The following is a 144,179-nucleotide window of genomic DNA, read 5'->3' on the forward strand; positions in this document are numbered from 1 at the left end:
TCCTCGCTGCCTGACCCATCCTGATGCCCTACTTCTGGTTGGAGTTCTCATCGGTTGAGTTCGCTCGCTGCTGCTGGGGGCGGCCCCATATGGACGCTCTGAAGAACCATTTGGTTTGCTGGGGATACTCCCACCTGGGGGCTGTGGAGATGGCTTGGGAATCACATATTGGGAGCTGTACTGTAATGGCCTGGGACTGCAATTGCTGTAGTGGCTTTGGGGCCGTGGTTGCCACGAACACCTTCGTACTCAGGACTCCATCAGTGGACAGTGGATAGATTTTAACCAACCAGACTTCTTCCAAAAACTGTGATGAATTTATTGGTTGCACAATTGCACTATTTGTCCATATAGTACACAATAATAGAAGGGATTTATTTATAATTGCACTATCCGTTGCGCCCAGATGAAAATGGGTTCCCTTTTGAGCCTGGTTCCTCTCAAGGTTTTTTCCTCATATCATCTCAGGGAGTTTTTCCTTGCCACCGTTGCCTCTGGCTTGCTCATTAGGGATAAATTCACATATTTACAATATATTTTTTTTGTGAATCCATTTATTTCTGTAAAGCTGCTTTGTGGCAATGTCCATTGTTAAAAGCGCTATACAAATAAAATTTAATTGAATCTTCATTCTGCAACAAGCTCAACCCAATAGTTTTTCAGACAAGTTGAGTGATGCTATTTCATCGAACAGTTAGATTCTGACTCTTGCTCCATAGTATGAGCCTTTGGTCAGGCTTATCCGAGCCTTAAAGAAGATACTGTACATCCCATTGTGTTAGACCCAAAGCACCGCATCACTAAGCTAATCATTCATCAATACAACCAAAACCTATGTCATCCAGGTGCAGAAGGAGTCTTTGCAGAACTGCACCAAAAGTTTTGGATACTCAGATGTTCAGCAATACATCACCATCAAAGAACTTGAGTGCTAAAAGTGGAGAACAAAGCCAAGTATTACAGAAATGGCTGATCTTCCCCCTTATTATCTTTGCCAAATGAAGGCCCATTCTATTCTTACCTTTTTAAGAGAGGTAGAGGTACAGAGAAGAGTGGTGTACTATGTTCAAATGTTTGACCACTCTGTGCATCCATTTAGATATCCTGCACAATCTAGATTCAGACTCTTTCTTCATGGCACTTTGGAGATTTTTTAGCCATGGAACCCCCATTGATCAGGGGACTAATTTTAAAAAAAGCTGAATCTGAACTCCATGCAAGCTTCCAAGCCATGAGTGATGAGCGCATATGGCCAAATAGCAGATTCATTTCCAGTATAACCTACCCAGCACACCTCAATTGAATGGGATTTCTCACATACTTCTGTTGTATGTATGGGGTCTGTGTGTTTTATATTCCCATCTGACATTTAAAAAAATACAGAAAAGAAACAAACATTACACACTTCATATGTATTTATTTTCATTTTTGTTGCATTGTCTACAGAAATGTATTTTTTTTACAGATTTTTATTGCTTATATTTTGCCAATAAATGATTTTAAATATATATACCACTCCTTCTACGCTGGTTTAAACATGGAGATTTTGTATAACATACAGGGCCTCTCTTAGCAGAGAATTACATTTATGGCATTTGGCAGACAGCCTAATCCACAGTGACTTACATTTATTTCATTTTTTTATACAACTGAGCAGTTGAGGGTTAAGGGCCTTGCTCAAGGGCCCAGCAGTGACAGTGCTGGGATTTGAACTCAAAAGCTTCTGATCAGTACTCTGAAGTCTTAACCACTGAGCAACCACTGAATTAGTACAAATGTTGTACACATCTTTTCTGATCCAAATATATAAAAACTACCAAAAGCTCCATCATTTATCCTAGGCAATCTAGTATTAAGGGAAAATGAAAGAAAAAGCAAACACTATCACTTAATACTGATAGCATGCATATGGCTCAAATAATAATATAATAATTATTATAATTATACAAGCATTCATACTAGGCGTCCTTTTCTCAATGCAACAAATTCTTTTCAAAATTCAAGTTTTAACTAACTTAGTAAAAGTTAAATGTTATGGAAAAATACATTAAATATTATTTAAGTATTTATAATACATGTATGTAAAGTAAGTATTGACATTCAAAATTATATTATACAAAATTTTATTCTGCTTTAATTAGGGTAGAGGAATTGTAATGGATCTAGTAGTACCAAGATCATAAAAAGTTAGTTATGAGAAAAGATGAGTTAATACATTCATGAAAATTAGATTCACTTTCCATAGATTCATGCATGTCCTTCACAACTCCATATTTTGCAGTAATATACATAAATTGATATGAATACTATCAATAAAAAGAATATAGATTTTTAAGTATTCTGCTTTAGCGAACAAATGACAACCAAAATAAATAAATGCTTGTAAACGGTCACATTTTCCACTGGATTTAGGATTTTAAGTAGGGAAGCATATAATTCTGTGCACACAAATAAATATATTTTAAGTATTTTAAATTAGTTTCATATATTGCAGCAATTACCCAATATGGGAAACCTTACAAAAGTCTTATATCTCTCATTAATAGAGATTTATAAGCAAACACTGATTCTCAGAACTGCAGGAGAACATTGACCTTCTTAGACCTTTGATAAAGGGCTATTATACAACACACAAGTATACAACACAGAGAATGGCCTGCTCCTAATCTGTACTTCTATGAATGATTGTTAGTTACATTTAAAGTTTACATTTATCACTGAAGCATGGTCAGAAGAGGACATATTTATTAAGATGAATGGCAATTAGCCAAAACAATTAAAATCAGAAAAGAAAAACATTTTCCACAAAATATTTGAACAAACACAGCTATGTTGTCCAAAAGCAGGTATTCAGCAGGACAAAATTCGAGTAAAACTGATATTTTAGTAGTCTCTTTTAGTAGTCTCTGGAATGAAAGGAGTTTTTGCTCATAGCAATAGGAAATTTGTCACTTCATGTCAATGACCCCATGTTGCATTTCTGTCTTGTTGAAGAGCTGAGAAGGTTGGACTGAATACGCTTAGTGTCTAATCCATTCTTTCTAGTTAATTTTGTTACTGTTAATTCTAAACTATCAAAGGAGTGTGCACTGATGCACACCTTGCATGACAGTAATTCTAGTGTTACTTATTACTATTCTCAGTACAGTTGACTGTGTTCGTAGAACAGACACATGACCTACTGTATATTTTGTGTTGGTGCGTAGTAGTGTGGGTACTAGCTAATTAAATAATTTTGTGAATTCAAAAATTCATAAAATTTTTTAATTTGATTAACTTTCACTACCTTTTTATGTCATATCAGCATATCAAGCTACGTGTTCTACCAGGCTTGAGTTGGATTATGGACAAGATTGATGCCCAAATTGTTTCGAACAAGAGCATCTTCAAGAGCCTTGCCCTAACTGCAGCATAATGCAGCAGCAAACGCATCATTATTGTGTCTAAATGTCATTTTTGGCATTGTTCATCAGGGACTGTCTGATGGTTTACCACTGAGAGTTAATCAAGGATGCAGAATGTCTTGAATATCCACATGAAATAATGGTCCAGTAGTGAAGTGAAGTGAAGTGACATGTGGCCAAGTATGGTGACCCATACTAGGAATTTGTGCTCTGCATTTAACCCATCCAAGTGCACACACAGTAGTGAACACACACACAACGCGAACACACACCCGGAGCAGTGGGTAGCCTTTTTTGCTGCAGCGCCCGGGGAGCAGTTTGGGGGTTCGGTGCCTTGCTCAAGGGTCTCACCTCAGTCATGGTATTGAGGGTGGAAGAGAGCGCTGGTCATTCACTCCCCCCACCTACAATCCCTGCCAGACCTGAGACTTGAACCCACGACCTTCAGGTTCACCTTTGGGTTGCAAGTCCGACTCTCCATCCATTAGGCCACGACTGCCCCCAGTGGAACTTGGACTTGGTCCAAGCTAACTGAACCAAAAGAAGATGCTAATATAATGTCGTCATCTCTTAAGGCAGTAGTTTTCTGTCCATCATTACAGCCAGATGAGTGAATTGTGTGCGTTAACGGTTATCATGCACTGTCTGTGTTCAGTAGCAGAGTACTCTTGCAGATGACAATCTACCCAGGCCAGTCCAGTGAGTGCACTCAAACATTACGACATAGAGCTCACCATCTACATTCATCAGACTTCACAGACTGAATGTTGCTTTATCACAACCCATTAACATGAAAAAATAAGTACATACCATGTGCTAAACCTATTCCTCAATAAAAAACCAGGAAAAATAGGATCAGCACTTGAGTGATTCTTATCCTCAATAACAAGCAGTATCACCGCTTGATTCTCATTCTCAAGAGGGAGCAATATCGACAATTTGAGTGATTGTACTTCTCAGTAAATTATGGTATTTCCACTATTTATGAGTTCTGTCTGTTATTGTCTGGCAAATTGCAGGACACGTTTCAAACCCTTAGAACAACTTTGACATATGGCTTCCACTAGTTCCAAAGGAAACAGCCTAGGCGGTCCTACACTCAGTCAGAGAATCAAGGTTACATATGAAAACTTCCAAATTCTGTGTAGCCTCCCTGCAAAAATTACATCTTAGCAAATAAAAAGATCTTTAATATAGTCAAATTTATCTAGAAATCTATCTATCTAGAAATTTGACTAATTGTAAGCATTTACTTATGGAGGAATAAGAACATTTAAAGCTTGACATTAGTAAAAATGTCTAGACATAGGTTTAAAACATTTTTTGCAGTGCTAGGATTTTTTTGCACTATTCAGCAAAGTACACATTGACGTAAACATATAGAACAACCACTGCAAATTAAAAAATGAAATCCTTCCATAAAAATTTCCACCCTCAATATGCATTAGTTAGCTGATCAAGACAGTATCAGTTTAAACATTGTACTTTAAAACAGAAAACTAATTCGAATGAGTGTTGTCTATTAGATCTAGCTCACTTTAATAAACTACTATTAATAAAACATTTTGTTTTATTGATTAAAAATAGTTATCTGAGCTTGTTAAACAAGCATTTTAGTATGCAGCTATGGCAATTAGTAATTACAGTAAAAAATGTAATAAGGAATGTGTTTGTAACACATCATAGATCCATTAATATTAAGCGTCATCCTTCCAATCCGTTATAATGTAAATATACCGCAGATGATATATATATGATGTATATAATGTAGATTAGGTTTTGAGCATTACTTTTCTGCTTCATCACGTAGGCATCTGTCTGCTTCTTATGGTTCTGTCAGTCGTCTTGGTTTATTCTTCATTTCAGTCTTCTAAGGCAAGCCCACTGCTTCAAATGTTTTTGTCGTTTGTCGTTTTATGGTAGCAGTTTCTATGAATCCACTCCCAGGACTTTCTTCATGTGCTCATAGACCACATAGGAGATACTAACAGCAGGAATGACTTTCAGGAAGTTGGGGGCAATGCCACGGTACAGACCTGGGACACCCTCTTGGGTCACTATGTGCTTGAACTGGCCCACCATGGATAGCTTTGGAGCACCCTCTGTGGAAGCTGCAGAGACAAAAATGCAGGATACCATTAGGGAAAAGTAAAGAATCCACAAAATAGACATAAACAATCATCAATGATATGTGTTTATACTATCCAATTCCTGTCAGGGTTATCCTTACATACACTTAAACCCATGGGAGAACAAAATAATGATGTTGTGTAAGTGTTGTTCACAATAAAAATAAAATAATGATTTGTTCATGAATATCACACGATCCAGGACCTCACTCACCCTGGGCCTGCATGCGAGTACGGATAAGGGCCAATGGGTAACTGGCTAGCTGGCCACAGGTGCTTGACACAGTGCCACAGCCAAGCAACACCAAAACACCAGGATCAGCTGAGCCCATACAATACCGCTGTAGCCAGGCATTTTTCAGAGTCTGTGGAGAGAGAGAGAGAGAGAGAGAATTGGAGCAGACCATGAAATATTGTGGGAAGACTTATCCCCCTGATAGAAGACAGAATGAGTTAGGGTTTTCATGTACCGTATCAGTGATATGTGGCATGCACTTACATGCACATACCTCATAAACAGCCAGATCAATGCCAGCATAAGGAATGATGCCAAGTGTGTTAGGTACGTAGCCCCTATAGAAGGCTCGCACTCCTTCCTTTTGCAGAATCTGCTTGGCACAGTCTACCATCCCAGAGTATTGCCCTGTCTTCCGTAGAGCAAGACGCGTCTTCAACACCTAGGAGAGGATTGTAGAAACAGTGTGTATGGAAAAAAGCTAGAAGGAAGAGAATGTGTATTAATACTGATGCTGAGTAAATGAAAGAAACTGGATGATAATTATCCAGCAGAGGAACCTCCTGCTGCAACTCATTTTGATTCTAGACAAATGGTGCAGCAGAAGAAAATCTTCATTTATTAGTCATTCCAATTTTCCCAATTTAATGGAAAAAATGCCACACTTTATGATATTGGTCTCCACTTCCATGTCCAATTTGATTACACAGCTGCCATGCAGATGCTTAATGGACATGCAGAGAAGCTTCCTGTCCACAGATACAATATGTCACAAGTACTGCTTATGAGTTTTAAAGCTCTAAATGTTTTAGCACCAGCATATGAGCAATCTTCTAATCTCCTAAAGATGTTTAGCCTGTTCTATGCACTTTGCTCAGCTGAAACAGGCCTAATGTTAATTCCAAAGATCACTCACAGCTCAGTTGTTGGAAGATGTTTTTCTTATATTGGTCCTAGTGTTCCAGAAAAAAAAGGAATGCAAGCTCTATAAAGAACACGTTTCCAGATTAATCCAGATTAATAGCATTCTGTTTAATTTTTTTTTTGCCCTTTTATGCTGTTAAATATACTTAACATGATTTGTACTAATATGTGTGTGTACTAATGGTACCCTGCAATGGACTGGCATCCTATCCGGAGTGAATTCACCCGCCTTTCAACCAGTGTTGCCGCGATAGGCTCCACATCCGTTATAAATTTCGTAGATTTATAGTTAATTAACTGATGATTGTAGAATCACCAGAATGGGTTAATTAATGTGTCTTTACTATAAATACTTAAATAATAAATAATGTTTTGACTATCTAATCTTTTAGGTGTAAAGCACTTTGAAACTCAAAAAGTGCAATATAAATAAAGATTATAATGATGAAGATTATATCCACTTATTCCAAGTATATCCAAGTTCTATAGCACAGCAGTGATTTGGAAACTGCAGAAATCACAAATAAAAATTATATTAACCCATAGCAGCTTTTAAGATCCCCCTCTCTCTCCTTCTCCCTCAGTCTCACTTTCTTACCTCCATGGGGTAGATGATAGTTTGAGCAGTGGCTCCAGCCAACGAGCCAGCAACAAACCTCTCCTGAACCCTCAGTGTGCCCCCTTCCTTGGTGCCTCGAATTAGCCACTTTATCTACAGATACGATAGGATTTGACATGACATATAAGCGGATGTTTACAAATTTATAATTTTTTAAATGTGTAAATTTATAAGACTGCAGGAGATCAATGAACACTACTTTTGCAGTGCAGGTCTTGTAAGTAATGACATGAAGAAGGAGCTGAAGGAGATAAATGAAGTTGGAAAGGATCACAAATTAAATTGAACTTGAAACTGTGACATCAATGAACCAATTTGAATTGGTTTCATTACCCCTCTGGAGTGACACCAAATGGTCACTGTAATACCTACAATACCACTGACCATTTCCCAAAATTGTGGTTATATGTTGACCTGTTTCAGTCATGTGTTTTTCTTGTGGCCATCATATAATTTTTTTTTAAAACTGAGAATCAATACCTACAAAAACATTGGTTTTGATCCATACTAAGTCCCAGGAAAAATATATACAGATCTGAAGTCAGCACAGATATTGCCAAATCTAACCTGTGCAGACATTTACATATATTTAAACAACAATCCATCTCCATACACTGGTGAGTGTGTGAGGGCTTTTGAAAGTACATAACTTTATGCACTTCAAAAAAATGACTAGCAAGTGAAAATATCTTGAATGTAGTCCAATCTATCTAATACTTTCTATTACAAGATTACAAAAAAAAAACAAATATGAGATTGGTACCTGGTAATTTTGGTACAGAGTTACCAGCATAGGCTCAAAATGCCAAACATGATGTTGTTATATAGGTTACACAATAACTATAAATCATGTAGCACTAACAGAAAAAAAAAGTACATCAGTATTTACATTTTTTTCTGAACCTAAACATACTGTACATGCTTTAAAAAGATTCTTGGCACAGCAAATTACTTATAAGATTTTATTCCATATCATGCAAATGCAAATGGTCCTCTCTGAGCTTTTGAAAGAAACATAAGTCAGATGTTGGTCTGGACATTGCAGAATGAAAATGAATTCTTTCATGCAAGTTTTCCCCTGCTCCAGAATTAGGTTTACTAAATTAAAACAAAGCCTTTCACATTTAAATTGCAAGAAAAAAAAAAAACACTCAACAGAGGGTGCGCACAGGACCATAGAGGCAGGTTGTGGCTAGTTAGATGCTGTACCACAAAGAATTATACAACCATGGAAACCTATGACAAATAGACACACCACATCTATCAATTAATTGGATGCTTACAACAAACTCCAATGGGGGTTTCACTTGTTTTGTTAGACATAAATGAGGCCAAGCAAGATGAAAGGCAAGAATGAACATTAGTGTGGTTTTTCAGCCCTGGAGAGAGTTGAGAGATTTAAATTGGCTTGAAAATAACACAACTTGATTTGTTTCCAATTAACAGACAATAATTTGCTTGTTACGTACTAGTATCTTTAGTTATCATCTGAAAAAGAAACATATTACTAAATTAAGGTTACCTACACAAATCAGCCATAACATTACAACCACCTGCCTAATATTGTGTAGGTCCCCCTTGTACCACCAGAATGGCTCTGACCCATCGAGGCAAGACCTCTGAAGGTGTGCTGTGGTATCTGGCACCAAGACGTTAGTAGCAGATCCTTTAAGTCCTGTAAGTCACGAGGTGGGGCCTCCATGGATCAGACTTTTTTGTCCAGCACATCCCACAGATGCTCAATTGGATTGAGATCTGGGGGATTTGGAGGCCAAGTCAACACCTTGAACTCTTTGTCATGGCCCCCATTCATTCCTGAACAATTTTTGGAGTGTGACAGGGCGCATTATCCTGCTGATAGAGGCCACTGCCATTAGGAAATACCGTTGCAAGGGGTGTACTTGGTCTGCAACAATGTTCAGGTAGGTGGTACGTATCCGAGTAACATCCACATGAAAGCCAGGACCCAAAGTTTCCCAGCAGAACATTGCCCAGAACATCAAACTGCCTCCGCCAGCTTGCCTTCTTCCCATAGTGCATCCTGGTGCCATCTCTTCCCCAGGTAAGTGACACACAGGCACCTAGCCATCCACATGATGTAAAAGATTCATCAGACCAGGCCACCTTCTATTATTGCTCCATGGTCCAGTTCTGATGCTCATTGTAGGTGCATTCTGGTGCCCATTTTAAGTGCTTTGGGCAGTGGACAGGGGTCAGCATGGGTACTCTGACTGGTCTGCTGCTATGCAGCCCCATTCACAGCAAGCTGCGATGCACTGTGTGTTCTGACACCTTTCTATCATAGCCAACATTAACTTTTCAGCAATTTGTGCTCCAGTAGCTCTTCTGTGGGATCGGATCAGACGGGCTAGCTTTCGCTGCCCACGTGCATTTTGTTATGTACTAACCACTGCATAATGAGAACACCACACAAGACCTGCCATTTTGGAGATGCTCTGACCCAGTCGTACAGCTGTCAAAATTTGGCCCTTGTCAAAGTCGCACAGTTACTTACGCTTACCCGTTTTTCCTGCTTCCAACACATCAACTTCGAGAACTGACTGTTCACTTGCTGCCTAATATATCCCACCCATTTGACAGATACCAGCATAATGAGATAATCAATATTCACTTCACCTGTCAGTGGTTTTAATGTTATGGCTGATTGGTGTATGTAACAGTCATTCTATGACTGAGTGGAAGACCACCAGGGTGGTTTCCTTCTAAACTAGTGAAGTTTGCCTGTTTGCTCGTTTCCTAATAGCAAAGTCCTCACCTCACATGTGCAGCCTTTAAAACCTGCCTGCTGTTTCATGCTTGTCCATTCTCGTCAACCTGAGAGACCCAGGTGGCCCTGGTGATTTTCCATTCATTTGTAGAACTATGGATACATACAGTGGGTTCAGAAAGTATTCTGACCTCTTCACTTTTTGCACATTTTTTTGTACCTACAGATTCAACTTAAAATGGAAGTTTACTTTTTTGGCCATTAATCTGCACACAATAATCCATAATCACAAAGTGAAAAAAAAAGTTATTTAAAAATTTCATGCAAATTCACTAGAAATCAAAAACTGAAATATCTTATTTAGCTAAGTATTCAGACCCTTGGCTAAGGCACTCCAAATTGAGCTTAGGCGCATCCTGATTGATATGATTTTCCTGAGATATCTCTAGAACATAACTGGAGCCAACTTGTGGCAAATTTATTTAATTGGAATTGAGTTACCTGAGCGAACTTTTGGTCTTTTATGATCCGCCACGCCTACTTAGATCAAAAGGTGCAGGCTATTTGTTGGTACCTCGAATAGTGCGGGCTATAGCTTGGGGTAGAGTTATGGAACAGCCTTCCATTTAGTGTTCGGGGCTCAGACACAGTCTCAGTGTTTAAGTCTATACTGAAAACATATTTGTTTAGTCAAGCCTTTTGTGAATAGTTTTTTTCTTAGGTAAAGGAGCAGGTCTGGAGGGTTCACAGCCATAGAGTGTTGTGGTGAACTGGGATGTTTGGTGTGAACTCATGAGTTCACTCAGGTTTGTCGACGGTGGAGTGGCTGGCTTATGTCCCAGTGGGCCCTCAGGTCTGTGTTAGCTTCTGGCTCTCCCTTTTGGTTATGCTGTCATAGCTAGTCTTGCCGGAGTCCCTGCTTGCACTCTGCACTCTGAATTGCTCATTAGGGATAAATTCACATATTTACAATATATTTTTTGTGAATCCATTTATTTCTGTAAAGCTGCTTTGTGACAATGTCCATTGTTAAAAGCGCTATACAAATAAAATTGAATTGAATTGAAGAAAACAAAAACAGATATTGCTGATGGAGGACAGGTAATTGAGCAGACAAGTGTCACTCATTCAGAAGATGAGAATCCTGCCCCAATGCCAAAGGTTAGCCAAGCCTCTACAGACAACCTGCCACCTGGGCGAGATCCAGTTCACAGAGCAAAAACATGTGCAAACTTTAGTGAGATTGGTCCATATCAGCCAGTAATTTCATTTACAGTAATGGACAGTAGAAAGTTCAGGAAAGAATGGTATACACTTTGCAACTGGCTTGAATATAGTCCCACCATTGATCAGGCTTTTTGTTTCACCTGTTGCACATTTGGTGGCAACGAGTCCAAGACAGACACATTTCAAGTGATTGGATTTGGCAACTGGAAAAAAGCCACTATTCAAAAAGAAAGAGAGAGGTCACTTCATTATGTTTATAGCAAGCACCAGCCAGTCAAGTTAAAAGTGACATCATACAGAGAGTGCATGAAGCCGGGATTTTTGTCGTTATTGAAACGCAAGACATAAGTAGGCATGAGCAAGTTGCAATGGATTTAAGATACGTCGACAGAGACCTCGTTGTGCATGAATCATTCATTGGAATCATTCAAAACAGATGGTGAATCTTTGGCCCATCTTTTAAAGAACGTACTGACGAGCCTTAATCTTGATATCTGCAACATGAGAGTACAATGTTATGATGGTGCAGCGAGTATGCAGGGAACCTTCGATGGTGTAGCTACATGCATTTTAAGTGAAAATCCACTGGCGATGTATGTCCATTGTCACTCGTTGTGGATGTCTGTTGCATCACTACAGCTGTGAGACACAATGTTCAATCACTCTATAACTTTATCAAGGAGTCAGCAAAGCAGCATGCTGTTTGAGTCTTTGTGAGAACAGAGCAGTGACTTTTCAGGTAAATCTACCTCATTGAAATCTCTTAGCGATGCAAGATGGAGCTGCTGCGCAGAGGCTCTCAGGGTCATAGTTGATAACTTTGAGACTATTGTTGACACTCTAAATGAAATTTTGGAAATTGATGTGTGGGTCGGGGGGACAGGCAAGTAGCCTGCTGTCACTGATTTTCACTTTTTAACTTTCTTGCATTTTGATGTGGCGAGTTCTCCTACAGTGCAATGTATTGTCCAAAGGACTAAAGACATCCACTTTATACTATGCTACTGTGAAAAGCCTAGCATCTAGCGCAGTCTCTGCTCTCTTAACAATGAGAACTGATCACCACTTTAAGCAGCTTTGAAAGTTCGCAGTCAAGTTGTGCGATAAGAACAACTACCACTATTAATGAGATCTGTGAGCAGTTTCAGGAAAATTACATTGACACTTTGATTACACTTAACAACATTCTCAGCTCTTGTACGCACACCAAACAGTACCTGACATTTATTTGTCATCGCTATGGATTTCCACAAAGCTAGGCCACAATCTAGTAAACATTGGCAACCTATTTAAGTTATTCTTGACTGTACATTGTGTGAAAGAAATTTTTCTTGCATGCGCCAATTGAAAACTTACATGAGAAACACCAAGAGCCAGGAGAGCCTCTCGGACATTGCAGTACTGAACACTGAACGGGCCACTCAAGTAGATTCGGATAAAACGGTTAATTGCTTTGATTTGGCCCTGCACTAAGGTAGGACATTGTTTTGATACTTATATTCATTTGGGTTCAAACATCAGCGAATAATTTGCTGATGCAGGTACAAAAAAGAGTCTTGATTTTTGTGCAGACCCCCGCACCACCACCACCACCTTGTTGTCAAAGGTGCTTGAATAAAGGGTATATTAAAACTTATCTAAAGTATTCAGATGTGAGTGTTTGCAAAAAAATGTATAAAAAAAGGTTTCGCTTTGTCATTGTGTATTATTACTTGCAGATTAAGGGCCGAAAAGTCAATTTAATTCCTTTTAAATTCGCTCTATAATACAATAAATTGTACAAAAAGTGAAGGGTTCTGAATACTCTCTGAACTCACTGTAGGTAACCTTCCATTTTACTTCTTTCCATTCTAAACTCGTGGGGTCCATATATCAAAGTCATCATGAGGGTTCAAATACCATACTTCAGACATTTTGAGACTGAGAATCACTTGATACTGTTAATGCTGCTTCTTAGTGAGGAAGAGAATCACTTGTTACTGTTCTTTAAGCTATTGAGAGTGAAAATCACTCGTGCTGGTGCTGTTCTTTATTGAGGATAAGAATCACTCAACATTCTGCTACTACACTCTCTTGAGAGTGATACTAATAAAACTGATACTGTATATCCTCTTTTAAGGATAACAATTGCCCATTGTCTTACTGCTGTATTTTCTTGGGTGTAGTTGATGAACTCCATGTTGCCACTTCACAAATGTCCACAAAAGACACTTCTCCTACTGGACTTGGTGCTTGTCAAATGGCATTTAATGAAAGAAGGCACGTCTTGACCTGCCTTCATGTATGTCTACACAAACATTTTATAGTGATTACCAAAGCACATAAACAGTTGGTCATAAACCGCTGGCAGTCCCTTTACTTGAGATCCTTCACTAGACCCAGGGCTGATCTGGGCACATTCTTTCCTAGAAGCACAGATATGTTGTTAGGTTTTTGTTTTTTTTGATATACTGCAGCATCAACATCTTTTGTGTGAAAGCTATGTTTGACCGCAATGTGATGTTTTTGTAAGTTGGATATGCTGATACTGTGCGACAACCAATAACACAATCACCTACTACTGACTGTAGTGACAACCAATTTAAAAAAAGCTGACATCTTCCACTTGTTCATATGGCATAAGCTTCGTATTACCAATTCAGGATCCTACTGTGGGCTCACTGTTTCACATGTGGGTTGGAGACATTCTGCATATTCAGAAACATTTAAAAAAAAGTTTGGACTAGTTTTTGTGCTCCTCTCAATCTATACCCTGTCCATAGCCAATGCTGCCATATACACTTTTAGTCAGCTCAAAACATTGTGATAAGGGGCTGTCGCCTACAAAACCAGCATACAGAGCATGCACACAAACAAGAGTGTGTCTGACCCCTTGCAAATATCAGTATGCTGGGGTCACTCCCAGAGGCCATACACAAAATTTCATGGTCTGCTGTGCTACAATGAAATGCTTATCTGGGACAGTATGCTTTCTTGTGCATCTGGGTATAAGCTTGTGGATCCGGGTATAGGCTTGCAGCAAGACAGCACATCTGCTCTCTGATTATTTCAGCCTGGTACATATGCTGCTTTCTGAGACAGGAGCATCCACTCATTTCCGGAGCTTGCTCACCCACCTGAACTTCACTTGTGATTTTGTGCCCCCCAGTGGTTGATGTAAAATACCACTGTGGTGTTGTCAGTCTGCATTAGTACCTTAGACCCTTTTAGGGGTTCCTGTTGAAGTGCTAGCCAAAGATGTTTATATGCTGATATTGAGTCTCATTTTCATGTGTTCCTTACATTTTCAGGTTTTTCCATTCCATCCTTCCTGGGAGGCATCTGTTGTTACTGTTTTCACCTTAAAGGCATGCCACAAAGGAGAAAACCTGTCCTAGTCATAAGCCAATTGTGTTTTTTCATAAATATACATATGGCATGCATAGCATATGGAACAGCGGTAATCAATTCTCTTAGACATAATGTGGGGCAGATAGCACCTCCTTTTTTTGGAATCAGTAAATATATTGAAAAAAAATTGTTAGGCTTTCTGGTCTGTGTACAATTTCCATTGCCTGTTTGTCTAGTAGCAACTGCGTTTTCACAGTCAGTATAGTCAATTGGCTTTGGCACCTCTGTGGGACAGACCCATGTTTGGTGATTGTTGATGATGAAACTGTAAATAACAGTTGAACACACTGTGGACTATGTGCTCAGCAGCAACTGGTCTGTTATCAAGCCCCAGTGCTCTAGTTGCAGAGAGAATAACCATCACACCATTGGCTAAAACTGTAGTTTAGAGGCTTGATCATCCCCGATAGTTGTTCTAATGTAGCTAATGTAGCTAAGAAGGGAAAATTCTAACACACTTTTGTCTCAGAGGCAAAAGAGCAAGAGGCAAAGTTGTATATGCACACTTAAAATAAAAAAAACACATATTGACTGTGATGTGTCCTACTTGTTCATATGCCATAAACTTGATTGCAGACTCAGGAGCAATTTTGACAACATTTATGCCATTGCCCCTCCATAAGGACATGATACCCCCCTCCTGCACCATTCGTTGCAGTCCACACCACAAGCCAACACCTGCTGACCCATGAACCTGCAGCAACAAGCAAACATAATTAACAGAAAACCTTCACAAAACAGAAGTAGAATTTGACAAAATAATCTTTACTTTGTGTCTGTGTAATGGAGCAGTTCTTGTTCATTGTCTGATCAATTACTATTATTGACAAACTATCCAAACCAAAAGGAGTGATCTTAATTCATTTGAACACAATTAGTCAAAAGATTAGAGTCTGTATAGTGGGGCTTTGCATGTTCCCTCATCACATTTTACTACTGGTAAATTCACCAAATCAATAGGAAGAAAGAACTTTGACCAAATTATCTGTCTTTACCTGTAGGAAAACTTTAAGTCTGTCTAGCGGAGCAGTTCCAGTTCTGGATACAGCTCCTGCAATCGCGCCTGCAACTAGTTGCCTCCAGACCAATCCTGCCCTCCGCTCCCTTTCAGAAAATTCATCTGGCACTGTCAGGTGTTCTCCAATATCAAGCATCTACAGCAACATGAATCAAAGTATTTTTTTCTTTGCCAAAGGGGTTAAAACAATAAATGATCTTGTGCTTTTGAGAAACTAACCAAAGAGTGCTTCCAAAAGTGGGCAATTTCCTCCATGTTGTGGAATGGATTGAACAGGAAATGATCTCGCCATTCGTTCCAGTTGATGGTCATTGTGCCATCTCTGTCCATACTGAAAATCAAGCAAACAAAAGAGAGAAAACAAATTTGCCAGTGATCATGCAAACTAATCACTAAGACTTAGAGCTGTGATGAGAGATAATTAATTACCAAAAAGATAGGATTTATGGGTCATTCCCTAATCACAAACCTTTGCAGTATCCTGGAGGCCTGCTCAATCGACACTTTAACGCCCAGACTTTTTAAAGACTGCTGGATTTCCCCTACATCTATACGACCTAAATAATGGCAAAGCACATTGGTACACATCAAATAGTGTATAAAAAATAACACAATGATTAAACTGTGCCTGCTTGCACATTAACAAAAATATACAAGGTTTACTCATTTGTTGATCATATAATACTTTCCTCTGGGAACATCCAGTCTACTTCTGGAAACTAGTCTCTTCTAATTCTTTATCAGATCATTTGAAATGGTCAAATAAAGTATCAGTATCAGAATACTGCACAACATACCATTTGATTTCTGTGCCACTTTAACATTACGCTTCATTATTCAGGGAAACTACACACAGACAGTAGATAAGATTAGTGGCTTAAGTGTTTTTGTTTTCCTTTGTGTGGACAGCATACAAACCATCATTGTTGTTGTCCAGACTGTGGAACATGAGTCTGAGCTCTTTCTCGTGGGTGCGCAAATACTGGGTGAATTCCTCAAAGTCCAGCTGTCCATCATGATTGGTATCACTCACACGCACTATCTGCAAGAATGAGTGAGAAGCAAGGGTGAGGCAGGACAAAGAAGCTGGAGTGAAGGAGGAAGAAGCAGGATGGTGTTTTGTAAAGAACAAAGGGCTAGGCAAGTCATATTGAAATAGTTTGACATCAGTTGTTTGAAAATATTTCAGCATATTTATATTTCAAAGTTAATTAAGATTAAACTTGAATTTTTAAATTGGCTTTTAAAGCTCCTTTAATTTGTACATTTTAATATATATCAGGGATTTAATTTAAAATGCTGTATTTGCACATCAACAGAAATTCATCAATAGAAATTTACCAGGAACCAGACTGAATAGTATCAAAATCAAAATACATTTAATTTCAACAGCTGTCATAACATTTAGTTTAAGGCTGTTTCATAATTTTATGTATGAAAGAGGAAAAGTGTATAAAAATGGCACACTATGAGCAGTGATAAGCAGCTTCTCTTTGAATGTACTGAGGCCTGGCAGCAGTAACCCAATCACATTGTGGACTAGTGTTAATCTCACCTCTTGCATTATAGCACATGACTAACACAGTCACAACCTAACAGCAAGGCCACAATGTTGGCACACACTACCCATTTCCATCAGAGACAAATTGTCAATGAACTGGCATCATATCTGGGGTGAACTCTCTGTGTGTTTACGGTAACATTGTATTCATCACATTGAGCAGAGGACTGGCACTGTGGTTTCCTTAAAAACAACTGAAGTATTCTTGTTTGCTTGTTTCTTTGTGGAGTACAAATAGCTAAGTCATACTACATGACCTTCACGTCAAGTGGATAGCCTATAAAAGGTCATCACACTTGTACTCTAGTCATTCCCATCAACCCTAGTGACCCAGGTCGTTTGGCAGTCCTCCACTCAGTTGTACAACCACAGTTACATATGTAACCTACCATTCTACTTCCTTCTGGAATACCACCCCCAGGGTGGTTTCCTTTGGAACTAGTGAAGGCCAAATATCCCAGTCATCTCAAGGGTTTGTAACATGTCCAGATGGAAGCACCTCATCAGACAATTATGGACAGCATTCATAAATAATTTAGATACCATAATGTGGCAGGGTGTGGTTTAGCAGGAGTCTGCAACAGTAGTGTGGGCGAGTGAGCAAATTAACATAGCACACTGTCTCTCATTTATAAATGCTTATTTAACATGCTGTTTTTCTTTCTCTATCAGTGAGCGGGGCTGACGTGTGTGTGTGTGAGAGAGAGCGAGAGAGAGAGAGAGAGTGAGATAGAGAGAGAATAACTGCGGAGCTGAACTGAACTGAACCGAACCGAGCCACTGGAAAGCAGCCAATTTTCTGTGGGTGACAGCGCTGCTGAACTGAACAACTGAACTGAACCAAGCCACTGAAAAGCTGCTGATTTTTTGTTTACTGGGGCTTCAGGGAACCAGGGCAGAGTCAGGCAGAGTGTCTGACGATGTGAGTCAGGTGCTCTGGAACTCTGTGGCCCCACGGCCCTCCCCAAATCTGGAGATGACTTACAGAGTGCCAGTTAGTACTCAAAGGGGTATACATCAGGCCTTAGTGGATTCGGGGAGTGTTCAGACCTTGATCGACCAAAGCCTGATTCAGGACGAGACTTTGGAAAGGTGCTGGGAGGTGAAGGTGGGTTGTATTCACAGGGATGTGCACACTTATCTGATGGTACCTCTCACAATTATGTAAAAGGGACAAAAACTTAGAATAAAGATGGCATTTATTCCCAGTAATCTTGGGAACAGATTGGCCTAGGTTTCAGGAGCTCAACTGGGTGGGTCTCGGCAATCAGCGTGGTGTGAGGTCTTTGCCACCTTGGCGGCTGATGCACCTCCGGGTACATCACAACCATGACCACGCGTGGGCAAGTGTGAGAGAGCGGGGCCTTCACCCCACCCCCTTGCCTTGAGCCCCTAGCAGATTTCTTACTGGAACAGTTGCACAACGATACTTTAAAGAATGCATTCGATCAGATGGCAGTGATTGACAGGGAGAAAGTCCAAGCTGTAATGGTGCTAACCCATTTTTCTATTATCCAAGACCAGTTATACCGAGTGATCCGGGACACTCAAACCATGACCCAGTTGTTGGTACCAAAAAAGCCACAGCAACTGCTCTTACATGTGGCTCATTATAATCTCAAGGCAGGGCACCTTGTGGTAGAGAAAACACTAGCCCAATGGTGGTGTGGGAATGTCAGCTGGTGAATCTGCTGGCCATCCCAAATGCACCGATGTGCCATGCCTCTGAGAAGGATCTCTGTGAAGATCCTGACTGACCAAAAAACATTTATGTCATGTACACTACAGAAACTATATGAATTATTGGGGAATAAAGTAATCCGCACCAGTGTTTATCATCTGCAAATGGACAGGTTAGTGGAGTACTTTACCAAATGCTTAAGAACATGATTCTTAAGTTCGCGCATGAAGATAGCCAAAATTGGGACATATGGTTGGAAGCCCTGTTAATTGCAGTCCGGGAGGTTCCCCAGGCCTCCACAGGGTTTTCCCTTTTTTAGTTATAATATGGGCAGAAGACCTGCAGAGTATTGGACATGATTAAAGAAAACAGGGATTAAAGTCCAACACCTAGTAAAAATGGGATTCAATATATCTTGGACCTGCAAGCCAAACTCCACACCTTATTGTGCGTCATCTATCATGGGAAAATTTGCTCCAGGGCCAGGAGAGGCTCTATAATAGGGATTCCCAACTGAGACAATTTGCACCAGGAGATAAAGTCCTGCGTCATGGGAAAGTGCATCCCAAAATTAATAAGACTGTTGTGATTGCTGCCTGCCCAAGATGCAAGACCAAAAAAGAAGGTTCCAGAGGTTCCTGGGGCTGGCAGGATATTATCACAGGTTTGCACCTAATTATTCAGACCTCACCAGTCTGCTGATTGATCTCACTAAATAGGGGGCACCAGTGGTCAGAGCAGTGCCAGCAGGCCATTGTGAGGCTTAAAGTGGCTCACTGTGGGGGCCCTTTGTTTCACTCCCCTAACTTTTCTCTCCCTTTTGTGTTGCAGACCAACGTGTCGGACAGAGGGCTGGGGGCCATTCTGTCCCAGATGGTGGAGGGGGAGGATCACCCAACGCTGTATGTCAGCAGGATACTTTCAGTGCAAAAAATACAGCAAGGTGCAGAAGGTGTGTTTAGCCATCAAATGGGTGGTCTTCACACTTCGATACTACTTACTGCAATAAAAGAAGTAAAAGAAGTCATCGATAACCTGGACATTGAACTGTTTATTGCCAGATTGCTTCCATTTTATTTGCCGAGGGAGTTCTCCCATGCCATTGTGTGCATTGTTTATGTTCCACCTTCTGCCATTGCAGACATGGCATGTGACATCATCCACATGTCCATTGTGAGACTACAGACCCATCACCCCAGCGCATTTATAGCTATATCTGGAGATTTCAACCATGCTTTTCTCTCTTCACATCTAGCACCCTTCAGACAGTTTGGGGGATGTAAAAAGAGAGAGAACAGAACACTGGATCTGCTGTAGTCCCCACTCACAGTCTTTCCTCTTCAGCACTACCCTTGCATCCCTCAGTGCCTCTCATCACTGGACAACAGCAGCTCATTCAATCATTTCCCTCCCCCCACTCCTACAAACCCACACCTCTACTTACCACCTGCCATTACCTTCACACACCTTGAAAGAAGACCCACACACCCCCTCCCCCTCTCCCCCCAAACCCACACTCACCATATAGCATTCACTGCCGAAAAGGTAAAGAAGGAGCTGGGGAAACTCAGACTGAGCAAAGCTCTGCCAGATAGCATTGAAACTAAGGTACTGAGGCTGTGTGCTGAGCAACTGAGTGGAATTCTACAGCACATTTTCAATCTGAGCTGCAGTCTGGAAAAGGTTCCTGTCAAATGGAAAACTTCATGTGTGGTCCCAGTGCCCAAGAAGGGGAAACCAAAAGTCCTAAATGACTTTCGACCAATGGCCTTAACGTAACACATAATGAAGATCCTGGAAAAACTGATATTAGCTCAACTTCAACCACTGGCTAGAACTGCACAAGACAAGACAGTTTGCCTACCAGGATGGCATTGGTGTGGATAATTCTCTTTTTTTGGTGTGGATCATATCGATTATATGTGGATGAAGTTTAGGGCATACTCCTACCTGGACACATGAGGCAGCACTGTGAGGATAATGTTCTTTGATTTCTCCACTGCTTTCAACACCATACAGTCTGAACTGTTGCAGAAGAAACTCTAGTTGATGCAGGTGGATAAATCGATCATCTCATGGACAATGGACTACCTAACTGGCAGTTTGTACGACTCCATGGCTGTGTCTCAGATATGGCTATGTGCAGCACTGGGGCCCCTCAAGGGACTGTACTGGCTCCCTTCCTGTTCAATCTATGCACCTCAGATTTCAGGTACAACACAGACTTATGTCATGTACAGAAATTCTCTGATGACACTGCTATAGTGGGGTGAGTATAGGGCTTTGGTGGAGAAATTTGCTGAGTGGTAGAAACTTAACCAACTGCAGCTGATCAGTAAGACAAAAGAGATGGTGGTGGACTTCAGGAGGTCCAGGCCCCACCTATCACCTGTCACCATTGACTGAGAGGATGTGGACGTCGTGAGCACATATAAGACCCAGTGTGTGCATTATGATGACAGACTGGATTGGACTATCAATACAGATGCTGTGTACAAGAAGGGCCAAAGACACCTCTACTTTCTGAGGAGGCTGCGATCCTTCAACGTGTGCACATCACTCCTGTGGGTGTTCTACCAGTCATTTGTAGCCAGTACACTATTCTTTGCTCTTGTGTGCTGGGGAAATTTATTTGTTTATCAGAAATCTGCAGCAGGAGTGTGTGGGAGTGAGCAAATTAACATGGTACACCTGTCTCTCATTTTTAAATGCTTATTTATTCTTTCTCTCTCAAGGAGTGGGGCTGATATGCGTGTACTGAACTGAACCAAACTGAGCAGCCGGAAAGCAGCTGACTTTCTGTTTGTGTGACAGCAGCGCTAACTGAACTTAACTGAGCCACTGGAAAGCAGACAAAAAATTTTTTTGGGTTGACTGTGTCCTTGAGCTGCATAGTGTCACACATACATTTATTGAAAATTAAAATCACTCAAAGTGTTCACACTGATCCTTGGAATGATCAGTGGATATGGAATGAGTATCATTCACAATTCTGACACAGTTTGCATAAATATTGCTCAAAATTCTGATATTGTTCGCCACTAAGAATAAGAATCACTCCAGGTCCTGATATTGTACTCTACTGAGTATGAAAATCACTCAAGGTTCTGATACTGAGAAAAATGTGCAGGTGTAAAAGGATAATGTCTAAATGTAATCTTTTGCTCACATATTTAGTTTGTGTCTCAGACAGAATGAGACAATCACTGAGCATGAATGGCCTGTCCAGGTACCAGAAGCAGATGGTGCAAAGTGTTTTCTCCAATGCCATTTGAACCACTCAACCTTAGCTTCTCATCTGTGTTTAGCAACCTGAGTGATTTGCAGTACCCTGTTTTTAGGACTCGCATAGCCTGAAGTGCTGTCTCTATGATAAGTGTGCCCATTGCATCTCTCAGTGTGAGCCTTATGTCCTTAAGGGCTAGGAACAAATGTACCTCTCTATTAGTCTTACACTCGATAGTGTAGCAAATGTTTTGCAAACCAGTATGTCAGCTCATTACTTTCAGGCTGTATATAGCATGGATTTATGCATAAGGCCTCATCAGCCTGTACCACTGGTCTCTCTAAAAAGGTATTAATCTCAAGCCTAATGCATCTGCATCTGCCAGTGCAGCCATTATGCCTGTTCTTTTTATCAGTTCACAATTCCATTGCACTCTTAAATGTTGATAAGAGAATTATTATTGACAAATCATCCCAGAATGGCACACTGTTCTATTAATGCATTTTTTACTTTAAAAGGAGAAAGCATCTACCCACTGTATATATCAGATAATTCTGGAAATGTTATTATTTAAATATAATTTTTGTAACAGACGTTCTTAAGATAGTGTAACAAATATTATACTTTTGCAAGCCAATGTGTCAGCTCTCTTATGTTCGGGCTGCACACATAGCACGTAGCATGGATTTACATACATCACTAATGAGTCAGCTAGTCTCTCTAACATAGACACAAATCCCAAGTCTAGGGCTTTTCCGTGTGCCATTGCAGCCAGTGTGCGTGTTCTTTTATCAGGTCGCAGCTACAATGCGCTCTTAAACATACATAAGTGTATGCGAGGCAGCTGTACTAAGCTCCCCTGAGCTCTGCTCTTCATTGCACTGTTGCATTTCGGCTCTTGCATTTGGCCCATACTCTCTGCCAGCTTCTCTAATCTGTGTTCCAATGCATGAAGTCACTGGCTCTTCCTTTACCACTGATGAAGCGAGTCTTCTGTCGATTTCTGTTCCTGCCACTGCAGTATTGCGAAGGAGCTTACCTTTTTCTGCCTAATGGGATCTGCAGCCTTTTCTGCTGCTCTTTTGCTCTGCATCATCAGAGGAATGTAATGAATAGCCAGCAGTATTTCTGCTGCCTGCAAAGAGTACTTTGCATGTTGTTATTAAAATTGTGCTGTAGTTAGGGAAATGCTCATTAAGTGCTTGTCAAATATGCTCTGGTCCCAAACAATTTGGGCATGAATCATGTCCATCATCCAATTCCATTTTGGCTGGGGAGAACAAACAGCTTGCCATCTGCCCTGAAATACAGGAGGTTGGAAAAGTTGATGAAGTTTAACAATTCATGATAAATTATGGACTTAATTTAAGTTTATAGAGCCCACACTTCTACAAGCCAACTCAAACAATAGGCCATGTGTATTCTAATGACACAGTCACCTGTGGCAAAATAAAATAAAATACTTATCATCACCCAAGGTACATCAACACACTCTCAGCTGATGGTGCAGATTTAACAATAACAGGATTAGACTTATTAGCAAGAAACAGGATTAAAGCGCTATACTCAGCATCTTTAAATCCACTCCTTCACCTCCTCGACAAAACTAGCATGGGAAAGCAGACGAGTGTGACGTAGTGGGGACCTTTTATAGGATATTCACATGGGGTCATGGTCATGAAGTGACAACTTTTCTATTGGTACTCGACAAACAAATGAACAAACTAGGAAACTGAAAGAAAGTACAGCCAAGCACGTTAAATAAAAGGACTCGAGTGACTCAGATAAGGAAAACTGCCTTGTGTGCACAGACCTTTTCTCCAAATTAGTACCAGTAGAGCTATGGCATAGCACATTATCCACGACATATGCCAACTGTGATTCTAATTTGATTCTAATGATAAGAGACAAATCAGTCACACACAGTTACTGTTTAAAATGTTTAATTGAAAATTACTCTTAAATTGGATTTCAGATTGGAAAAAAAACAGTGTGTGAAATACATATTAAGGCTATTGTTGATTAAAACGAAACAGAAATGAGGAATTGCAAATGTGAGCATAAACTTATGCAGTGCTGCATCAGATACTGTTAATTAGCTAACACATCAATGTTTTTGTTTGGAGAAATGTTACTTAGGGTTCTAAACTGTATGCATGTTTAACCTACACGTTTCCTCATTTAAAACAAGTTTGAAATGTTGTGTTATAGGTCACTTATATTCTTCCCCATAAATTACTTTGTGGTGAAATACATTCCTTATGTTTGATGATTTTTTTTACACCTAATTAGCTAACTGTAAAATTAGATAAATTGCATCAGTTGATAGCTTTCAGACGGAAGATTTTTACATCAGATTGTGGTTGGTCTGTTTGTTGGGAAACTAAACACAAAGTAAAAACTTTTACAATAATCCCTGTTCTCAACAATGATGTATATGAGGTTGGTATAATGTGAGAAAATAAAAGGATACAGAGAAACTCTTGTTCATCTTAAATTGAAGTTGGCAGCGTGGCAGTGAAACTGCAAAGCAGGATATAACCTGAAACCTCAACAGTTCCACATCACTAAAACATTAGACAGTAGATCTCTGAATTATTCAGAAATCTGCCCTGGTGTTTGGGTTGCAGCTTTAGAAGTTCCATGCGCTGTCATCTTTCTGTTATTATGCAAAATACCTTCAGGCTTCGGTCTAGACTACAACCACACCACTGCCTTGAACAGATTACCTGTGGGACCACCCCTCGACCCAGTTTTTAAATGACGAAGGCAACTATTTTAGTGGGTTAATTAATTTATATAAACAGAACTAGACGTCGCTGCAACCCCCAGCGCATTTTTTGCCGAGCCATTCGAGTCAGTGATATAGCTCAATTCTGCAATGCCAAGAAACTAGTAGCAAATGTGACACTAAAAGGTTAATCGCTAGCTTGAATTCTCAGCCAGTTCTGTGGTAAAGTGTGAGCAGGGCTCACCTCGTCCACGTCACTGCGGACGACCCCCCACGCCGCGAGTCCGCTGCGAAGTTCATTAATGTCGATCCTCCCGTCTTTATTCACATCGAGCTGCTGGAACAGTTCAGCCCACCGTTTCTCCCTCTCAGCTTCTGAAGCGCCGTCATCCTGACAGCGAGCCCGGGTCCAACCAAAAGGCAGCCGAACCCTCGCTTCTCCCATGTGAAACACTGAGTTTTCCCAAGTAACAGGTTTGATTATGAACCAGGGGAAATTTAGATTACACTAATCCCAGCTGGCGCGCTCTGTTTAACTGCGAGGGTCGCCGTTGTCCCACCCCTACTCAATGATGATAAAATGACTTCACCAACACTCGCCTGATACACATGTATTCCTTGGAAGTGCGATAACTCAGCTCCACAGAAAACGACTGATCAAATGCGCAGCACAGCTCCCTTAACTCTGCTCCGATTACAAGCGCTTTAATCCCGTGGCCAGTCCAGTGTGCGCAACATTCCCCTCTGTAATATTAATCCCAGTATCAATTGCACTGATTCTATGCGGCGATGCGTAATTCCATAAATTCTCCTATAGGATATTCTCCTACAGACGCTGCTCGTGAGTTGCACTGCATCGTGAAAGCCACTCACAGTTTACCGCATAGCCTACATGATGATGTGCGATTGCCGCATCATTTTCAGCCCGGTCTGAAGAGCAGATCCCTGTTACTACTCTGCCACTCTACTTTATCGCTGACTGATAAACTGTTAAAGATTTTTGTTCAGCTGAGACCATTAAGCGAAACCGACGTTGCTGATTCTGTTTAATCTCATGGTATCTCATATCCATCCGATCTGCATCTTCTGTCTTGCGCAGTAGGCTCTACACTAGCTCGGAGTCATGGCTAAGAGTCGGGATAAAATGAATTACAGATGAGATTTCCTTATTTCCAAAAGTGAGATTGTATTACTTTAATCACGGATCTGGCTAAAAACCTAATGGCAAACTTAGGCCAAGAAGGTGGTGGTCACAGTGTCTGTATGTCCAAGAACATAAAGGATACCAATATGAAGTACCCTATAGAGAATTCTTGAAATGAGAAATGATACACATTTGAATGTTATTTTAAGTTGTGTCTCCTAATAAATACAGGACTTTGTGCTTGTGGTTAAACTTGGTTTTAAGTGAGGTAGTAACTCAGCCCATTCAGTGTTTCAGCTGATGATGATTCAATGCCATTGTGATTTCAGATCCCAAAAAGTCACCATTTGGCACTTTATCCAAGCTCCAAAACTCACAGGAAAAACTACTGTACCTTTTTTTGTCGCTAAGGTGGTACCCTGAAGGATACATCCTTTGTATTTTTAATGTTTATCTTTTTCCTAGACTGCGGATTGTAACACGGGACTCCTTTTGGTTTCAGTGAAATTGTACAGTACTCGCTGATGATATCAGTAAACTGGCACATGATACAAGAAGCAAACAAATGCATAATATTATGTGGGAAGTATGAAGTCTGTAATTTAAATAATCTTTGAGTAATTTAACTCAAATCAAAAAGTGTTACAGTTGTACTTGTTGTACTCAGGTGTAAGCTGTTAAGGTGTATAAAAAAATGAAAAAGTAGAATAGTCCAGTGCACTGGTTGTTATTATTATGGTTGTTATTATTAGACTGCACATGGATTAGCAGATGTGACATAAACACTACTGTGTAGTGATGAAGTACAACTGATTGGAAACCGAATGAATCAGCGCTTGTGGTATTGGACAAGATGAAGAGGAAGCCATGAGAAGGAGTATATGACACTGCACTCAACTAGGAGAATTAATAGAGTGCCTGAACAAATTCTTCTGTGTTATTTCAAATTAACGTTTTGACTCAGTATGTTACAGTATGTTATAACACAACCACAGTGCAGGGCATGGCAGATAGATCACACTTTTACTGTAAGAGTTTATATCCTGTTAAGCATGTAACTGTATTATACACACAACAGTGGGTGGATTAACAGCAATTAACATCCTCCCCTTATTATTAAAAAAAGTGTAATTCAGAGACTGTAGTTTGGAAGCAATCTGCAAAGACATTGCATGCAGTCCATATACCACCAGACTCAACTCCACAGAACTGACATAACATATTCCAGTCAGTTTAGTGGAGAAAGAAATATGATTAAACCGCAGATATAGTTATGAAATACACAAGGGTAGATGTCGGTATTTTCCACTATTTTAGGTAGTACATAAACAATAACAATAATGTATATGTAAGCTCCTGTGGTAAATTATATGGATGTGACTCTACTCCCAGTTGCAAATAGAAAACACTTTTTCTGCTACTGAAAATATCATGAACAGTTTGCTGGATGTAGGCAGATACATCAAAGACAACCATAAATAGAAGAATATATCAGCATATCTCAGAGGGTTCACCATAAAATGCAAATCACTTGTAAGCTGAAATAACAAAAAGGATAGGTTACATTTTGAAGAAAGTTAGTTTTGAATCCAAATGATAATGTCTACAATCATCAGGAAACAGGAAACAGGAAACGACCTTTGTGGAATTAACCTTCCATCATAAGAGTCCAGTAAATTATTTTATTTGAATCACTTGTGAATAACATGTGTTTGGTAAGTTATACTCTTGGAAACAACATAAAGCAGCCACAGTATGGTCCATGCCAGATAAATGGTTGTAAAGCAGTGAGGGCCTCTGCAACCAGTGAAATGCCACATGTGCTTGTGAAACTCAGGTCATATGATATCAACAGTTTAAAGGACCTCAGACATGCTTCTAAGTAACAATGGGCCTCATTTATCAATCTTTTAGTAAAGTTGCGTGTAAATGTTTGCATAAGTGAAACCAAACAAAAAAAAATCCACCAGATTTACAAGTTGTTTTTTTTTTTTTACAAAAAAGTTAGAAACCCTGATTTTTTTTTCATAGTCACATACATATGTTGATAAATGACAATCACTCGTAAATTACCAGGTGCGTGCAAGTACAATTGATTTGCATTTGGTGATTCCCAAAAAACTCCATAAAAGGTAAAGCTCACAGAGCAGTACGTTAAAAATGACTACTAAGCTGCTAAAAAAAATTATCAGAGGCAGAAGTGGGAGTATATTTGGCTCAATGTCTATAAGAATAAATAAATATTACTTAGCAACATAACCAGCATCACAGCACCTGAAAAGGCTCTGATATGCAGTAACGACGTCAGGTTAGGGCTGTAGGATGGATGCCCTCTGATGTATTCAGCAAACACTGGATCATGGCACACAGCACACTAGGGAGTATAAGGCTCAGTGTAAGTTGAGACACACCGGATTGGTCACTTATCTCTCTTTGTAATGTGCCAGTAGCAGGAAATCCAAGCATGGACAAAACTTGGACATGGACATCAATGGCACAGGATCTTTCTGTTGGCCGAATTAGTGCTGTGTCTAGGTACCTAATATGCTACCTAATAATCTGTGTTTCTCTCTCTCTCTCTCTCTGTCTGTCTCTCTCTCTCTCTCTCTCTCTCTCTCTCTCGTTTTCTGTCTCTGTCGAGCTACACATACTACTCGTGAGATACCAGTGATTCTGACCCCTTCTGCTCTTCGGACCTGCGTGTTCCATCCTGATGCCCTACTTCTGCTTGAAGTTCTTATCACCTGAAAACCACTCGCTGCTGCAGAGAATGGCGCCACATGGATAGCTTAAAGATCAATGAGATTACTTTGGATGGTACCACTTAAAAAACCATAAAGATGGCTTAGGACTGCAATTACTATGAGCAGTTTTGCTACGATAGCTTAGGACTGCAACTGCTACAATAGCCTTAGGACTGCAATTGCTACAAACAGTTTTGCACTCAAGTCTCCATCATTGAACAGTTGATTACTTCAACAAAATAGACTTCATGTTAAAACTATAATGAATTAAGAAATAACTCTAATGCTCATATTCATAAATCACCCAGATGAGGATGGGTTCCCTTTTGAGTCTGCTTCCTCTCAAGGTTTCATCCTTATGTAGTCTCAGGGAGTTTTTCCTTGCCACCTTCGCCTCTGGCTTGTTCATTAGGGATAAATTTATTAATTTAAAATTTATATCCAGAATTTATAGATTTCTGAAAAGTTGCTTTGTGACAGTGTCCATTGTTAAAAAAGTGCTAAAAACAACAAACAAATAAAATTGAACTGAACTGAACTGAATTGTCTTTAATGTCTTGCACAGCACTTAAAAGAAGATGCTGTGGCTAATGGAACCGGCTTATAAGCCAGATTCCATCCTCTGATAAAAAAAATCATTCCCTTCTTTTAATTTCCATTGTCTCAAGCACAGCATGTGCTACCTTTTTCAGGAATACCTCGGCTTACAGCCACCATATGCACAGACCAGCCCGCCCTTGGAGCTGCGTAGCTGCAGACCGGTCAGCACACCCATGCTGATCCCTGTCCACTGCCGAAAGCGCCTACAACGGGCACGTGAGTATCAAAACTGGGCCATGGAGCAATGGAAGAAGGTAGTCTGACGAAAGACATTTTCTTTTACATCATATGGACAGCCGGGTGTGTGCGTAGTCTTGACTGGTTATTTATAGTCTTATAGTCTTGAATGGTCATTTCCATTGAGTACGCATATGATGTTTTGAAGACAAGACAAGGCTCAAGCAGCAGTGATGTTTTAAAGGTCTTGGGTTATGTACATAACCCTGATTTTTTTTTCATCCAACCCTTGACATTAGATAGAAACAGTTATACTGTCTCAATGTTTGTTCAAAACTTATTTATTTATTTAGTAGTTCTACATACGTTTTCTTAATTTCCTCCCTTCTGTAATTAAGCTCCATGTTTGCCTGGCTTGCTAGCACGAGTCTTGATATGCCTATGTTGATTAGGCTGAGCCTTCTTTGTTCCTTGTGTACTTGTGACCCCATGATTTTGCCCTTGATTTTGCCCTTGACTCCTCAAAATCACAAATTTAGGAGGCAAAATGGTGAAACATTCAGATATCTAGACAGGAGCAGATGAACAGATGTTTCATCGTCTCTTGGATTTGAGATTTGGGATATTCTGCTGACCCTACTACTGACCTTAACTACATTGATTATGCAACGAATCTTAAAACAGCTCATTTGGAAGCTGACATGGTGTCTGAAATGGCTATAGAACAAAGTGAATGGCAGTGAATAAATAGCACTGCTGTTACTGCAGCTCTGTTGATTTATCACTCAGGCAACTCACAGCAGTACACCACTCTAAAATATAGCCCTTCCATCCCAATATCCAATGGGTCATAGAATTTTACTCTATGGTCTTGGCTAAGTGCAGTTGCAAGCACTCACATGTCTGTTAAAAGCTCAAAAGAATAGGTGCTTGAAAGGGTGCCATGTATGTACAAACAGTTGTACTGAGTTTTTGGCTTGCAAAAGACTGTGCACAGATTATGTTAGTGTTACATTCATTGTTGTATGATTGATTGTACTACCTGCAGCTGACAACAGAAAGAAAACCAAAGCTTAAGAAGCCTTTCAAGAGCTATTACAGTTATGTAGTGGATTTTATCTGTGGTTGGAAAACATCCACGCTAATGATATAATCCTTTGGAATTTTCTAACATTTCAGTTTTTGAAGTCTGAGAGTATTTTTGGTTTTCACAGACCTAGCATTTAGCAAATGCCTTAAAAACGAGTAAAACACAAGTAATTTGAAAAAAAAAACCACAAATATGAATTTGTTTGCGTTATATATATATATATATATACACCGATCAGCCATAACATTATGTCCACTGACAGGTGAAGTGAATAATATTGATTATCTCGTTACAATAGCACCTGTCAAGGGTTGAGATATATTAGGCAGCAAGTGACCAGTCAGTTCTCGAAGTTGATGTGTTGGAAACAGGGAAAATGGGCAAGCGTAAGGATTAGAGAGACTTTGACAATGGCTAGATTGTGATGCTAGATGACTGGGTCAGAGCTTCTTTAAAACGGCAGGCCTTGTGGGGTGTTCCTGGTATGCAGTGGTTAGTACCTACCAAAAGTGGTGTAAGGAAGGATAACCCGTGAACTAGCGACAGGGTCATGGGCACCCAAGGCTCACTGATGCACATGGGGAGTGAAGGCTAGTCCGCCTGGTCTGATCCCACAGAAGAGCTATTGTAGCACAAATTGCTGAAAAGTTAAAGCTGACTATGATAGAAAGGTGTCAGAACACACAGTGCATGGCAGCTTGCTGCGTATGGGGCTGTGTAGCCACAGACCTGTCAGAGTGCCCATGCTGACCTCTGTCCACTGCCAAAAGTAATAACAATGGACATGTGAGCATCAGAACTGGACCACGGAACAATGGAAGAAGGTGGCCTGGTCCGATAAATCACATTTTCTTTTACATCAAGTGGAAGGCCGGGTGAATGTGCATCATTTATCTGGGGAAGAGATAGCACCAGCATGCACAAATGGGAAGAACGCAAGCTGGCAGAGGCAGTGTGATGCTCTGGGCAATGTTCTGCTGCGAAACTTTGGGTCCTGGCATTCATGTGGATGCTATTTTGACACATACCACCTACCTAAACATTGTTGCAGACCAGGTACACCCCTTCATGGCAATGGTATTCCTTAATGGAAGTGGTCTCTTTCGGCGGAATAATGCGCCATGCCACACTGTAAAAATTGTTCAGGAATGGTTCGAGGAACCATGACAAAGAGTTCAAGGTGTTGACTTGGCCTCCAAATTCCCCAGATCTCAATCCAATCGAACATCTGTGGGGTGTGCTGGCCATCAGGTCCGATCAATGGAGGCCCCACCTCGCAACTTACAGGACTTAAAGGATCTGCTGTTAACGTCTTTGTGCCAGATACCACAGCACACCTTCAGGGATCTAGTAGAGTAATATATATATAATATATATACTTTTCTTAAAGAAACATAAGGCAATTACCAATAATATTTCAGATGTTATCTCCATTTTTCAACTATTTGTGTTGTCACGGTTACACCACCAGTGCATGTTGGAAGATACTTTATGGCTTAGAAAGGAAGCAGTCCACAGCCAGCATTAATATGCTGATATACACAAGTCACAATGACATCCCACAGTGCTTTGCAGAGGTGGCCAACTGGCACACATGTCTTGTCTTTGACTTTGCTCTATCCAGAGGCAGCACCTGCTGGCATTTGCTAGGAACCACATGTAAGCAGAGAAATCTAGTTATTTATGTAAATGTAACTGCCATGGTGACAGTGAGAATGTCCTTGACACCTTCTTGTGCACTTATGAATGCATGCCAAGACCTTGTGATGATGATGAAGACCTTGGAGGTTTTAACCTTATGACCTTTTTATTTATTAATCTTATTAACCTTTTATCCCAGGTAGCAGCAGTACAGACTTCCTGCAATGGCTATAAGTAATGCCCATGAGCATGAGACACTCCTTGTAGAGTAGCATGTTATTGTGGGGTGTACAGGTGATGACATCTACCACCCAGTGGGCCAGTGTCCAGGAAAAACAGAAAGAAAAACATGGCCAGGAACAGCAGGGAATGTTCTGTAGGTTCACTTTCATGTGATGCTGCAAGGTCAATCGACTCATTTACAAAAATAGGTGATTAACCTATACGAAAACCCAGGTTCAGCCACCAGAGTCATCTGGCAAGGTGAGCTTAATACCAGAACATGCAGCCCTCCCACTCTTTTTTGCTGAAATTATCTCTAGCAAAAAAAAAAAAATTCAGTGTCTTGCAAAGACAGGCCTTAAGTGACTCAAGCAAGGGGGAGATCCCACACTGGGCTCTTGGGGGTGCTTTGCCCCTTTCAGAAATGCCGTAATGTGCCTTAAAGACAGATGCCATTCATGATTTTGTGGTGCTCTGCAATGGTCACCACATTCACCTTTAAGGTAGATAGGTACTTGCTACTGTCTAGTGTCACTGAGGAAAAGTTAGTATTTTGGGAATCAGGAAGTACACTGGAATCAATCAATGAGGTGCACACCATTTGTGGAACAGCTTCTACCTAAGGGCATATGAGGCCAATGTACTAGGGGCTCTTGCATTCAGGAGTGTTTCCTGGATTGCTAGGTCACAGTCTTCAGTTTGCACTTCATTATGAGGGACCACACCAACAGGAATAGGTGACATGTTTAGGGGGGTACCAAAACTCTCCATCTATTTGGGGTGACAGATCTGCTTGGGGATAAAGCCACCAGGATATTCCTACCGCTAGCAAAAGTAGCTGTGAAAAACAGGGCTTTGCCAGGCAATTCAGGGCACACAAGAAGGACTTGTTGGTCTAGTTGCTGAATTCTGTGGAACCTGGATCAAGTTAGTGGTAGAGAAGGAAAGAGGTACAGTAAATGGATGAGGACAATTACTGGTATGTGCATCTGTGGTAGGAAGAACCATAATCAACAACCTGATTGTGAACTTTATGCCTTCAGTAATTTAGAATCTGCACCCCTGTTGCTGAGGCAAGGACACATCTCTGTGGCATTTGGGATCCAGCTATAAACTGATAACTAGGGCTGAGCAGTAATGGAATACAAGTAATGGCGTTATTCAGAATATAAAACTGAAGTATCCGTATTCAGTCTTTGATACATTTTAAAAATGGAGTATACAGAATACTTTTAAACTTTTTAAGAGAATACTTTTAGAATCTTTCTCCGCTAATCAAACCAGCTCCCGAGTGACCCAATAGAAATGCATTCACTCTGTCATCAGGGGCTCGCAAATTTGAATACTGATGGTGCCATCTGAATAGCCAAGAGCCAAGAGAACATAATTGGCTGTGTTCTCTGGGTGGAAGGGAAGGCAAATTCATCTAAATTTGTTAGGGTGACTCAGAGTGCCTGAGGTCCAAGAAGATAAGGTCCCATGGTAGAACTGATGCTTGTAACTCTGTGACATTGTCAACAGATGACAGGCCCAAAGAGCAGCCCTGGCACACAGAGCCAATTTCACAGCCTTTGGAGTATTCAGACTTCTTGGAGAAGGTGGAACAGAGCTTGAGGGATTACTTCCGACTAATTTCATAATGGTACTGTGGGAATTCATTATTCATGGGAATGATTGAAATACTTGAATGGGCATGACTGGAAGGAACAGCCTTCCAGATCTAAACCTGAGCAGTGAAAATTGTTTGCTTATAACTGAACTGTACCAGAGCACCTTGGACCAAATATCAATGATTGATTTTGTGATTGTATCATCATACATGAAACCATTTGTTTTGGATACAGGTGAAAGACAAGGGCAGAACAATGTAATCATGTGCCTCAACATTTTTTGTGGGAGGTTCTGCAGGAGGGTCACTCTGGGTTGCTACCTGCAATCCAGTCTCTGTATGAGCACAGTGAGAGTTTTACCCACATTTTTTGTGTTGGATTGAATTCTTTGATGTGGGTGTTGGACTCAGTTGTGTCTTGTCTCCACTCCTGTTTGTGGTTTTCATGGATAAGATATCAAGACACTGCCAGGGTTGGAGAGGATTCCATTATGAGAGCTAGAGGTAACATCCCAGTTATTTGCAAATGATGTTCTTTTATTCTTGATACACACTTGAATGTTTTGCTGATGAGCGTGAAGTGGCTAGGATGAAAATCAGCACCTCCAACTTGAGAGGAGCCAGTTGAGGTGTTTCTGTACCAGGATGCCCTGGTCAGCTCCCGCTCAAGCTGTATCAGGCACGTACCACTGGACGGAGACCCTGGGCAGACCTTGGATCCACTGAAGAAATTATATCTCACAGTTAGCTTGAGAATCTCTGGGGATCTCCCAAGGGGAGCTGGAATCTATAGCCAGGAATAATGTAGTCTTACATTATTTTGTCAAGCTAACAAACTTTTTGAGTGTAGAGTCATAAAGCGTGTTCATAATCTGAAAACACTCAGTTTACACAATATATCTTTTCACACATAATGAGAAAGCATTGAAATAAGCCTCCACCATCAATGAATGAATGAATGACACCACAGCCAGTGGGAACTGAATCAAGGGAAGTGTGAAATCAAAGCTTGGACTGCAAATTAAAGATCGCCTTTGTAGTTTATGTGTAAGATAAACCAGCACAAATTGAATTTTGTGAGCCAGGATTAGACATCTCATAGAGGTTTCTCCTTTACAGCATCAGGAGGATCCAACCATTTCTATCCACAGAGGCCACTCAGGTGCTTGTTCAATCTGTTGTCATCTCAAGACTGGACTATTGCAAGTCGATGCTGGTAGGACTGCCTCTGTGTGCCATGTGACCTTTGAATCTGATCCAGAATGTATCTATTTTCAATCTCGTTCTCCCACTTCACCCCACTGCTGTGTTTCCTCCACTGTTCCCTCCTGTAGCTGCCCACTTCAGATTTAAAACACTGACGCTCACCTACAAAGCCAAAAAAATACCAGCACCTACCTATATTAAGGCACTTATCACACTCCACTCTGCACCACATTCCCTTCGAGCCTCTAGCACAGCTTGACTTCATTCACCATCCCTCAAGATAAAAGGAAGACAAACATCAAGACTCCTCTCTCTACTGGCATCTAGGTGGTAGAATGAACTTCCTTTGGATATCCAAACAGCTGAGTCACTGGCTGTCTTCAAACAAAAACTAAAGTCCTACCTCTCCACCAAACACTTCGATTAGCACTTATCTCAAGTCAAGTCACATGGCTTTATTGTCATTTCAACCGTGTACAGCTAGTTAGTACACAGTGAAACGAAACAATGTTCCTCCAGGACCATGGTGCTACATCAAACAACACAGAACTACAAGAGTCTACACAGTTCTACATAAAGTGCACGTACAAATGTGTGCAAATAGCACAAGGCAGTACAATAACTACTAAAACAGGCCAATAGGCACAGTAAGAGACAGTGCAGCGCTGACCAGTACACAGTTCTAGTATGAAAATGAAAAATACAATAAATACCAATAAAGAAAATTCTCTAATAGGACTGTTTTGTTTTTTCAGCCTAATGATGACCTCTATCACTTGCATCGACACCTCTTTGGACAGCATAGTGAGAGTTCCCATGAACAGCTCCCACATGCAATTTCGACAATTGGAATCAACTCTAGACCTTTTATCTCTTTAATTTGTCATGAAATAAGGAGGAAACAGGCCACTTCTTGCCATTAAATTGTTTAAAAGTCAATTCTCCAGTTACTTTTGAGCCTGTGAAAATGGAGAGACAAAATGACTGTAATTCCTAAACGGTTAATATTTTTGTTAAACCATGCTTCAGGCTTTTGAGAGAGAGAGAGAGAGAGAGAGAGAGAGGGAGAGATTAAGGGGTAGAGAAAAATAAGATACTAGTATATGTTATATCCAGTTGCCCAAGTTGTTTGTTAATATAATCTGTTAAGAAGGAGACTTGATCTGAGTTTATCTTGGTCCTCAGTGGTGATCTCAAAATGCTTTAAAAGCATATTCACAAGCCCAGGACAATCCTACAAGCCTCCAGTGTTTTGGCCCAAATTTTTAAACACACCCTCTATGTAGAATGAGATTCCATAGCCTGTAGATAAAATGGACAACATGGCACTACTGTTTCCCATTGTGTGCTTTTATGCCAAAAATGGGTGGTTGGCATCTTGCTCAGAATAGTGTACACAGGGGAAAAAAAGTCCAGTTAGACACAAATGAACTCTGAAAGACTTAAATCCACATTCTGGGTGTTAATTCATTTGCTGTGTAGCAGATAAAAATTAGATCTAGAGTCTGTGCAGTAGGGAGGCAGTATGTGCTTCCTTATGTCCACAGATCTTTTTATGGCCATGTTCATCTTGGACTTTCTCCATACCAACATCTAGGACTTTTCACACAGCAGATGACAAATTGTTCTCTGCTCTGCCTGTCTCTCTCCACTGTCTTTTATGAAAGGGCATAATTTATGACCACTTGACATAGCTTTTCATACAGAGGATGAAAAACATCTCTCCAAAGGTAACCATATTGTCAGCAAAGCTAAGCACTAGCTTAGCTTCCAACATGGATTGCAGACTTGACCATAAATAAATAAGTTAAATTCATAGCACACTGCAAGTGCCACAACAGAAAAGTGTTTGCCCTATTGGCTGTCCATTTTGGGTGGGAGGGATGGCATGCTCTCTCTCCCCTATCAATCACAGTGACAGTAGACAATTATGGGTTTCTTTGAGCTCAAGCATGCAAAAGGGGGTGGATAGTGCTTTCCTCCGAGTGTGTTACACAGCCCCGTGATGCAGAATGAGCAGCAGTTCAAAAAGATGCAGCTGGCTTTACATGTCTCAGGGAAGCACATGATAGCCTTCACCCTCCCCAAATGGTAGCTGACATATGATAGGGTAGAGGTGACTCTGGGTTGGGAATTAACCAAAACTAAAATTAGGGACAAAAGCGGGGGAAGAAAATTCATGACTACATTTGTTTGTTTGTTTGTTTGTTTGTTCTCTGTGGTTTGCCTGACAGAAAGTGGACAATGCAAGATCAACTCCATTCGTATCTGTCGATGGCATCAACCACACCCTGATAAATATAATCCAGTAAAATGCATTTATCATAAAGGAGAACATCAGGAGGAATATGAAGGGAAATCTTAGGATGACTAGAATATATATTATTATATATATTATATACACTTATACTTTGCTGATAGTTTATTTACTAATATGGCCACTAGAGGGTGTCAACTTTAAACTGCTCTATGATTATCCATCTCATATGCAATCTGTGCGTGCTACAATTGTCAAGGGCCCATCTAATCCTGCAGTGCTCCACACTGTGCCTAATCATCAAAATTACCTTTGATATGTTTCATGTGTTTAATAGTTATGCCATTATGGCATAGTTTGGCAACTTTTTAAGGTTTTGTAATGGCATAAATATTCTACACAAATATCTGGTAACAGTTTTAAGCTAAACCTTGATGGTCATACTATGTGATTTGGGCCTAATGCACTTTGGTGTATAGAAGAAAGGACCTCTTGTTATTGGTGAAGAAGCTGGGTCAGCTGGGTCTACTGATGTATGGGGTATGTCAGAGAAAAGAGAAAAGCTTTGTAGGGGGAAGGGTGAAAATACATCATCTGCATCCAAATCGATAGACCTCTGAGAATAAGACAGGGGCATAGAGAGACATGGACAATGGTAGCTTTACTGCATGTGTAATATATTCACTAGACATTTATGATATCCTAGTTTCAACTTGGAGACAAATTATTTTTAAAATTTCCTGTCGTATTTTAATCTAGCAAATAATATAAAATAAATGACCTTATATTATTTAAATAATCATGGCATTTGGAATAACTTTACATGGTACAGGTCAGATTATTCATTCTATGCGTGTTCTCCCTGTGTCTGCATGGGTTTGCTCCCAGTTCTCTGCTTCAATTCAGTTCAATTTTTATTTACACTTTTAACAATGGACAGTGTAACAAAGCAGCTGTACAGAAATCTCTGGTTAATTTTCAACATGCAAAAATATGCTGGTAGGTGAATTGGCTACTCTAAGTTGCCCCTAGTTGTGAATGAGGTATGAATGGGTGAATGTGTACGTGCATGGGCACTGCGATGGACTGTCGTCCCATCCAGGGTGTGTTCCTGCCTCACACCCATTTTTTCCCAGATCCACCACAACCCTGACCAGGATAAATCAGTTACTGAAAATGAATGAATTAAATTAATTAATTAATAAAAAATTAATTTAAAAATAATTAATGAATTAATGAATTAATAATATGTTAGAGAAATATTCTTGTCCTTTTTAAAACCCAATTCAGCTATTCATTCAGCATGCTTGGAAAAATTGTGGAAAAATTTTTAAAAGCCTAAAGGAGATAGCTAGGCATGACTATTCGGGTGCATCTGGGAGGAAATTAGGGGTTGTTGATTACCAGGCTTTTTCATCATTTGATCACTTGATGGATGTGTCAGCACTCCAGTGCACTTCTAAACACACCACCAAGACCCAGTTCTTCAAATTATTTCTACGTACATGTAATTATTAAATCTTTCCAGGAGATGGCAGAAATGAACTGACATACAGACATTATCTGGGAAAGAGACCAAGACCAGACAAACCATTAACTTGACTTATGACCTTCATTATTAACTTTAATATTTTGCATGCTGCTATAGTAATTTATCAAGCAGGACTTGTCACCTGGCTTTGTCTTGTCTGACAAAATTACAATGGTTGCTTGGCCTGATAGACGACACAGGATTTACGGCTCTGACCCAGATCCATGTCCCACTGCCCTAGGCAAGCACAAATGCACCAAGATGCCCATCCTGTTCTCACGCTAAGGGGTTGGGAGTTTGTATATGTTTGTGTGTGGATGTGGGAAAGAGAATGGGGCATAGATAAAGTGTGTGATTGTGTGCGTGATTGTGTGCGTGGGTGTGTGTGTGTGGGTGTGTTTGTGTGTGTGCGTGTGTGTGTGTGTGTGTGTATGTGTGTGTGTGTGTGTGTGTGAGAGAGAGAGAGAGAGAGAGAGAGAGAGAGAATTAGAGAAAAGATGTGATGACAGTGACACACAGGTGGTTCCTTGCCTGTCAGGTAGTAATGCTTGACCTGCTTTGTGTCTCCAGTCTGTTTGCCTTGAACATCAGCCAATTTATGTTCCTTCTGTCTGCTCAGCAGCACTGTGGTTTCTGGATAAGGCAGTACACCCACCCACCCACCCACACAAACATGCATATTGCACACAAACATACAAGGGGAGTATAAAAAATATTGTGTAGTGTATATGTATTTCATATAGTGTATGTACTTTATAAAATACACTACAATTATGCAGTCAGCCAATCATATGGCAGCAGAACAACCGTATGCAGATATAAGTCAAGAGCTTCAGTTAAAGTCACATCAGACATCAGAATGTTGGGAAAATGTGATGGCAGTGACTTTGATTGTGGCATGGTTGTTGGTGCCAGACGGGCTAGTTTACACAGAATGATGAGAAAAACAAAAAACATCCAGTGAGTGGCAGTTCTGCAGGTATAAATGGCTTGTTAATGAGAGAGGTCATAGGAAAATTGTTTTCCTAGAAAAAGACTGCTTTGAACTGACAGGAAGGCTATTGTAACACAAATGCCACTCTTTATAAATGTAGGTAGCAGAAAAGCATCCCATAACATACAACATTCTGTGACATTCTTTCAGGTTTGAACTGAAATGAGGAGATGAGAGGCAGACTTGGGACGACTCAAGAGGGGTTCTTCATTTTTCTTTTTTATTTTCCTTCGCTTTTCGGTGATTTTATATCTATGAATACACACACACATACACACACATGGCTCTGTGCTGCTCAGCTTTCTCTTGTGGCTCATGTGTCTCCCATTTTTGCCCTTGCCGCCACTCACTGAAACACAGAACACTCGTTAGCAAAATCCCCCACAGGTGTAGGTCCTTACCACTCACTCCCCCGGCTCCACCTCCATTCACAAACTGGTGCTTGACCAAGCCCCTGTCTCCACATACCCCCACCTCCTGACTGCACCCCTGGACTGTGGACCACCTCGAACTTAAATGGCTGAAATGCCAGATACCAACAAGTTATCCACGCATTAGCATCCTTCATGTGGTGGTGCCACTGGAGTGGGTTGTAGTGCAAACAGTGGGTGAAGGTCTGTCCCAACAGATAGTATCGGAGGGTGAGGACCACGGACTTCATGACCAAACACCCTTTCTCGATCATGCTGTACTTGTTCTCTTGCACTGAGAGTTGCAAATGATGTACAGCATGCGGCCCTCTTTCCCCTCCACCACCTGGGACAACATGGCTCCCAGCCCCCTGTCCAACACTTCAGTCTGCGAGGGAAGAGAGACGTCAGTAGAATGTAAAAGTGGTCCGCCACAGAGTGCAGCTTTTACCTGAATAAAAGCCTGTTGGCACAGCTCCAGCCACTGGAATGGATCTGGCACTCCCTTTTTAGTGAGATCAGGCAGTGGACTGGTGACATCCAAATAATTAGGCACAAACCTACAATAATAGCCAGCCAGCCCCAGAAACTGTCTCCCCTCCTTTTTGGTCTTGGGTCTCATGTGACTGCCCATGGCCCGAGTGGAGGCCCAGGTACCATACTTCCACCTGTCCAATAGGACACTTCTTTGGGTTTGCTGTGAGTCCTGCCCCTCTCATGGATCTCAGGAGAGCCCTCAAATGCTGAATGTGTCACTGCCAGTCATTACTATAAATAATAACGTTGTCACAAATTGCTGAAGGGTCATGAATAGGCTGAAAACATTTGTTTAGTCAAGCTTTTTGTTAATACCGTAGTTTTTTCTTAGGTAAAGGAGCAGATCTGGAGGGCTCACAGGCATAGAGTATTTTGGTAAACTGGGATGTTTGGATCCTTTGCATTCAAGTCTCCATCACCGAACAGCTGATAACATCAACAAAATAGACTACAAGTTAAAACTATAATGAATTCAGAAATGACTCTGATGATCATATTCATAAGGTTCCTGGTTACACAAGTGCAATTTCTGGACAGTGACACAATATTCATAATTTTGCTTCTGTACACCACCACAATGGATTTGAAATTAAGCAATCAGGAGACTTTCAGCTTTCATTCAAGGGGTTTAAAAAAATATTGCATTAACCATTTAGGGATTACAGCCATTTTTACAGGCTCAAAAATAATTGGACAAACTAACATAATCATAAATGTTAGGATTATTTTTAATGCTTGGATGAAAATCTTTTGCAATAACTGCCTGAAGTCTGGAACCCATGGATATCAACAAATGCTGAGTTTTCTCCCTTGAGATGCTTTGCCAGGCCTTTACTGCAGCCACCTTCAGTTGCTGCTTTTTTGTGGGTCTTTCTGTCTTCAGTTTTGTCTTCAGTAAGTGAAAAGCATGCTCAATTGGGTTGAGGTCAGGTGACTGACTCAGCCATTTAAGAACATTCCATTTCCAAGCTTTTGGGTTGCTTTTGCAGTATATTTTGGGTCATTATCCAGCCAATAATCCCTCCCCAGCCAATGCACGTCCCACACCATGCTACACTGCAGGCCAATTTGTTGCCAAAATTAGTGGATGGGTGAGGCGAGGAATAACCGCTGGCCATATTTTATGGTTTTGTCGGCGAAATTAAATAATGATGGCCACTAGTGGATATTTGTGCACATTCCCATGTTGAGCAGCTGGCTGGCTGTTGCAGTCACAACAACCTGGAGCTGAACACGCTCAAAACTGTGGAGATGATAGTGGATTTCAGGAGAAACCCCCCTGCTCTCCCCCTTCTCACCATCATGGACAGCACTGTGGCTGCAGTGGAGTCATTCAAGTTCCTGGGCACCAACATCTCTCAGGACCTGAAGTAGGACATTCACATTGACACAATGATTCACATTAACAGTGGTTGTTCTTCCTTCGTCAACTGAAAAAGTTCAACCTGCCACAGGCGCAGATGACACAGTTTTACTCAGCTGTTATTCAGTCGGTTCTGTACTCTTCTATAACTGTCTGGTTTGGGTCAGCCAGCAAATCAGATATAAGAAGACTGCAATGGACTGTTAGGACAGCAGAAAGGATCATTGGTGTGCACCTGCCCAACCTTCCGGACTTGTACAACTCCAGAGTGAAGAAACGGGCAGGTAACATCATCACAGACCCCTCTCACCCCAGCCACAACCTGTTTGCACTTCTCCCTTCAAGCAGACGTTACAGATCTCTGTGCACTAGAACATTTAGGCATAAAAACATTTTTTCCCCCATGCCATCTCCAGCTTAAACAGCTAACACAGGAATCATTACCTGTGTTCTGTAATTCATTCCTGTAATTCATCCTCCATCTCTAATTGCTGCCTCTTTCTCAAGTATTATGTTAATACATATGCATATCTCTTTATTTATACAGCTGTATATAGAGTAAATAATGCACAAATCTGTACATAAATCTTCTGTTCCGGATTCATACACATTATTATTATTATTATTATTTTTATTGTTAAGTCTTACTATTTAAATGTTTTCTGTTCTCATGTGAGATATGTATGTATGTATGTATGTATGTTTGCATGTATGTACCAAGGAGCACCTTAAAAAACCACAACAAATTCCTTGTTCTGATTCTGATTCTGACACACCTCACCTTCACCTGGTTTGTTGTACCCAGTGCCTCACCTTTAACCAGATATTGGTGAATTGAAGTTTGGTTACAGTCTGAATCCACCAATGAGTGGTATGTACCCCCTTGAATACTCAGGGGTATGCGGTACATCCCAGCTCAATGGGGGAGGTTTGTGGCACATCGGGGACAAGCCTGGAAATACCTGGGTTCCCCACAACACCAGACCAGGCCTTATTCCCACACCTGTGGCCCCAGAGTCACGGAACTGAGGGGGGGGGGAAGAAAAAGAAACAGGAGGAGAGTAGAGAAAATCCGGGTTTGTAGGACTAGTTTCAGGGGAAATGGGTCCCGTTTCCATGGTGCAGGAACGGGGGGATGGCAGGGAGAAAAAAGGGGAAAAGAGAGAGATAGAGAGAGGAAGAAGGGGGGCTCACCTGCCCCCAGATATGCCACCAAATGGTCCACAGCCAGTTGGACCGCCTCTTCTAGCAACACTGGATGGTGGCTCTGGACCCATTCTGCCATCCCCTCTGGTAGCTGGGCAATGAACTGCTCCAGCACCACTAGGTTGACTGTGTCTTCGGCTGCTGAATGTTTAGTATTGTGGAACATCTGTAACATGAGTTACTTCCTGTTATTCATGTTATAATAACAATACACAGTCCTTCCCTCACCAACCTCTCTTTTTCCCTCTTTCTTGAAGTTAATAAGGCAAAAAAATGCAGATTGTCATGTTACAGAGAAACCGCAAAACCCTCTATCTTGAAGTCTTTCCCATGGCAAAAAAAAAAAACTACCGCTTTACCTCTGTTAGAAAGTGCTGACACTGGAGACTCCTTCCAAAAATGCTAAGTAAACATTTTCTCACAGAAAGATTCACCAGATCAACAGTTACTCAGGTTTTTAAAATATGTCTATGTGGAGTGTCTGCCACACAAGTATTTGTGTATTATGTTACTGTAGACATGATAATGTATTAGAACGAACACATTAATGTAAATATTGCAGCAAGAACTACTGTCCAAACAGTGCTGTTATAGAGAATTAATCCGTAGCTTCTGACCAATCGGAATTGCACTTTCAACAGCACTGTGGTGTAAAAAATATACAGTGCCTCCAGAAAGTATTCACCCCCCAATGATTATTTCTCTTTTTGGTGTATTGCAACATCAAATTTAAGCATACCAGAATGTTTTTTTTTCTGCTCCTTTTGAAGAGACAGTAATAAAATTAAATAAAGTACTCAGATGTCCTCAAAATTATTTGAAAATAAAAAAAATCTAAAAACTGCTTAACTAATAAATATTAACCCTCTCAGTGTGAACTGTCCTTTTGCAGCAAATTTAAGTCATCTTGCATGTGTCTACATGAGCTTTGCACATTTTGATTTTAGCATTTTCTTCCATTCCTCAATGCAAATTTCTCCAACTCTGTCAAATTAGGTGGAGAATGTTGATGGACAGCAATTTCCATTTCATACTACAGATTTTCAGTTGGATTTAAGTCTGGGTTTTGACTCAGCCATTCCAAAACACAAACCTTCTTCCTCTTCTTTTCCCCAAGGTAGATTTTGCCCTGTGCTTTGGCTCATTGTCCTGTTGGAACACATATTATCACCCTAAATGCATATGTCTGGCTTACTGTAACAGGTTCTCCCCAACGATGTTCTTATATTTGGTTCAATCCAAGTTTTCTAGTTTCTCCTGCAGCAAACCAAGAGCATAATACTACCACCAGTTGCTTGATCATAGGAATAGTGTTGCTTGGGTGTTGGGCTGTATTTGGTTTGCACCAAACATTGTGAAGAACTGATGATATTGTTGATAGCTGCACAGGTTCTCCTATTTTAGCTAGTGGACTCTTGGGCACTTCTCAAACAATTACCTTTCTTGCCCGAGCACGGAGTTTGGCCTGATCCTGATAGTGTCTGGGTTGTGCCATATTTTATCTGCTTTGTTATAACAGAAGATTCAAAGCTTTGCTGTTGTTTTAATAACATCCTCCATCTTTTTTTTCCTCCTAACAACTTCATCTTGAAGCTTCACGGGCAATTAGTTTATTTCTGTAGCGAGGTATTTCAAAATAAAAAGAAAAAAATCCCATTTCATGTATATATAAAGAGAGAATAATATGATTGATCTATTAACACTAATAAGACGCTGTAACTCAATTACTTATCCAAAACTGACTTCCCATTGTCAAGCTCTAGTCTATGTGAGTGTGTAGCTGTATCCTTGTAGACTGTGTAGACCCCAGTCGCAGAATCAATTGCTAATTCACTTCTAGTCCTTAGAAATGTGTAATCTATTAATCAAAATTGACCAGCAACGTTTACATATTTATATAATATAATTCATTATATTCATTATCGATGTGAATGGTCATTCCCAAATTGCTAATCACAATTGTTACATACAGCTTTACAATATCTCTGGATTTCTGACTAGAATTTTCCTTACATGAATAAGAAGAATGTTACAGACACAACTTTTTTTTTATTTAAGTAAAAATAACTACAGAGACTAAACAAAACAATCTGTCAAGCTTTTCTTGATGTTGATGTTAATGGTGACCTCCAATGCACAGATTAAAGCAGTTTTCTTTCATAAATTCATTCCTACATGAACTTCCAGAAAGTTTTAGTAAAGTGGCTTGTCTGTTGTAGTTTTCATTATCAAATGAATGAATTTCTGTAGCTGTTCATTGATATTTCCAGGATTAGATATTCTCATTACTGATCAATAATAGATTACAATTTATTTCTTATAGAAAGAAATATCTTCGGTCATGGCACCACACCCTAACCTTTTATGCATTTACAAAATACTGTAACTTCTATCAAGAACTCAGATAGTGGGTAGTCAAGAAAGGTGAGGAGTCGTGAAAGAAATGGTTACAGATGGAATAACTCACTTTTAGTACTCGTAAATATAGCCAACAGGAGAGCTAAAAATGAAGAACAAAGTGCGAGGGTGGAACAAACACTGTTGATCAGAGATTGGTCATTGGGAACTATGGTGATCAGAGATTAGTCACTGGGAACATGTTGATCTGAGATCGGTCATTGGAAACATTGGCTTGCACAAGCACAACTTAGTCTGGTTTTACACACTGGTGGCAAATCGAGCAAACCTCTCTCAACTCGTATAAGCTGTATCAAGTGCAGCACAGTTGCTAATGTCTGCTCAAAAAGTCACTAGATTTGTTGCTAGGCTCTTTTTTTTAAATAAAATCACTGAAAGGGTCTGAAAGTGACCAAATCAAGTCTCTAAGTTGGCAGCACTCCTAATTACTACATGATTTCATTACTGAACTTATTTACAGCTTATTTATGTTTAATATTTTAATACAGTTTGAGTAAATATGTGTTTGCTTAAAGCACTAGATGCTGTTTTTCTTATTGTGATTTACAGCAGTTATACAGTGGACTGTTACCCAATAATATACATGTGTGTGTAAGTAAGTAAGATGATTTAGTATTTCTGATACTAATTTGCATGAATCTCCACCATTAAAGACTATAAACTCATAATAACAAATAGATCCTTACTACAAACAGGCCTACAGTGGACTGTATTCTGGACACTATTTGCCCTACAGAAGATCTATGGACATTATGTGTATGGAGATTTAAATTTTCTCCTCGTGTCCATGTGAGTTTCTTCTGAGTTTGCTGCTTTCCTCCAACCTTCCAAAAACCTCCTGAAAACTTGATCGGCTACTCTAAATTGCCTCAAGGTGTTTGAATGTGTGTGTAGAGAGCCTCTCTTTCAGGGTGTATTTCTCCCTCATAAAGTTTCCGGATGCATGCAGCCCTGACCAGGATAAAGTCGATAATGTGGCTACTGAAGATGGATGAATGGAATAATAAATAAATGAATGAAAATCAATGGATCATATCACCTTATGTGAACTGTGTGTTTCATGATTTAGCATAACTGATTCATTTATTCAAATGTTTAATGAAAATTCTGCATAAATTTTGATTGATCTTACCTAATTATTTGTTTTATATTTATTCCAGGGGTTTTATAATGTCTAATTAGTAAAAACACACCATATGAGGTACATAGACTTTACCCTGAAAATGTGTTTATGATGTTGGAATTTAAGGTGTTATGGTATTTAAATCATTGTCAAGAATTTCAGCATCTCTTACTCACTCACTTTCAGTAACCATTTTATCCTGGTCAGAGTTGGATCCGGGAAGATCTCAGGAACACTGGGTATGAGGTGGTAATACACCCTTAATGGCATGCCAGTCCATCACAGAGCACCATGCATACACACACACACATTATCACCTAGGGGAAGCCAGTCCACTGACTGGCATGTTTTTGTGAGGTGGGAAACCAGAGATGCTGGAAGAAAAATTGCACAGACATGGGGAGAACATGCATAGAAACTCCAGTAACCAAAGCTCAGGATCAACCCAGGGACCCTGGAGCTGTGAGACAGCAATGCTACCCACTGCACCACAAATGCAGCCCAGTTCAGCACCTGTCTCCCCAATCTTTATTACTGCAGTCAAACAATACCTTCATAGAACACCTATAAAAAAAATAGTCTTGGCAGGCTTTATGCACTGTTTTCAATAATCCCTGACTGAGCTGTAACTAATCAGAATAAACAAAAGCTTTGCAGTGCCAATAGCTAACTGAATATAACCTAAAATAGACACAGAGAGTGAAGACATCTAGCATGTAACAATGAAACATTCCTGAAAATGGAACAAAACCTTCACACTTAACACTTACATCCAGGATGGGTTTTTTTAATCAGCAGGAGAACTACACACCATATAATTTTCTCTTGGGGATATACAGTGGATATAAAAAGTCTACACACTGCTGTTAAAATTGCAGGTTTTTATGAAGCCAGATCGTTTTTCCACCTTTAATGCAACCAACAAAATTCAAGTGAAAAACAAAAAAGAAAAACTTTAAAGAATTTTTTTAATTCGGGTAACTGTCTACCAACTAGCACATCTTGATTCGGCAGATGTATGGCACTCGTTCTTTTAATAATGCAGCAGTCAGATGAAACCAAGAAGATTTTGTATTTTTTTAATCAGAACCACTTCAGTGATGACAGGTGTATGTGTATTACTATTGAACATGAGTTTGAATGTGATTGGTTAATTCTGAGCACAGTCACATGCCCCATTATAATAAGGTGTGCCCACTTATGCATCCAGGTTATTGTAAGTTTTTTTTTTCTCTAATACCTTTCTATTTGTTTTTCATTTGAATATTGTTGGTTGCTCTATCACATTAAAAGTGGAAAATGATCTGACATAATTTATATGATTTACATCACAAAAACCTGCAATTTTTTACAGGGGTGTTTAGACTTTTTACGTCCCCTGTAAATGTTTTTCTTCTATATGTTATGTCTCTCTTTCCTTCTGTGAAAGACATGGAAGGTTTAATTTCCGTGATAATGATAGGGGAAGGTGACGCAGACAGCAGGACTTATGACAGAGAGGCTTTATGGTAACAGTAATATTCTGTACGAGATAGCCGCAGGTAAACACCTGCACTGTTTATGACAGTGTTTAATCTTGCCAGGGACTACGACACTTCAAAGAAGGAAGGGCAAGATTAGAACAAGAAGATATTTATGTATAGAAAACCAGTAACTTGAGATAGGCTTTATCTTGATAAACATCGTACTGCCGGCATGGAAACCATAAAAGCAGTATACTTCAAACGATGAAAGAAATAAATGAAAAAGAACCACTAGTAAACCATGCAATCATGATTATACTCAAAAAGAGCCAACCTGATGTTATCACCTCAAAAAAAAGTGCTGATGCAAGCAACCATGTGATATTTGGACCAATCACAGACAAAAGAGGAGGTTTCAAACCACTAACAGTATTGCTTGCTGCTTTGCGTTTTTTAACAACAGCTAGCTTCTTTTCTGCTTCTTCTGCCTAGTTACTAATACAACACTAAATGGTCTGTGAAAATTCTGTTTTATGCCACAGCACTGTTGTATTCTCAAATCTAACTGGTCAGAACGTGTTGATTAATTTTCTAGAACAGCAGCACTTAATGTTCTGGCTGTAATTCAAATGATAGATTTATAATGATGTGCTCAGTCTAATACATTATTGTTTCCATAACTCATTCACAGGGATTTGTATGGCAGATTATATATAACTTAAGGCTAATAAAAAAATTAATAAAATCTTGTTATTTAACAAAGAAAAACATAATTGTAGTTATGGTGATGTTTTCTGTAAGGAGACATTTATTTTTCCATTTATGGAAGGTGTCTCAAATATCAGTGTGATGTAAAAAATCAATAAGTTTTCTGCACCAGAAAGTGTTCAGGAAAGAGAACAGTAATATGACGCCCTGCTTTTTTTTGAAAAAAATTAAAAAAGAGAGGTTGGTGAGGGAACAACTATTTATTTGCTAAAATAAAAATACTACTGATACGGTAAAAAAGGGAAAAAAATTTAGTATGCGTTGTTATAGGAAAGTATCATACCACCACGTTGTGGATTATTTTCATACAAATGCATGCCCTGTTGTGTTTTATTCCTTACTTAACAAACATTAATCAGAATTTTCTTCAAACATTTTAAAAAATATGTTGTGAACTTGCAAGTGCTGAAACTTCCTGAATGCCTTTCTCTTCTCCTGAGGTACTGGTCATATTGATTATTCAAGTCCCTGGAACTATACTTCTATGATTTTGAGATTAAACTATAAAGTTTTGAGCCTCAGTAAGATCAGTGGAGACAGCACATAGAGTAAAAGCAGTCTACTTTATTTTTTATTAACTTTTTATTACATATGCATTTACAGTACTTATGATACTTTATTTCAACTGATACACCATTTCACTTAATTCATTACATTTTAACCATCATAACCACAGCCCACAAAACATGTGTAAGAAACTATCCATTTACTGTTTGCATTACACAAAACTCCAGTTTACATATTTACTACTGATATAATTGTTCTGATGTACGTAAACCTCCCAAATTCATACAATTATTCACTCATGGGACAAAAAAATCCTCAGCTGTGTGACAAAGTAGCCCAAAACAAGAGACTCAGTAATGTTGCATCACAGCCCAAGTAAAACTAGGCAAGGTTTGTTATTCATTAAGAGTATTTCCAAGTATTATAATTCCTAGGGCACTATATCTCTTGTAGTTTACCTTTTAGTATTGTATATAGTCCTGTAACTGACTAATGACTGGCTGATAGGTTGGGCTTATCAGAAAAAAATTGTAGCATGCTACGTTAAAAATGTAAATCTTTTTGCATGTGGAGAAAAGGGTACGCTAAATATCTTTCATCTCTGCTTTGAGGTATGTTGCACTTGAGTGTAATGTTGAGTGTTATAGTGATAGTAAAATGACTAGACTCTGATGATCTCTTTCTACATTGTTCTTCTTAGATGTAAGAACTAAAGGTTTTATATACAGTTCAGCTAATTGGCTTTATAACGTATTGACATTTACTGAAAATCATTAGGGGTGGCACAATGCCACACTGGGTACTTTTTCAGCTCCTGACAGTTCCAGGGTCCTGAGTTCAATCCTGAGCTTCGGTTACAGTCTGTGTGGAGTTTTGCATGTTCTCCTTGTGTTCCGATGGATTTCCTCCAGGTTCTCCAGTTTTCTCCCGCTTTCCGAAAACACAGATGGTGTTGTTGGATTGGATACACTAAACTGACCATAAGTGTAAATGTGTGTGTGTGTTCATGGTGCCTTGTGATGGATTGGCATCCCATCCAGGGTGAGTTCTCCTGCCTTGTGCCTGATGTTCTCAGGGTGGGATCTGGATCTGTCATGACCCTGAACAGGAATGGGGCGGTTGCTGAAGATGAATGAATAAGTTAATGAGTAGAATTAGCACTGAAATGTAGAGATGATCTAATCATATTAAAACAAACAAAAAAATGTATGTATAGTTAGCTGGTTTTCCCTATTTAGAATACATTTTTTTCTTTTTTTGTTTGTATTTCTGGATTTCCAAGTAGGTTACACTAGCGTTGCAGTTGGATATGAACATGAAGCATAATAATGATATTGTATTCCAACTAAATTATGGTATTTATTTACTTAGATTATTGTAAGTAAATGGATAAATAAATATAGGTTTATATGCTACTCTGAGTTGACTTCATTCAGTATACAGTTTTATACTGAGCTTTCCTGTTTTGGTTACAGTAATGTTTGTTCTGTTAATGTACACTGTTCTGAACTTAAGTTGTTTGAGTAACAAGGTTTTCCCTTGTTGTTCCTTTTGCAATTAAATCATGTCTTTCTTTCCTATTCAGTCTTGTTTTTTGTGTAAACCCTGTTGATGTACCACTCACAATATGGCTCTGATTTTACATTTACATCATTTGGCAGATGCCCTTATCCAGAGCGACTTACACGTATCTCATTTACACAACTGAGCAGTTGAGGGTTAAGGGCCTTGCTCAAGGGCCCAGCAGTAGCAGCTTGGCAGTGCTGGGATTTGAACTCATGACCTTCCAATCAGTAGTCTAACATCTTAACCACTACCCACTGCCCTACGCTGTATAGATTTTATCATGCTTGCTGTATATGGGTGGTTATGTCAATGGAATATGGCATTAAATACATGTCTGATTGAACAAATACCTCTACCTATGTTATTTGCAAGTATTATAAAAAAAAATCAAGCTCAGTTTTTCACACCATAAAAGTTACATCATATGTATTCTTTTGTAAATGTTAAGATCCTTAGATCCTCTGCCAGTAACCTAAGTGAGGTCCTTGTTTGACCTGTGATAATATACTTTTGTTTGTCTATAATGGAATATGCATCAGATTTTTGATAGAAACAAATGCAGATTGTTGTTGCTGATGTGTGTTTTCCAGCCACCATGTGGTTTTCCACGTTGTGAGCTATCAGTCAGCATTGTTTTATGTTCTTTTGACCCATAGCAGACTGGCTGCGGGCAGAGTAAAGCTACACTAGTGTATTGTGTGGAGTCTCCTTGTGTGTGTGTGTGTGTGTGTGTGTGTGTGTGTGGGTGTGCACGCAAATTCCTCTTCCCACAACCATCTCAATGGTCGTCACAAACTGCCAATCATTCACTGCACTATAACACTGCTATCCATTTCAGTATTTTGGCATGTATCAAAATATTTTTTGATATATTGAGACATGTTTTTCTGGCATTTCAAAAGTTTTTGTATATTGTTTGCATTGGAAGCAGATGATTTATTGTTAAAATTTCGTAACGAGTCTTTTAAATTAAATGAATCTGTAAATTGTTAAAATTATTTTTTTTCCCTCATTTTTATGTGTCAAATAATTATGTTCTGTATACATCAAATAAAAGTGTGTTAGTGAACCTACGTATATATTGTGATAAATATTGTGCATTGTAAAAATATTTTCCAGTATCCCACCACTACTTGTAAAAGCAGAGTAGCCCAGAGCCTTTAAAAAATCTCCAAATCTAATAAAATTCTCTATTTTATTAATAAAAAAGAGAAATGCTTCACCTGTGATCTCTCTACACAAGTCTTGCAGCTCATGTGTCACACTGTAAACTCTGTCACTCTGAAACTATTCATCTTTGCTTATTTTGTGGAGCATTTGTAGGAGTTTTAGGAATGGTTCTAATTTTGGTTAGTCACTGACGTATGTAACTATATGGGGTGGCAGAGATGATTAGTGGTTAGATTTGCAGGAGGTGATTCCAAGGGTGCGGTCTTGTTGCTTACTTTGGATGCTGGTTCACCAAACCCAGCATGTACTTTTTGTGAAACCTCTTCTTGTTGTAGAAATGATTATCTGTGTATTTTGAAAAGATCATTCTACTCTAATCATTGGGTTAGGCTAGATATGGGGTTGGAGCAAAGAGAAAGAGAAAAAACAGACAGCGGTTGTTTACTTAGTCTTTGAATTCAGAATCATCAGGTGGGGTCTTGCGCTTTTAACCTTTATTATAGCTGCATTTAGTGATAGTCTAAAGAGGCTTCTAGGATTGGAGTTCTAAATATATCTATAGACTTCCCACAAAGAAAGTGTTTGGAAACCAGTGAGAGAAAGAGATTGATTGATTGATGTGATGCAACTAAAATGCAGTGGAATATTAATTCAGTAATTCATTTATCTTCATTAACTGCTTTTATCTTGGTCTGGGTTGCGGTGGATCTAGAGTCTATCCCAGGAAACCTGGGTGCAAGGCGGGAATACTAATATATTTTTGGGTGGCCAGATGTGTAGATGAGGCTGTATCTCCAGCTATAACAGCTATAACAGCTAGTACATACAGTCTGTGTGTCTACCATTATAGCAATATAAGTATCAAGTCAGTATAGCAAATTTTACTGTCAGACTGTAGTAATGAAAATACAGGTGCTGTGAATAATCTCTGTCTCTGTTTCTTCCTAATAATTACAGGTGATGATATCCTCCCCAAAATCGGAATACCCTCTGGCTTAGCTCGAGTCAGATCGGTCCTTTCCCTGAAATCCCCCTGTAATTGTGTAATAAGCCTTGCACATTCTGCCATGCCCAGTGGAGTATAATTGATTGTGTCAAATACTGGAATGTCTTACATCATTCAAATCTGGACAGACAGTAAGTTTGTCTTGCAATACCTTAATGTGCACTATGTGAATGTGATTATTGTTTTACCATTCCCATTGTGTCAGTAATTGGCTAAGGACCTTGTTTTCCCCCTTTGTTTCTGCATTTCTGTCTTGCTTCTACTCTCACATTCAAAGACAGTGTGAGTGGCTTTGACAAAGCCTGGAGTTGTAGGGCTTCATTCATTAAAACCCTGCACTTCATGTCCTCCATGTCTGTAGGCCTGCTTGCAGCTCATCCTCTCAACACTGAGGGTTCCTTAAGCACTATTTTAATTAGTCGCATTTATCACTGCTGTATTACTTAGAGTGTCCCATGTTGAGCAGTGGTACTAAATACATCTTATTTTTTATTTAAGTTGTATGAAACACTTGCCTGACTTTGTTTACCAATGTCACTTAGCGTAGAACCTACAGTCTCAGAACTGAAGGTAATAGTAAAGGTTTAATTAGCTTATAGAGTAAAAGCTGGTCCTTAAGGTCCAACTATGTACCTTAAATTATTTTTCAAGGTACATACTAAAGTTTCCCTTAATGGTTAATCACTACAGCAATAAGGAAAGCTACAGTGTGGTTCCTTTTCTTCTGACAGTGTAGATCTGAGTATCTGTGTCATAATGGTACCCCTGAATGTAGGAGTTCTCTGGAGGTTGTGGAATAGTCACGTCATTTGCACACAGTAGACAATGTTAATCTAACAACAGCAGTGACAATAGAGGAGGTCTTTGGTCTGATGTACCTTTTATTCAGCTTGATATATAAGAAAAATAAAGACATTTATTCAGCTTGTTATATAAGAAAAATAAAGCAGCCAACCAAACAGAACTTTCCGGGTTTTCAGTCACGTCCTGTAACATACTATTTTGTCAGTGATGTTAACACTCTTACTTTGGGCATCATGGTTCAGGCAGATCAGAGTGACCGAGTGTTATATTTTGTCACCTCTAAAGTCAAACAGACTTGTGGAACTGATGGATCAAGCAGAGAAATACTGTACCAAAGCATTGCATTATGGGCATACTAGCCTTATTTTCAAATTTTCCAACTCACAACAAAAAAGACAAGGAATTCAAACGTAGTTTAGATTTCCTAACGACTTTATTATTTATTGTTGTCCTACCATATACAGTGGAACAAAATATGAACAAATATAGATCAGTTGTACTTCTCATAAGCATTAAATCATTAAAAAGTGTGATGAGCTGGAACACAAGACCACAGTTCTCATTCATTGTCCGGCGAGTCATCCTGAAAAAAAAACCCACCGACAGCAATGAATGTGAATCGGGACCATAAGCAAAGAGCAAGGATAGAGTGTCTTTCAGTTCATCTGTGATGCTGTCAGGGATGCTCGGGCAGCATAGAGCCTCTTGCACATCTAATGCGTGAGGCACATAAGGCCTGCGTGGTAGGTGTGAGCTCGAGAAGCAGGGTACACTCAACACTCGATGGTTTCTCTCATTTGAAAACTCACCGACAGCGTTGAATGTTCACCATGACTCGCCTAACTTTGACTTTCCCCTAAGAAATGTACACTCATGCAAAATTACACATGGATTACACAACAGCCTCAATTATATTATTTAAAGCATGCCACCAGGATGCACCTATTATTATTATTATTATTATTATTATTATTATTATTATTATTATTACAACATTATCACAAAAAGTCAGGCCCACTAGCAAGGTTCAAAGCATGATGCTAAACATTCAGTGCTATCTTGTGCAGCGTGGTCATATGTAGAGTGACCAAGTGCAGCAAGAAACGGAACATAAGCACTCTGGCATCTATTATCTGATCATGGGGGAAGGGAGCAGAGCAGGGGCCAGGGGTTGAGCGGGAAAACGGGAAGGGGGCACTCAGTTAGCTAGAGAGGACAAAAATGGAAAGGGGGTGGAGGGAAGGAATGGGGAGCTGAAGGAGCAGAGGTGGAGAGTGCATGTCTGTCTGGGCGAGGAAGGGGGGCATTGATCGATTCCAGGCTTTGCATTTCCAGACACAATGATTGGCAAAGGTCAAAGGGTCTCATTTCCTATGAAAGAGGGTCTGTCTGGTAGTGACCATCCGTTTTTCTTTCCGCAGGTTCAGCGTGGTCAGAATGCACACACACACACACACACACACACACACACACACACACACACACACACACGGGTTAAAAGAAATGTACACATCACATTTGTAAAATCTTGTATCATTATGTCCAGGATAAACTTTCTGCATGAGAAAGCTAGTTGGTTCACTAACTAGCTAGTTGTGAAGTAAGTAGCATGAGCAGCTACATGATGGTGTTTGTTCAGCCGTTGCAGTGGCTGAGCATACAAGGTGCAGCTATACAGGGGGGTGGGTGGGGGGGGGTCTCAGAGGAAGAATAAGGCTACCGAGACAGACCAAACCCCCAGCCCCCCTCCACCTGGGACTTGAACTCATGACCCTGTGGTGAATAAGTTCAAGGGAGGCATAGCCATTTTTGAGGATGGCTGCACTCAGAGAGTGAATTTGTATATGTATCCCAAAAGGAATATCTAGAAATTGCACACATGAGATACATTCATGTAATATTAATTAACTGCTTAGTCCTATTCTAGATACGATGAAAACGCTTGAAGAAAAGAAAAAGTTGCATGTAGTGTAAATGTCAGACCAGACCATGGAGAGTAGTTTCATTCTGGATGAACAACAGTTATTGACAAAGATGTCTGTGCTTATGTGATCAGTGACCGGTGATGCCCCCCCCCCCCAAAAACCCTCCCTCCCCACCCGCCCTCATCGTCTGGGTTAGGTCTACCTGCCCCAGACGAGATCAATACTTTAATCCAATTGCTGTTCACTTACACAGGGGCTGATGCCACCTCCTCAGCCTGGCATGTGTACATGCATATACACACACAAAATAGTGCCTAAGCCATAAGGAGTGAGTCTCTGATGTTTATAATCCACTGAAAAATGTGAAAAGTGTACTGAACATTGTAAGTCATGGAGAATGTTGTTGAGTACAGATGAGTCCCAGATATGTCCACAAGCTGCTAAGTAGCATAGGAACACATGCAGATACAAGGCTCATGCATGCCTTTGCGGATAACATCAAATTAGCCTCTGTTCGCAGTATTGTCTGAACACATAAGCAACACTTGTCATCAACGTCACATCAAATTTGTGTCCGGTTTGGAAAAGGCGCCTCTGGGCATGACAATGCATCCCTACGTAAAATCTGTTGGAGCTCCCAGCACAGGTTTTTATATTCTTAATAAATGACAAGAGTTTCAATTCTATACAAGGAGCAGTGATATGCAAGGAACAAAAAAGCACAAGAAGAAAATGTATGAGGTAAAATGTACTTACCCCAGCCCCTGTGTGAGAGCTCAGATGTATACACCCAGTCTGACTCCTGCTCTCTTTTTTCTCTCTCTGTATGTCGAGTTCTGTCGTTCCAACCCTGCATTCCTCCATCTCAGCATATCCCTCCCTTTTCCCCCTCTCTCGCTGGGTCCCTCTTCTACTATTTTAAAACTCTGCCCCCTCTCCGCTTCCCTTCCCACTTTTAAACGTCACCATATTTTTCCTGATCCCACATCTCTTACTCTTCTTTCCACTCGTATCCTTGCTTTTGACCTATGTGGTCTTGTCCTTCCCGTAGCAAACTTAACTGTAAGACTGTCTGGTGTTTCTATGCATGTGTGTGTAAGAGCGAGAGAGAGAGAGAGAGAGAGAGAGAGAGAGAGAGAGAGGGAGAGAGAGGAAGGCAGAGAAAGAAGGGGGGAGGGAGGGAAGTGCAAACCAGGACACGCAGGCTGTGTCAGTTTGAATGAAAATTGTGAAAGCTCTGCTTCTCCCCCCTCTCTCCTTCCCCTCTCCCTCTCCCTCCCTCTCCCTCTCTCTCTCTCTCTCTCTCTCTCTCTCTCTCTCTCTGGTTCCTTCCCTCCCCCTTCTCTGACACCCTCTTCCCCACCCTACTCGTTCTCTCTGTCTGTATGCATGCTCAGTCTGCCTTCTCTTCCATCGTCAAAAATTTTCACACACCACACAGACATTTATATTTATACCTCCCTGTTTCACACTAACTATCCTCTGTGCTCTCAATTACACACACACACACACTCTCTCTCTCATTTTCCTCCCACTGTGCAGCAGACATTTAACCCTTACATTTCTGAGCCAAAACCCAAACTATTTTAAGCAGCCTAGTGTAACACCTCCTAGCCAAAAAAGAAAATGGTGAATGCACATTGGTTTGCTTCTCCTATGTCAAAAAAAAAAAAAAAAAAAAATCAAATCTTTTTTTTTTCTTGGCCTTTTTCATATTACAGATAATTCACCTGAAGTTATGCAAAGCATTTCGAATGTCTTCACAGTAACAATGCTGGACTTAAGACCTGCTTTTCTACACATATTTAAATAAACTGTGTTTTCTTTTCATCTCATTTTTCACTGTGTATGGTGTGGTAGAAGGTAGAGAATCAATGAGGTCAAACCCATGGCCAGACCTCCCCCTCCCCAATCCCAACATTATCCCCAGTGACCTCTGACCCACCTTCTCCTGCAGCGTCTGGGCCATACTGACCACTCATTAGCCTCTACCTCTGCTGCAGTCGAACACCACATCCATCTAGCACTGGCTACTGAGACATATTTGACAAAGTAGCGGTCAATAGTCAATAGGGCAAAGGCAGCATGAGGTGGGGGAGAGAAGCTTAGTGCAGGATGAAAGAAAGCATGGAGGAACATTGTTGAAACAGAAATGTGGGGTAAGCCTTAGAATAAAGAAAGCAGCATTTATTTCTAATGACGTACTGGCAATGTGACAAATTATTATTGGAAGCCTGAATAATTACTGCTGAACAGTTTTAACAGATTAAAAAAAGGTGCATCAAACTCGTGCAACGAGTGGAGAGTTTATCAGTGCATCCCCTCTTTCTGTTTTGGTCCCAGTGCTTTTTGCTGCAGCGTTATCTCAGATCAGTCAGACTGAAGGAAATGAAGCAAGTTAGGGACAGCATTTAAAAGGGCTGTGATTGAGCTGTGTGTTTTACAGAGTGATGGGTGCTGCGGAGAGGCCTTGTCCATTGTCCATTTCCACATTATGAGATAAGAAGCACCGGAGGTCTGCAACTTCCTTTGACCAGCAAAAAAAAAAAAAAAACATCTTTAGTTGTTGAATAATAGTATTATTATCAAGATGAATAGTAGGGTGCTTTAATTATTGCTAAAAACAGGACTAATTGGGAAGGGTGTAATAATTATTGAAGGAACAGCTCAGCTGGCTCGTTCACTGAGCGACAGATGATACTTCACAAAGACACTTTGTAAATGTACATTAATGACATCACTGGACACATTATAGTGAGTTTTTTGCCATCCCTGAGTGGGATAAGGTTACAAGGAGTTAGGGAAACCCTTAGGCTTGTGCTATAACCAGACAGTGTGTATTCCACTGGGGAAAAAAAAAAAACACACACACAAGGCAATATGCTCCAGCAAGCCTGAGAAACATGTTTGTGGATCAAGCATAGGGGGAAAATCAGTATTTGAAATGAATAGCTACCAGGAAATGCTAATAATGACTGATACTATGTGAACAGAAACATAAAATATTAGCTCTTAATGTTTATTTTCCTCAACTGAGATGTGAAGGATTAGGCCTGTTTATACTCATGCACCCTGATAAAATAGTGCACATCACACCCTTTGCACAGTCTCACATCTCGCATTCTTCACGGCAGGATCAGGATGTACAATCCTTTCCGGGAGATCGGATAGTGATCAGAAATAAGAGCCAACACAGCACGAGGGGCCACAGGATCAATACCCACCATTTGAAACACTGTGGGTGTGTGAGTGAGCAGAAATGATGGAAGCTGCACAAAGGCTAATTTACAGCCAGCAGGTTTCTCCTGGAATTCTAAGAGAATGTCGATCAAAAGGAATCTGATTAAAAGCATAATTAACCTGTGAGTTTTTTGTGATAGGAATAAAGAAAATGTACCTGCTTCTGTGGAAAGGAAACAGCTTTTCCCTTCGAGGATAGGAGCACGCCTATGTCTGCTTTACTGCAGAACTGCTGTTGATTTTCTGTTTAGAGCAACACACACTGACCATTTTATCATGTAAACCTACCATATAGGTAGAGTTGGGGTTTAAATACACCTAGGCTAAAGACATTTACAACTCAATTTGTCCACAAACCCATACATTTCATGTTGCCATACATTTCCTGTGTTACGTCAATTAGGGTATCTACTTTATTTCCATTAGAGGTAATTTCAAAATAATAGCTTTTATTTACTATATCAGATTTCCAGTGGGTCAAAAGTTAACATACACTTTGTTAGTATTTGGTGGCGTTACCTTTTAATTGCTTGAACTTGAATCAAATGCTTAGGGTAGCCTTCCAGAAGCTTCTCACAACTTCTCACAACTTTTGCTCATTCCTCCTGAGAGAACTGGTGTAACTCAGGCAGGTTTGAGGGCCTGCTTGCTCAAACAGGCTTTTTCATTTCAGTCCACAAAGTTTTCTATGGGATTCAGGTCAGGGCTTTGTGAAGACCACTCCAACACTTTCAGTTTGTTGTCTTTAAGTCATTTTGTTATAACTTTAGAGGTATGCTTAGGATCATTGTCCTGCTGGAAGTGATGCCGCCACTCCTGTGTTTCACAGTTGAGATTGTGTTCTTCAGATTAAAAGCCTCATTCTTTTTCCTCCATATATAGCACTGATCATTAAGCCGAAATAGTTAAATCTGTGTTTCATCTGACAAGAGAGTACACCTCCAAAAGGCTGGTGATCACCTGAGAACTTCAGTCTGGCTTTTTTATGCTGGTGTCAGAGTAGGGGATTCTAACTTGCACAACAGCCTTTCAGACCATGGCAATGAAGTACTCTTTTAATGGTGGATGTACATACTTTGGTACCTGATGTCTCCAACTTCAACAGTTCCTTTGTTGTTGTTTTGGGATTCAATTGAATCTTTTGTAACAAAGTTAATTCATCCCTGAGAGTTAATTTGTGCTTTGTTGCTGAATGATGGAGTGTCCGTGTGGGCCCAAGAATTTATATATTTGTATACAATTGTTTGTACAGATGCTTGTGGTGCCTTAAGTTGTTTAGAAATTGCTCCTATGGAGGAACCAGAGTTGAGGGGATCCTGAGGTCTTCTGAGGTCTTGGGTGAGTTGCTTGAATTTTCCCACTGTATCAAAGGAAAGAAGGCACTGGCTCTAAAGGTAGGCCTTTTTACAGCCACAGGTACACTCTCAATCAACTGCTTCTTATTACAATTGGTCAATCAGAAGCTTTTAAAGGTTATTACATCAAATTCTGGAATATTCCAGACTGTTCAAAGAGAGTCAACTTGGTGTATGTAAACATCTGACCCACTGGAATTTTGATATGGTGAATTAAAACTGAAATAAATCTGTCCCTAATCTATTGTTTTAACAGCCTCTGATGTGAACAAAGTAGATAATTGACTTGCTGAACAAAGTGTATGGTAACATGAAATAAGTGGAGTTGTGAAAACCTGAGATGCAGCAACAAAAATGAAACCTAGGTGTATGTAAATTTTTGGCCTGAACAGTACACCATTATCCTGTCCAGTAATAAAACTGCAGTGACAGTGGCATGGAAGTGGCTTGTCAGTGTGTGTGGCACAGTGTGTGTTGTGGTTTTTAAACAAACATTTACACTTACTAGTCATTTTATTAGACACACCTACTTTGTTGCTCCATCTCGTTTGTGTAATGGCAGTGACAGTGGCATGGAAGTGGCTTGTCAGTGTGTGTGGCACAGTTGTTGTGGTTTTTAAACAAACATTTACACTTACTGGTCATTTTATTAGACACACCTATTTTGTTGCTCCATCTTTATCCATCATTATAAGTTTCTGTTCACAATTTGCGTTAATCTTCCGCTAGGCTTTTCTTAGCTGTATAAAAATCCGAGCAACACCACTGTGTATGATGTACTTGTACCAACACACACACACACACACACACAGACACAGACACACCTACACACAAAATCAACTGGCAGATCCCAGTCCAGATGAGGATTTGGCAAACTATCTCAGCAAATTGAGCTGAGTATGTGAAATAAAATCTATACTCATTTGAATACCCCTTCACTATAATGTCAGTGCTGAGAATAGGCCACCAGCCAAATCATTCCTGCTCAGTGGTGGTACTTTGATGAATGGGGTAGAGGGAGGGCTGTCAAACTGAGCACAGCAATAGACTTACCACAGTCAGTCAGTGTATTCCTAAAAAAATGTATTCAATGAGTGAAGATACAAGGTAGGTGTATCTAATAAACTGAATTTAGTTACTCATCATTTTGCCACTTAAAACAAGCAGAGCAGAAAGCAATTATCAATGATTTATAAGTTTCATGTTCTCAGAAGACACTGTGGTAATATGTGATAGGAAGTTTTATGTGTTGCTCCAGCGCCACAATAAATAGAAGAGCTCAGAAATGTCCTTCCAGGCTGATACACACAAATTCATTTGCTCATACATGACATGTCCACAAGTCTAAATCAGCAATTGTTCTTTATCACAACACATACACCATATTAAATGTTCTGTTTTGCACTTCTCTCTTTTCCTTCCCCTGTTACCTCCCCAGCTTCCTGCATACTGTCCATCTCTTCTTCTCCCTCCATCACCAGTGCCTTCCAGGACTCCTGGTGCAGTCTCTCATTTCTCTCTGTCTGCTGTGCTGTAGGGGGTGCTGTGGCCAGCAGGGCAGGTGGGAGATGCTTGAACTCCTCCTCATTTATATCATAGCTCTCCATCTTATTTTCCAAAATCCACCAGCGCCCAGCAAACCCTATGTCCAGCACACGTTCAGGCAACTGTGCCCAGGGCACGGAAAGCGCAGAGCACCGTGCCTCATACAGGCTGGACTCAGGGTCGTAGTCTGCCACGTAGGCCAACGAGACAATGCCCAGGCTGACGTATCGCAAACGGCCCTCGTTGCGCAGCCTGGCCAAGCTCTGCACATGCCCATCCGATGTGCCGCTACGAATCCACGGAGAGAGGAGGGCAAGCTGGTTGGAAGTCTCTAGTATTCTAGACTGGAAGGACGTGTCGTCTGGATTGGTGTAGTAACAGGCGTATGTACCTCCAAGCAAAGCCACATAAAGACTGGCTTTGAAAGGGCGCTCATATGCTCCAACAAATATTTCACGGCATGCTTCTTTATAGTCACTCAGAAGACTGCGGCACCACATACCTGCCAAACAAATTTAGTCAGATTTAACAGATTTTAATTGACACAAGATCATTTATGCACTTTGTAATTGACTAGCTTATAGCCCCCAAGGAAAGCCTTGAGAGGCATGATTTGATTCCATACATGGACATACTTCCTTTTGAAACAGGGAGTCAGTGCGATGGCGTGTTGAAGTGCTTGACTGATTTACACAATAGCCAGTAGTGTTCGAGATGTCACACCCCCACCATCACTGAACAGCCCCAAGTTAGTAAAACAGCCCTCCTGTTCTATAACCTATATTTATTGCTGTAAAGCTGCTTTGTGACAATTTCAAATTCAAAAGCGCTGTACAAATAAAATTTTATTAAACTGAATAACCACCAACTTGCACAAATTTCACATTTCTTCCAAATGAATAAAGTCCAACCAACAGTTCTCAACCAAGAGATAGCTGGAAAACAGTGTTCAGGAAGACGCACAGCTATAAACACACTGATGAGCCATGTTTACTGCTACAGAGCTGCTACTGTAGAGCAAGACCTGCCCCTGGGGGCGGGACATTTACTTGCTAGAGAGCATTTAATTGGATGAAAACAAGATAAGTACAGAATGAATTGTCAAAAACTAATACACTATCAAATTAAGACAATTTTTTATTATTATTTTTTTTTAATATAGTATCGTATTGTTGTCCAAAACAATATGAGACAGGTATTTAAAAAAAAAAAAAAAAAAAAAAAAAAAAAAAAAAAATTTAAAACACCAATTTTGATTTAAGGGGCACTGTTTTGGAAATACTAAAAGATGAGCTGTTATAGCAGGTAAGTGCCACTTTTGATCATACTGAAATATTGTAAGATTCATATTTAGTTACCTCAGAATTAATTTCATAGTTAATTTCATAGTGTTAAGCAACATTTAAAATGAGGATAAAGGAGCTACTTTACTTGTGCATGACAGTGACACACACAGTGACACACAGGCAGGGAGACAGGAGAAAAACAGATACACCACTGTGGATATGGTTAAAATAAAAATATTACACTAAAACTCGTTATACCGCTAGTTAATAAACTCACCTGCACGACTGTTCAGCAGTCTCTCCCATCTTGTACCCTTGCTGGTAGCAGCAGCTGCAGTGGAGCACCATCTCCTCAAGGCAGCCATGTTAGCGTCTCAACCACAGCGCGCGTGCGGGATAAGAGCCAAATTGCCATCTGGTGAACAGGCAGGGCGCTACGTAGGGTACAAGTGCCATTTATTTCAGAGGACACATAGTGCACTTACAAAGGGAGTACGGAAGCGTTTGAGATTCAACCATTATTAGGGTCATGGGTTACATTGAACCGGAAGAACTGCTACATGTTTCCTGTTGGTAAAACAGACTAAGGTGCTCTTTGGCACAGTGAAATGTAATTGTTTTAACAAAAAAAAAAATTTTTAATCTAAATTGCTATTTTTTAGGTTGTTTTGTCAATAAGCGGATAATATTCCGTTAAATTAACGTAATTTATTTCCTAAAAATCAACACTTAAATTGGATATCATTTTGGATGTGTTTAGATAATTTTCTTTTTTTTTTAAAGTGTATAATACATTATTACAGACATTAATTATGTTCTGTTGTCCTGTGTATAATAAGTGCGCCCTGTGGGTAGCCCACGAGCTTAGCTCAGTCACGTGACCATGTTGTGCTTCCCAGGAACTGTATCAGCGAGTAGATGACGTGGAAGACGCGCAAGATCATTTTTTTAAACCCCACGTTATTTGAATATGGTCTTCTTTACTCGTTAGGTTAGTTGTGTTCAGTTTCTGAAGTTATGACTGCTTAGCTATAACTGTCATATTTCCTGTTGTGAACGAGCTGCTGTTATTAAAGGTCGGCTGAGAGGCTGAGAGGACTGACTGCTCCGCTTGTCAGGTTGGTGGCTGTTTATGCCAATGGGGAATCAGTTTTTAGGTCAGTTTGCACTGATGAATCAGAGCTATCCTGTGGGGGAAACAGGATTTAATTTGGTGTAGCAGATAACAGCTGAGCTAAAATTGTGAAGTGCCAGTTGAGGGTGGTTTAGTCTACAGTCTGTTGAATGATCACTGCACTGACTATAACGTTTTCTTCACAGTCACTGCTTAACCCTGATCTGCCCTGATCTCACACCATGGCTGATGAACTGAAGTTTCAAGGTGGGTGGTGGATTAGAGCCAGGGCTGAGGCATGCTTTTAGTATAGCAAGCTACACTATATGGCCAAAAGCTTTGTGGATACCTGACCATCACACCCATATGTGATCCTTCCCTAAATTGTTGCCACAATGCTGCAAGCACACAATTGTATAGAATGTTTTTGTATGCTGTAGCATTACAATTTCCCTTCACTGGAACTAACAGGCTCAAACCTGTTCCAGCATGACAATGTCCCTGTGCACAAAGCGAGCTCCATGAAGACATGGTTTGCCAAGGTTGGTGTGGAAGAACTCGAGTGTTCTGCACAGAGCCCTGACCTCAACCTCACTGAACACCTTTGGGTTGAATTGGAAAGCTGACTGCACCCCAGACCTCCTCACTTAACATCAATGCTTGACCTCACTAATGCTCTTGTGGCTGAATGAACACAAATCCCCACAACTATGCTCCAAAATCTAGTGGAAAGCCTTCCCAGAAGATTGGAGGATATTATAAGAGCAAAGACATGGGGACTAATTCTGGAGTGGGCTGTTCAACAAGCACATATGAGAGATATGGTCAGGTGTCCACAAACCTTTGGCCATATAGTGTACAGTCTGGTTCTCACACTTTGTGTTTTGCATGTTGCTGGATTTGCTAACAGCTTTACACCAAAAAAAGAAGTAGTGAGAAGTGCCTGTCAGTGATCTATCTATCTATCTATCTATCTATCTATCTATCTACCTATCTATCGTAACTGCTTTATCCTGGTCACAGTGGATCCTATCCTGGGAACACTGGGCACAAGGCAGGAGAATTCACCCTGAATAGGACTCCAGTTCATTGTATGGCATCATGCACTTACAGAAGGGTCCAAAAGTCTGAGACCACATTGAAAATCTGTGATTTCCCCCACCCGCCCCCATTTAAAATTGGAAATAAACAGAAGGTTTTAGTACTTTGAAATATTTAAAACAAAGAAAATAAATGTTCAATATCTTGAATATTTAATATTCATGATTCTTCACTATTGCACTATACTATTTCCCTATTTAAATATCAAATTTGTGATACTGACCATGTTAACTGCTTTGTACAATGTCAGATTTTCCTCATGCCTAATCTCTTCTCTTGAAGCATGTGTTCAGACAACACACTGATGGATTTGATCTAAAATGGATCATAAATTTTTGCATAAACCTGTGGAGTCCATGCCAGCTTCAGTGCACACTGTCAGAGGAAAAAGGGGACGTTCCAAATACTAAGAAACTCTGAAATTCATGTAAATATTTTCACTCAAGCTGTTGTCAATAATGTAGTGTATAATGAAAATTGTTGTATTAAATTAGAAAAGAATGCAAAATAGAAGCATTTTCACTAGTGCTCTCAGAATTTTGGATCCCACTGTACATTCACAAACTCATTCACACCTAGAGGCAATTTTAATGTAGCCAATCCACTTACCTGCATGTTTGGACAGTGGGAGGAAACCCGAGAACCTGGAAGAAACCCCTCACAAACACCAGGAGAACATAAGAAACTCCACACTGACAATAATCCAAATTCAGGATCAAACCAGGTACCCAGGAGTTGTGAGGCAACAGTGCTACCCACTGCGCCACCATGCTGCCCCTGCTTTAAATAGATACACCGATGAGCCAAAACATTATCACCACCTGCCTAATATGCCATTGGTCCTCTGCATGCTGCCAGACAGCCCTGATCTGCCATGGCACAGATTCCACAAGACCTCTGAAGGTGTGCTGTGGTATCTGGCACCAAGACATTACAGAACTTAAAGGATCTGCTGCTAAGTTGCGAGGTGGAGCCACCACAAATCGGATTTGTTTGTCCAGCACATCCCACAGATGCTCGATCAGATTGAGAGCTTGGAAATTTGGAGGCCAGGGCAACATACTGAACTCTTCGTCATGTTCCTCAAACCATCCCTGAACAGTGTGTGCACTGTTATCGGGGAATACCATTGCCATGGGGGGGTGTACCTGGTCAACCAGGTACCTGGTACCAGGTGGCACTTGTCAAATTGAATGTCAACTTGAATGCCTGGATCCACGGTTTCCCAGCAGAAAACCAGGAGCACTCGACAAACCTTGCTGTTTCAGAGACGTTCCAACCCACTCGTCTGGCCATAGTGATTTGGTCGTTGTCAAATTCGCTCAGGTCTTCATGCCTGCCCATTTCTCCCGCAGCCAACACATCAACTATGAGAACCGACTGTTTGCTTATCGTCTAATATATCCCAGACCTTGACATGCACCATTGTTATTAGATAATCAATGTTATTTGCTTCATCTATGAGTGAACATTTTGGCTCATACACACCGTATTAAATAAAAGAGATTTGTGAAGAGGGTTGTGCTTAGCAGTCAGTACGTTATCAGAACAATGCAATAAAATACCATTTTCATTCCTGTCGACTATTCTGATTTAAAAAATCTTGTGCACACTGCACCTACAGAGAATGTTTTGGTGATACCATTTATCTGTAATGGTATAGTATAATGTCAATAGTATAATGTCAATAGTATGAGTATTATGTACAGATCTTACTTTGTAGTTTTTTTGGACCAGTATTTGATATTAAAATCAGTAAAGGATCAGTGCGGGTGCCAACTCTCGGCATGCTTCTGATAGCTAAATTATATGAGGCCATTGTGCTTTAAGACAAGTTGTATTCCCTGTTTATGTGCAAGGGCTGTGTTGTGTTAGTCAACATAACTTATTTATGGCATAAATAACATCAGTGGATTGAATTAGAAAATGTCAATATGTCAAATCCGATCAGATACCGATCCTCCAGCCCTGATGGTGATACTCAGTATTGGATTGGTACAGCCCTAATAAATGTCAGTTTTCATCTCATCACTGTATAACTCTAATACTGGTATACATTACCAGTCAAACATTTGGATATGCTAGATATATTCAATACAGTTTTATTTGTATAGCACTTTTAACAATGGTCACAAAGAATATAGATATAGATATACATGTTTATATAGATACTGTATATGTGTTTTATTGTCTTTAGGCATTTCTTGAAAGGGTTATAAATGAAATTTGTAAGACAAATATAAATAGTACATCAATTGTAAATCAAAACTTTTTTAAAATGGGTTTTTACTTAGTAAAATTGTAGTAAATTGTTCACCAAACAACTTAAGACAAGCAGTGAGAAGCTCAGCCTGTTTGGGAAGTTCAAGAAAAATCTCCTGGGTGAAGCTACCTCGTGAAGCTTGTTGAGAAGATGCCAGCTCAAAGCTTCATCAGGAATACTGTCAAGAATTTAAAATGCAAAAAAAAAAAACAACACATTTATAACAGTTTTCTTGGTCACTGCATAATTCCATATGTGTCATTTCACAGACTCGATGTCTTCATTATTATTCTACAAGATTGGAAAATTAGTAAAAATGAAGAAAACCCATGTATGAGCAATTATGACTGGTAGTGTAGCTATAAACCTGCTTTCCTGTATGTTTTCTACCTGTGCAGAGTTCGACGAGGCTACAGATCTCCTGTTTGCTGACCCGGGCGCCTCCACAATCAGCATCTCCACTGCTGGCACTGCTGGTGCAGCTGCCTCTTCCTCAGATATCAGACTGAACCTGTCAGATGATGAGGAGAACCAGCAGGAGAGCTCTGGGGTGCGTTTACCAGCCCAATTCATACATTAAACCATTAAAGTGCTGGATCGTGATTGCTTATTGTATTGTTTTAATTGCAGTTACTCGGAGGTGAGAAGCAAACCAGTGGCTTCTGGACATTTGAATACTATCAGTCTTTTTTCAACGTGGATACCGTGCAGGTATGGAACATCGGGGCACTCGAATCTATTTGCGATTCTAATTTATGAATTAATCAATCAGTTTTTTTCCTTATTTGCATTAGGTGTTGGACAGGATCAAAGGATCACTTATACCTTTACCAGGACGAAATTTCGTCAAACATCACATTCGCAGTAACCCAGATTTATATGGTAAGGAACCATTATTGTTTTCTACTGTTACTTTTTCAACCATTTCTAATCAGATAGTCATGAAATATTAATTGCACATGTAATGCTTTCTCTACAGGGCCATTTTGGATATGTGTGTCTCTGGTCTTTTCTGTGGCCATTAGTGGGAACCTCTCTACCTTTCTGAGTCAGATGGGTGACCCTCACTATCACTATAGACCACAGTTCCACAGAGGTAAGACAGCACTCAGATGGAAAAATAATCTCATACATGTAAAATAACTTAACGAATGAGGAGTGAAACACTTTGGGATGTGCTGTTATTTAAAAATAATCGATTCTGGGGTGGTAACAGTAACCTAGGCTGTATCACACCACACCATCATTGATCATTTTCCTATAACAGCATGACCTGTTATGTTTTATTTTCATTTATATCCTAGCAATTTGCCAACAGTTAGCATTCACCAGCCTCTTTTTCTCTCTCTCTCATAGTTACTAAGGCAAAAACTTATTGTTTGTTACAAATTACAACAACTCCTTACAGAAAACTTAATCAACAATTCTGTTTTTCTTTGTTAAATAGCAACATTTCAAATCTGTTTATTATGAGCCTTGGACTATGTGGAGCATCCACCATACAGGTCCATAAACAATATTAGAATGTGCGCATTAATATAAAACTGTGATTTGCCAGAATTACTGTCAGCGCTACTTTCACACAAGATTAAACAGCTCCTTCGGACCCACTCGAGATTGCATTGGATTCAATAAATTCAATTTGTGAATTCAATGGTGCTGTGGTATAATTAATGTTAACATTCACTTCTTCATAATGAAGATGGATCTGTGGAGGTCCAGACTGCAGCCCAGCACTAAATTCTAAAGCAAGAGGTGTTTCACAAATAAAATTGAAGTTGGCCACTATTAAGAAAGTTAAATGTGGTGTTTCTGACTCTCCCACTCATTTCTCTCTTCAAAACAATAAGATTTATACTAGATTTCAGACAGAGTGCCTAAATTAAAATTCCAGAGGAGTGTGTGTTTAATTAGCTGATAATCAGTGGCTATAGTAAAGGTATACTCTGTATCTAGTGGGGAAAATCTATAAAATAATAATTTACATAGCAGAAAAGTGCTTAAAGCTCTCCTATTAACCTTCAATTTAAAGCCAGGGACAATCAAACAGACTACTGCATATAGCCTGTGGCCTCTGTATTTTTTATTGTTTTTCTCCATCTGGCTGACATTAAGAACAGATTGAAAATAAGACCCTGTTACCTTGTAGGGTACTGAATCCGCCCTTTTTATTTATCATAGTGACGATTGCAGCACTTGCTGTGTTCCTGTATGCATGGCTCGTACCGCTGGGTGTGTGGGGCTTCATGACTTGGCGACAGAGCGCTGCACGACAGATGAGTGCTTACTCTTTTCTGGAGACAGTGTGTGTCTATGGCTACTCTCTCTTCATTTATATTCCTACTTCGGTAAGTTTGACCATTGCCAATCCCATTAGAGCCTCTACAACACCACTTGGAAACTTTGAGCGTATTGTGTGGTAGCCTGGGAAAACCCTGCACATGGACAAATTTTGAAATTGTCAAACATATAGATCTCAAACTGCAGGCTTTCCTGAACTGAAATGTGTTTCCCTTCCCATTCCAATTCCACTGAAAGACACCCAATCTACTTATGAAAAAAAAACTTGAAAGAATTATATGCTGTAAGGGAAATGAGTTATTAATTGTCAGCATTATCCACGTCAGTCTGTCATGAGGTAAAAATCACTCATGGCATTTAAACATCATCGTGTCTTCACTACACTGATGTCTGCTCATCGTCTGATATCTGATCACAAACTGAATTGATTAAGCTTATGTCCATTTTTCCATGGCCATAGCTACCCAAAAATCTGGTCAGGAAAGCACACTTAATTAGCAAGGTTTTAGACATCTTCAGGCAGACTCACTGCATTTCCTGTTGCCTTAGTTAAACTGTGATCTTTACAGACTGAAAACCAAGGCAAGGTGAGAAATTAACCTGAACAAAATCATTTCCACATCATTTTAATAAAAATAAATTTGTGTATTTATAAAGCAGTGATGTCAAAGTATACTATCAGTAGAAAAACCTTATTAGTTTTTACCATTTTTGGCTGTTTTCTTGAATTCAGCCACAGTGACATATCCAATGGGTTTTCCCAGACCCTCACACATGTATTTGTTTGTTTTTTTGTTTTTTTTTAATAAATTGTACAGTGGAGCTCATTTCTTTGTGAACATGACAAAATGACTTGCTATGGATCCTGTACCTCACACATTTCCCCACCTCTTTTAAGATATTATGGATCATTCCATTCGGATGGCTGCAGTGGCTCTTGATTCTGATTGCCATGTCAGTCTCTGGCGCTGTGTTGGTCATCACCTTTTGGCCAGCGGTTCGTGACGACACCAAAACGACAGCTTTCTCCATTATGACGGCCATTGTGCTGCTCCATGCACTGCTGGCCATCGGCTGCAAGGTGATTTACTCATATATATGAAACTACTCATATAACCTACAGGAATACTTGCCTTGTTTCCAGGTTATGAATTGGAACAATTCCCTGTGGAACTTAGTGATGAATATTAGACTGGAGAGTGACCAAAGTGAAGTGCTGGGTCTTACACACTGTCTGTGCCCAGTAGTATGTTTCTCTTTAAAGCTGAATGGTGTAGGGTGTTAATGCAAAACCCAGCCTGGTCATATTCTGGTGTTCAGGATTATAAATTACAAGTCAGTCTGGAAGTCATTTTAGACACAAACTTAGGAGTCAGACTTCATTTCACTTAACTTGCATTCTGGCTCGAGTCTCAAGTTTCAGCCTATGAGATCTGTTTTGACCATGTTTAATGCACCTATCTTCATTGTAACGTATTTGACCTCTTTGTTTCAGTTGTACTTCTTCCAAACAGCAGTGCAACCATCATCACCCATGTCTCCACCGACTCCCTCTGGCTCAAATCACACAGCACTGACCAATCTGAGCAAACCAAACTAACTCACCAAAAGAGCTCGGGTTAGGGAAAAAAAAAAAAAAAAAGTGTTGCTATAAACTCCCCCTTTTTGTTATTGCACTACGGATTTAACAGCTAATAAGCAATATGGAGATGGATAGAACTTCAGCTGCCATGGACTTTAATTTGTCTTTGGGTAACTGGAAGGTAAATCTTTACTCAGATTATAATGTATTATGCATATAGAGGTGGGAGATTTGTACATCTCTATACTTGGGTCATGAAGTTGGGATACTGATGCTCATCACGATATGCCCTGTTACTATAAATACAGTATGAATTCATGTTGTGAATTTGCTGTTCTTTGTGAAGTGTATGGAAATTGTTTGTTCCATCAGCCTCACTTTGTTAGGACAAAAAAAATCTAGGTTTGTGTTAAAAACAAAAATGTAATTTTGGGTGAAGGCTCAAATATCAATGAACTGTAAGTGAAATGTATTACATCTTGATAACTCCTGAGCTAAACACTCCTTCAACCCAACCAGGATACAGTCTCTGACATCTATAATGCGTTGAAATCAAAAATGTGATGCAAAGTAATTAACTACACTTGGGTAGCTGTGATTACACTGGTGTGTGGGTCAGTCTTTTTTCCAATTAGAAAACATTGCAAGGAGAAAAAAAAAAAGAAAAAAAAAAAAGATCTTTTTTGGGGCTGTTTGCAAATGTTCTGCTCAGGTTCCTTGCTAATTTTTAAGGCTCATTAACCTTATCATTACAAGGTAATCAATGACATGAAAAGCATCAGGGAGGCTGCATTAGTGCAGAAAATAAGGGAATCTGAAGGACAGATTTGGAACCCTAGTATTTTTGGGGGTTACTTTTTTTTTCTAAACAATTTCACACTTGTCCAGATCTAGGAACAAGTGCCTTTAAAGTTCATACTGTTTTTTTTTTTGTTTTGTTTTTTTATTTTAAGAACTGCTTTGGCACAAATAAAGTCTCTACCACCTGATTCCTTGTGGCGTGTCAGGGCTGCACAAAAGAAAGGCCAAATTATTCAATTAAATCTATCCAAATGTCTTCCATTTCCTGTGGGGGGTGAGAACAATTGAAACTGGACAGTGTAGCTACACTTCAATCTGTGTGAAACTGCTCTCTGGTTACACAAATGTAAATAACCAACTATACAGTGTTTGGCCTCTTTTACACAAGAAGCCAGACTTTATAGGGAAGTCTCCACCAACATTTAATTTGCATGTTTTTTTTTCTTGTTTTTGTTTTTTTTGTGTCTTTTTCTTGTGAAATGAAAAAAAAAAGCAAAAAGGGGTTAATTCTACAAACTAACAGGACTTCTCTTCAATGAAAGTTTCTAAATCAAATCAATGGCTGAACAGAAAGGAAAAAAATATATAAATGGGTGACCGGAAGCAATGCATACCTTCTCAAAAGTCTTTCTCTAGGCAATGCCCAGCATGGGGAGGTAGGAGATGTGGGGACAGGAAAAAGGGGAAGGGTCAGGGGTCAGAGAGGTTTGACAGGTGAACTTTGCTTACATTTTCGAAGAAAAAAAAAAACAAACAAACAAAAAAAAACAATATCATGACACACACAGGTCAAACAGAAGGGTTTGGGGGATGTAAACTAGGATCCTGCCGATCCAAACAATTGTCCTGCTGCAGTGGTCGATGGGTGTATGCAGAGCCTGACGTCCGGTTCATCAGTCCCCCTTCCTTAACTAATGCCTTGTGGAATCCGTTCCAGAATTCCAGCATTGTGTCTGGAAGGCTGGAGAGTGTGTGGATGCAGACCTCTGGAACAGAAGAGTCCTCAAACGCTCATTAGCTCAATACATGGTTAGTTTCTGCTAACCTTGCTGTGCAGATCTCAAGGGGAAACAGCTAGCTGTGCACATCTGGGGTTGCACTATGTTTAAAAAAAAAAAAAAAAAAAGTGAAAAAAATAAAGAAAAAATGTTGCTCCGGAATGGAAAGAGCTACAAGAATGTATCTAACTACTCTATCTATAGGCAATAATAGTTCCTGAATGTTCCTGGAAGCCAGAGAGGAAATCCAGCTGCATTGCAAATGTTTAGAAAGGTCAAGGTGAGACTATATTTATGCCAATAGTTGATACTGTTGGGCAGCTTGACATGATACAGAGAAAGCGAACAAAATAGAAAAAAAGACGACCCAGGAACAGCAAGACAGCCCTGCCATAAATCTCAGGTTCATTACAAACGGTCCATCACTGACATTTCATTGAGTGTCTCTTGTATGAATGTACATCTGATAAGTATTTACTTTTTTTTTTTCTAAAAACTGTTCTGCAAAGAACATTCCGTCAAATCCCAAAGCTCAAGACAGTCCACTGCCTCCTTGTGGCTAATCCTGGAACTGCACTAGTGTGAAGGAGGAGAGTGATGGCATCACACCCCCGAACTGTCCAAGACAGAGCGAAGGCTGGCATTGTACGATGGGGGGGTGGGGGTGCGTGGGTGGGACGGAAAGAGACAGAGAAAGAGGTTTTATATATAATTATATACGAATATACATCAAGACGAGAGGGAGGGAAAAGGTGACAGTCAGATGCTGCAGCACTGGATTTGGTAATCTGGTTTAGGCTGTGGTCAGTTTGGGAGGCTGGACATGCAAAGGGGAGGGGAAGCAGGCAGGAGCCTTAGCTCCCATAATGCATCGTGTTGCTGGGGATGGCCATAGGTGAGGCCATTGAGATGGCAGGACCGCCCATGGTGAACTGGTTAGTGACGGGATAGTGGGTGCTGGTGCTGGTCGGACCCTGCTGGGTTGTAGCTCCTGGACAAAAAAAAAAAAAAAAAAAGGAGAGAATACAACAACAATCTCACTATCACCATAGCAATTAGCCATGTGCAACTGCAGAAATTTTATAGTCAATGGAAACGGTAACAGCTGGCACCCTTAAAATAGAACAGGTGCCCTGTGGAAGAATACTGAATGCAGCAGATCTGACCAGAGAGTTCAGAAAAAAAGAACAAACATACCCTGGACAATTCCTGTGCTCATGATCGAGCCCATTCTGGAGTGAGTGTGGTTCACAATCCCCGTGTTCACTGTGAAAAGAGACAAACACTTAAGGCCTCCCTTAACCTTCTGAAAATGGTTTTTAAAATAGTGCATGGAGAGTGATCTAGGCCCTTTTTCCATATATCTGTAAATAATAACAGCATAAATAACAGAAATAAGGATAAATGCATCATAAATCACTACGCGTCATAAAACCACAAGCGAATTTAGAATTGTTTTGTTGTCCCAGAACGGCCAACAAGAAAATCCTACCAGGTAGAAAGAAAAAAACAAATTTTACCAGAAATACAATAGCGTATGTCGTTGTATGATACTTTAAAACTTGTTTTCTTTTTTTTTTTTTGGCAAGGCAAAAAATTGGCATGACTGCTACTTTAATTAGCATTTTGTCCATTTTTTTCTATGAACCAAAGAGACCAGTCCTGCCCACTTGGTTTCTGTTGGCTTACAAGAGGCTTGCAAATTCACGAATCACTGCATCTTTCCCCGTCAGTTAACTTTTCTGCCAGATGAATTTGCTGTGTGTTTGGTCTGACTACTGCTTTTTTCTTAAAAAAATCGGGGTGGTTTTCATGTGGCTGCTGTACCCCATAGCAAGACTTAAGACATAGATGTTGGCATCTATGCAGGCCATAATGGATGTCCTACTGCCCATCTGTGGGATTTTATGGTGTGTATGTGTGTGTGTGTGTGGTGTCCGTGCATATCCGTACGTGCATGCGTGTCTGTACCAAGGGGGATGAGGTTGTTGTGGGAAACTGTAGAGCCACTGCCACCGATGACAGTGCTGAGGTCATAAGCTGCTGGCATTCCTGAGAAAAAGACAGAGACAGAACAACAGGGAAAAAGAGAAATGGATAAAAGACCAAATAAAGAAAGAAACAGTTTGCAAAGTCATGATCTGGGATATAAACATCAGCTACATAAACAAACAGTTTTTAAATTCAGTTTGTTTCTGAAAAACTTCACACAGATCAGTATTCACTGGTAAACGTACATGTGTGTGTGTGTGGGTGTGTGTGTGTGTGTGGGGGGGTGTGTGTGTGTGTGTGTGTGTGGGGGGGTGTGTGTATTACCTGACACAGCCATGCCTTGGCTCATGCTATAGGCCCCCCCAGTGTTCCACATGTTCTCAGAGGGGGAGGTGTAGTGTGAGCCGGGAGGAGGGTTAGGGGTGGTGCCTGTGTATCTGTACAAACACACAGAACACACAAAAATGAAACGGTGTTTCCTGCTTCAAGAGGTCTGTTTAAACCGGCTTATAAACAAACGTGAGTTATGAATATACCTCGATCAGTAATAAACATCCAGTTAAAATACACTAACTCACCTGAAAAAGGGGTTCTTCAGATCCAGGAGGTTGCTGGACTTGGAGCCAGTCTGATCAACTTGAGCAACAATACTGATGTCATAGCTTTGCCTAGACCAAGGAAACGTTGTTAATTAAACTCTAAAATAAAACTACTTCCTGGAAAATGGGGAACTAGGAATAAACGTTAATAAAGTGTTGCAACCTCTTGTTGGCGATGAGCAGGGCCGTGCCCGACATGGTGTCTCCCGCTTTGGCGAAGAGTGGCGACTGCAGGAGACAGCGCACCTGATACCAATGAGTCAGGGGCTCAGTGGGTGCCGTGGAGAGCCACACTGTCATCCTGAGTGGGCAAAGAACATAAAATGGCTTTTTTTTTTTCCCAGCCTCACTCAAAATTTAAAAATCGCAGTTATTCCTGCACTCGGTTTGCTCAAATAAGCCTCAGAGAAATATGATGGCACACAAAACTTACACAGATCCCATAAATGCAACATCAAACCAGAAAGCCAGGCCATGCACCAACCCTGAGTGCATCATGTGGAACTTAAAGGGGATCTCTATCCTGGATGGGGAAGAACAAAATATATCATTTATGAACCTGTTTATTCATTGAGCTTATGAAAATAAATGATATTATTGAATGACAAACCAGTACAAATCAGCATTATAAACATCATACTTATAAAGGTCCTCCTCTTTAGCTTCTAAAAAGTTAACTGTGTATTTCACAGATTTGGCCATCAAGATTCGGATGTCAAACGTGTCCTGAAAAGAAGACACAAGAAATCAAAGCATTAAGCATTCTGCTAGAATATATGGACCAATGAGAAATAAGTGCAAGTGCTGCTAAAAATCCATCATCATAAAATGTAGATTCTTTCTCTAACAAGATAAACTGTTGCTCCTAGTGAATTCAATTCAATTTTATTTATATAGCGCTTTTAAACAAAGAACACTGTCACAAAGCAGCTTTGCAGAAGTCTGGATATAGATTTAGGTCCCTACTGAGCACACCAGAGGCGACAGTGGTGAGAAACAACTCTGAGATGACATGAGGAAGAAACAGACGCAAAAGGGAACCTACCCTCTTCTGGGATAGTGAGCTCACGAGTCATTACACTTCCACAACAATGCGCTAAAGAGTCCAACAGCACTGAGTGTGTTCAAAGGATCTTCAGTAAATGTGACCCATAAACCCATACAAAAAAGCTAAACATTCAGCATATTAAACTAATTCAGTAAAAATTCAATTTAGCTGTCTTACCATCTGAAACTGAATTCTATTCATTTTATTCCTAGTTTGTGACCTAGCGAGCCAGTATCAGAGTGTATTCTGATAGACTTCAAAGCACTTTTGTAAGTCGCTCTGGATAAGGGCGTCTGCCAAATGACATAAATGTAAATGTCTTGACTTAAATTGTGACTATTCTTCCCCAACAGTGATCCAGCAGAGCAGTACACATTTCTCTCACCACAGACATGATAGTATTAAACGTGCATTAGGTAAGATTAGTCCATTTTTTTTTTTTCAAGGTTTCTATGATGATTAAGGAGGTGGTTTAGATATGATTTTTGAATGATTTTTTTTTTTTTAAACTCTGTAAGCCTATCCAAAGGGAGACCCATCCAAATATAAACAAGCATTTTTACAGAAGCCTAAATTCCACATTGTAATTGAATAAATTGATTATTGCCTGCTTTGCAGCAAGTCTAATTAGGCTCATCGCACGGGAAGTGCGGTATTTGCTATCAAATGTGCTTTTTGGAATTTGTAATATTACATTTTATTTATTTATTGGTTAAACTGATTGATCTTAAGAATTACAGGCTCAATTTTATATAAGAGTCAAAATATCAGCCTCCCAAATACACCGTTCCATCACCCAGCTCTGGTTGCTGTGAAAATGCAGCAGCCGCTCCTACAGCAACACTGCTGAGAACGAGCATATGCCCGCACAAGCACACACCCACACACACACTCCCTGTTCCAACTCTGTCTCCACCTACTATGCCTACATCTAACTTGTATAATGTACATGCACACCCAGTCTCCACAGTTTACTATATTCTGTTTACCACAATCGGCTGTCTGAAGTACTCGTCTACAGCAGCTCCCCTCAGTGCAGACAGATCCACCCCATGGAAAGATGGCTGGTACCTTAAAAACACACAAAACACACGAGATGAAATTTAAGGATTTGAAAATTTTATCCATTAATGAATCCTGACCTCTTGGGCCACAATCATCCACTGTTTTTGCTGCATTTTCCTGCCCAGAGCACGTCATGCCCTTTCTCTTGTCTTTATTCTGGTGCCTCGTTGATCCTGATGCTGTGTGCACTGTTTTGTATATTTATTGCCCTGTGCTGCACTTGTCAACCTTCTTCGTATGTTTGCATATTGCTTGTACTGTGCAAATTTGCACTTTATGCAGCCGTATATTCAGAGGCTTGTTAAAGTCTATGAGTACATTCACATACACAAAAGTAATCTACTGCACGCACACACACACACAAAAAAAATACAATTATTAACATGCACAATATATAATGTCCTGACTCGAGGTCACTGGCTGCTTCAAGTGTGCTAATTGCACATATTAATAAAGTCCTTCCAGCTTGCTCAGAGAGAAGGTTTTTGAAGAAATAGATTTTTTTTTGCACATGCATAGATGTAGAAAAACAAAGGATTATCAGATAAGTGGTGTATGTGCAGCTGATTACTGGGCTAAAAAATAGCGTATTTCTGGAAAGAAATACGAACATGCACATTTCGTATTTCCAGAAAGAAATATGTATGTGTCTATCGTATTTCTGGAAAGCAGCGTAGTCTGATTTAGGATTCTTTATTATGCAGTTTACCATTTGTACAATCTATTAACTGCCAAAAGCAGATGATTTAAAGTGTGCTTTCACACCTATTAGTCCATAACCCAAATTTCTTTTAATTTGCTATTAATATATAAACTTGCTTATAAAGCAACAGAACATATGGCATTTCTGCAGCACTACAGCTCTGACATTTGGCTGTTTGTGCCTCACAGCTACAAAAAAATATGACCTGCAAACCATAACCTTCAAAACATGTTTGGTTCACGTCCTGCAGTTGAGTCAATTCAGAGTCAAATCAGTTTCTCTTAGAACAGGACTGACACTACCTCACTCAGATGCTATTAGACTCGCTGTTTTGTTCTGCATCTGAAAGTAATGACTGTATTCTCGCTTGCTTTAATAAAGCAAGGAGGAAAACGCACCAGGGTTCAATTGAAATGGACAAATTTTCAGGAAAGCACCGAGTGACGTCAAGCACTTATCACCTGACCAATCAGTGGTAGCTCAGGCAGCAAGAAAAAAGAACCATAATGGAGAGCACAGTGCCAGTGTAAACATCAGACTTGTTAATGCGTGCACATATACAGCAGTATTGCATGACAAATTAGAGATTTCAGTGTTGCAATGTAACTAGTCATAACAACTTATTAGCCATAACAGCTAATGTTGGGACATTCACTGGTATCTGAGCTAAGTGCAGCTGTTTGCAGTATTGTAAAATGTCCTTCTCTTAATTTCTGCCTCCACAGTTAATGCAAGTACTCTCTTTAGGATATGTCTTAGGATAAATGTTGAGAAATCACACTCTGTGCTGTATCATGATTCAGGTTTATGTACACAGTTTGATGAGAAACTATTGGTTCCCACTAAAGATGCTCACCAGAAGTTGGCTTTGGTGAACTGCTCCATGTAGAGCTGCTCGTCTGTGAAAGGAGCGAGGTGGACATCGCCAATGGTGGGGAACATTTTACCTAAAAAAAACAAAAAAAAAACAAAGCAAAAACAAGGTCAGCGATTTACAGGAAACAACGCAACACCCTGAGCCTGAAAACACACACTCTCACTACTAACCATTTGGTTTGAGGAATTTCTTGGCATGCAAGTAGCTCTCCAGCATCCTCTCATTAAACAGCATATAGCCCATGGGTTCGGAGATGATGATGTCCACCTGCTCAGGTAGGGTGACCTCCTCTACCTTTCCTGGGATTACTACCACACGCTCCGTCAACCTGTTACTGTTCACCAAAACCTACACAGTATACACAAACGAACATGTCCAAACATCCATTTGAATGCCTGCATGAAGATACCGAGTTACTGTGTTTAAATGACATATAGACTGAACAGAGAAGTGTGTACGGAGTTGCACCTCTGCGTGCTGAGCCATGGTGCTGGCCTCCACAGCATACACTTTACGCGCACCAGCCTGAGCTGCAAAAAACGACAGGATCCCTGAGCCACATCCCACGTCCAACACCACCTACAGACAGAGGATCAGAGGGGGAAAAAAAACAGAAGGGTAAAATGGCTGCATCCAAACCACAAGATTAATCCAGTATTAATCTTTAATTCTTCCTGCAGTAATAAGTAGGGATTTCGGAACACTAGGTCTTTTGTGAACACACTACAGAGAACGTCATGTTCAAAACCGAAAAATGGCATTTTAAATAGAACAAAGGCCGTAAGTCTACTGCAATTTTTCAGCATGGACAGCAGTTTAGCAGCAATGCACAACCAATTTATTACAGCGATAGAGATTTACAGGTGAGGCATCAGAGTAAATCAAGATTACACAAGACATCATCCATGAAAGAAAAAAGTCAATGTGGCCACCACACCTCATCAACAAACTAATAATTAGTGTCAGTGCTGCACAGCAAGAAAAACAAGATGTGCATTTCCACAAAGAAATAATCTCAAACCTCAATTTCAACTCAAAGAAAGAAAGACGTTATATGTACACACTACAAAATCACAAGAAATAAACATTATTATTATATGAATAATCTACAAAATAAGGTTTGAACAGTGTCTATATATTAAGTAGTTCAAGCGAACCTAATACTAGTAAAGTGTTATGATTAGGCTGTGATTAGTCCGCTCATCGTGTGAAAAACAAAAAACATTGAGAGTGACATTTCTGTGGTTGGAAAAGCCTGGTTGATAAGAAAGGTCAGAGTAAAATGCTCAGATTTGTTCAAGCTGCCAGGAAGGAGCTTACTAACTCATATAATCACTCTTCACAACTGTGGTGAGCAGAAAAGCATTTCAGCATGCTACAACAGTACAAGACCACATTGGGGGGTGCTGACAGGAGTGGAACCTGACATGGTCTTCTGCTTGTAGCCCATCCACCTCAAGGTTCGATGCGTTGTACGTTCCGAGACGTTTTTCTGCTCACCACGGTTGTAAAGAGGGATTATTCGAGTTGCTATAGACTTCCTGTCCCATAGACCCTCCTCTCACAGGATGTTTTTTGTTTTTCCTCACCATTCTGTGTAAACTCTAGAGACTGTTGTGTGTGAAAATCCCAGGACATCAACAATTTCTGAAACACTCAAACCAGCCCATCTTTCACCAACAACCTTGCCACAGTTAAAGAGATCACATATTTTCTTCATTCTGATATTTGATGTGAACATTACCTGACGCTCTTGACCTGTATCTGCGTGATTTTTTGCACTGCGCTGCTGTCTCATGATTGGCAGATTAGATAACTGTATGAATGTGCAGGTGTACAGGGGCTCCTAATAAGGTGGATGGTGAGCGTACATACGTGTATATCAGGAATAACCCAGTGCAAACTGTGAAAAATACCTTGTCCTTGAAGTCGGTATGGTTCTGGAGAATGGCCCGTTGATAAGTTCCAGTTCTAACATAGTCCTGCATCATGTTCTGCTGCTGAGAAAGATAGCCATAGAACTGAAGGACAACAGAAAATGGAGAAAAGGGAATTTTAGTACATCTTTAAATACTGACCCACACAGTCACAACAGCACATGTAAAACATCATCCTTCTACGTGAACCATAAAGGTGAGGCTTGACAAATAAAAATGTAGAAAAACACTGAACCACATAGAGTCAGGCCCAGAATTATTGGTAAAAACCGGTTTAAAAAAACAAAAACAAAGTTTAGAAAAGAAAGGTCATGAAAAAAGGACTTTGTGGGTAATTATCTTAATGTCACACTAGAATCTTTAACTGAATATATATATATTTTTTACCACACTCCGTGTGTCACAAGTATTGCCCCCTAGAAGTTTTAATGAACAAAATGTAACAAAGCCATGTTCCAATACATACACACATTTATATATATATTTTATTCTCCTGAGAATCTTTGTTAGAATATGCATTATGGACTCCATAACGTATCAGGAGCAAATCTGTGTGCTTCTGCCAAAGCTACAATTGGGTTGAATCTTGAAGCAGGACAGTGATCCAAAACATACAACCAAATGCACAGAAGAATCAAGCTTTTCACATGACCATCCCATCCTCTAACCTAAACCTCACTGAAAAGCCACAGGGCGAGCTGAAGAGGAGAATCCACAACAGAGAACTCAAGACCCTGGAGGATGTGGAGTGAGTCTTTATTGAGAACTGATCTCAGATTCCATGCTCTCTTCAAGCATTATATATAGAGAAACTTCAGAGATGTTGTTTTGGCAAAAGGAGACTGCACAAAGTACTAAATGGAAGGGTCCCATCCTTATCAAGGGTGCCAGTGATTCTGGAGCTTACTATAATGCACATGATCACACACACAAACCCGCAGTCACCAGGTGTGAACTGACCTGAAAGTACTGTACAGCCGATGACTCTTCCGTCCTCTCGCTGAACACTGAGTGCTCATTCACATGGCCACGACAGTTCTTCAGCAGATTGTAGAATGAGGAGAAATCTGAAATTAACCAAAGCAGCAGCAGGTTAAGAGATGACGACAACTGCAAATACACTATATGGCCAGATGTTTGTGAACACCTGACCATCAAACCCATGTGTGGTTGTTCAATATCCCATTCCAGATTTAGTTCCCCTTTGCTGTCATAATAGCTTCCACTCCTGGGAAGGGCTTCCACTAGATTTTGGAGCATGGCTGTGGGGATTTGTGTTCATTCAGCCAGAAGAGCATTAGTGAGGTCAGGCATTGATGTTAAGTGAGGAGGTCTGGGGTGCAGTCAGCTTTCCAGTTCAACCCAAAGGTGTTCAGTGAGGTTGAGGTCAGGGGTCTGTGCAGGACACTCGAGTTCTTTCACACCAACTTTGACAAACCAGGTCTTCATGGAGCTCACTTTGTGCAGAGGGACATTGTCATGCTGGTACAAGTTCGGGTCTCTTTAGTTCCAGTGAAGGGAAACTGTACAGCATACAAAGACTCTACCACAATATGAACACTCTGTGTGTTTCAAATGATGAACAGTTTAGGGAAGAACTAGATTTGGGGTTGATGGTCAGATGTCTCAAACTTTTGGCCATACAGTGTACATTTTTCCTAGTTTTATCAGCACCTGTATAAACTGCAGCTTCACATTAAACTTACTCAGCTCAAGTCACTAGTCAAGTATGCTTATAACTGTAATAACTCTAAAAATAGCTGACTGCACTGTTGTGTGCTCACACGTATGCATTCTAATGCCACATTTCTTGTGGGTTGATCATTTCCACAGAAAGCTTCGGGAACTTTTTTTTTCCCCCGCTGTGTGTAGGCCAGCAGATCGAGAGATGGTTACCTGTGGGGGAGGCGAACTGCAGAAGCACACTATTACAGCCCAGTGTTATGATGAAGGACTGCTTCCCCACACGACTGCACTCCGTCTCCCGTGACACTGAACACTTAAACACGCTCGCCTCCTCATCTGCAGAAAGAACATACATTAGAGGGTCAAAACATAGCTATCATATTATATCAGGGGTCAAACTCTCCCAGACCAGACACTGTTTGGGTCAATAACCCCCCAAGCCAACCCACCAAACTATCACACACTAAGAAATACACTCTCTTTCATATGCCTAATTCTCAGACACTCTTCTCCAGTCACTCACTCAATTCACACCAGTTTCCAATCATGTAGCTTTGAGATAAAAGATGCCAAAAGAAAATAAAACATTACCGGATGCTTGTTTAAAAAAAAAAAAAAAAAAAAAAAAAAGCTCTAGCATTTAAGAGAGATTCTTAGCTGATCCAGGATTAAACCTGGTGCCAAACAAGATTACCTAATGCTATTGATAGCTCACATCAACATACTGATCCAAGTCCTGTACTTTAAAAGGCATGGGTGGATGCGTGTAACTCGGTGCTCCACCAGGAACGGCTGCACGTCTGAAGAACGACAGCTTTGAAATTTCAAAACCATTTCTTGCAATGCATAATTAAAAACAAAAACGACACTGAGTAATTATTTAAATCTAATTTTACTAGGGATGTGAATTGAATCTGTTTTCAAAAGACAATTACTGCAAAAGTTTAAAGCATAAAACACACCACACACAATGGTAAAAGTGAACAGCTTTATTTCTGCCTCAGAGATTTCCACTTCTGCATTCACCCGCGTTTAAAGCACTGCATGTGTATCTATTTCTCTATTTCAAACTCAATCTGCTGACACTTTTACAGCTGCAGCCCTATGCAAAACTACATCTAATAATTGCCTCAAGAGTTGCTTTATCCGGTGTCAGTGTATTACTTAGCTCCAAAGCATACATCGGCATGGACAAATCACTAGCCCAGCCACTAGGAACAAGCAGAAATCACGTCTGGGGTTTTGATTCACAGGTCTATCGGTCATAAAGCTCTCCTACTATAAATAAGTCACTAGACAGACGCAATAAAATCTTTTCTGTGCAATACAAGAACAGAACACCTTAGCCACAATGTTGGCTAACAACTAGCTGATTTGGTGTTGAAGGCACATATGTGATGTGCTACATTAGAAACTTTACTAGAAACAGATATTAATCACAATCATTTCCCTTTGTCTATATTAATGCACTTACAGGTGAAACAGTCCATTTTTCTTTTATTACTTACTTGCACAAATAACCATGGAACATCATTTAAAAAAACAATGCATTCAACTGTGGCCTTAGCAAATGCTTATTAAGTTGCAGAGAAAACCTGTTTGGAAAACTGGCTGCTTGTTTGTGTTTGGATTGGCCTTCTATCAGTCATTTTATTGACACTATATGGGCCACTGTAGATCCGGGGGCGGGGCTTCATGAATGTGGGCGGGAATCATTCAAATGTCAAACCCACCTAACTGTTAGGGACCTAATCTTGAGAAGAGAAGCGGGGGAGGGGGGAAAAAAAAAGAAAAAAAACGACCAATCTTACCCAGTGCACTTTTAACTAGCTGACCAGCTCGCCATACATGTTGCTACATTCTGTTAGCTACCACTTTTTAGCCTAGCCATTTTCCGGGTTTGGTTTTCAACCAAAACCTGAAACTGGAGTTTTTACTTGCCTGATGGTCTTGCTAATGAATTTATTCATTTGTGCGTGTGTTCTTAGACTATTAGGCTATGTGTCTGGCCGCTGTAGAAACACAGCAGAAGAGGTCAGTAAAAAAATATTTTCTCAGACACAAGGATGTATTGGAACTGCATGTTCATTCAACTATACAAGAAATGTCAAAATATTGGAGTTGTTGAACATATCAAATCTTTTGTCCAGTCGCACAGATCAATCAACCAGATGATTCAGAAATTTTTCAGTGAACTAAAAAAGTTGGCAAAAGAAAATGTACCTCTTCTTCATTGTTTTTCAGCAATGATGATACAGTATATTGTACCACACCACTGTTGGTCAGAAGATGTTGATTCATTTTCTATAACAGCAGCTCTAACCTAAATAATCTAAATTATTTTAATGCACTAACTTTGTGTTATTTCTATACTAACAGTTCAGTCACAGAAACTCGTATGTCAGATGATCCAAGACATAATCTACAGCTGCTAACAATAAGAAGAAGAAAACAGTTCAATCCTTGATATCATTGAAGGCAACATTTATTTAACATTCACTGAAGGAGTCTCCAGTGTCCATGCGTCACAAAAGTCAGTATGTTGTTTCTGGTACAGAAGAGATTTAACATTTTCTGTCTTATTAATTTCGAGAGAGAGGGAAAAAAGAGAGGCAGGTGATGGAACGTCTGTTTATAGCTCCTGTAATGTAAGTGTGAACTTGTCTCACACACATTCTACAACATTAATTACAACTATAAATGGTTAAAAAGCACAAAGTGTCATTCATTAATAAATTAAAAATTTTAATTTCTGGTAAATTGCTGTGGTTTAGGACGTGCTGTTATTGGAAAATAATCAACATTGGGACGGGAACGGTAACTCCACTTTGCACCTGGCCGCATCACACCATCTCGCCCCTGAAGAGCACACCCAGGCGTTTTATTCCTTACTTAATCAACATTTTCTGACCAATCAGATTTGAGAATTCACAAAAAGGACTGTGGTATAGACTAATTTCCCATAAAATCAAGGATGCAGAACCACGTTACTCTTCTACTCTTGTAAGTCCCTCATTAGCCCTATCCGGACAGGATTAAATTTACATGAGGTTCTGGGCTAATTTCCTATTTCACAGGCGCTCGCTCCTCTGTGATTTTTGTTCCTCGCGGATCGGCCATGACGGTGTTTTTCCTCCTTCTTCCACTGAGAAATTTACAGGCCGAATTACCTACTCACTCTCTTTCTCTCTCTTTTTTTTTTTACCTACTCAGTGGTCTTGAGATAATTTCATCATGTTGTGAATGAAGCATGATCGTATGCACGGATGCACGTGATGCAGATCCCAGTTCACGGGATATAAGCTCTATTCGGATGTTATTAGTTTATCAGGACTACATCTGTAGTAACACATCTCCTCAGTGATAAAATCCTCGTATCCGGACAGCAGTAAAACTACTACAGGAGGAGTGAGTTTCTTGCTGGCTGTATTTTCTACGAACCTGGATGTTTGTGTCACATAAAGTGTTAGTATAAGTGTTTAGTATAGGGCTGCACAATATTGAAGAAAAATGCAATAACTTCTTAATTTATGCGATATGCGGTACGGTAATGCTCTAAGTGTGTAAAATAAATTTAAATTACATAATGACATATGTATATATATATATATATATATATATATATAAAATGACAAATGACATAACCAACATACATGTTTCAAGTTCTTTTGAGAAAAAGAAAGCATTCTCCGTTATCTGCATTGCCCTAAAACTTTAACTTTTCGTAACTTTTTGAAGTATTAAAATCCTTCAGTTATCGCAAAGCCCTTGCGATATGTATATCGCGATATTTCAAACATTTCGATATATTTTGCAGCCCTAATTTAGTAATACAGCATATAGGAACAAACATTTTTCCCCCAACATCATCTGAGGCGACGTCTGCGTAGGATCACGGACATGTGCGTCTGGATGGGGAGAAAATGATCAGACGACCGCTGAGTTTGGTGAAAAACAGCAGGTAATTCGGCCTGTAGTTTTCCTCAGAGGAGGACGGAGAAAAACACAGACGTGGCCAATAGGGATGGAAATAAAGTCCACAGAGGAGCGCCTGTGAAATTTACTCCAGGTAATTTTAATCTTGTCCAGACAGCGTTATACAGCTTACTAAAAACTCATCCTGTGGTAATTTTACTGCTGTCCGGATGTGAGAGTTTACCAAAGAAGACAAAAAGTTGTTACAGAAGTGCGCCTGATAAACTGACCCGATCCGAATAGGGCTACTGATGCTTTTTAACTCAACCCGGTGTGTTCTGGGAATGAAAAGCAGGCTTTAGGTGTGAGGATGTGGTGCAGATGTAGAGGTTCAACTTCTCGTCTTGGTCACGGCACCATTTTGTCCGGAGCATCAGTTGGTGTGAACAAAAGCGGCTGTGCTGAATGAACAGCAGCTCTGAAGGAGGCGGAGAGCCGCTATTGTTCCATACAGAACAAAGATGAATGCCTTAACACTGCAGAGACGGACCGAAACATCCAGCGTGGTCCACACTAACCCCTAAACTCTGCTCCTAACAGCGGTTTTTCCGCCGTGTGCGCGTCTCTAATAAACGCCGCTGTGCTGCGCGTGACGGCACGAGCGCCATCAATCAAGCTTCAAAACAAAACAAGGCGCGTGGAGCAGGCGGCAGGCGCGTGATTAGCTGGAGCTGAATATCAACACAAAGCTGCACCAAACGCAGAAGGAGAAAGACTCTGCAATTCTTTAAAAGTGCTTTATTTATTTACAAGCAGACAACGGCAAAGAAAACACGTCCAGCTAACTTTCTGACTAGGCGCCAATCTACATCAAAAAGCTAGCTTAGCTGTATTTTTTTGCCCTACCCGTATCCCGACAAACCCCGCCTCCTGAAGGAGGGCCTTGCTGCTGATATCTCAGTTCTTGCGCTCTGATTGGCTTGTACAGCCTTCTCCGCAGATTTTCTGCCAATCGCAGAGCAAAAGGCGTGATTTGTCGGAAAGCAGGTGGGAAGAAAATAAGTGGGTAGCTACCGCTACTTAGCCAGCCAACAACATGCCGTGTTATTGTCCAAGACAAAGTTAACACTAAGTTGCGGTTTGAATCAGGGTTACTCAAAAGACATTATGTTCTGTTTAATTTGTATGTAAACTAAAGTTTTGAGACTTTGAGAGCACATTTTAGTTAGCTAACTCTAACCAGCGTGTGCTGCTAGCCCAGTTTATTACAATGCCAGTTACCGAAGCAGCGCTACAGCATCAGCGTGGGGAATAAACACCAGCGCGTCGGGTGACTGCGCGCCCGCGGTGTAGAAGCGGAACCGGGATTAACTGCAGGAAGTCAGGCAGTTTAACACGTAGCCACGTTCACCAGTGAAAGAATAAGCGCGGTGTTCCCACTCGCCCGGAGCTGCTAGCACGCTAGGCTAACTAAGGGGCTAGCTAAGGCCGGCCCGGACACAAAGGCTTTAAAAAAAAAAAAAAAAGCAGCCATGTACTCACTGTTCGAGAGGTTTAGAAGCGCCGCGTCCGGCGTGGTCTTCACCTCCAGCCGCAGGGGCTGCTGCTCGGAATGCCGCTGGATGTCTCCGTTGGCGTCCCCGATAGAGAGGAGCCGCACGCCGGGAAACACGGACACCGCCATCTTCGAGCTCGCGCAGAGAGACAGCAGCTCGCAGTAGCGCGCGCCACATCCAACCGCGCGGAGAACACGGGCCTGACTCACTACCACCCCCTAACGACCACAGCGCGCCACTACCGCCCCCTACCGGCCACAGCGCTCCACTACCGCCCCCTAGCGGCCATAGCGCGCCACTACCGCCCCCTAGCGGCCACAGCGCGCCACTACCGCCCCCTAACGACCACAGCGCGCCACTACCGCCCCCTACCGGCCACAGCGCGCCACTACCGCCCCCTAACCGCCACTACCGCCCCCTACCGGCCACAGCGCGCCACTACCGCCCCCTAACCGCCACTACCGCCCCCTACCGGCCACAGCGCGCCACTACCGCCCCCTAACCGCCACTACCGCCCCCTAACGGCCACAGCGCTCCACTACCGCCCCCTAGCGGCCATAGCGCGCCACTACCGCCCCCTAGCGGCCACAGCGCGCCACTACCGCCCCCTAACGACCACAGCGCGCCACTACCGCCCCCTACCGGCCACAGCGCTCCACTACCGCCCCCTAATCGCCACTACCGCCCCCTAACCGCCACTACTGCCCCCTAACGACCACAGCGCTCCACTACCGCCCCCTAACCGCCACTACCGCACCCTAACCGCCACTACCGCCCCCTAACGACCACAGCTCGCCACTACCGCCCCCTAACCGCCACTACCGCCCCCTAACGGCCACAGCGCGCCACTACCGCCCCCTAACGGCCACTACCGCCCCCTAACGGCCACAGCGCGCCACTACCGCCCCCTAACGGCCACAGCGCGCCACTACCGCCACCTAACGAATATAGCGCGCCACTACCGCCCCCTAACGACCACAGCGCGCCACTACCGCCCCCTAACGACCACAGCGCGCCACTACCGCCCCCTAACGACCACAGCGCGCCACTACCGCCCCCTAACCGCCACTACTGCCCCCTAACGACCACAGCGCGCCACTACCACCCCCTAACGGCCACAGCTCGCCACTACCGCCCCCTAACCGCCACTACTGCCCCCTAACCGCCACTACTGCCCCCTATCGACCACAGCGCGCCACTACCGCCCCCTAACCGCCACTACTGCCCCCTAACGACCACAGCGTGCCACTACTGCCCCCTAACCGCCACTACCGCCCCCTAACGACCACAGCGCGCCACTACTGCCCCCTAACCGCCACTACTGCCCCCTAACAACCACAGCGCGCCACTACTGCCCCCTAACCGCCACTACTGCCCCCTAACGACCACAGCGCGCCACTACTGCCCCCTAACCGCCACTACCGCCCCCTAACAGCCACAGCGCGCCACTACCGCCCCCTAACCGCCACTACCGCCCCCTAACGACCATAGCGCGCCACTACCGCCCCCTAACGACCACAGCGCGCCACTACCGCCCCCTAACCGCCACTACTGCCCCCTAACGACCACAGCGCGCCACTACCGCCCCCTAACGACCACAGCTCGCCACTACCCGCCCCCTAACGACCACAGCGCGCCACTACCGCCCCCTAACCGCCACTACCGCCCCCTAACGACCACAGCGTGCCACTACTGCCACCTAACCGCCACTACTGCCCCCTAACGACCACAGCGCGCCACTACTGCCCCCTAACCGCCACTACTGCCCCCTAACGACCACAGCGCGCCACTACCGCCCCCTAACGACCACAGCGCGCCACTACTGCCCCCTAACCGCCACTACCGCCCCCTAACGACCACAGCGCGCCACTACTGCCCCCTAACCGCCACTACCGCCCCCCTAACGACCACAGCGCGCCACTACCGCCCCCTAACCGCCACTACTGCCCCCTAATGACTACAGTGCGCCACTACTGCCCCCTAACGACCACAGTGCGCCACTTACAACGTGAGTACGTCATGTCGCCGGAAATGGAGTCATCAATGTCCCAATGTGTAGTGAGACAGAGTCCTCACCAGCACCCGAACTGTACACGATACACTGATTCACCACCTAGGGAGCTAGCGAGCTGATTGAGACGCACCATTAATTAAGTACAAAAAATACAGCAAGTTACAGTGTTTTAACTACACTTCTAGAAAATGAACAACAAAGAATGCGCATCAGGTGTGTTTTGCTTATTTATGTTTTTAATGAATTTATGAAGCCACTGTAAACTTTATCGTTACATATTACATCGTAATTGTACAATGCTATCGTATCTTGTGCAGGCAATTAATTTGTTTTATTGTAAATAAAAAAAGCCTGACAAAGACATATTGCTAAATACCCATTCAGTTTCAACTAATTTACCCTCAACTACAGACGCTGCATCCACTGATTCCATCATGTTTTCTTACTGACACCCTAACTCAGAAACTCAGAGCTCAGTCAAATCCTGAGTTTCCCACTCGTAATCACGACTTTGTGGTGGTGTTCATGTGCGTTCAACTTGTAAATACGATCTGTCTGACATGACTTGAACGCACCATTATGCTGCCTTGAAATTATCGTAAGTACGAGTTTCCCACTAGGAATTTGCACATGAATGACCCCTCAAGTTGTAATTACGACTAGGAAACTCAGAGATAATTTTGATACCTGAGTTTCCAAGATCAGAGGAGTCCTAAACTTTTAACATGGCGGAGGAGATTACAGTTTCTGCACTAAATGACAGGTTTTGTCCATTTTTCTAAATTGTCATGTTCATTTATGTGTATCAGCAACCAGTCTATGCATGTTGTACATTTTTACACTTTGAAAATAGCTTGTATTTGACCAAAATTCCATTATGGTCAGCAAGCTAGCTGAGTAATATGTGTTACGGCGTTAAAATAAAAGTAAAAGAAAAAGGAAATATGTATTGAACCTGGCGTTGTCCATGTTTCATGTTCTTTCCGACAACAAAGCATGTGAACATGACAAGCTCATAATTCCCACTTCAGAAGTGGGAAGTAGGATCATTCTGATAGCATGTGAAGGCAGCACACATCACATAGTGTGATGTGTAGTAGGAATGAATGTCTTCCATTTTCAATACTATGCCCATACTCCCTGCTGAAAAAAAACTATAGAAACTCTCACAGAATTTGTACGGTTTTAATGGTTATAATGGAAACTCTAATGGTCCCTGTGGGTCTCTACTGGTAATTTGTTGCCTTCTATTGGTGGAATGTTATGTCTGAATACCATTAAGGACCATTAATGTTAATGGTTTTAATGGTTAGGTGATGGTTTGTAATGGTATTTATAGTGGAAACCATTAGAATTTCTGTGATGGTTTCTATTGTTTTGTTTTTTTTTTCAGCAGGGCTGACATAATGACATCCAAAATGATCCCAAATGGACATTACTAATTTTCTGCAATCCAAAGCCTTGACCACTCTACATTAAACTCCAGATTTATAATTTAGGATTCCTGGAACATTTAAACATTTCATTAGTCAGTAACATACATAATGTGTAATTCCCCAGTCTAGTGGGAATTGTTGTGTTGTATTGTGTTGTTATGGGAAAATAATCACAGCCCGAGGCTGGAATACACGCTGGACAGGATGCCAGTCTATTGCAAGAGGGTACCACATATTCATTCACACCTGGGGCAATATAGTGTATCTTCCCCAGTCCAACTACAGGAATGTTTTTGGGAGGTGGGAGGAAACTGGAGAACCTAAGGGAAACCCATGTGAACACAGCTAAAATGAGCTCAGGATCAAACTGGGGATTCAGGAGCTGTGATGCAGCAACCCTACCAGCTGCGCCACCGCACCACCTCAAACCAGCAATAGTCTGTTAACCAGGGGTGTCCAATCTTATCCGGAAAGGGCTGGTGTGCGTGCAGGTTTTCATTCCAGTCAAGCAGGAGCCACACCCAATTCCACCTGTATAATCAGTTGATCTTGGCTTTCAGTAGACTCAGGTGTGGCTTCCGCTTGGTTGGAATGAAAACCTGCACCCACACCAGCCCTTTCCTGATAAGATTAGACACCCCTGCTATAGACCTTTAGTTTATGAATCCTCACAGATTCTATGGATACTTTGTATGACTGCATTTCCAGCTGTTTGAATGGTTTGTAAGTCCCTCTGAATAAAGGCATCTGCCAAATGACTGCAGGTAAAAGCAATATAAATGTTGGTGAGACTAGTTAAGAAAGAAACACACAGTACAATCATTGATATGATGAAGCTTTCTGTATGGAGACGTTTAGTTCACATTTATGGAAGGAGTCTCTAGTCTTTGTAACAGTCAGTAAGTTTTCTGCCACAGGAAAGTCTTCAGAACAGAGGACTTTGTGCTTTGCAGCTTCTTGGTAATGTGACAAGTTGTGTGTTGTTGTTGTTGTTGTTGGTCCCTGGAGGATGAGTGGTTCGGTCACAGCGCTCTCACCGCTGCGGTCCGGGTTTGATTACTGGTCATGGAACCAACCCCAGCCACTAGGGTTGTGTGCAACAGTGGGCTCTCAGTGCCGCTCCCAAGCCTGGATAAAATTATGGAGGGTTATGTCAAGAAGGGTATCCGGCATAAAAACTGTGCCAAATCAAATACACAGAGCAATGATCTGCTGTGGTGACTCCTAACGGGAGCAGCCGAAAGAGGAACAACATTATTATTATTAGTTTTGTTTTTTTGGTCTTTGAGAGAAAGAAAATAAGAGAGGCTGGTGAGGGAACACTGCTTAAAACACTTTGGGATGTGGTGTTATTGGAAAATAATCAACTTCAGGGGTATAATGGCCTGACTCAAATCACACCACCCAATAACAGCACATCCCCTTATGTTTAATTCCTTGCTTAGTGTAAAAGACAGTATGAATATACATTAATACATTGTCATGAAACAACTTTATTGGACATGGGCATTAACATTATGCAGTAACCAATTATATTTTAAGGCACCAAAAGCCTGACAGAATTTACAATTTGTTTGAAAATACTCACTCCTTATGTAAAACGTATTCAGTACGAAAAGAGAGATAGCTTTATTTTATTTTTTTATTTATTTTTTTTTTAGAAAACAAAAATCGCAATTGAACCTTCTAAACAATGATAATGTAATCTAAACAAAAGAGGTGTATTCATAATTTTATATCTGCCGTTGCTTATGACTCAGTATAAACAGCTGGGTCCTCAAGTTTGGTCAAGATACCAATTATATCTCATACAATACACTACAGTTTTTCTTGCAGTTTAAAAACAATCAGCGTAAAAGCAATGGCACTCATTTAGTCTACTGATATCCAAGAAATATTCATTGCAGAAAAAAAGCAAAAGACACTTGAAACTTAAAATACTTTATATGGCTTTCTTATATGACCTGGAAGGCTTGTTAGGTTTCATGCTTATGTTTTAGACACATAAAAAGCCAAAGAAAGGTAAGTAATTTAGTGTTTTAAAACCAAGAGCCTGAGAATTTGATCTTCTATGTCTGCACACATCCTTTATTTTTACTCTAATTAAACAATACATAAAGTCTTCTCTTTTAAGGTCAAATTACAGAACACAACATAAGAACAACACATTTTAAAACTCTATAAAACTTCTCACAAAAATAAAGAGGCTAGTGAAAATGTAAAAGCAGTGTTGGTCTAGCTGCAGAGTTCACTTATGAAGTGAATGAAGGGCGACTAGTAAGACGTGTTTTCAAGGCCTCGTCCTTTCATCTGTTGTTCAGATAGAGAGAGAGAGAGAGAGAGAGAGAGAGAGAAGATGAATAAGATACAGATGATTAACCAGGAACAGATGAATGTGCATACAAATATATCAATGATTTAAAAAGGAGGATATTAAAAAACACGGTGTGGATGTACCTCAGAAGAGTGCACAGGATTTGGGAGGCCGGAATGGATTATCACTGGATGGAACCCCCACAAGCAAAGGGTCCTTATTTGCATTTTGCAAGCAGAATGTCTTCAGCTCAGCCGCAGCTTGTGAAACCTGATGTAATCAAAGAGCAGCGGGACAAACATTTACACCTTCACTGTTTCTGAGTGAAAAAAAAACTAAATACCTCTGCTTTACAAATTATCTGAAAAAAAAATTATCTGAAAAAAAAATTTAATACAGGTGCATCCTGCAACAAGACATAAAAGGTTTGGTCCAGAAGGCATTGATAAATTTTCAATATCAGCAACTCTAACAAGTGTGTAGTGTCAGCTCAAAATTACAAATTATGGTTACAAACTACAAATTTATATTAAGATGTTCATTCTAATGTGGTGTTGCTTCTATACTAACAGCTAATTTACAGAAAGTCATATTCTGGACACTCCGCATAATGTAAAGATTAAATACATGTTATTTGAAAAGAAAACATATACACTCAGGTCCATAAGTAATTTTGCCTCTGTACGCAAAATTATCCACAATGGATTTGAAATGAAGCAATCAAGATGTGATTGAAATGTAGACTTTCAGCTTTAACTCAAGGGGTTTAACAAAAATATTGCTTTAACCGTTTAGGAATTACAGCCATTTTTAGAGTCCCTCTATTTTCACAGGCTCAAAAGTAATTGGACAAACTAACATAATCATAAATATTAGGATTTAATACTTGGATGCAAATCTGTTGCAGTCAATGACTGCCTGAAGTCTGGAGCCCATGGACATCACCAAATGCTGAGTTTCCTCCCTTGAGATGCTTTGCCAGGGCTTCATTGCAGCCGCCTTCAGTTGCTGCTTGTTTGTGGGTCATTCTGCCTTCAGTTTTATCTTCAGTAAGTGAAAAGCATGCTCAATTGGGTTGAGGTCAGGTGACTGACTCTGCCATTTAAGAACATTCCATTTCCAAGCTCTTGAGTTGCTTTTGCGGTACGTTTTGGATCATTATCCATCTGTACTGTAAAGTGCCATCCTAACATTTTTGCAGCATTTGACTGAAGTTTAGCTCTATACACTTCAGAATTCATCCTGCTACTTCTATCCGCAGTCACATCATCAATAAACACCAGTGACCCAGTTCCACTGGCAACCATGTATGCCCATGCCATAACACTGCTTCCACCATGTTCGACAGATGATGTGGTATGCTTTGGATCATGAGCCCTTACTTTCCTTCCCCATACTCTTCTCTTCCCATCATTCTGGTAAAAGTTAATCTTGCATCAGAACTGGACTTTTTTTAGAGTTTTTTTTTTAATAGCAAAGTCTAATCTGTTAGATGTGTTACCATTGGTTTGCATCTTGAGGTAAACTGTCTGTATTTTCATTCATGAAGGCCTCTCTTGAGTGTAGACTTTGACAATGATACGCCTACCTCCTTGAGAGTGTCCTTGACTTGGCTAGATGTTGTGAAGGGGTTTTTCTTCACCAAAGAAAAAATTCTGCGATCATCCACTTTAGCTATCTTCCGTGGTCTTCCTTTTGGTGTTGCTGAGCTCTCCAGTGCATTCCTTCGTTTTAAGAATGTATCAAATGTTGATGTTGATTTGGCCCTCCTAAAGTATCTGCTATTTCTCTGATAGGTCTGTTTTATTTTTTCAGCCTAATGATGGCCTCCTTCTCTTGCATATTACTTTTATACTATTTTGCAACACAATCAAAAGTATGTACTTTTTCTTCACAAAGAGTGTCCATACTTTCAGTGCATAGTACAAGTAGGCGAATTGACGCGAATGTGTTTTCAATGTAATGTTTTTTTTTCCCCCAGTAATTAATCAGGGGAAGCCATATTGAAAAGACGGACCAGCACACCACAAACTAAAAGTGTGAGGAAGAATGAACGCATAACATAACAGAGATTAAGATTAGCAAGTGGTGTTGTACACATTCAGCACTGTGGAATGCAGTGAAAATGAAATTTTTGATCCTGTTTTTTTGATACAAGTTATCAGAGAATGTACAGAATGAACAGTAAACTTTTCCACTAATATTTGTTTTTGTTTTGGGTTTTTTTTCCACAAGAATGTTCACATGAACATCTCTGAACACACTATTGTGTTTGGCATAGCATAAATGTCCTCATTTTCTTCATGTTGTTCTGAGGACAGGCCGAGTTTTGCACTTTTTATATCTTTATTTATTTATTTATTTACTTATTTTGCTATCTGCTGTTGGTATAAGCATGAGCTGTGGATGCTTGTGGTATGTGAAGCTCACAGCCATGTCATGGTCACAAGCTTACAATCGACAAAGGGCTTCTCTGTTCCAGGGGAGGAAATACCCGGATGTTGGGTTACTTTCCCCAGTTACTACTAATAAACGTTTCATTTGGAGAGTTGCACGGTTTTAACGAAAACACATCAAACTGAAATTAATCTTTAAAAAAAATATATTAATGTTGAGATTATGTGACAGCTGGTATGTTAACCTTGTATAGAGATGCCAATTAAGTAGTTGACACGAAAATAAAAACATGATCAAATTAAAAAGTGGCAATGGAGCAGGACAGGTGTATGTAACTGTAGCCTGAAATAATTAACATTCGCTTATACTCTCAATAATACGGCTGCGTTGTGTTTATGAGTAGCAATGTCCGGGTGAGGAAAACATTTAAAGTATAGCTTTTACATTAGTTTCAGGCTGTTAATGGTGAAACGAGAAGTTTATCCAGTCACACCCTCACAGCCAGGTCATTTCCTCACTTCTATCGAGTTAGTTTTGGTTTGTTTTCAGACTTACCTTGATTCTGCGGACGCTTGCCTCAAGCCGCAGCTGTTTGACAGCTTTTTGGGCGAGAAGCAGGTTACTGCTGTTGGCGCTGTTGTTGGACATTTCATTCAAATGACTGCTCCGAAGAAACACTGAAAGAGTGAAAGAGTGCACAGAGACACACTCTGCTCCTGAGTGGCTCCACAGCGCCTCTCTGCACAGCACCACTTCTCTTTCCAGTCCAACAGTTTCCACCAAGACAGAAGAATCAAACAGCAAACACACACCATGTCATGAGTCTGCTTTGCAAAACCTCTTTCTCTCCAGAATCAAGACCTCCAACTGTAAAGAGGAAGAAGAAAAATAATCATGTCTGCCATTCTGTTTTCTCCTTATACTTCTGTCTCTTCAGCAATCTGCAAAGATTTACTTCATAATGGAAATAATATTGTTTAAACAAAATTTTGCATGTATTTCCAATAAGGAAGGACTAAAACACTCGTGGGGTGTGCTGTCACAGGAAACTAATCAACGACGAAGCAGACCAAGGCGATGCTGCGTCTCAATTCGCTTACTATCCGTCCTAAATAGTATCCGAGATTAGAATTAGTGTGTCCCAAATCATACTGTGTTGATATGAGTTTCCCAGAGGTACCCGGATGGTCTACTATTTCCGGTAGATTTCTGAAGTGTGGAACGAAAAGTGTGAACAATTTTTTTGTTTTATATTGAAACTCTTTGCGTGCGGGAGGAGGAGTTTTGCGACAGTTCGTTTCGCCAAATTCAAGGACGCATTTTAGAGAGGTGTAAATGAAGTGCGGACAAATAAATCAATGGAATGGGAAATGAAATAGTATAAATTATATAAGGAATAATGAATGAAAGAAGCTGAAATGCAACAAGGAGTTTGTTTACAGTGACAATGTGCTCTTCCGTTACACTACGTTAGTATGTCCAAGTACTTTCATACTATTTTGCTACACGCTCAAAATTATGTACTTCTTCGTCACAAAAAGAGTACATACTTTTAGTGCATAGTATAAGTAGGCGAATTGAGAGGCAGCAAGTGTCACATGGTTCATTTCGTTCATTTCTGAGAGCATGCACAAGCGAAGCAGGATACGTGCGGTGGCCATTTTGTATGGAAGGCCACGCAGTTCAAAAATACGTGATTTATTTATTTTTTGACATGTAAACAACACGTTAAATAGTGCAAAGTGTTGACTTTTTTCACACGTTGACAACACGTTATTTGTGCTTTGTTACCAAAAGAAAATTGTGTATTTTTGAACTGCATGGCGTTCCATAATCTTGCGTACGCATAGTTTTTTTTTTTTTTTATTGAACAATTGTCATGTACAAACAACATTGCAACAGCAATACATTCTTTATATCGGAACGGTAGGATCAGGTGCATAAAAGGACAAATCAAACGAGAGAGAAAAATTAATAAATTAATTAATTTAATGGGCTAGGGATTTTTTTTTTTTTTTTGGAAATAATATTCTTCTATTATGCTAAAAAGTTTTATTGCAATGTTTATTTTTCATCACCTTAAAGGCTTTTGTATAAGAAAGAAACCCATTATAAAATACACAAAACCTAGGTTTCATTTTGATTTGTGTGTATAAAATTTTCCCAGAGTAAGAATGTTATTATCCAGAAAGTCATCTTTGTTATTGTTCATAACGAGTCCATAAACAATGTCCTTTTGAGAAAAGTTTCTAAGATGAGGAACCTTTGTGTAAAGTCAATCTTGAATATCAAACCATAAAGTATCTGTATACATACAGTGGAAGAATAAATGAGCAGTAGTTTCAGTTTGCCACAAAATACACATTTTCTGACTTCAGTTCCAAATCTTTGTTTCTTTGTAAGAATTCACTGGGTGGACATTAAAATATATATATATTTAAAAATTAAATTAAATTAAATTAAATTAAATTAAATTATTTATTTATTTGAGAAAATTTGTGAAATCATCATAGTGTCTCGGATTGCTGTGCGCATGCGTAGTACAGCACGTTGGCTCAGCATTACTCCATAGTGCCATCTAGCGGTCAGACTTTGCGTCATCACGTGACAGGTCAAAAGAACTACATCCGGGGCAGGCGGTTGGGTCAAAAGGAGAGGTTTTGTACTTTATAAACATCATGTTGTTACGAGTGAGTAAAGTATAAACGTATTATAAATATATGAGTATGTCACAGTCTAAATAATCGTATATCTAGATATTTTATTTGTTTAAAGCGCTAGCTTATGCGTTTGTCTTTAATGTGCTGTAGCAGCAATGCTATAACGAGACATGCGTTTTAACGACAGTTGCAGTTACACAAATACATGTGTACAGACATCATTATCAAAACCGTGTCCTGAAATGTCCCTGTGTGGTGCCTGTGTTTTTCAGAGAGTGTTACAGTGTAGTGTATCTGCACTGAAGAGCAAGCATTCATTTCATCACAGTGCGTCGTGGAGAAATCCTCTCATCCCCATCGTTATAGAACAGACAGTAAGTCTCTTTCAGCCTAAACTACTAACTACTCACATGGCCTGAGCCTGAAATGTCTGCTTAAATGTCTTAAAAGTTTGACCCAAAGCAGCTTTACAGAAATCCGGATGTAAATGTAGATGCCTAATGAGCTAGTCAGAGGTCAGGGTGCCAAGGAAGAACTCTCTGAGAAGCCATGAGGAAGAAAACCTTGACAGGAACTCATCCTCTTCTGGGGGACATGGGAACTAAGTGTGTTGAAATGATGTTCGGTATGAGCGTCAGGGTCTTAATGATTACAGCAGCAGTTCTTAGGTAGACGTCTACAGTATTCAGGTAAGATTATCCAATGAAGAAAGCTTATCCACAGCAATTTTTTAGGGTATCTGTAGGGGATCATCCACAACAGCCAAAAGTGAGTCGCAGAAAAAAATTGCAGAAAGCTCTAAACAGATGTAGATCTTCAGGATGAATCGGGCAGGTCTGAGGAGTGAGAGGAGCCACAGTAGGGGAAGTGTGTCAGGATCTGGCACTGGTGTCACATCAGGAAACAGGACTTTTTCCCACAACTCAGGCCATTCTTGTTACTAGTACTAGACATTTCAAATGTGCCCAGTTTTCCAAACACATTGTAAACCACACTTTAAAGAAAAAGTCCATCCTGAAACACGTTATATATACACTGATCAGCCATAACATTAAAACTACCTGCCTAATATTGTGTAGGTCCCCCTTGTGCCACCAAAACAGCTCTGACCTGTAACTTCCAGGCAAGGACTCCACAAGACCTCTGAAGGTGTGCTGTGGTATCTGGCATCAAGACATAGCAGCAGATCCTTTAAGTCCTGTAAGTTGTGAGGCCTCCATGGATTGGACTTCTTTGTCCAGCAAATCCCACAGATGCTCAATCGGATTGAGATCTGGGGAATTTGAAGGCCAAGTCAACACCTTGAACTGTTTGTCATGTTCCTCAAACCATTCCTGAACAATTTTTGCAGTGTGGCAGGGCGCATTATCCTGCTGAAAGAGGCCACTGCCATTAGGGAATACCGTTGCCATGAAGGGGTGTACTTGGTCTGCAACAATGTTTAGGTAGGTGGTATGTGTCAAAGGAACATTTGCATGAATGCCAGGACCCAGGGTTTCCAGCAGAACATTGCCCAGAGCATCACACTTACTCCGCCAGCTTGCCTTCTTCTCATAGTGCATAATGGTGTCATCTCTTCACCAGGTAAGCGACGCACACGCACCCGGCCGTCCACATGATGTAAAAGAAAACGTGATAGATCACACCAGGCCACCTTCTTCCATTGCTCCAGGTTCACCGGTTGTCCTTCCTTGGACCACTTTTGGTAGATACTAACCACTGCATACCGGGAACACCCCACAAGACCTGCCATTTTGGAGATGCTCTGACCCAGTTGTCTAGCCGCCACAATTCTCAGATCCTTACGCTTGCCCATTTTTCCTACTTCTAAGACATCAACTTCAAGAACTGACTATACACTTGCTGCATAATATATCCCACCACTTTGCAGGTGCCACTGTAACGAGATAATCAATGTAATTCACTTCACCTGTCAGTGGTTTTACTGTTATGGCTGATCGGTGTATTTATGCTGAAATATTTGTGATGTGCTTCATGATTGTGGCTCTAATTTGTTGGTTGGTGCTGTATGTTTTGTTATTCCTGTTAGAAGTTAGTGGTTGTGTGCTGCGCTGATGTCCCAGGAGGACGTTTGTTAGTGCAGTTACAATGGCAATAGGAGAAAAAAAATGTAAATGATCTCAAACATAAGGTATAGAAGTCAGATTGCACTGTTAGCTCCTAAAAACAAAAGAGAAAGTGCTTCTTTTTTTTGTTACTTGCCATTTTCCAGAGATGTCGATTCGTTCGACTGAGCAGAGTGTACAGATGAGGAGGTGAGAGAGGTGGACAGACTAAAGACTAAAGCACTGCTGCATCACTCTCTTTAGACAGAGATGTAGTGAGGGATAATGCTTGCTGCATTCAGCTACAGGTTGTAACTCGTAAATCTCGACCTCCAGCCAGGAAAACCCAAAGAAAACGCTCCTTCAACTCGGAATTTCTACTCAGGGAAACCCGGATGGCCTCCTCAACTCCAAGTTCCTCCTTACCTTTAAATGAGTTCTGCTGTATATATAAAAGTATTTGTTTTAGATCAGTCACATTTCTTTTAGATCAAGCATCATCTCTTTCTATCACCACTATTTTTTTCTCAGGGCCGAGGGGAACGTGCCTACGATATTTACTCACGCCTTTTGAGGGAGAGAATAATCTGTGTAATGGGTCCAGTAAGTATCTCCAAAGATTACATTACGTAAGAAGGATTCTTGTTTAAAAAAAAAAAAAAAAAAAAAAAATCTCTCCTAATCTCATTTGTCTACTCTTTGTTCTGTCTCTGCTTTTAGATTGACGACTCGGTGGCAAGTCTGGTGATCGCACAGCTGCTTTTCCTTCAGTCAGAGAGCAACAACAAGCCTATTCACATGTACATCAACAGTCCCGGTGAGAGACTCTTTAGTTGTCTGTATATGTACAGTCGAGTGCAAAAGTTTGCATACCCTAACGACAAAACAAAGATAAAATCATTCATACCAGTGACATTTAGCGTGTTAGGTTTCACAGACCTTCTTTCTTTGTATGTAACATAATGGCCAAATAGTACATGTTAAAATATTAATAGTAAAAAAACAAAATGGTGCAGAAGTTTAAATTTGGATTGTGGATGTTATATTGTGTGGCAGCCTGTGAAAACCCTTCACAATGTGAAATGTGGACATTTTCTACTACATAAAGTTTTGAAAACTACGGGCTTTCCTGAACTGAAATTTGTTTCTCTTTTGCACATAAAGTTCTAGTATTATTCAGTCTCGTTTCCTCCAGAAGTGGAAAAAAAAAATTTCATTTCAACACCTACACACTTATTTTCTAAACTGCTCTATATTGATTTAATTAGCATTTCATTTGACATTTAACTTTACCCCTGTAATACAAAATACAGTTGAGGTCAAAAGTTTACATCCCCCTTTCAGAATCTTTCAAAATTATTTTAGCAAAATAAGAGAGATCATACAAATTGCATGTTATTGTTTATTTAGTGCTGACCTGAATAAGATATTTCACATAAAAGATGTTTACATATAGTCCACAAGAGAAAATAATAGTTGAAAACTTAATAGGTGAAAACTTTTTGAATTTGAAGATCAGGGTAAATTTAACTTATTTTGTCTTCTGGGAAACATGTAACTATCTTCTGTAGCCTCTGAAGGGCAGTACTAAATGAAAAAACATGATATTTAGGCAAAATAAGAAAAATGTACACATCTCCATTCTGTTCAAAAGTTTTCACCCCCCGGCTCTTAATGGATGGTTTTTCCTTCTGGAGCATCAGTGAACGTTTGAACCTTCTGTAATAGTTGCATACGAGTCCCTCAGTTGTCCTCAGTGTGTAAAGATGGATCTCAAAATCATACAGTCATTGTTGGAAAGGGTTCAAATGTACAAAAATGCTGGAAAACCAAAGAATTTGTGGGACCTGAAGGATTTTTCTGAAGAACAGCAGGCAGTTTAACTGTTCAGGACAAACAAGGGACTCTTGATCAACCATCAGTAAACAAAAAAACACAGCTGTGGATCATTCAGGTAACAACACAGTATTAAGAATCAAGGGGATGTAAACTTTTGAACAGGGTCATTTTTATAAATTCAGCTATTATTTTCTCTTGTGGACTATATGTAAACATCTTTTATGTGAAATATCTTATTCAGGTCAGCACTAAATAAACAATAACATGCATTTTGTATGATCGCTCTTATTTTGGTAAAATAATGAACATTTTGCAGATTCTGAAAGCGGGATGTAAACTTTTGACCTCAACTGTACATGTGTAATACATATGACCACTCAATTTAGCAAAGATTATACGCTTGTGATGGGAAACATGTAATCATTTTGATCAGCTGAGGTAAAAGTCAGTCACAGCATTTGAAGAACAGGAGCCTGATCTTTGCTCTTCACTCGGCTGATCGCTGTTCACTATTACATTCAATACATTAAATTCATTCAGCAACTTTTGTTTAGTTCGCTAATTTTGTCCACTGCCATCTCTACAGTGTAAATAATGGCGCATGTGTCTCAGATTATTTGACAGCTAGAATTTAGACCATTTACAACCTAATTTTGTTATGGCACATGACCAACAATTTGATCAATGATGATTATCGCTGCATGAAGAAGGCACACAGCTAGCAAGCTAGTAATTAAAGCGCCTTTAAGTAGACACATTGCAGCCACGTATTTAAACTGGTTTCTTATTTATCATTCCAGATTAGAAGTATATTTACTTCTTCCCCACATTTAAAGACCATGGGGAAGCAAACCTTTGCACTTAGCTATAGTATAAGTCATTTGGATGGATGGACCATTTCATAAAAGAAAACCAAAAAAAGTGGACCTGGAAATAAATATTTCATTCTGCTCAAATTATAGTTTTCCAGGAACACATCAGTAATGCTTACACCCTTTTAAGTTCTGTAAGCATGACTCTTTCTTTTTTTTTTTTTTTGCCTGAGCTACTAGGCGGTGGTTTTCGGGTTCTCGTTAGCGCAGTATCTCAAGAATGAGTGGTTGAATGTTTGTAGGATTCATTTGGAATTATCATTCTAACCAGCAGACAAACAGATTAAATTTTGGAATTGATCCAAACAGAGTCAAGATCACAGCAAGGTCAGATGTGTGAAATAGTTTTAGTTCTTCATTAGTTCTTCCTTCCTGTTTGAAGCATTTTTAAGGCAAATTAGGAACAAGAAGAACCAGACTTTTTGACTTTGTGTTCTACTTGTTTATCTTATTTCTCTCATTTACATGCAGGTGGTGTGGTTACAGCAGGGCTGGCAATCTATGACACTATGCAGTACATCCTCAACCCGATCTCTACATGGTGTGTAGGCCAGGCTGCTAGCATGGGCAGCTTACTGCTGGCTGCAGGCACTGCGGGTATGAGGCACTCACTGCCCAACGCCCGCATAATGGTGCACCAGCCTTCGGGAGGGGCCAGGGTAAGAAAAACCACAGGATTTGTACTGTGTTTTTATTGTTAGTTTTTGGGAGCATCTTAAACATCTCTGATTGATGATTTCAGGGACAAGCAACAGACATCGCCATCCAGGCCGAGGAGATTCTCAAGCTTAAGAGACAGATTAACAACATCTACTGTAAACATACAGGACAGCCTCTGGAAACTATAGGTACTGTTTTTGTAAAGCAGGCTTATAGAATATCCAGCTTATGCTTACTGTACTGTATACTGAAAATAAAAAAATATATATATCCCAGGACCTGTGAGGCCTAAGTGTAAAGAGAAATTTACTGCTTAGGACACCCACAGTATTTACAGTTACAGTTGCAAGTTTTCTGGAGTATGTCTCAATCAGCTCAATCTGGATCCTGACATTTTTGCCCATTTTGGGGAAGTCACTGTGGGGATGCTGTGCTCAGGGTGATGAGAATTCCAGCAAACATAGTGCTTTGTGCCAAGGCCAAAAATTAAAATTTTGGTCTCATCAGAGCAAAGATTTTTTTCCCCCAGTAATGGCTTTCTTCTTGCCACTCTTCCATAGTTTACGTATTATCCCAGATAATTCCATTTCAGTTCCAGGTTATTACACTACAAAAACTGGAACAGTTCAAGGGGGTGAACTGATGCAAGGCACTGTATTTATCTTCTATTCATTAGTAAGTCAAGCAGACATGCGAGTAGATGTGCTTTATAATGAGAGGCCAAATTCAAGATGCATTGAGCTTCATCAGTTCTGCTGAAAAAGTCTTGATGCCATGACATACTACTACTAGTCATTTAATAACATCCTGAATGATTTTTCAGACACATTTACCTGAGAGATTTGCTTTGGTCATTTGTTCTTCCCCCCAGAGAGCGTGATGGAGAGAGACCGATACATGAGTCCCATGGAGGCTCAAGACTTTGGGATTATTGACAGGGTCCTGGTCCACCCTCCCCAGGCTGGGCAGGATGAGCCAGAGCTGGTCCAGAAGGAACCAACCACCTCAGCCAGCCCCTCTTCCCCCTCCCAGCCCTCAGTCTCAGAGCTGGCCCAGTCTGGGGCCAGTCCACCTTCTTCTTACAAACCTGAACCGTGACATGGAAGAGCGGTCCGTGATCAGGCTCAGCCACTGGTACTGTCTCTTACAATGGGATAGGATATTAGAGTACACTTGTTCCTCTCTGATATCCAAATGTGAGCCTGTGTTGTGTGTATCACACTGTACTGAGCAAGCCTCATCCTGGGACAGGAACGATTGACAAAATGAAGTCAAAACATTACGGACAAGTATATAACAATATGGCACTTTGTCTTACTCATATGTGATGTACAAAAAGCCTTGTGATTTTACTAGTCAGGATCACCAATAAAAACACCACCTGAAGTGTATTTTTATTTTTATTGTGTTTTATTTTTAAGGATAATTGAAATTTAACCGTATAACACACAAGGGCACAAATGTAAACTCATGTACTTTGATTATTTACATGTTGCTATATGTAACATTAGTTTGAATATATGTAACATTTACTTTAATTGGGACAGTAAATGGGACACAAATATCCTGACTGCAGTTCCATATTTGTAACACAGTAATGCAGTGTGCCTTACCATTGAAAGACTGTTATCTAGTAGAAAGTAGTGTTTTAACTAAGAGAAGAAAGAAAAAGTATAATTTTAACTCCACAGGATACAGCATAGCATTCATTTCTTGCATTGTTCTTGTGTGCTTGCTTTCTTACCACTGACCAAGCAAGAAAATGAGTTACTGTTAAAAGCCATACAGCAAACAGGACAAAAGTCACATGACACTGCATCCTCCCCAGCCCTTCTTTTTGGTTTGCGTGGCCCAGCGCAGCCAGCCCAGGCTCGTCTCTTGGTATGGTGGATACCGTAACATGCTGATGCGCTCGAGTCCCCAGCCTCGCAGCATACACGCCCGTCTGTGGCTGAAAGTCTCAAAACCCCAGCGGCCGTGATAACTGCCCATCCCACTTGCACCTGAACATGCCAGTTGGGAAGAATGCTAGAAATTATTCAGCAAACATTAAACTTTTCATGTAGCTCAATTTATATAGCTAATAATATAAATGATAGATATACTGAATATTTTAATACAAATTTACAATTATAAACCATAAAATCACCATAAAATCTAAAGCAATTGCCTGGGTCTATGAAAATCCAAAACAAAACATAAGGATAAAGATACAGCATAATTGATACATTGTGGTCTACGACACAGTTGCGCACTTACCTACTCCTCCAAAAGGCAAACCAGGAAGTGTCATGTGAACTATTCCATCATTTGAACAAAACCCTCCACTGGTGGTTTGCTCTAATACTGTCTTCACCACCTGGGAATAAAAAGTTGATTATTTTCAAGTAACAATTGTTTTATTCCTCTTACACCACAGCAATTTGGCAATTTACATTTTTTAAAATCAATTTATAGTTACATTTAAAGTTGTGGAACTTCCTCGAAGCAACTTAGTCCCTGTTATCACATACATTACTGCAAGCTTGAACTTGAATCATTCTTGGGGTATCATTCCCCAAGCTTCTCACAATTTTAGCTCATTTCTCCTGACAGAACTGGTGTAACTCAGTCAGGTTTGTGCGCCTCCTTGTTCAAACACGCTTTTCAAGTCCATTGCCCATTAAGCCATTTTGTTACAAATGGAGATATGCTTAGGATCATCGTCCTGCTGGAAGACCCAGTTGCAACCAGGTTTTAACTTTCTCGCTCATGTCTTGAGGTTTTGCTTCAACATTTCTAGATAATCATCCTTCCTCATGGTACCTTTTATGGATGTGCACCAGTTCCTTTTCCTACAAAACAGCCCCAGACATGATACTGCCACTCCCATGCTGCACAGTTGGGATGTTGTTCTTTTGGATTAAAAGACACCCGTTTTCCTCCATACATAGACCAGAGAGCACTCCTCCTTTTTTATGCTGGTCTTAGAGTAGCGGCTTCTTCCTTGCACAGTTGCCTTTCAAGGCATGGCAATGTAGTACTCTTTCACCAGTTCCTTTGTTGATGTCTTGGGATTCAGTTGAACCTTTTGGACCACAATATGCAGTTCTTACCTGAACGATGCAGTGTCAATATCTTTTATATTTTTATATTTTGTTTACTTTACTCCTATAAAGGAACAGGACTTGTGTAGGGTCTTGGCTGAGTTGCTTGGATTTTCCCATGGCATCAAGGGCAAAAAGGCACTGTCTCTAAAGGTAAGCCCTTTTACGACCGCATGTGCACTTCCATTAACGCCTAATTATGACAATCAGCCAATCAAAAGCTTCTAATATTCATTACATCAATTCCAGACTGTTTAAAGAGACAGTCAACTTGGTAAACTTTGGACCCACTGGAATTCTGATACAGTGAATTCAAGCTAAAATAAATCTGTCTCTAATTGAGTGTTTTAAACTGACCTCTGATGTGAACAAAGCAGATAATTGCCTTGCCAAAAGAAATGAATCGTAATGTGTGGAGTTGTGAAAAACTGAGATTGAATATCTTTAGTCTAGGTGTATGTAAACTTTTGGCCTCAATTATACACAGTTTCCAGTTTTCTAGTCATTGGCTATTTTATCAGGTACTCTTTCCATATTGCACAATTTATCAGCCTTCCTCTGTCACCTTCCATTAGTGAAAAGGGACTACTGCTGAGCAGATATTATTTGGATTGTGGATCATTTGCACAGCAATGAGGCACAGTAGTGCATCATGCACATCTAAGATTTTTTTCTCTCAGTGGCACTGCTGCTTTAAACAATAGATGGGCAGTAACTGTCAGTTGTACCTATTGTATACCTACAAAGTGCACCCGTATGGTAGCTAATAAAGGTAGGTATATGGCACCTTTCTCTAATAAACTGCCAACTGGCTGTATATCTGGGTAATAAGCTGAATTTTTCATCCCTCCTTTTTTCATCTCTTATATTCAGTTAAAAGGTTTTGTAGCTTCCTGGCTTCCTACCTGAGACTGATCAGAAAAAACATAGAGCGCCAATGGCTTCTCTCTCTCATTGATGAAACGGATGCCTTGCTCTATAGACTCCACAGTGAGGATGGGAAGAATGGGGCCAAAAATTTCCTCTTGCATTAGAGCGTCCGATTCTGTCAAGTCCACAATCACTGTGGGATCTGGAGAGAGGAAGACGGGAGGACAAATAGGACAGTACAGCAGTAAAATTAGGATGGGGAAAATAAAACAACTTTGTGTAATTACTTAAAACTGTAGAGCAGCTCACAGCCAGTACAAATCTAGCTGTGTCTGAAATGTTTCAGGTGATGTTTTTTCTATTTACCTTTTCTAGTAGTGTCTATGTTTTATGATTCCATTGCTGCTGTCTACTTTATAAACTATGTAATTTCCTTTACAATTAAGGGCCTGCCTCAATCAATTTTCTGAGAATCATATAAATAAAATCAACAAACCATGACTGCAAACAAAGGTATAAATTAGAGAAACAACTATTTCCACACTCCCCATCTCATATTTCCTCACCAATGTATTTGTCGTCTTTCACGCCTTCTCCACCTATAACCACCTTTCCTTGAGACTTCCCCAGGAGCTCCATGAGTCTGTTCCAGTGTCTATCTGTGACAATTCGGCCATAGTCTGGGCTCTCCTGAATCCGAGGCCCGTAGAAGCTCTCCAATGCTTCTACAATCCCGGGAATCAGTGCATCTCGCATCTCTGCTGTGCACAGGACATAATCTGGTGCCACACAGCTCTGCCCTGCATTGAAAAACTTGGCCCATACAAGCCTCTTTGCAGCAGCCTTGATGTCTATGCCGCCGTAAATGAGGCACGGGCATTTTCCGCCCAGCTCCAGCGTGACGGGGGTGAGGTGCACTGCGGCTGCCTGCAGGATGCTCCGTGCCACCGCCTGAGAGCCTGATCAAAAGTCAAGTGGATTTAAGGGAAAGGAGAAAGCAGTCAGTGACAATGACATCAGTCTAACAGTAAAAAAAAAAAAAATAATAATAATAATAAAACATCTGTCTTCAAGTCGCTCCCACCTACCTGTGTAGAAAATGTGATCAAATCTGTTCTGCAACAATAATTTGGTTTCCTCTGCTCCTCCACAAATAACAGCGAAGCACTCCTGACCGACCATTTGAAAAAGTTCAGAGTCACATAACAAACAGGACAGTTGTACAGAGAGTTAAAGCAATTATAAGAGTATAAGTATAGGTATAAGACAATTAAAAAGAAAACAGCATTACCTGAGACAGGTACTTTGGTATTAGCTCTGAGAGGAGTCGCTCAGTTGCTTGACTGATTTCTGAAGGCTTCAGAACAGCACAGTTGCCTACACAATAACATACATTTATTAAATGCATAAGAAAAGCCTTGGTGGCTCAGTGGTTAAGGTTCTGATCAAGAAACCAAAGATCACTAGAGGCTTTTAACCCTTAACTGCTAAGCTCAATTGTATGTCACTTTCTATATAAGTATCTGCTAAATTAATAAATGTAAATGTAATTTTCCCCTGAAAAAATATTTGAAAGAGAGTTTCCCTTTATAATCTTTACAACTTCTAGGAAAGAGAGACACAATTTTGTCATTTGTTATCCTGAAAAAGGGGTCATGAAGGTGTGTATGGCTACCTGCAGCAATAGCACCAATCAGTGGTGCTAAAATGAGCTGGAGAGGATAGTTCCATGCGCCGATTATCAAAACAACCCCTAAAGGTTCTCTGCGTACAAAGCAATCATCTAGTTTTGTTGCCTAAAACACAAGTAAAGTAAACGAGAGAGAGAATAATAGAGGTGTTGCTAATGTACTTAATGCTGTGTAACAGCACTTGGAATATATCCAACTTGGTCATGAGGGAAGCATTTCACAATTTGCTTGATTCTCTAGTTTTGGCACTTGTTTGAATGGAAAAAAACAAAACAAAAGGAGAAGCAAAATCCGTCACTCATAAGTTACACCCTGCACAATACTTACCAAGTTTTTTCCCACATAGCTTGGCTGCAACCAGGTTTCCAAGTTACAGATGGTATAACGAATCTCATTGGCCACCATGTCGATTTCTGACAGCACTGCCTCAAACTTGGGCTGCAGAAACAACAGAGGTGATTACGGTGGACTAGGGAGGCCATTAGAAAGTGTAGGCATGGTGTGCATGTACCTTGGTGAGGTCTTTATGCAGTGCCTCTAAGATCTGTGCCTCATTGTCCTCTAGTAAAGACAGCAGAGCTTCCAGCTGAGTGAGACGGAAATGAAGGGGAACGGTCATGTTGGACCGGAACGCAGCCCTCAGTCTCTCAATCACCTGCTTCTGACTTTCCATTTCAAGAACACCTTGGAAAGAGAAAACCAGTGGAAGACAAAGTGAGCTTGAACTTTCTAAACAATCTTGTGTGTTATGACCAGATCTAAGAATCTGTGAAATGTGAACGCTACATCTTTTCTACACCACCAACACCGAGAACTTACTTAACTGCTTCAAAAGGAATTACGAATAATTTCAGAATTCAGGTTTCCAGTTCACTTTCTGAAAAGGTCTCCCTGGACCTGAGTATCTGTGGCCAAACATCTCCCTAGGTTTTGCAGTGTGTCTGAGATGTGAGGCTCCTTTGGTTATCCTTGGTTATTCATGTGTCAGATTGTATATTGGTACGTACGTAAACATGAACATCTCGAATTAAAAAGTGAAGTGACGTGTGGCCAAGTATGGTCACATACTCAGAATTCGTGCTCTGCATTTAACCCATCCAAGTGCGCACACACACACATAGTATTGAACACACACCCGGAGCAGTGGGCAGCCTTTTTTGCTGCGGCACCCGGGGAGCAGTTGGGGGTTCAGTGCCTTGCTCCTCAGTCGTGGTATTGAGGGTGGAAGAGAGCACTGGCCATTCACTTCCCCCACCTACAATCCCTGCCGGACCTGAGACTCGAACCCACAACCTTCGGGTTACAAGTCCAACTCTCTAACCATGTTTGTTTGTATGCTGTCGCTTTAAGATTAACCTCCACTGGAACTAAGGAGCCTAGACCAAAAATGTCCCAGCATGACAATCCCCCTGTGCACAACATGAGGTCCATAACAGCAAAGTTTGCCAAGGTTGGTGTTAGAACTCAAGTCGTCTGCACCAAGCTCTGAACACCTTCAGAATGAACCTGGAACGCCGACCACATCCCAGACATCGATACCAATACCAAACTTCACTAATGGTCTTGTGGGTGCTTGAGCACAAATCCCCACAGCCACGCTCCAAAATCTAGTGGAAAGCCTTCCCAGAAGAGTGGGACAAACTCTGGAATGGGATGTTAAACAAGCACATATGATTGTGATGATGAGGTGTCCACATACTTTTGACAATATACCTTATTGGAATCCTTTAAGATCCTGTAAGGTGCTAATAATTTCATGTGCTACCATGTTGACATGTCTGACCAGCTGTTCCAAGAAAGCTTTCACAAACACAGTGCTGGAACAGTTTCTCCATTTTAGAAAGGTTCTCAAGACTTAACCAGGGAGGCACAAATCAAGGCTATGTTTTGAGAACCTTTCTAAAATGGAGGAAATGTTCTGACTGTAATGACAGTGGACAGCTAACCGTCTTCATTTCTAACTGTCTTCATAAAACGCTCTTCTCACAGCATGTGAGCTAAACTATAAAGTCAGGTTTCACGCGAACCGGAAACAGACGCGTTGACATCAAATACAGTTTAAAAAAAAAAGTTTTATGAAGTGAAAACGTGTTCGTACTTACACTTGGATAAAATCCTAGAGTCTATTTTGTGAAGCTTTGGTAAAATCAGTGCTCTTTCTCTCTCTCTCTCTCTCTCTCTCTCTGTTGCTGTTAAAACCAAACCGCCGGTTTCAGTCCTGAGGTGTTTCCGGGTGTCAGTGCCTGAGGAGAGAAGAAGAAGAAGAAGAAGAAAAAACAAGTTTGTCAAGTTTGTTGTATGAGCGAAGAACAGAGGCTTTTTTACCTCAGCAAACAAATTCACATTAAAACAGACAAAACAAAACAAACAAAAAACAGTCCAAACATTTCTCCTGTTCCATAAAAACACACAGTAAAACCACGGTGCACGCGCAGGTCATAAACATCACGCGCTGTTACCCTGAAAAAACAGGTGCAGATTCATTACAATAAACATTACAATAAACCAGAAATCAACTGTTTTATTTATATAGCAACCAAATTTTCCGTCTTGTCAATACAGCAGTATTCGGAAAACCTAGCGTTTCAGATGCCTTTCTGGATTTAGTCGAGTTGTGAGGTGCATTTTCTTTATTTTCCCTCAAATACAGTGAGAGAAAGAGCTGATACAGCTGTACCATTTATTTAAATACTATACTTCACTGTATTCACGCACATGTTTGTTTCTTTTATCATCTGCCAGATTTAAACAGCAAACTGCCTGTTGAAAATGATTATTTTGTTTAACAGGAGTGTTAACTAGAGAGTGTTGTGTGTGAAGACCAGCACTTTCACCACTTTCTACCCCCATTCTGATGTTTGATGCAAACTGAAGCTCTTGACCTGTAGCTGCATGATTTTATGCATTATGCTGCTGCCACATGATTGGCTGATTGGATAATTGCATGATCGGCTTATTGGATAATTGCGTGAATTGCATGATTGGCTGATCGGATAATTGCATGGATTGCATGATTGGATAATTGGATAATTGCATGAATTGCATGATTGGCTGATTAGATAATTGCGTGAACTGCACGATTGGCTGATTGGATAATTACATGAATTGCATGATTGGCTGATTGGATAATTGCACGAATTGCATGATTGGCTGATTGGATAATTGCATGATTGGCTGATTAGATAATTGCGTGAATTGCATGATTGGCTGACTGGATAATTGCATGAATTGCATGATTGGCTGATCAGATAATTGCATGAATTGCATGATTGGCTGATTGGATAATTGCATGAATTACATGACTGGCTGACTGGATAATTGCACGAAGTGCATGATTGGCTTATTGGATAATTGCATTGGATTGGACAGCACCTTCTGAACTTTTTGCCCCCATTCTGATGTTTGATGCAAACTGAAGCTCTTGACCCGTAGCTGCATGATTTTATGCATTATGCTGCTGCCACATGATTGGCTGATTGGATAAATGCATGAATTGCATGATTGGCTGATCAGATAATTGCATGAATTGCATGATTGGCTGATTGGATAATTGCATGAATTGCATGATTGGCTGATCAGATAATTGCATGAATTGCATGATTGGCTGATTGGATAATTGCATGAATTGCATGATTGGCTCATTAGATAATTGCATGAATTGCATGATTGGCTGACCGGATAATTGCACGAATTGCATGATTGGCTGATCAGATAATTGCATGAATTACATGATTGGCTGATTGGATAATTGCATGAATTGCATAATTGGCTCATTAGATAATTGCCTGAATTGCATGATTGGATGACCGGATAACTGCACGAATTGCATGATTGGCTGATCAGATAATTGCATGAATTGCATGATTGGCTGATTGGATAATTGCATGAATTGCATGATTGGCTCATTAGATAATTGCATGAATTGCATGATTGGCTGATTGGATAATTGCATGAACTGCATGATTGGCTGATTGGATAATTGCATGAATGAGCACGTGCACAGGTGTTCCTAATAAAGTGGCCGGTGAGTGTCAAATTATTTACACATAGAAAACAAAGCATTACGATTGCATATTCACAGATGCAGATACAGGTCACGAGCTTCAGGTAACATAAGAATGGGGGAAATGTGATCTCAGTAACTTTAACTGTGGCATGGTTGTTGGTACCAGATGGGCTGGTTTGAGTATTTCAGAAACTGCTGATCTTCTGGGATTTTCACACACAACAGTCTCTAGAGTTTACACAGAAGTGTAAATACACCTATTCCTGGAAGAGTTTATCACAGTATTTTTACACTATATAGCCAAAAGTTTGTGGACCCCTGATCATAACATATGGTGCTTATGTTCTTTTTGAGCTTCCCATTCCAGACTTAGTCCCTCCGTTGCTGTTATAAAACACTTCACTCTTCTGGGAAGGCTTTCCACTAGATTTTGGAGCACGGCAGTGGAGATATGATCATTCAGCCACAAGAGCATTAGTGAGGTCAGGCAACGATGTCGGGCAAGGGTGGGGTGCAGTCGGCGTTCCAGTTCATCCCAAAGATGTTCAGTGGGGTTGAGGTCAGGGATCTGTGCAGGACACTCGAGTTCTTCTACACCTTCTCAACCATGTTTTCATGGAGCTCGCATTGTGCACAGGGGCACTGTCATGCTGGAACAGGTTTGGGCTCCTTAGTTCCAGTGAAGGGAAATTGTAATGCTACAGCATACAAAGACATCCTATACAATTATGTGCTTCCACCTTTGTGGCAACAGTTTGGGGAGGTCCACATATGGGTGTGATGGTTAGATGTCCACAAACACAAGTAGTCAAGGTCCTCCACCAAAAGTCAGTGACCAAGTTAGGAGGGGATTAGACAAAGAAGCAACCGAGCATAGGGAACTCTGAAGAGAAGCTGTTCTGAGTTCTGGAGAACTCAGATAGGAGAAGCTGTTCACAGGATAACCATAGCCTGGATACTCCACAACGATGGGTGTTATGCAAGAGTCATGAAATCCTGTTTGGAGTTTACCAAAAGGGATGATGGAGACTTGGGAAACGTGGAAAATTATTCTCTGGTGAGATGAGTATTTTAACTTTTGGCAGAATCCCAATACTGCTCATGACCCTAAGAACACTATCTCCACAGTGAAGCATGGTGGTGGCAGCATCATGTTGTGGGGATGCATTTCATCAGCAGGGAGTAGGGAAACTGCTCAGGGTTATAGCAAGATGGATAGAGCCTAATACAGGGCAAGTTACAAGTAAACCTGTTCCTGTCTGCCAGAGAGTTGAGACTGCTGGAGCTACAGTGATTGGTTCAAAACCAAGAACCTTAATGTTTTTGAATGGCCACCTCAATCCAATTGAGAATCAATGACAAGAATAGGTAAAAATAAATAAATAAATAAATAACTGGATCTAGATATGCAAAACTGATAGAGAAATGTCCCAGAATACTTGCAGCTGTAATGCTTTTTGTATAATTCACCTTTGTGTCACAATAATTAAAAAAAAAAAAAGATTATAAACACGGGGAGCACATCATCCCTAACTCAGAATAAATCAAACCATATGAACATGTAACTGATGTTGGGATGTAGTTTATTGACAGGCTGAAAAGGAGTGAGGAAGCAGAGATTATTAAACTGTACATGGAGCGCAGGGTCACTGTTCTGCAGTTCAGTTCTACAAGTTTAGTAGGATTACAGTGACATGAGTCAGGAAATGTAACGTTTAAAACATCTACATACAAAATTACAAAAAAAAAAAGGCACTAAATTAGATTTAGTCTTTTGTGCAGGTTGCATAATTCTACATAATCAACATCCTGGATTCTTCCGGGAAACATTTCTCTACGAAAAACAAAAACGCATTTTGCTGATAAGATATTCACACAGTGGAGCATATTTGCATAATAACCGTGACATTAAGACCTCAGTGGAAAATTTTAACACCTAAACACACACACACACGCACTCAGGCACAGAGATACAAGTGAATTACAGTAGTGCGTCTGTGTGTTGAATACAGCGTTAACCTCAAGACCCACTGCCATGACACTCGATATAATATAAACATAGCCACTAGCTAAGGTATGTGCATGCACAAAACACATTATGATGGGTGCATTATCTGTTCCCCAAGAAGCTGACATTTCTCTCACACACACACTTCAGGATTATGAGACTAAAAAGGCGTTTCACAGATAACCAACACAAAAACAGCAGAGGCATGTTCAGTTAGCAGCAAACTTACTTTCCAAAACTAATTTAAACCCGAGGCTCTCTGCTAGGCATGTGCCGATCATCACTTGTATGTTTAATATTAATGTCACAAACTTTCGTTTCATACTGAAGATCTAATCTTTAAGCAATTTTTCTCTAATACAATCGAGTGACATCATAAACCGTGATAAAACGTACAATACGAAAACCTATTATTGGCACATGCTCACTTTTGAGAACAAAAACAGAGAGGGATGTCTTGCACCTAAAACTGCGAGAAGCTTTCTTTCGGTTATTGCTGCGGCGTGGAAGACACAACTGTCATACACATCTGTGTGTCTCACATATCGTAATGATGTAAACCATGACAGCAAGTGAGGCAGTTATTGCACTGTGAACGTTGTGGCACATGCTCGATCTTGATATTTCATTCATCTATTTACCACGTCCTTCACTGATCGTGATCTAATCACACACCACTAATAATGCCTTACACAAAAACCATTTGCTCAAGCTTGGATGGTGAAAGCTGAAAGCATCTCGATATTTAGGGAGCACTCGTTTAGCTGTGCTGCTCGGCTCCTCGCCCAAAAAAAAAAAAAAGAAAAAAAAAAAGCCATTATATGGAACAGGAACACGCTTCAGTTTGTTGGAAGTTTGTCTTCTGATTAAATTACCTGTTCAGAGTGAGATTCTGAAAGGTTCAGAGATGCTAAGACCCTGGTGTTTGCTCCACTGGTGAACCTCCAGGGTCAGATTTATTACAAACACAGAGCAACGGGGAAAAAAAAAACAAAAAAAAAAAACAACTCATACTAGTAACAGAAACCCGTTCTCAGAGTGTGATATACTCCTCTATTCAAACACTGAGCAAGAACAAGATATTAGTAATTCACAGACGTCTGTATTTAGATTTCGGAAGAAAGAGAAGATACCTGCAGGCTGCTTACTATGCACTCGGAGCAGCGATAGCAGCAATACAGAAAAAGTAAAAAAAAAAAAAAAAATCGTCCATCTAAGTGGATCAGCCGTGCTGTGAGGCTTTATTAGAACACGAACACACACACACACGGCAGCTGTCTCAGGATCAGCTGAAATGGGTATTCACTATGTTTTTTTTTTGGATTATAGCACTTAAAAGTCTTCACTTCGCTGACCTGAGCAGTTCGGACAAATCGGACACCTCAGAAGAAGGACGCTTTATGAGCTTTTGTGGATTTGTAATAATAAACATCAGGTCGGTACAGGCCACAGGAAGACACCAACCTCACCGAGGAGGTAAAACCTGTCTTTCAGGGTCTTGTGGTGCTGATACATCCCTTCCTCCCTCATAAATAAACAGCGTTCACCTGGGAGGATCACTGGGGAAAAGCAGCAACACTGAAAAAAGTGAAAGGACATCATCCATCCCTACACAAGCTGGAGATCAAGTGGATTTAAGGAGAGAAATTTAGCTGCGATATGCTCTGACAATCAGTTATCTGATTACTGTTACTGCGAACTTCTCTAAATATCATCGCTGTTTGGAGGCATTGAAAAGCTTCAACATTCATTCCTTGGCACCGAATGCTTTGCACAGTGCAAATATCTTTTTATGGGAATGGAATAATGGCACATGCCTGAGCTGAGATTAGTGCGTTTTTAAACCATGATGTCTATTTTAGCCATTAAAGTGCATCGAGTGGCACTGAAGGACACAGACATCACTCAGCCTCGTCTCTCAAATGTTTACCCGCTGTCTGGAGCGTGTGTGAATACGGAGCTGAACAAAAGCAACCGATTCATTGTTCACCGAGAGCATCAAGGAGAAAAAGAGCAATACTGAACAAATGAGACAGTAAGATATACACTGGCACTGAGCAAACATATTAAGGAAGAGTGAGATGAGTAAAATACACACGTAGACACTTTCTGTATCAGGTCATGGCATGTGTCCTGCGTGACAGCTGGACAAAGCTTATGTGACTTTTAAACCAGTGAGTTGATCACAAACACGACCTGAACTAGTTTGCTTAGAAAGCATTCATTTGAAATCTCCAGCAGTAATCAGTTGAGGGGATGTATATGATCAAGTGTGTGAGCCAGGATGTGGTGAACACATTAATACAGAAAACGAAGCCATGTCACATCTGTTCCCAGACATACAGAAACCTACTGAGGCTATGTGGGTTATAGTCGGGTTTTGACATCAGGTTAAGGCAGTTATTGTGATGATTATGATGATGATGATGATGATGATAAATGTAATACTGGCACATGCCTAAGCTGAGGTGAGTTTAAAAGCGAACGTCTTGGACGTGAGTCAGGACTCTGTTGGCTTCAGAAGGCAGGAGTTCTCTAAAAAAAAAAAAAAAAGTTTTGAACAATAACTTTTTAATAAGTGGTACCTTTCAATCATGGCACTTGGGAATAAATCAATAGTTTGATTATTAAAAACATTAAATTAAGTACAGCTTAAAAAAACAAACAAAAAAAAAACAAAACAAAACTGGGATTCACACTGATGTGTAACGAGAGAGGAAGAACGTTAACGATATTATCATGACACACTGTATCACAATACACTGAGCATGGTAGATATCATCAGTACTGTTAATAACACTGACCAACTCCAGTGTCATTACAATAACGAGGAGTGGATTAGATCTTAGAATCTATTATTTTACCAGTCGTCTAATTGTAAATGTTATCAGAGCGCCCAGCCCTAGTGTCAGGAAAAAAAAAAAAAAAAGGACAAAAAGGACATTAAAAAAGAAAAATAATAAGAAGAAAGATTTCCAACTACTGATGGACAGAATGTATTCATTACTGAAGGTTACACACACACACACACACACACACACACACACACACACACACACACACACACAGCTCATTTTGTCTCCATGCACACAAGTGGTTAACATTATTCAGCCCTGAGTTTGTCTCTCACACACTGCATCACTTTCTACAGTTTGAGTGGTCTAAACACACATTCGCGTGTGTAACTGAGCTTTTCTCTCCATTTTCGATTAACCGTAACCGACAGTAACCGCAGACATGCACCGAAAATCAGTTATACGACTTATCGCGATATTTAGCACACACTATATCAGTATTGTTACGGTGAACAAGATGATTTTGAGTACACAATTTTCCAACAGGCAAGTTTAGGCTAGCTGTTATTTTACGTAATTAAAACCAGTAGCTAAGTCTTTTAGTAAGCTAGCTAACGTTAAGCAAACCTTTATTATGGTGTCATACAATTAAGTTGAACTTGGAGGTCACCTAGTCAACAAAATTAGAGCTTGTTGCTCGAAAAGAAAAGAATTAAAAAAAAAAAAAAAAAAAAAAAAAAAAAAAAAAAAAAAAAACAACCATGCAGGATAGAATCATCGCTGTGGATCGATTATTGTTTTAGTTTTTTTTTTTTTTTTTTTTTTTTTTATATAAAAAAAAAAAACACTGAATATTGTGATAATATCGTAAATGATAATAACAGCACATGCCTATTAAGTGGAATCCATCAGCGGCGGTGAAGAGTGTAAACCTTTGAAATATAACTTACAGCTAAATATAACATCCATATATAAAAACAACAGAATTAAAAATAAAAGGAAAAAAAAAAAAAAAAAAAACACCACTGATTAAGAACTACAGCGAATTAAAGGCTCAGAAACACGGCTTCCTATTACAACGTTAGTACAATCGCGTGGGTTTAGTAAGAAAAGGCTGGGGAACGGAGGAAGTTCTCGGACTGTACTCTTACACTCACACACACTCTTCACCTGCCGTGACCGTTACACACACCCTCTACGCTGCTCTCGCCCTGTCTCCTGGTTTTGTAACAGTTTGTCATGACGGCCTGACATAACACAAACACTCTTCAGAAGAGAGACACTTGCTCGAGTGACTGAAGACGGATAACAGCGCAAGAGCACACTCGTATATCTCACACACACACACACACACACACACACACACACACACACACACACACACACACACACACTATAGACAGGGAGGCCATTGTCAGTGAGGCTTGACACACCCCAGGTAAAAGTAAGGCAGATCAGAACACTCACACACACAGACACACACATACACACACTTCAGAGACTTGTGTTAAGAGTGAAGCTCAAACAGCTCCTCATGGTGGGCTGAAATAAGTCAGCGCATGACCACGCACACTCACATTCAGCACGTCCTGATTTGGCAGAGCGTCAGGCATCCCTGGGTTCAAGGTTCGAGCTAAAGTTAAGCTCGATCTGCCAATCGAATGATATTACATAATGGTTTACCAAGAACTAGCAAATCTAAAGTCAGGATGCTTCTTTACAGTCAGATAGCCAACACTGGAGAGGCAACTGATGTTAGCTCAGTGCTGCATAGGTGCATAGTACAGGTTAGCTTAGCAAATGTTGCTAAAGTTTTATACTGTGTAATTAAAAATCAGGATTTGATGCTAAGTGGAGTGGAATTAAGTTCCAGCTGTGCTTACTCAAAAATCAGAGTCAAATTCAGGCATACAGGTTATGATAAAGGTTAGAAAAGGTGCATACAATCACGCACGCACGCACACACACACGCACACACACACGCACACAGTTGCTGTTCAGCTGAGTGACTTTAAATGCAGCTAAAAGCACAGGATCTCACTCTTTCCTCAGACAGATACTCCTCTGAGTGAGGCTGAACCTGTGTGTTTGCTCTCACACACACACACACACACAATCATGAATTAAGACTTGCTCTGTGACCCCTCCCCCCCTCACCTCCCCCTCCCCCCCACCCCCAAAGTCAGGTTTAGTGGTCCAGGCTTGGACACGAGCAGTGGAAGCTGAGGGAAGAGTTCAGATCACTGCAGCATGAGCTGCTTGAGATTGTCGTGTAAGATGGTGTCCTTGACGTCCCGGAAGACAAGGCGAATGTTCTCAGTGTTGATGGCCGTGGTGAAGTGGTGGTAGAGCGGCTTGTTCTGCTGCTCGCGGCGCTGGTTGCGGAAGCACGTCACAAGGAACTTCTGCACGTCCTCCAAGCTGTGCGGATCGCCTTCATACTCGGGGAAGAAGTCCTTGATGGCCACGGTCTTGACTTTCTCCTCCAGCAGGTCGGTCTTGTTCAGGAACAGGATGATGGAGACGTTGCTGAACACGCGGTTGTTGACTATGGTGCCGAAAATGTTGAGCGACTCTGTGAGCCGGTTGGTCTGACGGTCCTCCATCAGCACCTGGTCGAACTCGCTCGACGATACCAGGAACAGGATGGAGGTGACGCTCTCGAAGCACTCGAACCAGCGGCGGCGCTCGGAGCGCTGGCCGCCCACGTCCACCATCTTGAACGGGACATTCTTGATCTCAAAGTCGTACTCGTGGATGCCTTTGGTGGGTCTGCGTGCAAGTAAGATATCCTGCTGACTCGGCAGATAGTCCTGTGGAGATAAAAGGAGAAAAATAAATCATTACCGTATTTTCTGGAATGTGTGTCACACCCCAATAAACTCATTTTATTTTCCTTAATGGTACCACTAACATTTTTGGTGTAACCCAGATGAGTTTTTGTCCCGTTCGTTATTTTATTTTATCAGATAATGTTCATTTCTGCTAGATAAATAAGTTATCATTCATCCTTTTCTACTTTTTTTTTTTTTTTTTTTTTTTTAAGTTATAATCCTTTTAACATTTCATTATCCGTGCCACTAGATGGCACACAAACACAGCACCTTTATACTGCATAAAATCAGTGTCATGGGTCTTTTGTTTCCCCCGCCTCAGAAATTTGACATCAATATGGAGTAAAATAAATAAAATGTGTGAACTATCTTTTGCATACTTCTGTTATTACATTTTTGTAAAGTTTGAGCTTCATTTAATTAAACTGGGCAGCAATAGCACTAGATAAAACATTTCGTTTAATCCTAGGCATTGTCCCAGACTTAAATAAATCAAACTAAAAGCAAATAATACATGAACGAATGTAAACACATGGCTAAAGATTCAAATACTGACACGGGAGCTAGTAGACTAGACCTCAAGTTACTATACATCTACAGTCTATTACTGTGCTGTCATTTTTACATTTTAAGGACTTCGTTATTAAAATGCAGGGTTCTTTTCTCATTATGAGACGTATGCATATGAGACGATGCACGTCCGTTTTCATGCTGACAAGTCAAGCAAGAGTGTAACTTCCAAAAAAGGATGAGGTCACATCAGATAAAGCCCTTCATGTTCACTGTGTGTAAGACTACACTGCGTAGGAGGATATGGAGCGCTACATCAGAACTGCATGAGGTAATGCGCCACAGAAAAATGCTCTCACACACACACACACACACACACATTCCATAAATATACACACATTTGACAACAGGCTAAAAGGAAATCCTGAACACACACGCACTTTCACTTTCTGAATGAAATGGGTGGGAATTAGTGAGGGGCTTTCAGACACAGTTTGATAAATGATTCTTATTACACTATCGGTGGAGGGGACACACGGTTAACAGATGACATTTTTTCTGTGGAATTGCGAAAAAGTCTTTAACAGCACCAGTCAGTCACCTCACTGGCTAGGCTAAAAAGTAGTAGCTAAAATAATAATACAACATATGATGAGCTAATAAGGGATTAATGATTTATTAATAAGGGAAACAGGAATAGTAGGGAGGGGAAAACAGTGTATCCATAGTCCTCACCGGCTCCTGATAAAGTGTTTAATGTAGCGCAGTGTGGTTGTGACCTCAAAACATACCTGCATGTTCCTAATTCTGAAAAGACCGGCCCGTAAATAAATCCTTTCTACCGACAGCATGCTTCCACCTCGACTGATGAATGCAGGCTACGAAATTGAGTACGAGTGGCAGGAGCTTTAGTTACATCACTAAGGTTTTCCCAGCTGAAGGTCCACATGGTAGGACGATTGATCAAGTGTATGTCCCATCAAGTACAGAACTACGTAAAGAATACAATTCTCTCATCTGGTTCAGTTTTTTGGTTCTGTTGGCAGTGTTGCTCAAAATACATGTGCTTTGTTTCATAGTGGCGCTTAACGTTACCACTCTTACTCACCGCGGTCTTCCGTTAGGGAGAATAAACACATGCTTGTCTGTCCAGTCATCTTTAAACACATGCTTTTCACCATCAACCTTCCTTTTCTTCTTCTTTCTTTCTTCGTAGCTCTTCCAACATTTTCTTATTTGCCATCACCACTCGCCAAAACAAATCAGCTACCTGACAAACGTCAATCTTTGAAACGTTATGTTAGGACCGGAGAGTGTGGAAGTACAGCGTTGTCATATTGATGCCGTTAGGCTGCTCTCATTGGACGTTGTTGTCACATGCCAACAGTTAAGAACAGAAGGGGAGCGGAAGTACTAAAGTACTGGCTATCTTTTTGCTTGTTCATATGAGTCTGTTGCAAACATTTAACACGTCTGTTTAAAGGGCCATTCACACCAAACTTTTATACACGTATGCTTACACACTCACTTAGCCAGGTATCAGATAACTAGCACAAAGATTTAGCTCTCTTCTTTTGAGTATCCCTAAAGTAGAGTTCGCCTGGACAGATGTACGTATACACACACACACAAAAAAAAAAAACCCTGAATTGCCTGGACACAAAATCTCCTGTCCTGAGCACATGCACTAGTTATTTGTCCAGCTAATATCCATCACTAGGGTTGAGTGGGTCAAGAGATAATACCCAGTGCTGTAGATGCTCAAATGGAAATGTGTACACAGACGCACACACATGCACACACACACACACACACACACACACAGGCAGATAATGTGATGTCCTGTCTGTGTGTGTTCCCATTGTGTGCGTCTGCAACACACACCATTGGCTAATGAGCAGAATGTGTGCTTTACTCCGAGTAGGCCTCAAGGAAAAAAAGGGTGTGTGTGTGTGTGTGTGTGTGTGTGTGTGTGTGTGTGTGTGTGTGTGGAGAGTAGCCTGATGCATGTATGACACTTGGAAATTCTGTGCATGCTGTGTGCTCACAATGGAAACACACATACAGAGTTCACACAATCATCTCCTGATCATTTCCACTAGAGATGGGTTCAACACACACACACACACACACACACTTGTCATGTAGGCAGGTTTTTTTCTTTTTTCTTCTTTTTTTTTTTTATATCAACCCACACACAAGCACTCTTGTCCAGCAGACGTTTTTTTTTTTTTTTTTTCCTTTTTCCAGGGGCTTCACCAGTGGAAGACACCGAAAATCTAGATACACAGTGAAAACTCCCCCCTGATGATGCAGTTTAGCTAATCAGCAAACGAATGTACAAGCTGAATTAACACATTAACATTTAATCATGTTACATTACTGTTCCTACAGTAACAACTTACACACTTGTATGGCGACGCTCCACATAATCAAAGCCTAATTATTAAAAGTTTAAGGAGTTGTTTATTTAACACTTTCGGAAGGAGTCTCCAGCGTAACAGTCAGTGGTGAAGCTGTAATGAATTTTCTGCCAGTAGTGACGTTGATGTGGTAAACAGTAGTAGTAGTATAGATCACTGATCTGTAACACAGATGGGACATTACACCACTCACAAGCGTGCTCTTGCATTTGGTGCCACTACTGTGACGTTCATCTTCGGGTTCAATGACTATTTCAGCTTCAACTCAGGAACCGCACACTTCCTCTCAGAGCGAGAGCGCGTACACAGAGCTGCGTTAGGTGACGTCAAGCTGAGCGCCTGCATCACGCAAACACGGAGGGAAACCGACCGATAAAGAGATCTGAGTCAAGACAACTGACGACAGAGCAACAGAGCGGAAGTGTCATAAACTGAAGCGGTAGTAACTGAGCCGCTGTTTATGACTTCAGAAGAAAGACCAGTTTCCCTTCACAGCAAGCAATCATAACATTTACGTATTAACTGAATGGAAATGAATAGTGTGATAAAGCTAGGTTTACTAGGTGTATTAATTAGCGTGCACGGATGATAGCGGAGGGAACTCCACATCTCATCGCTGATATTTTCATTTCTCTGACTTTTTGCTGAGGGCACAAACACAATGTGTTACATTAGAAACTTTGTTAGAAGCCGATAACGACCACATTTGCTGGTTAGTCTGGATCAATGCACTTAATTAAGCTGAAAAAGTGTTTCATTCATTATTCAGTGGATAACTTCACTTGGAAAAAAAAAAATAAAGAGTTAAAGCTAAAAGCTCTAATGGAATCAGAAATGACTGGCGCTCGTTACTGAGGATCATTTCGACACACTCAGTACTGGTGGACTGGAGTGCGACGAGTAATGACTCATGATCACACTAGAAGAGGATGTCACCCAGAAGAGGATGGGTCCCTTTTTGAGTCTACTTCCTCTCAAGGCTTTCTTCCTCATGTCGTCTCAGGGAGTTTGTCCTTGCCACTGTAGCCTGTGGCTTGCACATTAGATCCCCTAAAACTAAATCTGGATTTCTGTAAAGCTGCTGTGTGACAATGTCCATCGTTAAAAGCACTATATAAATACAACTGAACAAGAACTGTATTGAACAACTAAACTAGCTTGCTGTAAGTTAATAAATTATGTTAGCTACCATTTTTTTTTTGCCTAGTCAGATAGATTTCTGGGGAACAAAAACATGGGCCTGGCAAACACACTGAAGCTTTAACCTGGCCAGTGGGCTAGCTAATACATTTAAGTGCAGATTTTGCTGACAAAACTGTCATGCAATAGTGTGGAACATGTAGTACACAGGACTTTCACTTCCCTCTGTGTGAGTCTGAGTGTGTGTGTGTTCTGAGTGGTGTCGGAGTAGCAGCCAATAACAGATGATGTATCTGGGTCCAGCGGAATCAGTCCTGATGCATACCACTAGTGTGTGTGACTATGTGTACATGTGTATGCACTTGTCTGTCTGCGTGTGTGTCTGTGTCAGTGTTCTGAGAAAGCTTATGCTTACCGGCATTGCAAGTTTTTCCAAGTTATCCAAGAAATATTTCACCGATTCACCCTGAGGAAGAAACAGACACACCAGTTATTCTTACAGGACAATTATCCTCTCTTCATCAGACCAGTGCCCTCGAAACACAAACACCAGTACCATAAAACGACATTTTTTAAAGTGCCATACATTCTGAGAACAATAAATTACTGGGTAGATGTAGAAGTGTATGGTATACTGATAATCTACAGTACACACATTGAGTGTCCTGTGAAATTTACCACATTACATTAATAAAAACCTGGGCGTCTAACCAAATCAGTCACACCATCATGCATCGACGGGTACAAGTCTAATTCTAAATGCGGTAGAAGGCCATGAACTGAACTAATAACACATATGAGAAGACAGACCAGAGCAATCTGTCATCAGAGAAACCACAAACACACTATACAAGTTCACACTGTATAGTTTGTAGAGCAACATATCATTCATGGTGAGCTGCTCTGCAGACATAATTATTAAGAGATTGAAAAGGCAAAGGAATCAGTGGGTAAACACCTGGCTGAAAGAGAAAAAAAAAAAAAAAGTAGTGCATCAGCAAAGGGTTACATCTGACAAAATCACAAACACAGCCAAAAAAAAAAAAAAAAAAAAAAAAAAAAAAAAGGAGGGAGGTTTAATGAGATGCAGTAACAAATATCTGGGTCCAAACACTAATTCACAAAAATACACAAGTGGTTACTGTAATATGCTGTTGAGTCAGTCGACATAGGAAATGATGCAGGAATAAATGCACACTTAATTTAAATCATTTAACAGAAAACATTGTATAGCTTATCTAACGAGATTTAAAAAAAATTAATTCCAAATAGGCACATTGAGAAGTCACTCTTATGAAATGGATTATAATGGATTAAATCTGCATTAGAATGGAGAGTTTGTGCACTGTGTAGAATCTCAGGGATGTTGACATTGGTGGCACTGGTGTTGGTGCCAGATGGTTTAAGCATTTAGGAAATTGCTGATCTCCTGGCACTTTCATGCACAACAGTCTCTAGAGTTTACACAAAATGGAAAAACAAAAAAAAAAACCAAACAAACAAACAAAAAAAACATCCAGTGAGCGGCAGGAACATCTTGTTGTTGAGAGAGATCAGAGGAAAATGCCCAGACTGATTCCAGCTGACAAACGCTACGGTAACTCAGGTAACCACTCTTAACAACCACGGTGAGCAGAAAAGCATCTGAGAACGCACAGCACATCAAACCTTATGCTCAACGGGCTACAACAGGAGAACAGCATATCGGGATCTACTCCTGTCAGCCAAGAACAGATGCAGTATTTGAGGCTAAAGTGGACACAGACTCATCGAATCTGGACAGTTGCCTGGTCTGATGAATCGATTTCTGCTGTGACTTGCAGAAATTGGTGTCGAGAGCATGAATTCATGGACCCAACCTGCCTTGTGTGAACAGTTCAGGCTGGTGGGGGTGGTGTAATGGTGTGGGGAATGTTTTCTTGGCACACATTGGGCCCTTTAATACCAGTCAAGCATTTGAATGCTACAGCCTGAGTATTGTTGCTGATCACAATGCATCCTTTTATGGCCACAATTTACCCATTTTATAACGGCTACATCCAGCACGATAATGTGCCAAGTCGAGTTCCCCAGATCTGAATCCAAAACACCACCTTTGGGATGGGGTACAATGTACAGCATTTATGTGATGCAGTCATTTCAACTTGGACCAGAGTCTCAAAGGAATGGTTTCAGCACCTTGTGGAATGCATGCCATTAAGAAAAGTGAGGCTGTTATGACAGCAAGTGGCCGGTGAGTGCATTTTAAATAAGTGAAATCACAATCATAACAATAGAACCCAGGGCTGTGGCCTTTGCACTAGAAAGCTGCTGTTACCACAGCTAGCAAAAACAAGCCTGAGCTCACGTGCTTTGTGCATTTCCTTCTAAGCATGCTTAAAAGCAAGGTGTTAAAACAGGTCACTGCAGTGGAGCAGCACTCTCAGTCGACACTTCCTGTGTGCTGTGATCTTACAGTGCTTACACTGCCCTGTATGTATTCACAGAAAACATGCTGATGTTTTTTTTTTCAAGTGTAGAGTAGTGCATATGTAGAGATCTTTAAACAAACTGAACACAAATTGTCATGCAGCAATTGATCTAATATTACTTGCAATTAGATGTGGTGGTTTTTAAGCGTACTTATTCTGCCATATAGCCTGTAGTGTAGCTATCAGTGAACAGTTTTCATGTGAGATTAGTCAAGATCAGTTGCATGTACTTGCATGGACAAGTTGTACTGTACAAAGGGCTATAATAAAAAAAAAAAAAAAAAAACACAATAAATGCTGCACAATAAATGCTCTTTCAAACTGGTTTAAGAAGAGGTAACAGGAGCAGCGTCTTCCATCTCTGAGGATGGGCGTACATAAACAAGCTTCAACTGCGCGGCTGTGTTTTTCTGTCCATGAGCGGAAAGAGATTTTTCTGAGAGATGAGTGCACTGCTAATGCGGTCTGCACTTCCGCTCAGATATAAACATCTCTAAAAGCTCCTTCTGTCATGACTCAAGGGAGAAAGGAGAGAGAGAGAGAGAGGGGGAGAGAGAGCGAGAGAGAGAGAGAGAGAGAGGAAGTGCCACACATACAAGTGTGTCTGCTTCGCTGTAACTAAGAACAGTTTAAAATAAATAAATAAATAAACAAACCTAATTCACTGGCTGAACAGTACCCTACACTGTAAAAGCGACTTGCTTCAACTCACAAATAAAATAAAAACAAAGATGCTGTCAGAGCTTTACCTGTGAAAAGTGTGTACTTTTCTTTGAGGATTCAGCGATTCAGTGTTTATAGCAAGAAGCTGCACAGTTTTCACACGAAAACTTCACAAAAATCTTAGCTGACACTTTATATTTAATTCAAGTCAATGTCAAATTTGTACAGTAGTCCTCTCCACGATAGCGATGTTGCTGCTTCGGGGAACATTAGCGCTAACGAGGCTTCCAGTGAGTGGCAGTTTTGTGGTCAGAAATGACTACATGATGACAAAGGTCAGAGGAGAATGGCCAAACTGGTTTGAACTGACTGGAAGGCTACATATGTCTATAACTGTGTACAGGCGTTCCTATTAAAGTGGCTGGTGAGTTTATATACTGACAGATAAAGAAACAGATGACAAAATGACAAAGACTGAGTGGTACTGAACACAGGAGGACCCAATCCTCACTCAAAAACCCTGCAGTGAGTAACAGTTTTGTGTGTATGTATGAATTTTTTGTGTGTGTGTGTGTGTGTGTGTGTAGCTCACCAGCTGGAACTCGCGGCGGCGGTCGTAGGCGTGCTGGATGCCGGTGTCAACCCAGAGCGCACGCACTGCAGGCAGATACTGCTGGAACACTTTGGGCTCCACCATTCCCTGAGCCGAGCGCGTGTCGAAGCTCATCAGTGCCTCGCCGTGTCTCTGATTTGATGCGTCGCCCCATGGGATGTGCAGCTTTTCCCGTGCGTCCACCAGGACACGAATGCCTGAGGGAGAACACACGACACTCATTATCAAAAACATCTCGTAGTACATCAACTAGAAAAACAATCCAAAATATGATTAATCAACAGCTCCCTAAAAAAAAAAAAAAAAGGTACCACAATGATAAATAAATAGTAATGAATTCAAAGTTTCAGAGAATTGTTGTATAGTCCCTCTCTACAATCATACACAATCATCCAGTCATAGTGTGCGCAGCGACCACACGGACACTGCACACACTAGGCTTCTGAGATTGTGTGCAATATGCAATCATTCTATCATGCCCGCTAACAATCAGTGATTGATGATAGTATCTCCTGTGGCTTTAGAGGTAAGTGGGCAGCTAGTAGGGCCTTTCGCACCGCAGGAACCTTTTCATAGTACCTGAACTAATTGTGGAACTACCCACTTTTTTGGCGTTTTCACATCTCAGGAAATGGGTGCGATTTTAGTACCGGACTGCCTTTTACGAGAACCAAATTAGCTCCTACTCTCCTACTATCCGTGACGTAACTAGACGTTGATTGGCCAAACGCGTGCGAAAATGCCCTCACCCACCATGATTTAAAACGCCGTGTAAACATACTGTAGTGTCAACTTATTTCACAAGTATGGAGAACAGCGATAGATGGACGCGAGACAACAAAAGCACAGCTCCGATCACAGCGTCCTCCATCCTCCGGTTGTTTATGTTGTTCTTCTTTGTTTCCGTTGTTGAACGCCGCGCACAAATGATGTCGCTGTCGACCGGCTTACGTCACTTCCTAGTGCCCACTGTCGGTGCGAATGCAACCCTTTAAACAGTACTGGGAAATAGTTCGCGCAAAATCGCCCAGTACTTTAGTACTGTAAATTTAGTTCTGGAACTAAAGCGGTGCGAAAAGCCCTAGCGTGTGTGTGTGTGTGTGTGTGTGTGTGTGTGTGTGTGTGTGAGAGCAGGGTATTCCTGCAGCAACGTCAAGGGCAGAAAAAAGCAGGCGTGGACAGGCATACACAGTGCGTGTCGTGAACACGTTGCATCGTTACACTAGCTGGCTGTAGCTGCACTCGCTAGCATTATACTTTATTCAGTTATAATAAAATCAAGAACGCCGGTCAGGACTGTAAATAAACCTAACGAGTTATTAGCTGTAACTAAGCTCATTGTAACATTGAAATAAAATTACATACACTACACGTGCATGTGCTCTATTGGAAATACACAATTCTTGCAATACGAAGTAGCCCTGACAAACGACGTTTCATTTTCTTAATTTAAGTAGCTCTCTTATAAACAGCTGCAGAAGTTTAAAGGGAAATGTGCCAGGGTTATGTGAATATCTGCGCACGAAAAGCAGCCAGCCGTAACACAAGATGTTACTCACATGCAGACTAGCTGTGTGAAAGACTTCTTTAACATATCATATACGAGTTCATTAGTTGTAATCAGGTGTAAGAAGTCATGCGCATCAGTGCCATTACATAATCTTACATTCAGCCACAGTAATTTCCCTTCTCAAACACCTAAGTAAAAGGTTTGCCCTGGTTCACATCAGCTCGAGAGCTAAATCAGTCATCACCGGTCATACCTGTTTCCACAAACACACGACGCAAAATAACGGTAGTGTTAAATCTATGATCATTAACTGTGCCGTTTGTGAGAATGTCACTTAATACATGTGCGAAGAAACTGCACTGAACTGAAAGTTCACGTCTGTTTTTAGAACAGCCGAAAGTTTCATCACAGGAGGTGAGTAAGTTAGTAAACAGGAAGAAGTCACAGCCGTTTGTGTGAATAAAATGCTGGCATGCCTTGATGGAGACCACACAGGTGAGGGTACATACATGTGCTCAGTCTCAAATAGCCTTTCCTTAATTCTCACACACAACGATTCTCTCACAGCAGCCGAGTCGAAACTAACAGCAACTCTCTGCCTCTTCATATTTCACTACTGGCCAATCGCTGCACGCTTCATCATTTCTGTTTTCGAAAGCAGAAGGCCGTGCTTCTCATCCAGAGAGAAGGGCTGATTATGATCTTTTGAATTCCTGGCTACAGACAACTGTGGCAGAAAGCAAAAGCCTTAAACAGTGCAGGCGGTTGGGTGGGAGACAAAAATATCATATCGAGATAAAAGACATTTTTGCAACGATATAAATCATGATATACAGGTTACTATTAAATTTTTAATTAACACTGAAAAGGATAAAAAATATAAAATTCTGTAATTAAATTTTAAATTCAAATCTGCTGCTTCCGCTGGAATTATTAATATTATAAACATTTTTTAAAAAGATACCGTAATGCCACAATACTTCAGAAAAGTATACTACGACATAATTAATCATGATATTATATTGTTATAAGCAAGAGTCTGTTCTCTGGTATTCACTGCCTCGCTGCTAAATAACATGCTTGATGAAAAAAATCATTTGGGTGGAATTGTTTAATGACGTTAATGTTAATAAAGTTAATATAATCCTTCAGATACAGTGACGATTAAATTACAACAGAGAACTCGTGCATGTGATTGCTTCTTTTTTTTTCCCCCAGAGTCCTGTGCGTGCAGGCCTGCATGCCCTCAGGAACATTCCCAAATCTCCAGAAATCTCTAACATGCACTTGGTTCAAGTGCAAAATGCGCAGTGTGAGGACGAGCCTGAGCATGTTTACCCATGTGCAAACAAACAGTTTAACCCTTTAACATCCTGTTTGAGGCAAAAATGACCCCTATAAGCTGTGGAATGAAGAGAAAATGCCATAAAGGATTATGGAAACATTCTCAGCGGCCAAAACCTAAATTACACGGTAGGTCTCAGTCTGTGGACTATACACTAGATACTAATAAACTAACTATACTAGATACTAAAAACTAACACATGAATGTCTGTAGGATGTTTGTGCTAAACTGAAATGGCTTTTCTCTCTAATTTGCTTCTGCGCTGAAGCTGCTTTCTTACTTGGTGCATCGGCCAAAAACATAGACCACGTTATACTTTAGTGTCAGCACATAATCACAGAATAATGGGATGTTCCGTCAACATAACAAGGACCGGATTTTTTAAAAAATGTTTACCCCATTTTCTATCAATTTGGTCATTTGCCAATTTCCACGCTTCCCCATCACATCCAGCCAAGCACATCTGCTCATGCTACAGCACATCGCACACTGAACACACTCGGACGAACGCGCTATCTACCTTCTTCCACATACGAGCTAACAGACACCCATGATTCCCTAGGCGTCACTGTGACTGACAGGACAGCTAGTGAAAAACTCTTACACACCTCCTCAGAAATGAACACGGCGCGTGGGCGTGGTGGAATACTAACATAAAGACTGGAGGCGGTACAGCACCATGTGACCCTGTGTCTCCAAATAAACAAACAGACTAACATTGTGTCTCAAATTGTATACTTATGTACCATAATACAGTCAGGATTTGAATTTTAAAAACCTATTAAATCTACGAAAAGGTCTGTTTTGAGTACCAGTCTTCAGGATTTTCTAGACTGGTAAATATTTTTGTGGTGAAAGTTTTTGTTTTGAGATGCAGATCATGCCAACAATCATGCCAACGGCAGAAAGTTTGAAACAGAAACAGAGCTCATCTCTGTTGCAGGAAATCGTTTAACATGATGGCTCAGCTGCGAAACCCGATGGACAGGGTGTTTTGGCTCTGACGTGCCTAGTGGACACCGCTTTTAATCCTCCAGATGTACAGAAGATATGCAAGCGAGTATGTGAGCAATGCTTCTCGCGCTGCTGCTGCTGCTGTGTGCGTGCTGTATGCATAATGAAAGTGAAGTATACTTGCACCTTTATATTGTTTTTATATCCAGTTTCTTGTTGAATACACAAAACACATACAGTACTGTGCAAAAGTCTTAGGCACCCATTTTTTTTTTTTAAGCACAAACTTTGTTATAGATTTTTATTTTATGACTTCTACATTAGTGATTCAGTACAAAAACATTTTAGAATTCCAAACATTAGTTTTCCAGCACAAAATTAAATGTTACAGAAAAATGTTTGTATGTCAGTAAAGAAAGCAGCACATTACACAAGAGACACTTTTCAGACAAAAAAAACATAATGAAGGCTGTTCGGTTTTGCTGCAAAAATAAGAAGCGAGTGTGACCGTCAAAGTTTCCAGAAGAACTGTGACTGGTTCTGCAAGATGCTCAGTAACACTTACAGCTCATTTCCTTATAAAACTGCACACACTGTACCTGAGACTACTATTTTTTTTTTTAAAGCGAAGGATTGTCACACCAAATATTGACTTTGTTTTATTTATTACTGTTTACTGCTCTTTATATATATATATTTTTTTTTTTTACGTAGAAAGATTTAGTTTCATTATGTTTGAAGGCATCTTTGCTCTACAGCATTTCTTTACATGTGCCTAAGACTTTTGCACAGTACTGTGTGTGTGTGTGTGTGTGTATGTATGTGTGTGTGTGTATATATATATATATATGCTTTGTAGCAAGCCCCCTGAATGAACACTGCCTCAAAACCGACTCTAAAAAATAAAGATTGGATTTTATTTTTTATTAATAAAAATTAATGCATTCTGTGTTGCATGTGTGTTTGCACCCATCACATACTTCTCCAAAAATGCTGTGTATGAGGAGGGAAAAAAAAAGGGGGGGAACTCCAATCACAATACGGCAGACAGCTGCAAATTTTTCCTGTCTCTGAATAAAAAAAGAGCATCTTGGCTAAGTTCACAGTAAGAGATTTATAAAAATACAGATGTTGACCCGTCATTAGCTTTTCCAGCGTGACAATATTTCTGTTTCTATAACACACGAATCTGATTAGTGACCAAACGATGACAGTATTTTAGAGACGACTGCAGACAAGTGAAAAGTCACTGAAATAGAGACAACTGATTTTCTGCTGATGCGTGAACTCCGTGTGTTCATATTAGCTCGCAACCACACATTAATCACATGGACTATCTGCGATATGCTTTGCAAAATGTTATACCACCCAAAACGAACTACAGCTATCTGCTACTCTACTAGTTTAGGACGTGGCCAAATGTAGTGGTGAAGGGCATTTCAGTGGAATGCATTGTAATGGACAAGCGTTTCAGTTTTAATTCAAATACTTAATAATTCCAAAAAGTATTTAATTTGAATCCAAAATTTTTTCAAGCCATTAAAAAAATAAAATAAATAAATAAAAAACCCTGAATAAACATCTTCCACGCTGTCATATCTGCTGACTATTATGAAGCCATATCTTTAACCTTAGCTTAAAGTGCTAAAACAACACGTCGAGCATGAATCAACACATTCTACCAGGAAGCATTCATACTGCAATAAATAAACACATACTGAATGATGGAGATACAGTACAAATACAGCTAACGTGACATATGCTGTAAATATGCCGACTGTGCGTGTGAGGGCGGGAGGGAAAACAAGTCACAATTTGTGTTAAATCCTGTGATAATATGTAAAACAGAAACTTTCAGAGCGTCAGCTCTCTGACCCAGCATTCACCAGGCAAGCGACAGTGAGACAGACAGCTATTCATTTTCTGTGTGAGTGTGCAGATGTGCTGTATGGCACAGCGCGACAGCAGCGCCATAGCATATTTACATAAGGTTAAGATATGAATAATGCTTGTCATTATCGCTGGAATCATGGCTCTGAGTTACAAACGTATACAGAAAAAGAATAGTCGCCTGCAGCTTTGCAGCATTCGAGCTTGCTGTATACTGTATAAAGCAAGCTTGGGAAGAGGCGGAGGGTTGCCAGGCGTCACAAAATTCCCATCTCAACCGCAGCTCAAAAAAAAAAGACAAAAAGATGCTCAGGTACAGCACAAGGAGACATTTTTCTGTGCTTTTCAGAGAAACTAGCTATCAGGATATATCTGTAATACATGGACATTATCTGTGAAACCTGGTAACGTGAGTCGTGGACTAAAATAACACCATAGTATTTTGTACAAACAAAAGAAATATGCTTTCATGTATTGAACCGTTGCTCCATACAGCGCACCCACATCGTGCTCTGTGCGCATCTCTGCTGCAGTCTTTAAAAAAACAAACAAACAAACAAACAAAAAAAAACGATTATTTAATTCATTTTTAAAAATATTGTGAATTTTCACTGTTCTTAAATGATCATTCGCCATCGTTATTAAACCAAATCTTATTATTAAAATATTACTGAATGGCTCTTGTAGGCAGCTGTGGCCTAATAAGAGTTCCTCAATTTCTCAGAGACATCACTGCACTGAATTAGTTAGCATGCTTATTCAGTCACATTAGATAGAAGATGGAAAGCTTGCCAGAAAGCTCCACGTGGCATCTGGTTGGAGAGTGTGATTAAAGTAACGGCTATCTGAGCACTAAACAAACACGGATATTACACCCCTAATGTTACACAGCTACACAAATCAGCCGAGGCGCGATCTGGTTATTAAATAAACAGAGCTGATTAATAAGCGTGCACAGATCTTTATAACTCCTGCTTATTATACAATCAGCTCACAGTCCAGAGAAAATCAAGACACCAGACAAGACTCATATCTTATCTTTCATGCGAGATGCGATGACAACACCACTGAAACGTTCACCAAGAACGTGCTGACTTTCGGCCGCTGGGCTACAGTAAAAACTGACAGAAGAGAATAATGATCTTATAACTGTTCATTTCCCTTAGCCTGTATTAAAGCATTTAACATAATGTTAGCTACCAATTTTAAACCAATGGTCCTGGTACTGTGTAACCACGACGACAATCATTAAAATCGGGTTCGACTAGGGGTGTATTTACGCATTGCTCTGACAGATAAACTAAGATGTTGCATAACACTGAACTGAATGATCTCAAACAGTAAAACAATAGTGAGAATATGCCCATGAAGATGTAACCATGGCAACAATCATGACAGTTTCCTACTGAAACCTTTGCCCTTAAGGTATTTTTAAGGGGAATTTAAAACATTAGACATGTGATGGTAACACATGCATCTTATTCCCTTAACCATGTGGCAAATAACCACGGTAAAACGTTTAACCTGAAAAGGAGGGAGTTGCCATGGAGTTTTTTTTTTAATTTTATTATTATTATTTTTTTAATAGCAAATTGCTGTGAAAGCTGGTGGCCTCACAAGAACACCCACTTTTTATTTCAACACAAGCTTCACCTCTGTGTGGACACAATTTACGGCATCTCGCTCTCCTTTTTTTAAATGATATAAAAAATTTTAAAAAATCACTATTTCAATTTAGGATTTGCATGAAATAAATCAATAAATGAATGTTTTGCCGTTTTTTTTCCCCTGTCACCGGGGCTATTACCGCAGTAAGTCGGTTAACCGTCACCGGGCATGTGCTTACTCAAGACACACAGACTGATGGGTTAAAAACCACCACATTGGTTAGGACAGTAAATTTATCACATTGTTGCTCATGTCAATCTCAGCAAGAAAATCTTTACAGTAATAAGATGACTGGAAAGCCCCTAAATGAGCTGCAGCCACATCTACTCATAAGCTGAGTGTTATATAATAATCGCCACCACTGATTAATCATCACATCCGCTCTTCAAGGAAACTAATGAATAAATATGCTCTGAGGATGTATATTTATTACACACCCCACTGTTTGACACTATTAGTACTGCCTTTTTTTTTTTTTTTTTTTTTTTAAACCAGATGGCTCGGCTAAGTAAACCTTATTCCTACATGCATGCTGTCGCTATTTCCATCCCCAAGCGAGCCGTTCTGTATCGTACCCGAGTACCTGTGCTGAATTAGATTACTCTTCTTTCCCAGGTGGCATGTGAGCGGAGTCGGGAAACAATGATGGCCGTGCTCTCTGGGTGGTACTCTCTCCCCTGTCAATCACAGCGACACTAGCCAATCATCGGCATCTATGAGCTCGTGTATGCGGAAGAAGGCAGATAGCGCTTCTTGTGCTTATCATTACAGTCTTCTATGACAGAGAACTTGTCCTACTTTCACAGGAAACCAGCACACACACTATAGTGCTATAAAAGCGCTAGATACAGCTGGTCATCAGAACCCTGCTCTCTAGATAAGTGTGCTGCACTATGAATAATGATTTCTACACAACATGCAGTCTAGTGAAAATAAGAAAATGTAATATATAAAAAGCATACAATAAATGGTATTTTCTCTGTGTTTCTCTAATCATTTCTGATTTTATGATGAAGTATGTTATCTATGGCCATGTCTGAACCTCCTGGCAGAGGCAAGCAGGTTTTGGGCTGAAATATCCTGGTACTTAGTAGAATTCATGATGCCAATGATCTTCACACGAGCCCCTGAACCGCCCCAAAGCATCAATCCATCCATGCACATGTTTAACATTCAGTATCAGGTCCTTTCTCGCTGCATGCAGGCTCTTTTTATCTCCAAACATGCTGATGCATTTGATTTCGGTCTCATCTGTCTACAACACACATTTCCAACTGTAGGTTTAATGATGCCTGAAGTTCTGATTAGTGCAGGTCACTATAGCCGTCAGTCTCTTTGATGTGTGTGTGTGTATATATATATGTGTGTGTGTGTGTGTCTGTCTGTGTGTGTGTGAACAACTTTATATTTATACTCCTGGGAAACAGGACACAATTAAATGCAATAGAGTTCCTGAGGACTGAGAGCAAATTTAAAAAATAAATAAATAAAAATTCACATTTTTATGAAGGGTGCCAATAGTTCTGGAGGTGACTGTATATTTAAACAGGGTATTGAGCTTCTTATTCTCCATTTAAATGCTCTAAAAACAACTGGATTTAGCTGCTTAAGTTTCCTGTGAGTGATCCAACTGGCACATTTGAAGTCATTTGAGACTGAGCCTGCCACTCACTATATAGGTGCCCTACAGAGGGTATGAAATCATTTCTGCACTGCGTAGTGCACTATAGGTCCAACAGGACACAATTTGAGATCCATGTCCCTACTCTATCAGTGTAGTATTTAGAGTTTAACAGATTTTACAGCCAATGCAGTCAACCATATGGCCAACAGGAAGTCGTGTGTAATTATATGCACTGCAGTAACGGCTTCAGTGGCCTACAGAGTGTACTGCGTTTACCAGGGAACTGTTTAGGATATAAATACTCCCTGTTATCTGTGCACAACTTCTTATGATGTTGAAGCCATGATTTTCCACTCTCCGTGGTGCAAAATAATATGTCCAATATGAGAGCCATTTGCAACCATGAGCTGTACTCTATGATATGATATGAAATGAATAAAACAGCAGTGGTGTTCTTCCATTATTAATATATCGCCTAGGTACGGGCAGAAACATGATCCTAGGTCATCTTTATTACCAAGCTGACTCTGCAAGTGTCTACTGCCCACGTAAAACATCACACTTTGACTAAACTGCATCTGATATGACAAAACAGGTCAGTGGACTGGCTCAGAAAACATATCCGACCTGATAAACTCGTGTAAGTTTTGACACTCAAACGGGCACTCGGTGCTGCCTAGGGTCTAATAATAAAGCTAACTGAGTAACAGCAATGCTCTTCCAGAAAGTGCAAACAAACACATGGCATGGGGGCAGCGTAGGAAGGAACTGCATCATGATGAGTAGCCAGGAAAGAGAACACATATGACCTCTATCTATATCTCTCTTAAATCTTCAATTCTGATTAGAAGTTCCTGCTGGAAGGCAAATCACAGTTTATCACATATTAATGCGCTTGTTCTGATGCATTCGACCTTTTCTATAATATCGACTTACACAGGGACTTGTATGGTGGACTATCCACACGAATTGATTAAAAAAAAAAAAAGAATTTCCATGACGAGACATTTAGTTCACATTTTTTGGATGCTGTCAGGTTTTCCAACAGGGGAAACAGTCTTCATGACAGTCTCTCTGCAACATGAGAATCTGCTTTTTTTTTTTTGGTCTTTTTAACTTCACGAGAGAGAGAGAGAGAGAGAGAGAGAGAGTAAGTGAGAGAGAGAGAGAGAGAGAGAGAGAGAGAGAGAGAAAAAGAGATGCTGGTGCAGGAACTAGCTGTTATAAGCCTAAGTAATAACAGGAACTAACTTGTTTTACAGAAGATAAATATAATTATAATTGGATTTTTTTTTTTCCTTAATAAATTTTTTTTTTTAAAGTTAACTTTGGCAAACTGCTGTGGTTTAAGACCGGTTCAATGAAGGAAAAGGAAAATGAATCACATCACACATTCATTATTTTCCTGTAACAGCACACCACATATGATTTCTGAAGTAACACCTTGTACGCAGGGACTTATACGTTGCACCGCATAATCTAAACCTGATAATAAACAGATTAAGACAATGGGTTGTTATTTAACAAATAAACAGGTACGAGCGCTGATATGGTGAAGTATGTGAATATGGGAAAAACATGGGCTGTACTATATGTGCAATCACACACACTGGGTTGTGCTCTTCCAGGAAAATAATCCACTTTGGGGTCCCGGCATGAGACAAGACCAAGGCGTGGATTATTTTCCTATAACAGCACGCCACAAATTATGTTTCTGAAGTAACAGCTTGTACACAGAGACTTACATATTGGACGCTCCATGTAATCTAACCCTGATAATAAACGGATTAAGACAACGGGTTGTTATTTAACAAATAAATACATACAAGCGCCGATATGGTGAAGCAAGCAGACGTGGGCAAAGTGCTGTAGTATATGTGGATTAACACACGTTGGGACGTGCTGTTTTAGGAAAATAATCCACTTTTTCATATTGGGGTGCTAGTATGAGACAAGACCAATGCATGGATTAGTTTCCTATAACTGCACAGCCCAAAGTGTGTTATTTCTTCCACAACCAACTTAACTGATTATTCATATTAATGACCTTATAAAAAAAAATTCAAGTTAAATATCAGTATTTGGGGGGAAGGTCATGTAGCTGGCTCATTTACTGACAGATAAACATCAATTAGATGTAAATATGAGGAGTTTTAGGCCTCATTCTCTGAGACCAAACACTTCTGTATGTTTTTCTTTTTAAATTTGTCAGGTGATATTTAGCAACGCTAACACTTTACATGACACACTTACAGCCATTTGAAATAAAACTAAATGAAAATAATATTAGTAGGTAGAAATTTTAAAAAAGGGAATAAACTAACAAGATTTTTCAATACAGACAAAAATTAAATGTTGCTTCTTAGGTATAAATTTTAAACAGAATTGTAGCTGTTGCGTTTGTTAGCATTTCACACATCCAGATTGCTAACGCTAGCCTACCCAGACTCCGTATTTCTGTTACTTCTAAAAATAATAATAATGATAATAATGTTTTATCTAATTAATATTCTCTTTAATTAATCCGTATACGTGCAGGGCAATAATATGTAAACAGAATAATAATTGTTTATTTTTATCTATTTTTTTTTTGTTCAAGTGCGACGGTTCAAAATAAACATGGGCGTTTCTTCCACTTTTAGTTTGGGACACACCAAAATTAGCCAGTTAGCTTAGTTAGCTTAGCTAGCGTTAGCGACATCACTAAACCACTCCGCATTGAACAGTGAAGTGCACTAGGTAGTGTGCGCGAGCCATTTTATCACACCACACACACTACAGTTATGTAGGGAACACCGCGGCATTTGGAATACGGCCTACAACTACTTCCACGCCACTAATCCATAACTCTGGCGGATTAAAAGGAAACAAAGGCAGATTGTAACGGTTATCTCGCACCCACCTTTAATAACGTTACTGTAGATGGTTGCTCTGAACTCCTCTCTGGCGAGCTGGTCGAAATCCTGCCCGTGTATGATGCGCATCTGCTTGAGGAAAGTGGACTTGCCGCTCTCGCCGGCGCCGAGCAAAAGTATCTTCACTAGCCGCTTCACGTACGTTTTGTCTTTCGAAATACATCTGTCGATCTCTTTAGATATCCTCAGCTGCTCTGCCTCGCTGGTGTTCAGGAGACATTTAGGGAAACAGACGGATAGTAAGGACCGGGACGGCAGGAAATCCGCCATCTTTGTAACACAAACTTTCATCGATACAAATAGGGAGGGGTTAAGCCGAGCTGAGCTAAGCCAAGCTCCCGCGCGCGCGCGCGCTACGCACGCGCACACACATACACATACACACACGCGCGCACACAGCAAGCGTTTTACTGGCGCGCGGGTGGGGCTGCAAAGCGCGATGTAAAAGCGCGTGCACAAGCGCGTGCACGACTCTGCACTGCTTACTTTCACAATAGGTGTTCCTTTTCTACAGAAAAAGTACTGGAGTGCCTTTTAAAGCAACGCCCTACAGTCCTAACAGCTTAATAATAATAAAAATATATAAAATAATAATAAAAAAATAAAATATAAAATGTAAATGCCAAATGCCATAAATGTAATAATAAGGACATGTGTCAAATAGATATTACTTAATATCGTGCAAGCCTATGAGCACCTAAATCAAAGAATATGCAAGATCATTTTAAAGTGAAGTGAAGTGAAGTGACTTGTGGCCAAGTATGGTGACCCATACTCGGAATTTGTGCTCTGCATTTAACCCATCCATGTGCACACACACAGTAGTGAACACACACCGTGAACACACACCCGGAGCAGTGGGCAGCCTTTTCTTTTTTTTTTTTTTTTTTTGCTGCGGCGCCCGGGGAGCAGTTGGGGGTTCGGTGCCTTGCTCAAGGGTCTCACCTCAGTCGTGGTATTGAGAGTGGGAGAGAGCGCTGGTCATTCACTCCCCTCACTTACAATCCCTGCCGGACCCGAGACTCGAACCCACAACCTTCAGGTTTACCATTGGGTTGCAAGTCCGAAGCTCCATTAGGCCACGACTGCCCCCACATTTAAGAAATGTCGGTCGTCATTAACCTTGTCTAATAGCTGCTGAACATTGATTGGCCAATGGTGGCCAAGTTTTTCAAGGTTCACAACTGTCCTCATAGACACTGGTGGGACCTTGGACAAAGACACTTCATGCAAGATTTCAAGTTGATTGGACCAGTGGTTCCATATTTAGCACCAATTTCATGTTTTGTCCTGTTCTGGCACCACCACGTGGCCAAGCTCCCCCATTTTGTGCATGTGACCTCAGATTGAGCACATACATAAGTCTGCCAAGTTTGGTGAAGATATCTCATTCCCTTCAAGAGTTATAGCCATTTAAGTAAAAATGGCCACGCCTACCTTCACGGAGATGAATCAAAAGCTCAACATTTTTTTGATAATTATTGATCTAAGGAGTTCAAACAATTGTCCTGCACTGGTTTTATTTTGGTTGAGCGAAAAACCTAGGACTCGTTCACAAAACTATGTTTTTAAGTAATCGCAAATATT

General features: G+C 40.5%; 8 protein-coding genes across 10 annotated transcripts; 2 read left to right on the forward strand and 6 right to left on the reverse strand.

The window, feature by feature from the left end:
- Positions 1–1,436: 1,436 nt before the first annotated feature.
- slc25a23b (solute carrier family 25 member 23b) lies at positions 1,437–26,394 on the reverse strand. The gene is made up of 10 exons (XM_026915999.3): positions 25,118–26,394; positions 16,593–16,716; positions 16,144–16,231; positions 15,894–16,005; positions 15,652–15,810; positions 15,204–15,350; positions 7,291–7,404; positions 6,043–6,210; positions 5,748–5,898; positions 1,437–5,515 (listed from the first exon to the last, which is right to left on the reverse strand). The coding sequence occupies exons 1-10, from the start codon at positions 25,316–25,318 to the stop codon at positions 5,334–5,336; spliced, it is 1,446 nt and encodes a 481-aa protein (XP_026771800.1). The 5' UTR covers positions 25,319–26,394; the 3' UTR covers positions 1,437–5,333.
- Positions 26,395–61,443: 35,049 nt separating this feature from the next.
- timm29 (translocase of inner mitochondrial membrane 29) lies at positions 61,444–64,150 on the reverse strand. The gene is made up of 2 exons (XM_026916191.3): positions 64,058–64,150; positions 61,444–62,996 (listed from the first exon to the last, which is right to left on the reverse strand). The coding sequence occupies exons 1-2, from the start codon at positions 64,143–64,145 to the stop codon at positions 62,335–62,337; spliced, it is 750 nt and encodes a 249-aa protein (XP_026771992.2). The 5' UTR covers positions 64,146–64,150; the 3' UTR covers positions 61,444–62,334.
- Positions 64,151–64,565: 415 nt separating this feature from the next.
- Positions 64,566–73,130, forward strand: yipf2 (Yip1 domain family, member 2). Its single transcript, XM_034309923.2, has 9 exons — positions 64,566–64,898; positions 65,101–65,161; positions 68,657–68,808; positions 68,889–68,969; positions 69,053–69,140; positions 69,238–69,354; positions 70,440–70,606; positions 71,458–71,640; positions 72,055–73,130. Exons 2-9 carry the CDS (start codon positions 65,137–65,139, stop codon positions 72,157–72,159), a joined length of 918 nt encoding a protein of 305 aa, XP_034165814.2. The 5' UTR covers positions 64,566–64,898; positions 65,101–65,136; the 3' UTR covers positions 72,160–73,130.
- Positions 73,131–74,360: 1,230 nt separating this feature from the next.
- Positions 74,361–89,524, reverse strand: carm1 (coactivator-associated arginine methyltransferase 1). Of its 2 annotated transcripts, none has more exons than XM_026917230.3 (16): positions 89,305–89,524; positions 84,058–84,183; positions 83,122–83,228; positions 82,141–82,245; positions 80,693–80,803; positions 80,395–80,572; positions 80,204–80,294; positions 78,569–78,650; positions 77,172–77,257; positions 76,965–77,054; positions 76,695–76,832; positions 76,511–76,600; positions 76,257–76,369; positions 75,912–75,992; positions 75,138–75,206; positions 74,361–74,931 (listed from the first exon to the last, which is right to left on the reverse strand). In XM_026917230.3, exons 1-16 carry the CDS (start codon positions 89,444–89,446, stop codon positions 74,795–74,797), a joined length of 1,746 nt encoding a protein of 581 aa, XP_026773031.1. In that variant the 5' UTR covers positions 89,447–89,524; the 3' UTR covers positions 74,361–74,794. The 2 variants fall into 2 exon arrangements, with proteins under 2 accessions (XP_026773031.1, XP_026773029.1); XM_026917228.3 differs by having other exon boundaries at positions 75,894–75,992; positions 89,305–89,523.
- A 4,717-nt stretch (positions 89,525–94,241) lies between these two features.
- On the reverse strand, positions 94,242–98,265 carry si:dkey-204f11.64 (uncharacterized protein LOC100537752 homolog). The gene is made up of 3 exons (XM_026916137.3): positions 98,035–98,265; positions 95,226–95,352; positions 94,242–95,078 (listed from the first exon to the last, which is right to left on the reverse strand). The coding sequence occupies exons 1-2, from the start codon at positions 98,125–98,127 to the stop codon at positions 95,227–95,229; spliced, it is 219 nt and encodes a 72-aa protein (XP_026771938.1). The 5' UTR covers positions 98,128–98,265; the 3' UTR covers positions 94,242–95,078; position 95,226.
- A 1,800-nt stretch (positions 98,266–100,065) lies between these two features.
- On the forward strand, positions 100,066–106,967 carry clpp (caseinolytic mitochondrial matrix peptidase proteolytic subunit). The gene is made up of 7 exons (XM_026916887.3): positions 100,066–100,169; positions 100,412–100,513; positions 102,737–102,808; positions 102,926–103,022; positions 105,388–105,575; positions 105,659–105,764; positions 106,448–106,967. Exons 1-7 carry the CDS (start codon positions 100,158–100,160, stop codon positions 106,672–106,674), a joined length of 804 nt encoding a protein of 267 aa, XP_026772688.1. The 5' UTR covers positions 100,066–100,157; the 3' UTR covers positions 106,675–106,967.
- Positions 106,959–114,078, reverse strand: aldh3b1 (aldehyde dehydrogenase 3 family, member B1). Of its 2 annotated transcripts, none has more exons than XM_026916886.3 (11): positions 113,939–114,078; positions 113,326–113,466; positions 111,735–111,907; positions 111,551–111,661; positions 111,208–111,328; positions 110,824–110,909; positions 110,621–110,702; positions 110,099–110,491; positions 109,568–109,734; positions 107,836–107,935; positions 106,959–107,579 (listed from the first exon to the last, which is right to left on the reverse strand). In XM_026916886.3, the coding sequence occupies exons 3-11, from the start codon at positions 111,894–111,896 to the stop codon at positions 107,380–107,382; spliced, it is 1,422 nt and encodes a 473-aa protein (XP_026772687.3). In that variant the 5' UTR covers positions 111,897–111,907; positions 113,326–113,466; positions 113,939–114,078; the 3' UTR covers positions 106,959–107,379. The 2 variants fall into 2 exon arrangements, with proteins under 2 accessions (XP_026772687.3, XP_034165883.2); XM_034309992.2 differs by lacking the exon at positions 113,939–114,078 and adding an exon at positions 113,549–113,682.
- An 8,128-nt stretch (positions 114,079–122,206) lies between these two features.
- Positions 122,207–142,969, reverse strand: gna13b (guanine nucleotide binding protein (G protein), alpha 13b). Its single transcript, XM_026917128.3, has 4 exons — positions 142,580–142,969; positions 130,666–130,883; positions 127,355–127,405; positions 122,207–122,845 (listed from the first exon to the last, which is right to left on the reverse strand). The coding sequence occupies exons 1-4, from the start codon at positions 142,881–142,883 to the stop codon at positions 122,273–122,275; spliced, it is 1,146 nt and encodes a 381-aa protein (XP_026772929.1). The 5' UTR covers positions 142,884–142,969; the 3' UTR covers positions 122,207–122,272.
- Positions 142,970–144,179: the final 1,210 nt, after the last annotated feature.

Source organism: Pangasianodon hypophthalmus, chromosome 13 (genome assembly GCF_027358585.1).
Source record: "Pangasianodon hypophthalmus isolate fPanHyp1 chromosome 13, fPanHyp1.pri, whole genome shotgun sequence".
Taxonomy (NCBI): domain Eukaryota; kingdom Metazoa; phylum Chordata; class Actinopteri; order Siluriformes; family Pangasiidae; genus Pangasianodon; species Pangasianodon hypophthalmus.

Excerpts from the sequence above, each read along its gene's own strand:
- slc25a23b (XM_026915999.3), bottom strand. The coding sequence starts at position 25,318 with ATGGGAGAAGCGAGGGTTCGGCTGCCTTTTGGTTGGACCCGGGCTCGC. Across the intron at positions 15,811-15,893 it reads ACTTTTGGAAGCACTCTTTG|ATGCTTGATATTGGAGAACA; the intron begins GTTAGTTTCTCA and ends ATGTTGCTGTAG. Across the intron at positions 5,899-6,042 it reads TTGATCTGGCTGTTTATGAG|ACTCTGAAAAATGCCTGGCT; the intron begins GTATGTGCATGT and ends CTCTCTCCACAG.
- timm29 (XM_026916191.3), bottom strand. The coding sequence starts at position 64,145 with ATGGCTGCCTTGAGGAGATGGTGCTCCACTGCAGCTGCTGCTACCAGC. Across the intron at positions 62,997-64,057 it reads ACTGCTGAACAGTCGTGCAG|GTATGTGGTGCCGCAGTCTT; the intron begins GTGAGTTTATTA and ends TTTGTTTGGCAG.
- yipf2 (XM_034309923.2), top strand. The coding sequence starts at position 65,137 with ATGGCTGATGAACTGAAGTTTCAAG. Across the intron at positions 65,162-68,656 it reads TGATGAACTGAAGTTTCAAG|AGTTCGACGAGGCTACAGAT; the intron begins GTGGGTGGTGGA and ends CTACCTGTGCAG. Across the intron at positions 69,141-69,237 it reads CAGTAACCCAGATTTATATG|GGCCATTTTGGATATGTGTG; the intron begins GTAAGGAACCAT and ends CTTTCTCTACAG.
- carm1 (XM_026917228.3), bottom strand. The coding sequence starts at position 89,446 with ATGGCGGTGTCCGTGTTTCCCGGCGTGCGGCTCCTCTCTATCGGGGAC. Across the intron at positions 80,295-80,394 it reads GAAATTCCTCAAACCAAATG|GTAAAATGTTCCCCACCATT; the intron begins GTTAGTAGTGAG and ends TGTTTTTTTTAG. Across the intron at positions 76,370-76,510 it reads CTGAAGAACCCCTTTTTCAG|ATACACAGGCACCACCCCTA; the intron begins GTGAGTTAGTGT and ends GTGTTTGTACAG.
- si:dkey-204f11.64 (XM_026916137.3), bottom strand. The coding sequence starts at position 98,127 with ATGTCCAACAACAGCGCCAACAGCAGTAACCTGCTTCTCGCCCAAAAA. Across the intron at positions 95,353-98,034 it reads CAAGCGTCCGCAGAATCAAG|GTTTCACAAGCTGCGGCTGA; the intron begins GTAAGTCTGAAA and ends TGATTACATCAG.
- clpp (XM_026916887.3), top strand. Across the intron at positions 100,514-102,736 it reads CCATCGTTATAGAACAGACA|GGCCGAGGGGAACGTGCCTA; the intron begins GTAAGTCTCTTT and ends TTTTTTTCTCAG. Across the intron at positions 103,023-105,387 it reads CATGTACATCAACAGTCCCG|GTGGTGTGGTTACAGCAGGG; the intron begins GTGAGAGACTCT and ends ATTTACATGCAG.
- aldh3b1 (XM_026916886.3), bottom strand. The coding sequence starts at position 111,896 with ATGGAAAGTCAGAAGCAGGTGATTGAGAGACTGAGGGCTGCGTTCCGG. Across the intron at positions 110,492-110,620 it reads TGATCACATTTTCTACACAG|GCTCTCAGGCGGTGGCACGG; the intron begins GTAGGTGGGAGC and ends ACTTTTGATCAG. Across the intron at positions 107,580-107,835 it reads TTTGCCTTTTGGAGGAGTAG|GTGCAAGTGGGATGGGCAGT; the intron begins GTAAGTGCGCAA and ends TGGCATGTTCAG.
- gna13b (XM_026917128.3), bottom strand. The coding sequence starts at position 142,883 with ATGAAAGTTTGTGTTACAAAGATGGCGGATTTCCTGCCGTCCCGGTCC. Across the intron at positions 127,406-130,665 it reads GCCGCCGCGAGTTCCAGCTG|GGTGAATCGGTGAAATATTT; the intron begins GTGAGCTACACA and ends TTTCTTCCTCAG. Across the intron at positions 122,846-127,354 it reads TGGAAAAACTTGCAATGCCG|GACTATCTGCCGAGTCAGCA; the intron begins GTAAGCATAAGC and ends TTATCTCCACAG.